General features: G+C 37.9%; 3 protein-coding genes across 7 annotated transcripts; all 3 read right to left on the bottom strand.

Annotated features, from left to right (window-relative positions):
- Positions 1–12,747: 12,747 nt before the first annotated feature.
- Positions 12,748–84,593, bottom strand: pdzd2 (PDZ domain containing 2). Of its 2 annotated transcripts, none has more exons than XM_042488919.2 (26): positions 84,186–84,593; positions 63,441–63,761; positions 59,615–60,096; positions 56,419–56,932; positions 49,206–49,351; positions 47,678–47,810; positions 47,025–47,177; positions 43,190–43,289; positions 41,983–42,131; positions 39,564–39,683; positions 36,686–36,800; positions 36,472–36,545; positions 34,853–35,075; positions 32,313–32,430; positions 31,495–31,627; positions 29,760–29,847; positions 29,482–29,585; positions 28,234–28,399; positions 26,681–27,594; positions 25,423–25,567; positions 18,625–21,163; positions 17,712–17,829; positions 17,466–17,567; positions 15,618–15,888; positions 14,204–14,338; positions 12,748–13,213 (listed from the first exon to the last, which is right to left on the bottom strand). In XM_042488919.2, exons 2-26 carry the CDS (start codon positions 63,558–63,560, stop codon positions 13,053–13,055), a joined length of 7,323 nt encoding a protein of 2,440 aa, XP_042344853.2. In that variant the 5' UTR covers positions 63,561–63,761; positions 84,186–84,593; the 3' UTR covers positions 12,748–13,052. The 2 variants fall into 2 exon arrangements, with proteins under 2 accessions (XP_042344853.2, XP_087933346.1); XM_088077220.1 differs by having other exon boundaries at positions 28,234–28,396.
- A 6,962-nt stretch (positions 84,594–91,555) lies between these two features.
- Positions 91,556–105,788, bottom strand: golph3a (golgi phosphoprotein 3a). The gene is made up of 4 exons (XM_042488731.2): positions 105,345–105,788; positions 101,631–101,762; positions 99,594–99,708; positions 91,556–96,162 (listed from the first exon to the last, which is right to left on the bottom strand). Exons 1-4 carry the CDS (start codon positions 105,552–105,554, stop codon positions 95,738–95,740), a joined length of 882 nt encoding a protein of 293 aa, XP_042344665.1. The 5' UTR covers positions 105,555–105,788; the 3' UTR covers positions 91,556–95,737.
- Positions 105,789–106,822: 1,034 nt separating this feature from the next.
- Positions 106,823–119,224, bottom strand: LOC121944507 (uncharacterized). 4 transcript variants are annotated; one of them, XM_088077216.1, is made up of 5 exons: positions 119,087–119,224; positions 116,060–117,052; positions 113,908–114,125; positions 112,656–112,736; positions 106,823–112,529 (listed from the first exon to the last, which is right to left on the bottom strand). In XM_088077216.1, the coding sequence occupies exons 1-4, from the start codon at positions 119,090–119,092 to the stop codon at positions 112,667–112,669; spliced, it is 1,287 nt and encodes a 428-aa protein (XP_087933342.1). In that variant the 5' UTR covers positions 119,093–119,224; the 3' UTR covers positions 106,823–112,529; positions 112,656–112,666. The 4 variants fall into 4 exon arrangements, with proteins under 4 accessions (XP_087933342.1, XP_087933343.1, XP_042344253.2 ...); XM_088077217.1 differs by having other exon boundaries at positions 106,823–111,498; XM_042488319.2 differs by having other exon boundaries at positions 106,823–112,736.
- Positions 119,225–125,647: the final 6,423 nt, after the last annotated feature.

The raw sequence follows: 125,647 nt of genomic DNA, 5'->3' as shown, positions 1-125,647 counted from the left end.
ATCGGACTACAGCCAGGGGGAAAAACTACTGCTAATGTAAAAAAAACAGCAAAAAAAAAAAAAAAAAGGGAAGCTGAATCATAATGTGGAATTAGCAAAATGACATTGATGGTAAAGGAAACTAAAGGAAAGTTTCTTGGAATCTTAATCAACAAGAAACTTACGTGGAAAGATCATATCAGTTTTCTTCAATCTTGAATTCAATTTTATTTATAAAGCAATTGCAGTTTGCCTCAAAGGGCTTAACAGCATACAACATTCTTCTGTCCTTAGACCCTCACAGCATATAAGGAAAAATGCCCTCAAAAAACACTTTAATGGAAAAATAATGGTAGGCACCTCAGGAAGAGCAACTGAGGAGGGATCCCTCTTCCAAGATGGACAGATGTGCAATAGATTTTGTGTTTACAGAACAAATCAAACAAATAAAATTACAGTAATCAATATGACAAAATGATACAGGGAGAGACAGAGAGATACATAACAACAACAATAGTAACAATGATGATATAACAATAGTATAAAAATATTAATAACATAATGTGTGTATAATTTGACAATTATAATAAGATAAGATGATACTTTATTGTCTGTTTCCATGGAAATTTGTCCCGCATCCCCAAGCTCTTAACAATCAAAAAATAGCATGAAGACGATAAAAAACATATAAAAACATATTCATATTGTAAACATCATATATTCAGAGAAACCCCTATCCAGTCACAGTATATGCGTGAAATATAATTCCAATCTGTGTTGAGTTGCTGATTGCATGTGTAATGTTATGAGCAAGCGAGTCACCAGCTGAGCAGTGCCTCCCTTCCCTACTTTTGGTCTTTGAATTTTATGTCACATGTTTATAACTGCAGTAGAAATATGGCTAATAATTATGGCAAAAGAATTATGGCAGATATGACAAAGCCTGGTTACTCAGAGATTTGGAAGTGAGGAGGAGGATTTTAAATTCAATTCTGGGTTTTACAGGGAGCCAGTGCAAAGAAGCGAAAACAGGAGAAATATCATCCCTTTTCTTGGTTTCCATTAGTACATGTGCCGCAGCATATTACTGGAGAGTCTTAAGAGATTTGTTGGAGCAACCCAATAATTAGGAAATACAATAATCCAGCCTAGATGTAACAAATGAGTGGACTAATTTTTCTGCATCTTTTTGAAACAGGATATGCTTAATTTTTGCAATATTACACAAGTGAATGAAAGCAGTCCTTGAAGTTTGTTTTAAATTAGAGGGAAAAGACAAATATTGATCAAACATCAGGTGGCGCTGGAGGCCAATGCAATGCCATCTAGAGAAATTACATCCTTAGAAAAAGAGTTTCTAAGGTGTCTGAGGCCAAGTACAATAACTTCAGTTTTGTCTTAATTTAACATCAAGAAAATTACACTTATCCAGGTTTTAATGTTTGAGGTTGTTTGAGATAACTGATAGGTTTCTTCTAGCTTCATCTCTAGGTACATTTGTGTATCATTTGCATAACAATGGCAATTTATGGAATGATTTCTAATAATTTTGCCAAGGGGAAGCACATAAAAAGTGAACAGGATTTGTCCAAGATCAGAACCCTGTGCGACTCTGTAGCAGACTATACTACATATGGAGGATTGATCATTAACATGAACAAACAAAGAATGATCTGATAAGTATGACTTAAACCAGCTTAATGCTGTTCCTTTCAGGCCAGTTAAGTATTCCTGTCTGCACACTAAGATTTGATGATCAATTGTGTCAAATGCAGCACTGAGATCGAATAAAATCAGTACAGAGACAAGACCTTTATCAGAGGCAATCAATAAGTCATTAGTAATCTTTACCAGAGCCATCTCTGTTTTATGATGCACTCTAAATCCTGACTGAAAATCCTCAATAAACTATTATCTTAGAGAAAGTCACACAGCTAATTAGCAGCTAGTTCTTTTTAAAGGATTTTAGAGAGAAGGAGAAATAAGAATTCTGTATATATTTGGCTGAAACCTCTGAAACCTAGGATTGTTTTTATTTTTGTCAATTAATGTGAATAAGAGCGTTCTATGGCATGGCAGAGGGCCTTCCTATACATTTTAAGACTGTCCTGCCAGACTAAATGGGACTCTTCCAGGTTGATTGAACGCTAGTTTCTTTTAAAATTTTTGCAATATTTGTTTTAATTTGAGGTAATTTTCTTTGTTTCATCATCTTTTTAAGAGGTGCAATGGAGTCAAGATAATCTATCAAGAAGATAATCAATTTGGGAGGGACTTACAGGAGCATGGAGCAAAACCGCAGCGGAGCCATACTGCAATGCACATGCAAGCAGTGGAAATCCTGGGTAAATGATAGCGGTTATATTAAGACATGATATTGGGTTTAACCCTCTGAAACCTGAGCTAACTGGCTTTTCTTTTAAGAACAGTAGTATGTGGTCCAAAAATATCGTAAAAATGTCATAATATAGTTTGTCTTCAAAAAATTGATGAAACTGTTATAGTAGCGAATGTCATCCAGAAATCGATAAAAATGTCATAGTATAGTATGTCGTCCAAAAATTGATAAAAACGTGATAGTATAGTATGTTGGCCAAAAATTGATAATACAACACACTATAGTATGTCGTCCAAAAAATCCTAAGAATGTCAATAATTAATGAAAATGTCATAGTAGACTATGTCATCCAAAAATCGACAAAAAAGCCATAGCACAGTTTGTCTTTCAAAAAATCATAAAACCATCACAGTACATTATGTCGTTCTAAAATTGATAACAATTTCATAGTTTAGTTTGTCATTCACAAAAATTCACAAAAACGTCATTGTGTCATATGGCGTTCAAAAATCGATAAAAATGTCATAGTATAGTATGTCGTCCAAAAATCTTTGAAAATGTCATAGTATAGTATGACATATTCATAAAAAGGTCAGAGTATTGCATATTGTTCAAAAATTGATCAAATCGTCATAGTATAGTATGTTGTTCAAAAATTTATAAAAACTTCATGATATAGTATGTCGTCCAAAAACTGCTAAAAACGTCATAGTATAGTATGTCGCCCAAAAGTGCATAAAAACATGATTTTATCGTATGCTGTCCACAAATTCATAAAACGTCATAGTATAGCATGTCATTCAAAATTTCAGAAACACATCATGGTAAAGTATGTCGTCTACAAATTCACAAAATCGTCATAGTATTTCGCAAAAAAAAAGATAAAAACGTCATAGTTTAGTATGTCGTCCAAAAACTGATGAAAATGTCATAGTATAATATGTTGTCCACAAATTCATAAAAACGTTATTGTATAGAATGTTGTTCAAAAATTGATGAAAACCTTGTAGTATAATATCTCGTTCAAAAACTGATAAAAACATCATAGTATAGTATGCTGTCTACAAATTCAGAAAATCGTCATATTATAGTATGCCATCAAAAAATTGATAAAAACGTATAGTATAGTATGTCGTTTAAAAATGTATATAAATGTAATAGTATGTCATCCAAAAATTGATAATAACTTCATAGTATAGTATGACATTTAAAAAAATCTATAAAACGTCATAGTATAATATGTTGTTCAAAAATTGATAAAAACCTCACAGTATAATATGTTGTCCAAAAATTGATAAAAACCTCATAGTATAATGTCATCCAAAAATTGACAAAAACATCATAGTATAGTATGTCGTCCACAAACTGAAAAAAACGCCAAAGTATAGTATGCCTTTCAAAAATGTATAAAAACATCATAGTATATGTCATTCAAAAAATGATAAAAACGTCATAATACAGTATGCCGTTCAAAAAGTGATAAAAATGTCACAGTATAGTATGACATCCAAAAATTGCTAAAAACCTGATAGTATAGTATATCATTCAAAAATCTATAAAACGTCATAGTATAGTATGTCATTCAAAAACTGATATAAACTTCATAGTATAATTTGTGTTTCAAAAATTGATAAAAATATTATAGTATAGTACATTCTCCAAAAACCTATTAAAATGTCATAGTACAGTATGTCATCTAAAAATCAATAAAAATGTCATAGTACAGTATGTTGCTAAAAAATCACAAAATAATATAATATAGTATGTACAATATAGTATGTTAGTATGTATAGTATGTCGATAAAAATGTCATAGTATAGTATGTCATCCAAAAATTGATAAAAACCTCATACTATAGTATGTCTTTCAAAAATTTATATAAATGTCATGATAATGTTAACATTCTAGGAACTAAAAGAAAACTTATCCCTGAATACATTACCAAACTATTACATTGTACCATCCTCATAAAGTTTTTAGAACCAAATGTTGTTTGCCGGGCTACGAAACGGTTGAGCAGGGCATTAAAAGGTTATACCATGCCATTTAAAGGTGCCATGGTGTTGGGGCCCTCCCTTATCATGGAAATCATCCAATATCGCTGGGTTGCTATAATGAAGGCAACGCATGTAGATGCATCAGCCAGTAGCTCCTCAAATTCTTTCTACTTTTTTGCTATATTTTTCTATAGATTTGACTCCATGGCCCCTTCCGCTGAAGCAAGACTTTTCTATGATAGAGAAGCACTGATCAACATTGAGAAAAGTTGCACAGGGTTTGGACTGGATGCAGCAGACCGCAAGACCACCAATGGCATAGACAGAGCGGCCAGTCAGACCTGGGAGGAGAAACGAATTGAAAGCACAGGGCGAAGAGAGGGAAGAGAGCCGGCATCAGGGCAAGGCTGACACAACTTGGACTGAGAAATGTTCCTCTTCCAAGCCTTCTTCTGGCTAATATCTGGTCGCAGGAAAATAAAGGGGATGAGATGTAATTGAGGCTCAGTCAGCAACATGAAATCAGAGACTGCTCAGGGCACATCTTCAAAGAGAGATGGTTAAACCCTTACATTCTGGATCAAGCTATTGCACTGGATGGGTGGAGCTTATTCAGAACCGACAGGGCACAAGACTCCGATGCAAATTCAAAAAAATGCACGGCAGGAATTCCATGATGCTATCAGCAGCAACATGCCCAGATGGTTGGTGATTTTAATCAACTCATCTTTCAACTCCAAAGGTGTAGCAGGATCAAGGACAAATTTTAATTTAATCTTTTTAAACTGTTTAAAAAATGACAATAAATCTTCCTTGTGCTGTCCACGTTGTTCCTTGTATTAAAATCAACAGACAGCTGTGCCAGTAGAACTGTGACTGTGACTTCTGGTATGTCAAGAATTTTTGCATACAGTAGCAAAAAGGGAGCATACAACATTATTAGTATTTTTCAGATTCCATTTTTAATGTTTGCACCTCGTTTGCACAAGACGAAGATGTTTTCCCAACACAGTGAGACTGGCAGTAGTCACATAAAACTCCTCTGTTTATTTTCTATGACACTTTTTTATATGGCTTGCATGAACTTCCTCCTCTTTGCAACAAGTTCACACATTTGAATAAACAGTTATAATGCATCATTATGAAAATACTTTGTATCATTGCATACGAGATGGTGCTGGTCATGTTGACATAGTTTATTGATAGAAGAGTAGAACAAATTAGAACAGAATAGAATACCTTTATTGTCACATTGTACAAGAAAATTTATTGTGCAGCTCTTGAAACCAGCGATTAAAATTCCACACATGCACGCACGCTTACACCCACACATCCACACACACACACACACACACACACACACACACACAAAGGCACATACTAGCACATGCCAGACTGATAAATAGTAACAATAGAAATGGCATATCAGAGGTTACTATATGTACATTGTGCCAAATGCTCTTGCACCATCATAAAGATATTATTGCACATTTAAAAGGATGAATCTGGTATATTCTATATTTTTCTTTTCTCCAAGTTGCAACAAATATTTTTTTTGTATCTACAGCCTGGTATATCTTCTTCCTCTGTGTCACAGAGCTCCATTGTTGTCCAAAAACTAGTAAAAACACATCAATGAGCCACACTGTTGCACTGGTTGACATGCTCCTCCATTACCATGAACACACACAATGTAGTTTATTTTGACTCAATTCCACACACACTGTCCTGTCGCCTGAAATACTTCCCAGAGCATAAAATGTGATTTAATGCGCCAATGAGAATAGTCCCCAACAAATGTATTCCTGTTGAGTATTTAAAAAATGACACTGACCAGCGGCTATAAGAAGTTACTGAGGCTTTTATGAATATTAGATTATATGGGTTTTTTTCAGATTTGTATTGGTCTTTTCATGTGCTTGCACCAACCTTGATGTTCAAGAACATGGTATGTCAATATAATATAAATGATATCTACTGAAAAGTAATCTAATCTGGTCAAAATGTTTGCTTCATGTTGTCTCTCTCTGATTTGCTACATTATATTCAGTTTTGTTTTCTTTTTTTAAAACATTTTAATCACAATACACCATTTTTGCATTCGGGACCTTGTGAATGAGGATGTAAGTGACAATCTCTGTGAGATTTCAACTTATTCAATCCATATGATATCACATACATCACTTGTTGCTGCACAAATGAGATAGCATGTAGTCACAACTGTCTTTTAGTGGTGGTGGAACTAAAAGCAGCAATATAACTATTAAAATACACCTTGATTGACCTTCTATAATTCATCATTTTATGTTTCTCTTTTCTCAGTATCCTGGTTTCCTGCAGACTGTACAATGACAATGGCTTTAAGCCTTACACGCAGGCATGTGGAAGGGCAGAGAGGGGTGCTCTCTGCCTTTGGCTGTTCACATAGACACATGGAAGGGTGATGAAATGTGCTCTTTCTGCCTTAGATTTTTTACATAGGCATGTGGCAGGGCAGAAAGGTGTGCTCTCTCCATTTTTGCAAGTTGTATTTGCACACAGATAATGAATGAGTGCTCAATGCATCCCCGAAAGCCTGGGAGCCCGGCCCTTTGGCGGCTTGTGTCAATGTAACCATAGCCCTTGAAGAAGCTGATCATTAAATCTTCCCTTCCATGTTCTACAAAGGGATGTTCCTGAAATGGCTGATGGTGGTGGAATTTTGCTCTTTGCAGATGAATACCCTGAATGTCTTTGCCCCTCCTTGTAGGGAAATTGCATTTGGTTCTAGCACTAAGGCTGATCTGGCCCTTTTTGATGACCTCTCTGATCTCATTCAATCTTGTGGGGTGGGTATTGAAGGGGGTACTTGGTGATGATAGGTGTAGTATATCTGTGTACCAGCCCTTGATGTACTGCTCTAGCTCTTCTTTGGAGATGACAAGCTTGCTGTTCCTCTTTTCATTCAGCAGTTGGTGGGCAAACTTGAATGGGCCCATGAAAAAGTTTTTCTTTTCCTTCTCCTTCCTTTCCCTTCGCTTCCTAATCCTATCTGCTCGGCAGAGCTTGGCAAGCCTTTGTTTGAGCTAATCCTACAGCACCTTTGGCCCTGCTTTTCTTCCGGGGCTGCTTTCCTCCACCTCTTGTGCAGCTGGTGTATGTTGTTAAAGAGCTCCATGATTTGCTTATTCCTTAATTCTTTCTTTCTCGGGGCAGCAAATCACTTGACTATGGATTTGCCAAATCTCTCTCTGCCCTCCTTATAGATGATGTTACTGAGCATGTTAGCTCACGCTAAACTTTCCCTTGCAAGGAGTGCTTTAGGATTCCACTCGGGTAATTGTCAAGCCTGCGCCGTTCCTCTTAGTCTTTTGCCTGTGGTTACTTTATCCTGCTGCGCCTCTCTAGCTGCTTGAGCTGGTTTGACAGTTTTGTGTCTGAAGATGGGCTATTGTGACTGTCGCTCTGGGGTGTTATCTCCATCTCTTGGCTTTCTTCCTCTGCTGGTAGCCTCTGAGCACTGTTAGGTCATGCTGCGTTGTAGTTTTCTATCTGGCTTTGGGTCCCATTTTTGCTCTTTGAAACACATCCTCCTTCCTTGATGGATGTGCAAGCCTCTGAGTGAAGCCACTTTTTGCCAACCACATGAACACTTCTGGAGGGATTTCTTGTTGTTGTTGTCCATTCGTTATTGCTATCGTTGACTATACTTTCCTTCGTAGTCAGTAATGGCGCTTCCACTTGGGAAGCTAGTGGCTAGGGTGACTACCTGCCCACTCCCAGTTAGGAGCCTGAAATAAGGTTTGAAGTTAACACAAGATGAAGAGACTTTCACATTTTCTTCTATGACACAAAATACATCAGTAAATACCCAACTTGTGAACTTTGAAGATTTTATGTGTCTTTAAAAGGCAGTTGCAAACAAGTGGCTAAATGAGACTACAAAAACGTCATCAAGCCAAGGTGCTCCAAACACAGCTTTACAACCTTGTTGTCATGCCAACATTAAATCATGTGACCTTAATGAAGTTCACTCATAGCCTAGCTTTAGCTTTTTACTTCTGGAGATTGCATTTAGGCTTTAAAAGTCCTAAAAGTGTTGTGGATTTTCTTTGAGATTATTTGTTCAGCAAGATTATCTTGCTGAACAAAAAGTCTTTTTTCTGCAATGAACCAAAATCCAGTAAAAATCCCATAGGCTTGTTGACAAGGGACAGAGTGCAAAGCTAACTTCTGGCCTACAGAAAAATGTCATCCCTGGAGCGATCTATACTCCTGTACTGAACTTCAGGAAGTGTAGTAATTTACATTCCACCACTAGTTGCTTTGTATGGGTTAGGGGTTGAAGGTTAGTTGTTGTCTTGTACCTATAGACCTTGGTCTAATTTTAAGAAGAACATGAAACACAGCAAAGCTTTATACAGCCCAGAGTTTCAGTCTAACACACTGACTGACTCCTGTACAGTGCTACAATAAAAAAAAAACCCCATAAACTTCAGCTCATGTCCTCTGCTCGAGCAGCAGCCGTGCACTTATCGTGGCTCATTAGCATGTGTCACTAATGACTCACCAACCAAGCCTCTCAGAAGACACATTTTGTTTGCTGGCAAGTGGAGTGGAATTTGCTGACGTCCATACCAATGTTTTCCACAGCTCTCATTACACTTAAAATCATTAAATCATTACATGAAAAGGTAAAGTATTATACCGAATGTGAAGCACAATTTTGTGCTATCTTTATCTGAAATGTCCAAATTGCACCAGTGAGCCCAACTTGGAGATATTCTGCAATTATGGTCATTAGGCTGAACTCAACACCTTGTCATGTAATGACATCTTTTAGCTGTGCATTTAGCTGAGTCTGTGGGAACTCAGTCTGATCACTGTGAGAGACTTTTCCAGGACATGAGATGACATTCTGTTGCACCATACCTGCAGGCTCTGCTCTGTTTGTGTGTTTTAGAATCCTCAGTGGGCAGAAAAACACGACAGTCTGCACAAATTTTGGTTTTTTTTTCTTTTCGGGCATAATGATGAAACAATTTTAATATTTAGAGCAATGAACATTTACACTACTTTATATGGCCAACGGTAAATTGCCAGCTCCATAAAGAATTGTTTTTCCCAGTTTGGGGGAACTTGACTGGCCTACATTGAGCCCTGGTCTCAACCATTCAACACCTTTGGGATAAACTGAAAGGCAGACTGTGAGCCAAATCTGATCACTCTTTAACATTGATGGATCTCACTGATGCTCTTATGTTAAGATGGGAACAAATTTTGGTGTAACCTGTGCGGACCAAGGCTGGAAAAAGAAGTCTGTTTTATTATGACCCTTGGTCTTGGAATGACCAGCAGGTTAGACCCCTTTTCAAACCAGTTTTGAACAAAGTTAGCAGAGGTCGTTATCACAAACTGTTCTTGCTACAATGCTTAACATTTTTGGCATGTCTTGATGCCTTGTATTGCACATTATCTGTGAACATTCAATTTTTTCTAAAGAATTGCTCAAAAATTCTTCTCTGTACCATTTATAACATAATGTTTGTATTTAATTGAATGTATGTATTGTGTGTTCTTACAATAATAAATGCTGTCTTGTTCTCCAGGTCACCATTGTAGGTCCATACACATTATTCTTCTTCCTCCAAATTAATCACTTTTTTAGAGGGCCTAAAGGGGCTCAAAAACTCATGAAACTTTGCACACATGTCAGATTTGGTGAAAAAATGGATTACGAGCACCCTTTATAAAATTTCTATGAAACAGCCCCCTCAGCCCAAATTTCCTACATGTACAAAAATTAGGCACATGTCACATCACAAGATGTACAAGAAGGTCTTTTGGAGCCATACCAATCTAACAGGAAGTCAGCCATTTTGAATTGAGTGAATCCGCGATCCTGGCTGACATTATGCTAGTCCCATGCAGTTCTTTTGCATGCAGTTTAAATGTAGTGTTTTGGCCTGTTTTTTTACTTGAGTATTTCCACATATTGGGGTCCCTAAACAGTCTTAAAATTGAAGTCGGCGGGCGACCACATCGCCAAAGACGGCAAAGATCACCACCGATCCATGGGTGAAACAAAATAGAAGACGTTAACAACAGTGTTACTAAATGGCTGGAAACTGCCTACAGACCAGTCAACATGGCAGAAGACTTGGGTCTAAATGATGTCCTCAGGTTGGCATGTTGTGACCAGTCATATCTCTTACAGTTGCAGGGAACAATAGTGTCCGGAGCTGTATGAATCAGAGAAAGCAACTAAAATTAAACTCTTGAAAACTGACAATGCTTTGCCTTTGATTCCCAGTCAAGCCAGTCTGGTAAGAATTGCTTTACCTTGTCAACATGGACTTTAAAATTGTTTTGAAATACAAAATTGCGGAACTGTAAACATGCGATAAAAAAATTAGATTAATCACGATTAACTATCAAAATTCAGTATTTTATTGTTTGTTTGTTTTTAAATAATCATTTTTAATGCCCTAATTAAACCTTTGAAACCTGAGCAAATTGGTTTGATTTCTTTCAAAACCATGGGGAGAAGGCAATGAGCAAGTTAATGAGACATGGCCCAAAAATTAGCATAGAAATTAGTTAAACGTAATTTAGTTACTTAATATTAACCATGTAGTAAAGTTGTGACCACGCTTTTCTTTGTATGCTTTAAAAATCTGAACCAATTATTGACAGTTTTGATAATCGACTATTATTATTTTTTGTCATTTATCAGCAATAATAGAAATACCCAACGTTTGCTTGTCACAGCCTGTTAAATGTGAGAACAGTGTCCAAGAGGAAAACATCTGACCATATAAACTTTCCACCTCCATTAGGAAAATAATTCTTCCCCAGTGTTGAGGAATGGAGAGTAAAGTGGAGGGAAAAGTGACTCCATCTTGAGATGAGCTGAGCAGGATGGTGAAACTTCACATTGTCCCCTTCTCCTCACCTGCCACAAGTCATCAAGGAATAACAATAACTGTGCAGTGTTATAGGTCCTAATTAGGAGTTAACGCACTTTCCTTATAGTTACTATTTCTTTCTAGATCTGTTCTGCTGCCCACGCACTATGTTTCAGCCTGTAGTCTCCTGTTTAATTCTGCCTTAACTCTTGTCTGGCCTTTGTTCGGCATTATTTACTTACTTAAATCGTTTTAGAAACTCTGGGATTTACTGCCTCGGCTTTGCTTTGCTTGTCAAAGCACTTTGTAAACTGTGTTTTTAAAGGTGCTATATAAATAAAGTTATTATTATTATTATTATTATTATTATTATTGTTGTTGTTGTTGTTGTTGTTATTATTATCATTAAAGCAGAATGTAACAAATGACAGTAATTTTATATAAAATTTAGTTTGGAACATAAATGTAAAGATTTTTACAATAGTATTTAACATGTATGTGCAAAATAAAGTGTAAGTATGAAGAGGTTTGGTGGTGGTTGACTCTGAGTGACAAAACTGTGTATGAATGTTGAAAGCTGAGGTCACTGAATGTGCCAAAGCAATGATAGATAATGTGCGGTTTAGTCTACACTGATTTCTGTTGTGCTGACTGAGTGAAGAGTTCAGAAAAAGTGATCCTATGATTGATATCATGCTGCATGTCACCAGTTTAAAAAACCCTAACATCCCACAATAGTGCAGCTCTAATACTAGAGCAGCGAGTAAATGCCGATATTCTGAGGTCAGAGTGGTTCTCCACTCGTTTGTGTGTTCTTACTGACATCCTGTGGTCATTTCCAAGGTGTGTGGTCTACTTTAATATGTCTGATATTATGTTCAACTGGGTTATAGTCGACATCAACTTTGACATAAACAAAGATGTAGAAAATTAATTTTTTGAAAATGCTCAAGAAAAATGCAGAGAACTGTATTTGTAACTATTATAATTATATATCCAAAATTATTTAAGACTAATTATAATTTTTAAGCATTTTTTTTTTTACTTTTCTTTTTTTGTATTTGTTTTTTTCTAATTTTCTTGTACAATTTTCCTAATTTCCATATCATTTGCAGTTGCTTCTACCAATGTTTTTGAGATAGATTAAGCTAATTTGCCCACTTTTCAAAAGGTTAACACTTGAGGACATTCGTGAATGCCATTTATTCTTAATTGTAAGAATTATAGAAAAAATACATCATTCTTAGAATTTTGATGCAAGAACCTTTACTCTGAGTATCTAAATAAATTCCAACTCTGGTCCAAAATGTGTTGGTCAGAGCTGATGGATAATCTGCTAAGATCTAAGCAGTTATTACACAAGACATCATACAGACTGGAGACCTGTAGCATCACAATAGGACCCTATCAGACCTGATTTGAACCCTGGGCCAGTTAGGAGCTGAGGTCTGAAATCAGCTACTGAAATGAGCTACCCCCATTTGTGGATATAACAATTGTTATCTCATAATTCAGCCTGAATGCTGTAACCACAAGCACACACATCTTTTCACAAACTGCCTTTATTTAAAAAATGTTTTTCTTTAGTGTTCCAAAGGAAATCTATTGTAAACAAACCGCACTTCCAATCTGAAATAAATCATGATTCAGTATTGTACACAATAGTTAGTGGTCCACCCAAACTGACCTATTTCTAAGTACAAACACACATAACAAGACAAAACACAAAATGTCAAACGGAGTCCATCAGAAAGTCTGTAAAAAGTGTGAAACTGCTCGTCCGTACCATGCCTCAGAGGGCTGTTTAACGTCAGCCCTCGTTAGGACCTTTCTGTCAGTGTGTTCGTATAGTCAGGACCTGGGCTTGCGGATGAGGAGCTGGTTGGGTCCTTCGTTAGTGGCTTTGATGATTTTCCAGGCATCGTGGTGCATGAGGCCCTCCAGAGAGCAACCGTTGATAGACAGAACTTCATCGCCGACTTCAATCAACCCTGACTGCTCTGCAGCGCCTCCTGTAGTACAAGCAGTTCATGATACACTGTTTTCTCCCCAAATGCCATTCAAGGCTACAGTTAGGACAGAACAGCCATTTTCATAAAAGTTACTATTTTCAGAAACTGTCACTGCATCCACTCAGTGTCACTAAGACTGATAATCTGTTAAAGAAATCATGTTCCTCCTCAGAGGCGTTTGTAGGATTTGAGTACATTGGGGGCTAGGCCTGGACCTCTGTAAGGGGTCTGGAGGGATCCTCCTTTTTGATGAACAAGCTCTATTTTGATGCTCTTAATGCACTATGGCACCCTATTTACCCTGAATAACTTAAGGGAGGGGATGGGGTGGTACAAAAGGTGGAGGCATGTCAAATAATTCTTAAAGCACTGGGGAGGGACTTATGTTTTTATTTTGGCTTATGGGAGGGGCATCCAACTATAAATAGCTGTATCTTGTATTTATTTTACCACCGATATTTTTAAGAAAACTATTTTGTTGATTATTTTTGTTAAAATTTTTGCTGATTTTTTAAAACCTTTTGGCATTTTTTTCTTCAAAACATTTTGGCATTCCAAAAAAGAAAATTTTTAGGGATTGATTTTTCTTTAAATATTTTTGGGTGATTTTTTTTCTCCTCATAATTACGAGATAAGATTTCATAATTATGAGATCCTGATCTTGAAATTATGAGAAAAATTCTGGAAAGGTATTGACAGGTTCGGGATCAATAATTTACGAATAAAATGTTGTCGAAACACAAACGATGCCTCGTTCTAATCGCAGTTAGACTGAAAATGAGCTGTCCTCCAAGCTGGACAATTACATTGGTCTGTATGCGCAGCGGGCTGTTAGGGGAGTGCTTAGGGACCATCTACAAAGTGCAACACAGTAGAGCAAAAATATTCAATAACTCAATTCTTATACAGTGTGTTAACACCAAATTTACCTCATACATAAATGGTCTACCGGTGATTATACTACAGCGCTTAGTATAGAAAAAAGGTTACCTTTAAAGATGCGTTTGACAATGAGAGGCCGGTCTCCATGACTTGAGGACTTTCCCCCTTCCAGACTGAATCCAAGGCCAGCAGAGGACTTGTGAAGCTCCACCGTTAAAGCTCCGTCTGGACCCACATCCACCACTGAGACACATTCAACACCGACAATCACAGAAATAAAATCTTAAACACTTTTAGTTTATGAGAAGTTTCTATTACTGTCTTTTGGATCCATGTTAACTTGTTGCCAGCTGAAGACCACTAACACAATGCAACATGAAAGGCCTGTTTATAGGGTTAATGCTTGTGTTTGAAACAGTGAGCTGGTCTACAGGAGCTGGAAACGCCGGCTGATTGGACAAGTACATCAGAGTGCTCTGTAATTAGTTTCAAAAGTGACAAGTATACAAATGCAAAATTATTTAACAGGTTAACCCTTTGAGAATTCAGCAAATTGGCCTAATTCCTTTGAAAAACGTGGAGAAGGCAATGAGCAACGGAAGACAGAAAGATAAAAAAAAGGGCATGAAATAAGTAAAAAAAAATACAAGAATATTACCTACAAAAAAGATGAAAAAATTTTGAAAAAAGACATGATCTGGAAAAAATGTGTAAAAAGGCAATGAGCAACGAAAGAGGAAAGACCCCAAAATTTTACTTAATAATTCAAGAAATTAGTAAAAAGTACAAGACAATTACCTACAAAAAAAAAACAAGATGACAAAGGAAGTTAAATAAAAACAGAAGAAAAGATCTGGTAGAAATACGTAAAAATAAGCAACCTATAATTTTAAATATGTAATTTTAATAATTGCATATATAGTTTTCCATAGCTCTTTTCTTTTTTTCCATGAACATCTTCCCTTAAAATAATTTTTTATATATACTAATGTCTTGTATTTCTTGGAACATTTCCTAGCAAGTTGCTCATTGCCTTTTTTCCTATGCCTTTGAAAGAAATTAGAATCAGTTAGAATCAGTTTGCTTTGGGGTCAGAGGTCAGGGGTTCAGGGGATTAAATACTTGTGAAAGGTAACTGAAAGCAGAAAAAGAAAAGTGAACTTGCTCCAGGTTTCAAAGGGTTGTTAATTATATAATAATAATAATAGATAGGACTTAGATAGGACTTATATTGCTCTTTTATAAGTACTCAAGAAATTTCAAGAAACATGAAATGCAAAAAGAAAATAAATGCAAATACAAAATAAACAATACAGAACACTGAAATAAGCTAACATGAAACAGAAGAAAAAATACAAAGAACAGATATTAATGTTAAGAAAGCATGGTGAAGGTTAGTAAAATTAAAACAAAACGTGGACAGAGTGGAGTAAGATCTGTTACTTTGGGTGATATCTGACTTTACTGTCATGAGGTCTGGCAGATTTGTCTGTATTGTCACAGATATAAGTCTGGGTCTTACCTGCTCCAGCTTCCAAAGACTTCTTCCTGTCAGGACATATCCTCTTTGACTGCCCAGCTGAGTCAGGCATGTCAGAGACACTCGGCTCACTGTCCTTGTCTCTCCAAATGACCACTAATGCTTGATTGGACAGTCTGGCTTGATGGAGGCAGGACACGGCCTCTCCGTGGGTTTTACCTCCCAGACTGGTGCCATTTATGGATAAAATGCTGTCCCCTCTCTGGATTGTACCTTCCAGGCTCGCTGTCCCTTTGGTGAAGACACGATGAACCTGGACACAAAGACACGTTTCATACCATCACACCTGCTGTTAGGAGAGATCAGCAAGAACGAATAAAATACGCCGAGCATTCTCTCACCTACACCCCACAAAAATTCTTCTTTGACCTCAACATTATACCATTTTTCTCTTACATTTTTAAATGCCATAATAATATCGAGCCCATTGCTGACAGTACCTCTTAATCTGATTGCAATTTAACACATTGGCCTCATGGCCGAAGAGGTACTCTGGTCAAGTTTTAGTAAAAGTTTAGATTCAAGTCAGACTTACAGAAGTATTTTACAGTGTTCGAGCGCTAAAATAAATAAATAAATAAAAAATTCTATCTATCATTGCAAACATGTTTACCAGCGAAAGTAAATGTAAAAGCTAACCCTACATTCACTCTCACCTTATTCCACAGTCTAATATATCAAATTATTTCATGTCTTCAATCTCAGTCATGCAGATTGTTGAATAAATCAATACCCAACAAAACTCTTTCTAGAATGTGAGTGAACAGAGTTGCAGCTTAACTCCCTGTCACTTAATATTTGTCTAACACAGCCAGAAACAACTAAAGGAAACATAAAACCTGTGTGTAAGTAATGAGTTACAGCTGCTACAGTTTCTGTAGGATTTGAAAGTGACAGACTTTGCTGCCCCCCAGTGGTACTTTCAAGAAAGATAGCTTGCAAAGTTCAACTCTTGATCCAAATCGCCACAAAAAATGCTGGCATCGTACTTTTCTGCAAACCACAGATACTTCGAATGTTAACAAATATAAACAACACTGTGGTTAACATGTGGTTAGGTTTAGGAATAAAAATCACTTGGTGGTGGTTAGGAAAAGATTATGCATTGGCTTTAAATAACCGGTTTTGGGGGCAAAACCCACAGAGAAAGCATGTCTCCATAATAAATAAATAAATAAATAAATAAAAACATAATAATTATAATCATAAAAAAACCCTCTTCTCATGCCACTACTGCGGCAAAAAATGTAGCAATGTCTTGGTTAAAAAAAAAAGGCTTACTGGGGCACTATACCTTCTGGAAAAAAAAGAGATGGGTCACTATAAATGCATGTTTTGATACTGAAAAGCCATTGAAAAAACAGTGATGACTCACGAAAAAACAACAACCCTTTTTGCTATTTGTTGTTCTCAAACAGTAGCCTGCAGCAGCACTGTGGTCTGCAGCAGCACTATGGTCTGCAGCAACACTGTGGTCTGCAGCATTACTGTGGTCTGCAGCAACACGGTGGTCTGCAGCAATACTGTGGTTGCAGCAATACTGTGGTCTGCAGCAGCACTATGGTCTGCAGCAATACTATGGTCTGCAGCAGCACTATGGTCTGCAGCAATACTATGGTCTGCAGCAACACTGTGGTCTGCAGCAGCACTGTGGTCTGCAGCAACACTGTGGTCTGCAGCTTGGCAGGTGTCTTGACTAGGTATCACGCCATCCACCCTCACTTAATGCAAATGTAACATATTCGTGGTTTGCAGGAGCAAAGCCAAAATGTTCATCTAGCAAACTGGACTGATGTCCAGAGCTGCATTTGAATAGTAGACTGTACTTACGATTATTGTCTTCTGCTCAAGGTCAACTCCACCTGCAATACTGAAACCAAGTCCTGAGCCTTCCTCTTTACTCAGGACAACCAGGTGAGTATTGTAGTTCACCTGCAGAGAGTTTAGGCACAGACTCAATGTGACAAACAGAAAGTCATACAAAAAGTAGACTTAAACAAAATAGTCTATGGATGTATTGCATATTAATCGGCATGTGGAATGGTTTTTGTAAATGTATCAGCAGAATGGAGTTACCTCTGAGAGGGTCCTGGCCTCCTGGAGCAGGGCCGACACGTATGACTTCACTGTCGGGGAGGACAGCAGGGTTTGCAGCTGACACTGACTCTCAGGAGAAGCAGCCAGCTCCTTCAGACTGTCAGGGAAATACACAGGAGTCAGTGTATTTCTGCACTGATTACCCTTTCAGAAAACAAAACTTCAACCTAGGCTTGATACTGTATTTTATGCTTGTTCACTTTGTCAAAAAAAGAAAGAAAAAGCCAAAGACAAAAAGTATATATACCAATGATGTGCCAATATTATCATGCATCCCTAAACCAAACTGTTTAAGGCCTCTTTTGGTTGTTGACCCCAGGCTAAAATAATAAAATATAAATAGATGATAAATAGATAATAGATAAATATAGATAGATAAATAGATATAAATAGCTGACCCTCTTTAAGTTAATTTGGCCGAGTGGATCATTTTAGTTCTGTTATCGATTAATTCAACTGATTTATGAGTAAATGCTAAGATTTTAGAATCTTTTTTTTGTTAAGATTCTAAAATGGACTGGAAGCCAGGATCTGTATGTACTTTGTGTGTTTATGGGGACGTGTGCGGGGGTCAGGGTGCTGCTGGGTGGCCGATTGGGGAGCTGGGCTCCCCTCAGTCTCTCCACCAGTGCTGCTCAGGGTTTCTTGACCACCAAGCACTACCCTTGTATTGATTTGTTTGTTGATTGGTGTCATATAACCCCATATGGGATGGGTCACAGTCATGGCATGACATGAAAAAAAAATCATTCATTCATTCATTCATATTGTAGGAGCTGAGCTGGAAATTCACAGATGAAAAAAATGTATGCCTCATGCATGAACACAAAATTAACGAAAAATTAAGAATGAAAAGTAAAATTCAGAAAATTGTTTTAACTGAATAGCCTACCTGATTGACCAGCCAGCCTGCTGTCCACGGCCCTCTGGGGCTCTTTGAGGAGTCTCCTCAGTGGATCCAAGATCCCCTCGGCTCACCCTGTTCACATCCACTTTAGTTGGGGTGGCAGTAGGTGGAGAGCTCTCAGTCACTGTGGTGTTCGTAGGTGTAGACTCAGTTGAATCCACAGCTCTGGTAAACTCCTCTGTGCATAGTTTCTCTAACTCCGGCATACTGAGAGCTCTTAGCTGCCGCAACCTGCTGCGGGGGAGTCTGTCGTGTTTCCTCCGCAGCACCTGAGGGGTCTGCAGTCTGGTCCCATCTGGGGCTTTCTGAACCACAGCCTCGGGACTGTCTTCGGTCGGGAGAGATGCATTACAGCTGGAAGCTGGAAGCTCGAGGTTTATCAGCGTAATGCTAGATGGAGATTTACCATGTAGAGGTGAGCAGGCTGTGGTTGGGATGAGATTCTCCACATAGGAACTAAAACTTCTTTGACGTGCCCGGCAGTCGATAGAGTTAACCAAGCCCATATAACCAGCAATCCTCTGGTTGAGCGAGGCTCGGTATGCCACGGCATAAGACTGAACGTCACTGCTTTTAGCCATCGGCTTGTCAAAGTTTGCCAGGTTTTCAAAGGATTTTATCTTGTGTCTGACCGAGAAGGGATTATAATCTGCAGACAAGGCGGTGTCTGTGAAGCTTCGCCTATCCATCGTCTTAATGTACAATCTGGACGTGCTGGACTTCAGAGCGTCACTTGTATCTACAATAGCTTTGGAGCCAGTATTCGTTTCTTTAGTAGAACACAGTGAATGAAAGACTGTGTTAGCAGGAGAAAGCAAGGGTGCAAATCTTGCATCGGTACCTCTTTGAATGGTTTTAGAGTCTTTTAAATTCACTGTTTCATTACGTGCCAAAACTGGTGATGATAAACCAGGTAAGGAAGACAGTCGGACTTCTATAAATGTTCTCTGAGTAGCAGGATGGTGTGATTGACTCTGTGATTTGGCTGGTGCTTTGGAGACTAAATAGATGTCACTCTCCTTGGCAGGTGGGACAGTCTGTAATGTGCCACCTGAAGTCCCAGGCTGAGTTGGAACTTGCCCTCTGTCACTTGTTTTGGACAAAACAAGGCAATTGTCCAAACCAGACTGGTCACTTGTCTTCAGAAGGCTGGAGGTGGTCGCTGTCTGTGGTAATTTTGTTGACTGGTTCAAGGAAGCACTGGTGTTTAAAGGAAGTGGACTTTCACTCAGTTTTTGGAGAGGCTCCTCCTGTGGTTTGTTCTTACTCTTAATACTAAGGCCCTTCAATTTGGGAGTGTTTGGTTTGGTCTGAGTTTCAACCTGGTGTTTAAGGTTACTACTCCACATGGGGCGGTCTGAATGATCAAGTTTTAGCCCTGAGGTCTTCTTGAGCACCCCAAGAAGGGGGGTTAAGTTAGTTCTACCTTCCAAGGCCTTCTCTTTGCTTATCATTGATGCTCTTGTATCTGATTTGATGATGCTTAAAACTAAGGTCTCTGATTCCTTCAAAGGTATAGGGGGTGTTTGCGAATTCAAATGCTTCAACAAATCTGAGGTCAGATTGGCATCTGCATGCAGATTTGCAGCAGTTTCCTGAGTAACACTGTGGGTATCTGGTGGGGAATGGCTGCTGGAAATACTTCCAGGCTTGGTTGCCACACATGCTTTAACGTTGTCACAGAGTTTAATGGCACTCTTATTGTGGCACTTCATAGAAGACACAGGCATTGTACTGTTGGCAGACTGTTGCTCTGGAGAGAGCTGACAGTATTGGGTTGTTGTAACAGAGGTATCTTTGTCTGTCAGTGAGACATCTGCAGAGACCCTCAACATGTCACCATTCTGATCCCGGTTTAAATTCTGATTGCTATCATGCTGAGACTTATTTGGTGACTGGTTTATCTGAGAGAGTCCCTCAGCAGCAGGTTGCTGAACATCACAGGAACAAAACTCCACTTCCTCCTCATCTGAGGAGGGCTCAAGAAGACTCCCACCACTACTGGCTGTTTTATTGACCATCACACTGCTGTCAGTGGCAGAGTCACTGCTTGAATCACTGTCATCTCCTACAGGGTACATACATGTAGGACCAGTGTCAGATCTGTCAGGATGTGATCGGTTGACAGCAGCAGAGGTGTTTTCATTGGCGCCTTTTTCATTTCCTGCATCCAAGATGGAACAGTCCAGGGAAGTGGACTGTACTGGAGCCTGAGTGTCAGCTTTCTCAGACAGGGTCACAGTATGTTGGATTAAACAGCAGGATGCAGACTCATCAGCTGCTTTGTTGGGGGATTTGGTTTGTGGGTCTGTATCACCATAGAGGCTCACTTCTGATAATATGTCATCTATATTGGTGATAGGTATTTGAAAGTCTTGGTCTGCTAGGGTTGTGTGGTTGGAATTCCCTGACTTTGCATTTATTGCTTCATCAGATGTCCCTTGAACAGACCTAGCTGGGTTCAGTCTGGTCGCTCCATCAGTGCTGCCTGACGACATTATCAAACTGGACAGTCGATCTACAGCTGGGATAAAAAAGTAAGCAGTTTAGTTTAGTCAGGGTTGAATGAGAGAGAAGTGTTTAGTGAATCATTTGACATAACATCTCAATGTTATTCCAAAATGGTAAACAGACTGTACTGTTAGAGTACTACTTTTCTACCTTAACAGACTATACAATTGTCCTCTTAATTATCCATTCACGAATATACTCTCACACACAACCGCCCCTAAAAACAATATAGAACAAAACAATCCAAAAAGAATGTCCAGGGTGATGGTTTTTCAGTAATGCTGTCTGATCTTCTTGAGAAAAACCTTGGAGACCATACTGTAGTTCTGAGCCAGTCTCCACTGAGCCATTCTTTCACATACAGTACAGCATGCAATACAGCATACAGTACTAAGAATCCCCAAATCTGGTTGTTCTATATACTAGTTACTGTAGTTGTGGTTCACCTTCAGGTCAGTCACAAAATTATATTAATTTTTATTTAAATTTCATTGAAACGTATCCGGTCACTAAAATCTATGAAGAGATCTTAAAGGTCTAGTATGTAGGATTTAGTGGCATCTAGTGCTAAAACTTATCCTGTGTTCCAAACCACCCCATTCTCTTTCTGAAGTCATCAAATACTGCTACTTTGTCAGTGGTTTTGGCCTGACCATATGATACACTGCTGGTTGATGGACGGCATCTGTCACAGCAGTATAATACGAGGACGGGCTGCATCAGTTGATAATGCGTCTATACCACAGACTGTATATTTAGATGGACGACATGACAGCTCCCCCAAAGTGAGGTTATTCAATCTCGATCGCCCCCTGGTGTCTGACTGCAGTACAGGTCCCTCGCACAGACTCGCCCCTCCATGTTAGTGAATGCTCATAGGCTGGACTAAAAACTCAATGTACACACCAAATAAATGTTTCCCAAAAATGTTTTTTGTCACTGAAGGTAGATTTCATCACCCTGATGGTTGTTCAAGTGTTTTTTTTTTCATGATCAGTTAAATTTTATTGAGTTACTGAATTATGAAAAAATGGTCTTTTCCGCCATGATTAAGAGCCGTGATAGCCAATCCACGCACTGGCATTCAATGCAGCTGCCTGTGATTGGTCGGACGGGTGTTTGGGAAGGAACTCCCTACCACAGAAATCGCTACTGCACATATACAGGGCTCCCAATGACTTCACCCTTGCAAAATGGCAACACCGGATATTTTAACCTCACTTCAGCATAGTGGGAGTAAGTGGAGGCGTGTTGTCCATCTTTATTTACAGTCTATGGTCCAGACATAAGCTACTGTGGCCATAAGATATGCCACAGACAGCATCAGGATAAAATGCTGCCATATGGACATGCTATAGGGTGCACAAGGGTCCCTATAGAGCAAGCGGGAAGGGTGGTGGATAGGTCCAACAAACCAAGGACTTTGACCCGGGAGCCCAGTGTTTGAAATTTGATAAAAAAGAAGAAAAAAAAGGCATGAATGATTAGGTTTAAGCAAAAAGGGCACATGATAAGGCGTAGACAAAAAACATCACATTCAGACAGGAAGCAAACACTGACCTCCTGGGTGAAAGTCCAGGGTTTGTCAGACCCATCCACTGCTCATCTTGCATGCCTTATAGGGACCTTTATCCTCCTAAATGACATTTTCACTGGCACTGTTGGAACCTGATGCCATCCAGCGGCATAACATGTGCACGCAAGAGGTTTTGTCCGGCCACCACAGTCTGCGTATCACGCTGCCGCAACAGGTGCCATCTGACCATCCAGCTTTATCACTATCAGTTCTATTCGACCCCATTCTCACCTGATGCCACCTGGCAGCGTATAATACAGCCACAAAAGGTGATTTTGACGTCTGGATCTTATGCCAAAATCACTGAAAAAGCAGACGTATTTGATGATTTCAGAATGAGAACAAGCTGAAGGTACAAAAGGTTTTCTTTCTGTAGCAATGTAACTTCAGTTCAGGTGATACCAAATATAACAAGCAAAAGATATTTAAAATTATAATGTTATTTAAATTGTTATAAACAATAAGTTAAAGGGCACTGAACCATCAGATAAGAAAATTTGGGGATTCATAAAATCAAAAAAACAGCAAAGACTTAAAGGTTTGTGTATGTCTACAGCTAGGTAGAAAGAAATGGATTAATTGATTAGTTCAGAAAACGGAGGTACTAAAGACATTGCTGTGGTTGTTCCAGAATGTTACCGGAGTTCTGTGGTTCTTCTTCTTCTGTATCATATAGAATAGCTTAATGTAAGGATCTCGTAAAAAAGAACATTAAAGAACTCCTCTGTTTGCCAAATTATTAATCAGAGATTGCAGTTGGCTTATAATAACGCCATGAGAATATTACTCCAGAGACCTAGGTGGTGTAGTGCCAGTGAAATGTGCAAGGCTGCAGGAGTCAATACCTCCAAGCTGTTTAAAGGAACCTCATGTATAAATGTATCTGCGGGTTTGGTCACTCTGAGAATGAAGTAATTGTAGCTCTATCTGACATTACGTATAGCACAACATGTCACCAGTCTCAGCTGTGGAGACACTGGAGTAGTTGTCTCTTTGTTGGCATTGATTGAACTATTTTTATGACGTGATTTTATTTTATTTATTGTATGTGATGTTTTGTCTTTTATTTTATTTTTATTTTATTCTATCTGTATAAATATATTTTTAAATCAAGTCTAACTCTTCGACAACAATCTAAAAATGTTGTTGAAAATGCTTATAAAAAGACTGCAATCTAATACAAAGCACCTCTGTTTGAAGATCTGTGGAATAACATTGAAATAAAACTCTGTTGGTGACTATGAAACAGTGATCCACAGCAATGTCTAAGCTACACTACACTAAGATTTATACTACTCTACTATAAGACTGTCAAACTGAGACGAAGAGTGACATACAGGGAGTTAAACTACGTGGTAATAAGGTACTGGTAACTAAAGGTAAAATATACTGTATGAGATAATCACCATGGATAGAAAGCCAGATGCTTGCAGGTTGCTTTGGGAAGGTAAATGAGGGAGGGTTGATCCTACATCTTAGGGCGGCAAAAAAGGGAAAGAAATGGTGCTCTATTTAAAGGCAGGCCGAGTAGCATTCTGACACTAATGGCTTGTAAAAACTAGTTTGAAGATGTGCAATACGCATATAATACATTTAAAAAATACACCAGCATCTCACATGTGGTTAGGTGCAAAGCTTTGGAAAACTGTATCAGTGAAAATAATAATATCAGCATACTTCATCAAACCACACATGTATTTAAACCCCAACTAAAATCACATTTAGCTTTTTCTTTTTGCAGTCAGCATGTTTGTTACTGTATTGCTAATAGTTAAATTGTTTAAAGGAAGAAAAAAAGTTCTTGGTGAAATATCAGAAATGCTTCATTTTCTATGAGCAGCTGGAAGGGCGTGGCAGTGTCTGTGGCAGACAGGTCATCACGCAGTATGTTTCCATGCACAGTTTAGTGGAGCTACAGTTACAGCTCGATTAGGCCATTTAACTGGACTACTGTCCTTGTCCCAGTGTACAAACACCGGGGGAGAATTCATTTATAGATGGAAGTATGTCCAACTCTGCTATGGCAGGTGGAGATATGCCTCCTTTCATTTACTGCAGTTTTGAACAGAGGAAGGTCTTCACACTTCAGCTTCCTTTATAGTTTGTTTTTTTTTTTAAATAATGAGTGACATTTCAAGCTACATGCTCCTCTTCAGACTTTTTGTGTTCTGATTCTGGTGCTCCGTCTTTATATATTGTTGTGGCATTTTCTCAACTTTCCCTTGAAATATGTCCTTGTGACTTTGGCCCTTCGGTTGTGTGCCAGTTTAAGGGCATTTGCAGGCGTTTACTTTATACTGTTTAGGGACAACTGGCAAACGCTCTCAGTTTACAAAGAGAATTGCATTCATCAATCAGAAAACACAGGTGTGAACAATTCTGCAGGTTAACAACACATTCATGCATCTGATGTAGAGTTTTCTTAAGAACTTACTTAAGAACAATTTAAGAAGGAATTAAAGAAAATACTTAGGATATTGTGATAATGTGCATTGTCTGATAACATCATACTGCTTTCAGAGTTAACTTTTTATTTTTATGGACTTCCCCGCATATCTTGTCATCCTCTGTGCATCAGGAACCCTGCTGCTTAAAAACGACACATGTGGAGTCCCATGGTAAATGAAAAACAGTAGCACACTGATGGTGAATGACCTACAACACCAGAATGAAGTGATTCTTAATGAAGGTCTTACCTGAAACTGGTCTCTTGATTTCCAAGGACAGTGTAACAGGAAGGTTGTGCATGAGCTCACAGATCTCCTGGTAAGTAGAGGAGCACACCAACATTTCTCCAATTTTTACGATCTCATCTCCAGGACACAGTTTGCCCATAGACTCCTGGATTCAACAAAAAAGATAAAAATTTTGCTTTTCACCAGACTCATCAGTGCTTAAGTCACAAACGTTAGTACATGTCAAATACATTTTTAATTCTCTATCCCTTTAAGAGGCTCAGTAAGATAAACTTCCAGAAAAAAAGTAAATATAATAAAATAAAATAATAATAATAAATAGATATTTTTTTGGTAAAACTGACTCCACATTTAGCAACTTTTTTAGTTTTTTTTAGATGCCCCATTCAGACACCAACTCAACCAACCAGCTGACTTGCCCATTTAGGATAACTCTAATATGATCAACACATATTAGGCATTTTTTTTCATTTGTGTAACCAGAGTTGCATTTAATTTAATTAGAGATATTTTTTCCATAGTGTAATGCCTTTTAAAAATTGCATTAGTTTATGCAATGTAATGGGAAACTAAAAATAAAAATAAATTAATAAAATAAATAAATACAAATATTAATAATAATAACAACAATAGTAATAGTAACAAAATCTGTGTAAAATGAGTGGTAAAAAATGAGTGGTCAGTGTCAACTTTAATGTGCTAAATAAAACCAATTCATCCCTTTATATAAAGATTAAATGTTACAATTTTTGCATATCATTTGATAAAACACTTGTAATTCTGTCCAAGGAAGTTGTTAATTAATGTTACATTATGATCTAATGCAGTGTTTATGGTGAGATAGCATCAGCTTCCATTTACTGTAATTGGGCAACTCAACTGAGCGGTCACAAAGAGCCAAAAATAGGTTTTTAGTACAGGAATTTGATCATAAAAAAGCATGCAGTTACAATGCCTGTTAAAGGGTTAAATGATTAAAACTGTGTAGAGGAACTTTTACTTTGTAAAACCTCAGGGAGATATCTTTTTACATTTATCTTTTATTTAAATTTTCACTTGACTTTATAAAACAAATTGCAGGGAACTTGCTGTATATTATGTTTTAGTTTTGATTTAACATTTGTTAAAGGCATTTAAACAAAGTTTTGTGCTGGAGTTTGGCAGATTCCAAATTTTCATTTTTATTTTAAATGCATATTCCAAATATGGGTTATTGGTCTCATTAACTACAAATAATCAATATCGGTATCAGCCGCACCCTTTCTGCTGCTCCTCCAGGCTTTAGCCCAGTGACGACGACTTTCAGAGGGGATGACATAATCTCCAGGTCGAGACCGAACGACTCGTCCTCACTTCTCCTCAGGGTCACGGTGTTGATGGTGCAAACACCTGCCAGCTCACTTGCTTCTCCCCTCTTACAGTGCTGATGGGGTACCAAGCCACCAGCTGTCTTGGGGTTTCGTCCACACTGTGCGGCGTGGGGAGGTGGTGGGGAGGGGCCCGAGCCTGGAGATGGCTCATCAGCTTTGGGCTTTTGCTGCTGCAGCAGGTTTGGTGCTTCAATGCTCATCATGTTTTTGACCCGTGTCACCGCTTTGTGCTCAAGCTTCGGGGAGCGCTTTGAATCTACCTGTCCATCATCTTGGGTTGTGTAGTTCTCACTGTTGATGGTCAAATTACTGGACACGGAGCCTGCACTACCGGCTGCCCCTGCTTTGGGGTCACAGGGGCAGCGGACAGGCAAGTGAGAACTAGTTGACTCAGAGTTTATACATTCCTCACCGTGTGAGAAACTTCCATAGAGAGGTGCTGTCACATCTCGGCTCCCACACGTCTGCAGATCTCCACCGTCCTCACTGTTTCCATTGATATCTAATGATGATTTAGCACTTAAAACCGCTGAATCCATTTTAGAGTTTTCAGATGTTTGTGCATCACTGAAGATCAAAGATTCAGATTTAGCCGGCCTGGAGAAGAGCCCCGCGTTTCCAGCGTTGTCTGAGTCCTCGTCATCACTGAGCTCATCTTCAAAGCACATCACCCGGCGCTGACGAAGGAGTGGGCTTCGCACTGAGGCGGGGCTGGACACAGCGATGGGCTGGCAAACTGCCTCTACGTGCTGATTCAGGGACTTGTCTTGTGATGCGTTGTAGACGCGGCCACTCTCCACTTCTGTCAGAGAAGAGGGGAATACTGGGACTTACATGAAGGTAACAATAATTAATGACTTGTCATGTTCATTGCCAAGTAAAAACAGACAGAGAATTCAAACTTGTTTACAAAATGATTTGAGGTTCATGAGGCTTCATTTGGTCATCTCCAATTACGAACACCTTCCCCAATGAACCCTTTCAACATCAGTGCTGCGCTCAGACACCTTTCAAATTTATGATTATATATATAAATTAGGCTAAAGAAAAAATAAAATATAAAAAATAAATAAATAAACACACATATATATGTATGTATGTATGTATGTATGTGTTTATATGTATATGTATGTATACACACACACACACATATATATATATATATATATATATATATATATATGTATGAATGCAGCAAAGGAAATGCTGATGTCAATCCAGGTTTCAAACGGTTAAAGCTATGTCCATGGAGGGTTTCTTTGCGGCCTGAGACTCAACTCTTCCTTCCGGATCTCATTTAAGTTTTTTCAATTGGGTAAAACCATATCTGACGATGTCGTGATCACTTAATCTGCTTTGAAGGTCACTTTACTGTTGAGCTAAATTAATCTCATTGCAGGGGAAGTCCTTTTAATGACATTTACAAAGGTGTAGTTTTTACCGTGAGGCTGTGCCGAGCTTTCGTCCATGGAGGTGCTGCAGCTCTGCTGGTGGAGCACCTCCTCACTGTTGGAGGCCAGAAGCATGGAATCAGACAGGAAGGAGTGGCTGGAAACATCCTGCGAGAAATACTGAGATAACTCTGCCTCTGAGCTCAGAGACCCCTGCTGAGGAAATGTGACAATGAAAGAACAAAAAAAAACAAATTCACTTTTTTTTTTTGTTTTCCACAATGAGCTTTGCAAAACTACATGTTCCTATTTGGACTAACAGATGAACAAGTGTCTGATGTCCCGTACTTTTAGACTGTTTCTCTCCAACAGTTGCTGGTGGTGACAGCAGGAAACAGCACTGTGCCATCAAAAGGCAGAGAAGAAGACTAATGGCTGATGAATTCAACATGTTTCATAAAAATAATTTGTTAGGTGTAAAGTGTTCGTGCCAGCTGTGTTTTGATGAGAAACATTTGCATTAATGTTTTTTAATACATTTCCCATATATTCCCTTTTTCATCAGTTGAATAAACTTATTGTTTTGGACCATATACATCTATATTTGGGATTTCATTGAATCTCAACTTTGTTAAATATAAATGCAGTTATGTGACATAAATTGTAGTTGTTTTTTTCTCTCATTTCAGAACAGAAGTTATGCACATGGGGAGGCCTCCATCATCCCAAGTCACAGGTAACTTTTTTGGTATAATGCATCTGAAATTAATACAAATGCATCAATTAAAACTGGGTAGGAAGTTTAACTTTGGTTTCATTGGGAAAAATCCCATAATAAACTTTGAGCATATAGTAATAAAGGCTAGACCCAAATATTTGGTTATTCAAGTGGTTATAAACTGACAGTTATTCAGTTTTCAATAAGCTGGCTCAGAGGTAGAGCGGGTCGTCTTCTAACCAGAAGGTCAATGGTTTGATCCCCAGTTTCTCCAGTCAACATGCCAAAGTACCCTTGGCATAGATACTGAACCCCAAATTGCTCCAGATGCCACGTCATCGGAGTGTGAGTGTGTGTGAATGATTAGTAGCAGGTGGGACCTTACTATAAAGACGCAATATAAGTACAGTCCATGTACCAAAACACAAGGTTACTGCATGAAGCGCAAGCAGACACAGAGATGCCTTTTTTACCTTTTCCAGATTTTTGCCTTCTCCAGCTTTAAGAGGAATCAAATTGAATCCAGCAATGTGGGTGTACAAAATAAGCAATAATACATGAATGCTGAATGGAAACTCACCCTGCTGGCAGGCTCCAGGAATCTCTTCATGGTCCAGCTGAGAGCAGGTGAACCTTCTCCCTGTCTGTCCTTTGTTGTTGGACTGGAACTCTTACAGGACACACCTACAGATGACAGATTAGATACCCAAAGCATCTGAGCCATGCTGCTATACTTTAACTCTTAGTAGAACTATGGTATTTATATTGTTACAAGGACAAACATGTTAAGTGATTGAAATGTAGGAGTAGATAAAAGAAAAGGAGAATCAGGTGTTACTGTAGGTAAAGAAATCAGACCTTGGGAGTGAGACGAGTGTCTGTTTTTGTTGGTTTTGTCCCTGTGTGTGGATCGAGCTATTATGTGATCCATCTCCTGCTCTGATACCTGAGAAAAGACAATTAGACGAACTAGTTTAATCACAACTGGAACAACTTTGAACAACACACTGCCGGCAATTAATGGAAATACCTTAAAACTTTCAGTATAAGCCTCTCCCATTAATCGCCTAGGCTCTTTTATAGCCCAGTGTGGCGACACATTTTGACAAATCAAGGCCTGTCTCTATTACAGGCACGGTGACCATGCAGTTCACTTTATAGAAGTTCTTTAGCTACATGCTGTTGCTAATTTTAGTTAGCTAATGTTTAAACTTCTTTCTCAAAATGGACATGCTACACACATTGATAGCTTAGAGGGAGAGAATCTTACGCCGGGGATAGATACATATAGATTCAGTCATTCAGGTCCTTTTACTGAAACCAGGAGCACCAAAGAAGAATTTGATTGTATTTTCATTTTTGCTTAGCTAATTTTGTGTAAAAGTAATTAAAAGCCTGTCCCATAATTAGGTCATCATATTAACCCATATCCATTAGCCCATTTAAACATGCAACTCAATTTTATATAGTAACTGTAATAAGGGGTCACTGTTTCGTCCTTCTTTCAGCTCAGGGCTCTGTAATAATATTACTACTACTACTAATAAAATTTAAAAAAAATATAACCTATGTTACAAAGTGATGTGCACTTAAAATCATTAACGACACACAGAGGAAAATTTTTAAAACACAACACAAAAGAAAAATATAACAGCAACACAGGAAACATTTTTTTAGAAAAGCAAAAAAATTCAGCACAGAAGAAAAATTTAAAATCAGTGGTTGAATTTAAAATCAAAACAGTGTAGTACAAGACTTAAGTTCAATGTATCTATTTTATTTATGTATTTATCTTTATTTAGACTGAAAAATCATTGAGAGTCCTCATTTACAATGATCGCAAGATAAAAATAATGAAATGCAACATTAAATGCAATATATAAATATATAAATAAATATATAAATATATAAATATGCAATATATACAGAAAATATTTAAAATAAATAAGAGAGAATGTGATCAATTGAAATAGGCATACAATCAATTGGTAATGTTAACTTCCAAATCAGTTAGAACAGGTGCAATCAGAGGTAAAAAGAGTTCATTAAAGATCTAAATGACCATAAGAAACCAGTTCATGGCTTTTTAAAGTGCTTTGTAGCAGGAGTATGGTGCCATTTATTTATAACATAATATAATCCTTTAAAAAGAAATTATGCCATTCAATAAAAATAAGTTTTTAACAATGATTTAAAAGAAGATAGGGATGTAGCATGCCGGAGTTCCACAAGCAGGTCATTCTACAGCCGACAGAAAGCACTCTGTCACCTTTAGTCTTTAATCGAGTGATGGGAACAGTCAGTAGCTTCCTGCCTGAGGATCTCAGGTTGCAAACTGGTTGGTATGAGGGCAGCAGTTCAGATATATTCTGGGGCCATGAAAGGCTTCAAAAGTAATAAGTAAAATCTTAAAATCAAACCTAAAAGAAATGGGCAGCCAGAGTTCATTCCTTAAAATTGGAGTAACGTGTTCCCTTTTATTGATTCTAGTTTAAAGTTTCGCTGCTGCATTTTGCACCATTTAGAGTCTATGATTTGACCTCTTGGCCTGAAAAATGTTGTAGACACCTGATCTATATGAACACCCTCTTACCTTGGGGTTGGGGTGCCTACTTATAATGAGACTGACTGGTCCGGGGCCACATTCACTAAGGATGGCGTAGGCCTCACTGAGAGCAGCATGACGGAGGCTGACTGAGTCCACCTCCAGTATCTGATCTCCACGGCTGCACAGAGGAGCACAGGCATCGACACAACATTGTCATATCATTGAAGTCCTCATTAAGAAAAAAAGCTATGAAAATATTTTATGTTCTTGTAGCTATAATAATAAAAAATAAAAATATATGTAATGCTTGTTGTGATGTAGTATACCAACACATTTTCATTTGTTACCATGGAATTAGTGGTATTATCTATACTAGTATTATTTCCACGCACATACTATAGATATTTAACATTACAGTACTTTAAAAAAATCTCAGAAATGGTGAAAAAAAACATAATGACATGATTTATTTCATATATATATATATGTGTGTGTGTGTGTGTCTGTATATATAAAAAAAAAACCCACAATAATATATAAGGTATTAACAACAGTGAATAATCATTCTTTTTCATTTCATAAAAAATGTGAATATATTATTTCAGCATCACTACCTTTACCATAAAGGGAAAATTCAACTGTTTGATCAAGCATGGCTTTAGATGGGAAAAACAAAAACTCACAATAAATATAATGGACAAAATAAATGTATCATTTAACAACAATAAATTAAAAAATATTTGATTTTATTTCTAAGAAAATATTCAACTTCGATTACATTAGCTGAGCATCAATACCTTTACCATAAAAAGCAAAAAAAAAAAAAAAGAAAGAAAATGATTTGATGACCCTAAAGTTCGTACCTGAGCCTGCCATCCATCTTGGCCACAGATCCCAGAGCCAGGCTGTGGATGTAGATACCAGGAGCAGAGTTCTCCAGAGTCAGACAGCAGACTCCAATCCCAAGACCCACACCAGGCTCTGAAACATCAACACTCACTGTCAGAAAAGAAGTATTCTCAAAAAATTGATTATCCATCGCTGCAAAAATCACACAAGACCTCTGTGTAAAGTATGACAGCCAGCCCAAATATGTATTCCATAAGGAGAAACCATAACAGCCAAAAGGCTTTTGTCAATATGGAATTGCTACTCAAAATGTAAGCTTGTTAAGATTCTCTACAATTCAATCATTTAGTTAATTTTACTGAAACTGTGAGCACCAGAGAGGACAGCATTATTGACATGGTAAAAAAGAGAGATGCAAAAAAAAGAGAGTTGTAGATGTACAGTATAAGACTATTTTAAACAAAGCTAGGGAAAATTTCCATTGAAATATATTCATAATGATATATTTATTTATAAATTTATTTATTTTACAGAATTATTTTAATTTAAATGCAAGCATTTTTTTTTCTTCTGTTCATTTCTTGCTTTGTATTTTTTGCTTTACTTATTTGTTTTTGATTCTGATTTAGTTTTGTTTTTTTTTTTTTTTTTTTTTTTTTTTAGCAATTTTTAGTACTTTTCACAGACTTCTTGCTAATCTCTGGTTAATTCCTTCTTTTGTTGCTCATTAGCTTCTTCTTGTGTTTTTGAGTAAAATTAAGCCATTTTTTTCAGCTGTCAAACACTTGCACATGCAAACAATTTGATTGTATTTCCGTCTTTGCTGAGCAACAGTTTTGTGTGAGAGGAAATAAAGGCCTGTCCCATATAGACGCCTGTCTCAAACATAAGCCTGCTGACTTAAGTGGTTTAAGAAAATGTTCCAGGCTATTAAGTGAAGTTTTACACTTGAGTATAGTATATGCCATCCCATTACTTTGGTATGTCTTTGGTCTGAGTCCATCTTTTCTGGTTTGAGCTTCTTGGTTTCAGTAAAGGGAAATCCTGAAGCTACAACTTACATTATTTGCTCTTCGAACTTTTTGGCAACAGCTTACGTTTGAACCTTTTATGTTTCAACATGACACAAAGCCGGCTCCTTAGAGAAATTATTTCCCATGTCAGTTCAATTAACACCTTTGGGATGAACTTGAACCCCAACTGGGAGGCAGAACTGATCACCCAGCATCAGTGCAATGCACCTTTTCTACAGCTCCACTAAAGGGCCGTCCGAATCAAGGTCTGTAACTATAACTATAAATATAAAAATAGTTTTAAAAATCATTCCACAGTCCACACTACAACTATAACAACAACGAAGGTGGTGAATGAAATGGTTTGGATCACTCCAAGAGAGACTTCATGACCAATAGAAATACTAACAACCAATCAGAATCCGTTTTATTTAGACATCACATCGAACACAGATCCTGACATCTAATATGGACCACAAAACGTCTGTTTTTATGTCAAAAAGCTGTATGAATCTGTGGACTGTTTTACTGTTTGGTTTTCTTTTTGTTTTTTCTTCCTGTAAATTTAGTCATCAGTAATTGATTCGTCTCCCTGACGACAGCAGATTGTGGCCAGTAGATGGTGCTGCTGACTGCTATCAAGAGAGGAAGATGAAAGACAAAAATCACTGGTGTTGATTCTAAAAAATAATGATTTATAGGCTACAAAATGAATTTTGAATTTAGATGAAAATCCTCTGAATTTACAGTATTCAGTCTGGGTGTCCACAGTACAGTTCAGTTTCATTTTTCTACAATATTAAGCTTCATGAGTGCTTACAATATCAGCTTCTTGACCCACTGAAAGCTGAGAAAATTGGCTTGAAATTTCATTCAAAAACATGGAAAGATGACAATGAACAACCTCACAAGAAACGTCCCAAAAAAAAGCAACGACATTACCTGAAATTGACAAAATTGGGAAAGAAAAGTAACAAAGCACAAACAGAACATGAACTGAAAAATTAAGATTTAATTCAAATATATAAAATATAGTTTTGTTGATTTTTCCCTAGTCATTTGGTAATTTTCTCTCTTTTTAGCTAAGTTTTACTTTTCTTGTCATGTTTGAATATTTTTTTATTCTTTTTGCAATTTGAGGGACATTTCAGGCCAAGCTGCTGATTTTCCCCATGTTTTTGAAAGGAATCAAAGGTTTAAAGGCACCTGAATGCTGTACAAGAAAAGTGATGCTGATCCAGGTTTTAAAAGGGTTAATTTCAGCTTATCTCTTGATTTAGGAACAACCTTTAACATGATACAATCACTCAGTCACAGCTAATAACAGCTATATTGGCTATTACTGGGATGCAGATGACACAAAAATGTAATTTTTTCCCTGAGACATGCAGCCAAACGCTCTCTAGCACTGATGGGCTCTCTAAAGTTGTTTTTGTATTTATTAATGTCCTCTTTTACCATGGATACAATGTCCACAAACTGATCCCCAAACAAGAGAGGAAATGAAAACTGAAGGCTTTAATCTGAAAGTGTCAGCCCACCTTTGTTAAGTGTGACCTCCATGATGATGCAGTCTTTAGGACCAGGACCGGGGCCCTTGTGGCCATCAGCCTCTTCAAACCCGGAGGGGACCGGTGTCCCCCCGCTAGCATTAGAGTTGGGTGAGCTGGAGCGGCTCAGGAGGGTGGGGGTGGGACAGGGTGTCAGGCTGGGACTGCGCAGACGGGTTCGAATCGTCAGGGTCACAACACCTTTCTTCAGTTGCTGTTGAAAGAACAAAATTGAGGTTCAATATGAAAGACGTAGAAATAAATATGGTTAAGTTTAAACCTTCTGATTGAGCTTCAGGTGAATGCGAAAAACATCATTTTTTTCCAGAAACAGCTTAAAAAAAGATTTAAAGCTACAGTTGGCAACTTTCATGAAAATAACTTCGTCATATTTGCTTAAACTGTAAATGTATAGAAACTACATCCAAACAATAGCACATGGGACACATAGTCTGTAAAACAACACAACAAACCAAAGAAAAATAGAAATATCACACTGTTGTATGCCTCCGTTCACCTTTCAATCATTCATGTTGCTCTTACAGTTTACATTTATGTCTGTGAAAACATGATGAATGCTTCACACTCATCCTCCCCCTGGCACAGAAGACCTATAAAATCAGCAAGGTTATTGATTTTTTTAGTTATGGCCAAAAATATGTTTTGTGTGGTAACAGTCACCTTGACCTTTGACTTTCAATCACCAAATTCTATTTAGTTCATTGATAAGTTTAAGTAAATATTAGTTTCAAATTCAAAAAAAGTCCTTCAAGGTGCTCTTGAGATATCACATTCACAAGAATGACACAGACAAGGCCACAGTGACCTTTGACCTTTGACCACCAAAATTGAATCAGTTCATCCTTGAGTCCAAGTGGACATTTGGGCCAAATTTGAGGAAACTCCCTCAATGTGTTCTTAAGACATAACATTCATGAGAAAGGGACGGACGGCTGAAGGAACAACCCAAAAACATAATGCGTCCAGTCTTTGCCATCAACCAACTGCAAAAACAATCAGATTCAAGGAGTCTTAAAGCTGCTGTCAGTCACTACATTGAAACTGGGCTCAAACTCAGGAGCACTTATGAAATATGAATCAAGATGCTTTTACTTCATTGCCTATTTTCCAGAAACATATTTTAGTTAACTGTTTAGCTGTAAAATGAGAAAATTGTGGCAGCTGGTGGGCAGTGCTTCACTATTTCCCATTTTTAAACAAAACAGTACACTAAAATATGTTTCTGAAAATATTTGAGGTGACAAACAGGAAATGGATGAACAGAATTTTGATAAATTTTTTATTTGCCTTGTTTGACAGTTTGGCTGCAGTTCACAAGCGGTGACTGACATGATTGCCTGCTGCGTTTGAGACTCCCTGGCTCTGATTGGCTGTTTTTGTTTATGCAGTAGATTCATGCAAATGCCTTTGCAGGCACTACAAGGATGCAGAGTAACATGACTTTTTTCACAGATTATCTGTCTCATGCACTACTGTAAGGATATAGTGAGTGCTTCAGCAAATATGAGAACAAGTTACTTTTATTAGTTACCAACTGTAGCTTTAACAGCAGTCAGACACACAGAACCTTTAGTAATCATGCAGTTCACCTTGAAGGTCTGGATGGCCTGCTGGTGTGTGAGTCCCTGCAGAGACTCTCCGTTCACCTCCAGAATCTCGTCTCCTGCACAAACAAACTATCAGACTGAGATGTGTGTTTGGCACAAGTGTAAATGTAGATCACTGTCTCTCTGATAAGATGCATTTGACTTTCCTACATACTCTCTTAATTTAATTCACTGACAGAATGAAAAGAATAGTTACCCTCTTTCAGTCTTCCATCAGCTGCTGCAGCTCCATGAGGAAAGATGGTTTTCACAAAAATCCCCATCTGACCACGTGCTGAGTCCTGCCCACCAACAATACTGAATCCCAGGCCCTGGAACAGGAAGATCTCAATTAATAATACAATCGTCAGCAGTTGCTATTTACCTAAAACCGATATTTAAATACAATGATGTTTAAGAGGTTGAACAGCAGAGAATATTGACGCCACAGTGAAGTTGACCGTTGAATGTTGACCACCAAATTCTCCCACTAGATGTTTGTGGCAAATTTGAAAAATTTAAAGGCATTCTTGAGATATTGCATTCAAAAGAATGAGATTGATGTAAGGGCATAGTGACCGTGACCTTTGACCGCCAAGTTCTAAACAGTTCATTGTTAAATCCAAGTGGACGTTTGTGCTAAATTTGAAGAAATTCCCTCAAGGCCTTTTTTCAGGTATTGCATTCAGAAGAATGTGACGGATTTAAGGTCACGGTGACCTTGACCTTTGTTCACCAAATTCTTAATCAGTTCATTGTTAAGACGTTTGAGTCAAGTCTGAAGAAACTCCTCAAGGTGTTCTTGAGACACTGCATTCAAAAGAATGAGACAGATTCAAGGGCACTGTGACCTTGACTTTTGACCACCAATTTCTAATCAGTTCATTTATGAGTCTAAGCAAGCGTTTGTGCCAAATTTGAAGAAATTCCCTCAAGATGTTCTTGAGATCCCATTCACTTTAATATTATATAGAAAAAAAGTAACATACTATTAAAACACAGCTGCAGATAAGTTTGACCCATTAGCAGTTCTACTTATAAAATCAGAAAGAGCTAAAAATAACGCTGTACACTGTGTTCATTGCTTTTTTCTTTTCTATGAATATTATATTTGGCATTTTGTTTTATGTTGGAGAAGACAAAAGGAGATTACAAAAAACAGCGATCCTGTCCTATAAACATGTCATGCTGCTTTTCAAATACCTCCATATCTAAAATCTTACAACACTGTGATATCACTACAGTGTGTTAATATGAACTCACAGTCCTGTTGCATGACTAAAGCTAAATGAAAAAAAAGAGTGATGAGGAGGCCGCTGAGATGTCATGAGGGAGTATGCTCAAACTCGCATGTAAGGATTTTCTGAGGACAACTGTCACAGAGTAAAATCTGTAAAATTACTGTCAAGAGATGAGTTATCATTATTTTTGATAAAATATTTGCATCATGCATACAATAATAAGACTGTGGCGCGTAGAAACAAACTTCACTGCTTTTATCTGTGATTTGATGACTTCGACTGTGATTTTGCATTTAGTTGTCCTAACAGAACAGATATGAACATCCCAAAATATTGCTATCAATTTTATGATGTAGACAATATCACCCTGCACTAACCAGGACCCTTCATCCAAAATGTCTTTATAGAGATTGCCATAGCATGTACATCTTTGATTATTACTGCATGGATGAAAAGAAATCAGATCAGAAAACAGACGAGTAGGTCGGACAGTCTCGGTGAACACTGAGGATGGCTGGTGTAGGAGTGTGAAGGAGGATTCCTGTGGCTGGCTCTGGAATGTGACATTTCTCTGCTGCTTTTTGCAGCTATTTGCTGAAGCTCAAGCTTTTAGCCTCAGTCACAGATGCTGATGCTATTTTAACTGCTTTATACCACACCTCCTCTGAATTCCACATTATTCATTTAATGATTTTCAAAGCCTCTGGATAAGATGAACAGAAGCCCTGTGCCTTTAATATTCTAATGATTCACTGACATTATGACATGACATGACATGATATTTTCTATGATTTGTTAATCTTGCTTTTCATTATTTTTATCTGCTTGACATCATTTTAAATGAGGGCTCGCCCTCAATGATTTTCAAGTCTAAATAAAGAAAAAAATAAATATGATATGATGATACAATACCGTACGATGCAATGCGATGCAAAACAATATAATATGATATAATATGATATAATATGATATAATATGATATAATATAATATAATATAATATAATATAATATAATATAATATAATATAATATAATAAAAGAACAGAAGAGAGACATATCATAAAGTTACTGATTAGCTAAAACATATATTGTCATAAAAATGACAAAAAATAAAATAAAATAAAAAATAAATTAATATACACACACACACACACACACACACACACACACACGTATATTAAGAGAGGGAGAGAGAGGGAGAGAAGGATTAGAAATCACATACCATAATCCAAGTATGGTAGATTACTGTAAAGTATTAAATATATCAAATATTTTTAAATTGTTAATGGGATATTGAAAATGCAAAAAAATTGGGGCTTTGGATTTTATTGTTTATGTTCCACTTCCTTTTATATCATTTTCCAACTAATTTTTCATTTAAGACATTATCTGTTGCCCTCATGAAAAATATTTGGCATAATCAATAATCAATCAGAGGTTACCATTCCACCACTGCACGCCAGGTCACCACTTTTGGTTTGATTGTATAAAGCACTTTGTGATTTCAGTCTTGCTTGCTATATAAATAAAGTCTGATTGATTGAGACAAGGTAAATCAGGTAGGAGACTGGTCAAAGATATGGAAGACGGTCATATTCCAGTCATATGAGACTAAAACTGAATTTTCTGGACACTCATCCATAAAGCCCAGTTCTGTGTGCAACTCAAAGTGGTCCCAGCAAAAACGTGACTTTAGTGAAAGTGAGTAAATCCTTCCAGTGTACATTAGAACCAGACTGTGGTTGAACCAGCACACACAGATGCTCCTATTACTGTGAGCTTACATATGCAGCACATATAAGAGCACATTCTCTGAGTCTGATTCATGCGCACATGTCAAAGGAGTGCACTCACCTTGCCCTGGCCTTTCATCAGCACGATACTGGAGATAATGGACGGCTGCGCTAGTCGCCATGGAGACTCCACTTGAATAGTGCTCAGGGAGCGAGCAGATTTCTTAATGATTTGATATTCCTAAAAAGGGAGATACATATAAAAAAGAAAAAATCAGTCAGGCAAATTCATCTCATAAAAACATATGCATTACTCCCTCATACTTTAGGACAATATCTGAGTTTCCCTCTTTTCTCTTGTAGTGCCGTCCCATTAAGGTCTGATGCTTCTGGTGGCAAATGTGACTTACTTTAGTGAAGCTGCAGGGTCTGCAGGGATATCACTAACACAATTCCTTCTAGATGCACCACAGGAGGTCATTCCTGCCTGTGCCCATCAAACTTTATAACTCCTCCCTGAGTCAGTAGACTGGCACTCAGACTTTGTACACTCACCTACAACTACATTCCACTGTTTATTTATTATAACATTAAATGTGCAATATGGTTTAGGGTGCAATAACTCTATCACTGTATCCACTGCAATATTTTGGGCAATATTTCTATTTCAACCACATCATTTCTCTAGGCAATCACTCAAATGTGGAATATGCTTTAACTCTTGAATGTAAGCCATATTCAACATGTTACACATTGTATATTTTGTATATATTGGTAATGCTATTCTTGATTATATAATTTTATAACACATATATATCTGAGGTTCTAAATGTCGCCCCCTTCTATTTTATTTTATTTTTACAATTAACCTCTCATTAAGACAGCAGTTAGTGCAGCTATTCCTTGTCATTGTTGTCATGACAATGACGGCAGAGTAAGTGAGCAGGCTTTAATCTGGCTCTGTGTCCATGTGTGTGAGTGGGGGGATAGTCACTGAAATACATGTGTGGTGTGCTATATCAAGCTAGCTACCACAATGCCATGTGCTTGCTTTTATATTTTTGATTAGCAAACCTATGTGCTTGTGATTCATATGTGTGACTGAATATTTCAAATCATGCAGTTGTTAGTTTGTTTCCTACACGGGGTGGTTAATTTATGACTTTATTCAAAAAGTTCCAGATCACATCTCTTTCACAAAGACAGTCAGTACAACACCAGGTCTGCACTGTGATGAACAGACCGTAGTTACATTGAATATTAAATAAAACATACTGAGATTAACCCTTACAGACTATTTGACACATTTCTTACACTTTTCATTCATTTTTTGATCATTTTGGCTGTGTTCATGCGTATGGCATACATTTGGGCAAGATTGTGAATTTTTTTAATCTTTGAATTTCCATCTCAGCTCCTACAATAAGTCTAAAATACACTGTAGAAACTAAATTGTTACATTCACACCGTTAAGTGAAAAAAATGCTCCACTAAAACCCATTAAGACTGACATTTTGATCCCACAGCCATCAAAGTATAAAAATATACATAGTATTATTTCTGGTTGTCATTCTGGGCTTTTGCCTTGGAATTTGTTATTTTGACTATTTTCCACTTGATGATATAATTTCTACCATATTTGGCATAAGTAGAAAATACACGCTATTTCCACCAGGTGCACTGTCACAATCAATGCTGCTGCTAATCAAATACATATCCCAGACTGTCAGCAGCAAACAAACAAACAAACAATCAAACAAACAAATATACCTTGCATGTAATATATTGAAAATAATTCATTATTTGTGTTTTTTTGTTAATTTATGATTAGGACTGATGTTAAGGGTTAAAACAGAATGCCTTCAACCATGGCAACTGCCAATGTGGAGCATAAAAATCTGAATCATAGGCCACTATGTTTAGCTATTTGAGCCCTATATAGTATTCTTCCCATTTCCATGCATCAGCTTGTAAGACAGAGGGTTCAGTTACTAATATCAGTATTATATTTTATGATATTATACATGTATTTCTTAAATATTCCGACTGATAATATTTTTATGTGTTTGTTTGTGACTTTAGCTTTTTAATCATAATACGCAGTGTAAGACTGTGGGTGGCCACAAAGAAAAGTTAATTAGTAAGAACATGTATTTGCTGATGATGGTTATTTTTTAAAACAAAATTGCAATCTTCAAACATTGAATGGGTCAACAATTTCAGACACTGGAGCTCTGTTTCCTTTTCCACCTCTTGTTTGCATTTGTTGATTATAGCAAAGTAAATCCACTGAATGACTCAGAGTCACAGTTTGTCTTATCTTCACTGCTCTTCAGATGTGATGGAAAACAAAGAGCTCAGAAGATGTTCCTGAGTTTAGATTTTGAAGCAGCTTCCTGGAATTTGTTGTCTGAAGGGGGCGTGAGGCAACACGTTTGAAGCCTGACTCATTTTTCTTCCACATTATATCATGATAAATTATACAATTCAGCTCACATCTCAACACCTCTACTTGTCTGCAGAGTGATGCATTCACTGACCTGTCTCACTCCAGCAGTGTCCAGCTGTTGAGGTAAGGAGTGTTTGCGTCGGCCAGGCGGGGGCTTCTCCACCATGTCACAGCTGCTCACGCCATTCTCCACAAACAGCTCGTCGTCCTCTCCCACTGACTGCAGCCGACTGCCCCCCCCTGAGTCGCCAAAAAAACAAACCCAGGTCATTTCCTCTGTGCGGAGGCAGTGATTTCAGATTCAGTGTCCATTTGTTTTAAAGAATAACTTTGAATAACATCCTGCATGCAGACACTTTTAAATCAAATGTTAAATATGCACTAGGAGCAAACTGGCAAAGTGAAAATCAGGGTCAGGAAATACCAAAGTCTGAGAGCAGTGGCTGGAGCGCCGCCATGGAAACAGAGCCCTCTATTTCTCTATTACTGATTCTATCTATCAACATGAAGAAATGTACCAATCTAATTAGTTCTTTAGTGTAATGATTATATCTATAAAAAAGCGGATGTGAGTGCCAGAAAAATGTGCATTGTTATATTTTAAGAGCCATAGAGTGATGAAGGTATGACATATTTTTGTAGGCCAACCCAGAAGTTAGCATGGCACTGGTTCCCTCGTCATAAACCTTTTTGAATGGGATTTTGGATTATCGCCAAAAATAAGCTCTGTGACGAACACAAGTTTATGAGACTTACACCTTTTGTTCAGCGTGATAATCTTGACAGATGAACACCACTTTTGTGTGTTTTGAAGCATAAATTAAATGACCAGAAGCAAAAAGCTATTGTTAGGCTACACACTAACTACATCGTGGTCGCACAACTTAAACGTCACCACTACAAACACTGTAAGAACACGTTAAAACACGATCGAAAATAAATAAATAATAATAAACAGATAAATCTACAAGTTCGAGTGCAACTGTGTAAAGCTGTAATGGCAGACAAGTGAGTTTAATGAATTTCTGTGTCTGGTGTGATGTCATCTGACGTCCCCGATAAACACTGTAGTCCCATTTAGCCACTTGTTAGAAACTGTCTTTTTTAAAGACAAGTAAAATCTTAAAAGTTCAAAAATTGTGTTTAAGAGGACATGTTTTATGTCTAAATATATTTAGCCTGTGTTAATCACAGACCTTTAAAGACATTTTACTGAAAACCCATTCAAAAAAAAAAGAAAGACGTTGAGACAAGGGAACCGGAGGTGCAAAAATCAGCTGTTTGTGTGAGGGACCTACCCTGCGATCGCCCGCACAGTTTCATGGGCGTGGGGCTGCAGCAGGATCCTTTGGGTGCCTCTCCCTGGCTCTGTCCCTCCAGTTTTGCCAAGTTAGTCAACTGTCAGGAAAAAAACACACAAAGTGTTTCAGTTCACCTTAAACAACTGTCTGATATCTGGTGCTTCCACAGAAAAAAAACCCTATTGGAACCTGAATCAACATCACTTTTCCTGTGCTGCTTTCAGACGCCTTTCACGACTTTTTCTGCCTTTGAACTCAAGGCAAAGTGCTGTGATTTCCTTCAAAAACATGGAAAATAAAGGCAATGAGCAACTTGAAATGTTCCAAAAACTGCAAGACATTAGATTTAGAGCAAAAATGTCAAGGGGAAGAAAGCTAGGGAAAAACTATGCATAATTATTGTACTTACAGATTCAAAATTGTGCTACAAAATTTTTATAACTTTTCCAGCACTGTTTCCAGGTGTTTTTTTTATCTTTCTGACAAATATAATAATAAAAATATTTCAGGTGATTTCCTTGTACTTTTTAATAATTTCTTGCAGATTCTGGGGTAATTTCTTCTTTCATTGCTCATTTCTCCTTTTTCTTTTTTCTTTTTGTCTTTCTTTCTTAAGATTTTTCAGGTGCTTTTCTTTTGCTTTTCAGTAATTTCTTGCTGATTTTTGGGTAAATTCTTCTTATAGCCCTCATTTTCCTTTTCTTTCTTTCATGTGTTTTTTTTTGATGAATTTTCAGCTAATTTTATTGTAATTCATTTCTTTGTGACTTTTGCTCATTGCATTTCTTTCTTGCCGTCTTTCTTTTGTTCTTTCTCTCTGATTCCTTTTTTCTTTTTTCCTTGGTTCTTCTTTCTTGTGTACGTTTTTTATGAATTTTCAGGTAGTTTTATTGTAATTAATTTCTTTCTGACTTTTGCTCATTGCCTTTCTTTCTTTCTGTCCTTCTTTCTTTCTCTTTTTTTTAATTTTCAGGTGATTTTCTTGTACTTTTTCATATTTTCTTGCTGACTTTGGGGTAATTTCTTCTTTCGTCGCTCATTGCCTTCTTCCCAAGTTTTTGAAAGAAATTCAGCTCATTTGCTCATGTTTCATGTCTCCCTAGCCAGGCCTGTCATGGATTCCAAATTCAAAGAATGGAAAAGTCTCAAAGGAAAATAAAGAATTTATTAGTGCGGGGACAGATTTCTTTACTTTCACTGCCAACACTGCAAAGCTAAAGAACCAAATAATAAGCAGCTTTGTTTTAAAACATATTAATGGATGCTCATTTATACCTTTAATAATATTGATATGCTAATTCATACTTTATAGGCTGTTACCTTCACAATGAGGCTCAAACATGATTTGTCACTCTAGAAAAAAATGGCTCTTTTGACGATAAAAGGTAGCAGTCCCCTGGTGTCAGTTGCCAGACGAACACCTTGTGTAACTGAAAGGAGTAAACGGAGGTGTGATCAGGATGCATCTTCCATCTGGAGGTAATCCGGATGTGTTCAAATAAAAGTAGAGCCTGGGGCAGAGGCAACACACACTGGAGGGATTATACATCCCATCTGGCCAGGGAACACCTCCTGGAGGAGCCGAAAACAGCAGCCGGAGGGGGAAGACGCCTGGCCTGCTGCCAACACAACCTCTGCCCAAATAACACACTGCCCTCCAGCTGGCCGCACATTCTGCTGTGTGAGGAGGATGCTGCTATCCAACAGACAGGAAGGGACTAACCTAACACACTGACATGATGCATTCCCAGCCCACAACTCTAACCTGTCCACATTATCTGTACATATTCTTAAGGGTACTTTTTTTAAATAAAGTTTGAAGATTTTATGCATGCCTTTTTTAGCCATTACTAATATCATAAATATGTTACTAAAAATGTATTTTATTTGTATCCTAACTCTCCATTTTTAAAAGTGTATTATCTCCCAAATGTTTCAATAAAGCATTTTTATTTGCACGTGAAAAAGCACATCTACATCCATATGAGGAGGAGCCTTTTTTCCTTAAATTGTCCTTAAAATGTCTTAAGAAATAGAAATTAGTAGAAATTATTGTACTTGTTCAGTATACTGATTTTTCATTTAAGATCTTATTTCTAATGAATTGAATTATACTGTCTATATTGATACAAATACATCAATAGATATTTTTACATTCTTAATATGTTTTCATTATACATTATTTTAAAGATTGTTTTATATTTGTTGTTTTTTCATTTTAGCACTTTATTGTTTTATACATTTTTGTTATTTTTGTGTGATTATGTTTGATTTGATTTATTTACGACATATTAAAAATGACAGTGCTATCCATTTCAAGAAAAGGAGACATGCAACAATTATATATATATATGCTATAATAAAAATAAAAAATATATAAAAAGAAGGGACAGGCAGGTAAGGACAAAACTAATTGTGTCAAGAAAAAGAAGAAATCATGAAAAAAAACACACATCATGTTGGACTGTTATAGTAAAATTCTTTTCACAGATTTTTTAAATGATAAAGGAGAAAGTTTAACCAGGTGAGGAGGAAGTGGATTCCATATCTGTTTGTGATAACAAATTGAGATAAAGTGGTTTGTGATTGGGGCGGTTGAAGCTGGAGTGCTTTTCGGGTGGAGTAATTATGCAACTGATTGTTAAAGAAAAAGATGAAAAAAGGGGGGGTGTTATATTTCAAGAACCATGTGCAAATTGAGCAATCTGTTATTTAATCTGATAAATATTGAGTAAGCCAAGTTTGTGAAACAGAGATAATGGATGACCTTTTTCGACCTGAGGAGGTAATGATTCTCACGGCTCGTTTTCTCAACCCGAGAATCGGTTAAGGTTTAGTTTGGTGAGTACTGGCCAAGGTGACGTTGCAATAACTAATAAAAGTATAAATCATAGAATAATAACGATTGAGGGAGATTTTTGTGATTAGAAGATAACGCATTCTTTCAATTACTCCAATGTTTTGTTTTGTGTTTTTGCAATTTTGGATGTAATGAGTGAAATGTGTAATAAGTGAAATGTGACGTCTCCCAGATAGGTTTTCATCTAGTAAACTAGTACACCAAGAATACAAGCTTTTTGTGTTAACTGTCGGGATATTACACAATTCCTTTGTTAAACAACAAGTTAAATATATGTGTCAATGCTTCAGTAATGAACTCAGAAACTATTTGGAGTAGCTCTGCATTTACATTGTCATAACCAGGAGCAGCACTCTTTCAGATCCTAATATTTGACATACTGGAGGTGACAGGGTTAAGATGAAATCCAACAGGAGGCGGTGATGAAACTGGAGGGGGCTTTCGTTAACAACAGGGCTTTTGGAAGCAAAAGCTGGTCCAATTTTCATTTTCATTTTGGCAATTATTTCTATTACAAATCCATTTAATAATATGTATACATATATAACAGCCTTCATAATTCAGTTTAAAGCACTTATTATGAGATCTGTCTCCACAAAACAACATGAATAGACAATTACATTCATCAGCAGATCTCATATTCATGGTCATGGGTTTCTTCTTCATTGGCTGGAGTACTCTCTTTATCAATAAAGCTCCCACCTGCTCAGTGGCCCAGTGCTCAGTGGATTTTTTCCAATACTCAGGGTCCATGTGAGCCAGTGCCCCTTGTAGCGCTCTTTTTAAGAGTACTGTGTTTTAACCCAAACCTAACCCTGACCCACCCACACACACACACACACACACACACACACACCACACACACACACACACACACACACACACCACACACACACACACACACACACACACACACACACACACACACACACACACACACACACACACACGGTACATATGATCTGTGTGTACCAGGTAGGGGTTGTCCAAACTGGTGCTGCTGTTGTTGGTCTGGTGGGAGTCAGAGGAAGCAGTCTGAGACAGGGAGGACAGGGAGTTGCAGGTGCTGACCAGGTCTGGCAGACTGGTGGAGGGGAAACGCTCGAAACCAACTTCTGACTCCTCCTGCAGAGAGAAGAGACAGTGATGTTTTGTTTTGGAAAAGCAGGAGTCTCTTTATGTTCGGTCTTTAGATCCAGCCAGTGTTAGACCTCTACCTGAAGTCTAACCAAAGTTGCCCTCACTATGTCTATATTATTCTATATTCTTTTCCTGGAGAGATGATGATGTGCAGTGCTTGTGTTTGTTGTCAGTGACTCCATTATGGTCTTGACTGCTGTCCATGGAGCTGATTCTTGAGCTTTCTTGAATGTTAACTGACATTTGCACAGAATAGAATTCTTGGAGTCTGGAATTGCACATGTAGCAGATTATCTTCACTTTAGGTGCAACTTTTATTTAAAAAAAAAAAAGCAGTTTGGCACTTGTGTTTGTCCACTTTTGCATTTTGCACTTTGGCACATATGTTGATGTTTAGTTAGAAAAAGCGGCATTTACTGTTTTGTGTGTGTGTGTGTGTGTGTGTGTGTGTGTGTGTGTGTGTGTACGCGTGCACATGCACTTACCCTGCTGGCCACTACCAGCTGGACCAGACCAGTAGTTGAGCGGAGGATAGAAACAGCCTCCTGATGAGTGAGACCCACGAGAGACTGACCATTAATCATCAGCAACTCATCACCAGCATGGAGACGACCATCCCTGAAACATACACATATACATTTAGATAAAAAGCACTTACACACACGCACGCACATGTACACGCGCACACACACACTCTTGCAAACTAAAGCTACTGGATCAGACCCAGAACATGCATTCAGAGAGGCTGCACCCCTTCGTTCCTTTATTATTCCCAAATAGAAAATGTCTTTCAAAATATCTAACTTGGCTCTAACTCTGGATCTGGATTAGCAGTAAAATCAACATAGTGAGACACATTTTCCAGAACTATGAGGGTTACTGTAGGAGCTTAAGGACCTTGAATATTGCAAAAACATCAAAAACGGATACAAAATGAAACAAAATGTCTAACATTGTTTGAGATATTTAGCTATCAAAAATAATAATTAAAAAAAAACAACAACAAAAAACCAAGAATTGAAAACACAGGGTAAGCTTCTGGGAAAGGGATAAAATAATCAGGACATCAAATTAATTAACAGGGAATGTGATAAAAAAAAAAGGCTTGAAAATATAAAAACTTTAACCTCATAAACAAATTGATAACATTTGATTCTACCAAGAACACAGATCGTGATTGTGCTGAAGGGGGTGCAACCATTGACAGTGTTCTACGATTCACTGGGGAGTTCAGATAAAGTTAACCTTTAGGGCGCTTTCATATTACAAATTCACTCACATCACTCTACGCACAAAATGTGCTTTTTTTTTTTTTTAATTTTAACCCTTTAAATGCCTGGTTTTTGTCATGATGACACTATGGTTTTAGATGAAAAAAATAACACAGAAAAGAGCAAAAAATGAATTATTTTCAATATACTACATGCTAAGTATGTTTTTTATGATCATGCCTGGGACATGTCATTGATTAGCAGCAACTTTGGTTGTGACAGTGCACCTTGTGTGTTTTCTCCACATGCCAAATATGGTTTTAAAAAAAACCCGACATCATCAGGTGTAAAAATTTAAAAATCTAAAAATGACAATTTCCAAGGCAAAAGCCCAGAATGACACCCAGAAATAGTACAATGCATGTTTTTATGTTTTGATGGTTGTGGGATCAAAAATGTCAGTTTGAATGGGTTTCAATTAAGCATTTTTTTGCACTTAACAGTCTGAATGTAACTATTTATTTTCCACAGCGTTTTTTCAACTTATTGTAGGAGCTGGAAATTCACTGATTAAACAAAATCTTGACAAAATGTATACCATATACATGAACACAGCCAAAATAATCAAAAATGAAGAATGAAAAGTGTGAAAAATGTATAATGGAAAAAAATAAAATAAAAATAATGACAAGCCCATAAAATGCACCAAAAAGTCCCTAAGGGGTAACAGAATATGAGCTGCACATACAAAAACATAGAACCTACACAAACACATTTCTCTTGACGTCAGGACTGACTGTACCTGTGAATGGCGCCCGCCTTCTCCACATGAGCTATAATGATGCCATGAGGGGAGCGCTTAGAGCCGCGCCCCCCTGTTATCTGGATGCCCAGGCCCTCCTCGCCCTTCACCATGTGCATCTTCCAGATGTGGCTGCCCTCTCTGGGCTATAAAGGAGAACAAACAAACATGCATTATAATATATCACATCAGAGTTGAGATATAAATAACATGAAACAAATCACCCATGTGACCATATTGGCTTTGTCAAAATGCAACATGAAAACCAACAACTTGTTAGCAAACTATAAACCCATAATCATGGAAAAATTTCACAGTTAAAAAGGCCGATCCTTGATGATGTTTTTGGCAGGTGCTAGTAGCAACCAAGTGTCAGTAGCCATCAATGCTATTCGCCCAAAACTTAAGTGATATTTTTTAAATGTTGATAAAGCACAATTGTGAGATGACTGTGTTTCCACTGATTGGTGATAGCCTTATTTGGTAAAATTTGGCATATTTGGCAAAATTGCAATGGAAACACTATTTTGGCTTTTTTTTTAGGTCACATGATGCTATGGCTATGTGCTTGTCAGTAGGAACTGGCTCACTCATGATGCAGCAGGAGCTACAAGAGGTGTTACTGCATCACATAAAGTTGAGAGGATCAGCCAGAAGTTTTGAATCCACAATTCCTCTGTGAAATAGTGGACTATTACCTCCCAAAATTCCCTCACATGTGGCCGCTCCCACTAATAAGGGGCTTGCCTTTCCATTATTGGGGCAGCTGTGGCTCAGAGGTAGAATGGGTCAGTGGTTCCATCCCCGGCTCCTCTAGTCAACATGTTGAAGTATCCTTGGGCAAGACACTGAACCCCAAATTGCATCGTCAGAGTGTGAGTGTGTATGAATTGTTATTGAGTAGCAGGTGGCATGTATGGCCTTGGCCACCAGTGTGTGAATGGGTGTGTTGATGGGTGAAAGTGATATGTAGTGTGAAAGCACTTTGAGTGGTCAAATGACTAGAGAAGCATTATACAAGTGCAGTCCATTTACTATTTATTTACCATTATGGCTCCATAACACGCCTACATGGCCTTGGATTGGATATAATGATGGCTAGTGTGGTGGCTGCAATAGAAATAAAGCTGCTAATGTTTTGAACATCCTTCCACATGCTTCCTTGGAATGTTATAGCAAGAGGAGGAGTCTCAGAACATCACTCAGAGGAAACAGTCATCACGCAATTGTGTTTTAATGACATTTTAAAAACATTGCTTGAGTTTTGCACAAATCTGTAATGGAAACCTGCCTATTGATGGAGGACTGGAGCTGCTCCTGCTGTTCTGGTGTTTTCACTGCGTAGCACCTGCAGACTTTGTGTAAGAGCAGGACTTTGTGATGAAGACTTGAAATGAATGCTTTTTTCACAAACAGGAAGAACTTTCAAAAGATATCTTTGGGCTCATTGTATGGCACCTGCTCCACTAAGACCCAGCACCCAAAACCTGGCCATGCTTTGCTGATCTTTCTGCTTGCGTGATTAAAATAGGGCCCCCATGTCTTGTTTAACCTCTTCACTGCCACTGCTTGTGGCTTTATCAGCCATTTTGATGACTTGTGCACCTAAAAGGATTTATGTAAGAGAGTTCATCTCCATGTAGGGCATGAACATGCTGGCTACAGACATTACACTTTATTTACAATCCCTGTGATGTGCTGGGATGATACGCCAGCTGTCTGTCCCAATCCTCTGACCCACATGTTAAACCACTATCCCATCACGCTCTGGTTTCCTCAGACCAGTTGTGCAGGCTGGTGATCCCGTTAATCCTCTCAGACATCTGCACTCAGATCTGTGGACCCCTCAACACCTGGCTGCTGCACCTGATCACGGAACCCAAGTTTGATACATTGACACAGTATGTGGCTGATGAAAGTACATTAACAGTCCATTTACATGCACATTTTAGTGGCACTATGGTTACAGCTCGATTAGGCCATTTGACTGGACTCCTGTCCTTGTCCCAGTGTACAAGCACTGGGGGAGAATTCATGTATTGACAGTAGCATGTCCACTAGTTCATGAGGTGGAGATCTGCCCTCTTTCAGCTAGTTGCTATAGAGCTATAATATTTATTCAGCAATGACTCACACAATTTCTATTTGCAATATTTAAATAATCAAGCGGGACTGAGCAAACTCTGCCTTCACTGATTAGTTTGAAGCCACCTTCAAACTAATCAATGGGGGGGGGGGGTTAAAGATGTTTTATAGATAAAAGTTTTTATTATTATTATTATTATTGCTGTTGTTCAAACAGCAGCCTTAGAACTCATCCACACTAATATGTTTACATTTCACAACAGTGTTTTAAACCAACAACAGTTACCACACCCATCACAGGACCACTCATGTACACTAGGCATGCGTGTAAACAGGAAGCAGACAGTCGACTCTGGTTGGTTGCTTATTGACAGAAAATACTACGGAGATGGTGAAAAGTAAGACAGAGATGACTTTGCAGCAGAACACCAACTGGGAGTCATGGCAAAGATAATAGACAGCATATCAGAGCAGTACTAGGACTTCAGTACTAGGACATCGCTTTGTCCAGCAATCGAGCATTATCCATCGCTGGGCGAAGTCAAGACCTCACCGTAATGTTTTGGCTTGACACGTTGTGACTGATAAGATCATTCAGCAAACATGTGTGATTGCATCATTGCCCATCAGACTAAAAAACAACTCCAGAGTTTTCAAACTAAAACAGGGTCAGCAACATTTTTAAAGATCTCTGTTTCTCTGTAAACACAGCAATAGTTACGCATTTCAAAACAAAAACAAAAAAAATGTTTTTGTATCAATATAGCCTGAGGAAAGCTGTGGTTGTCACTGCTGACAGATTCCAGTCTACAGCTCTGAACATTCAGTGAAAATCAACCACAAGCCAAGAGTCTAGTTTTACGCAATGGATGGATTAAATGAGCTGGAGACTGGAGAATGAGCTTTTCTACTAATTCACTAGTGGCCAAAAGTACTACTGAAATAAAGTAAAATAGAATAAAATAAATGTAAAGAAGTGTTAGGTCGGTTGGGCAGATAGCCGAGGGCAGTGCTCACATAACACACAATCAAAGCAGAAGAGACTGAACTGCCCTGCATGAGAAATTAGTAAAAAGGGACACAAGCAATGGTTGATGCTGCTTTTGGGTTTTTTATGCACTCCAACATTCACACTGACGTAAAATATTCATCTACTCTCATTTAATTATCTTTATTTTGTTCTGATTTGCAAATCGGTGCCAGGTGAATCATTTCTAATTGCATGTTGCAGGCTTCCTTTGCTCTAGTTGTGATATTATTAAGTGGTCTGTTCGGTTTACAAATAAATAAGACCACACCAAATACATGACATTTGAAATTAACCATTGACAAAAAAGACATTTTATCAAAAAGAATCCCATGGTCAGTGCTTATTTGGCTCATTCAGTGTGGTAAAGGGTGGATTTTACAGCTGATGACCAGTGTGAATCCCTGTCCGTCCCACTGCTAATATAGTCCTCTTAACCCCACCCCGCCTCCTACTGCACTCCATCAACAATGCGACCCACTACTCAGCACACAGCAGCTCTGTGCTCAAAAGAAAACAGAGAGCGACCGTCTTTTCTGATGCTAATCAATTCCAAGTGTTGGACGATGGCTGAGGAAGCTTTGATGCCTCGTGTCTTATTCTCTCTGGATCAGCTTCATTACTGATGTGCAGAGAAGGTAGTGTAGTTAGGTCTAACATCACAAGTGAAACGTGTGGAATGACTAAGAACTGTATTAAATTAGTTTGGTCACTGTGGGGCAGAAAAACATTTACACATCCTAACAAATACAAACCATGTATTTTAAGTAGAGGTAATATTTCCCAGATCCCTTTTATTTAGTGATGTCATCAGATGAGTTGAAACCACAGACTGTATAATTAGAATCTTTAAATTAAAAAATCTTTACATACAGTCGATGGTTGAAACCCATCTGTAAAACTTTTACTGTAAGTTTTTGTTTGGTTGGTCCTGAAATATGTGACACCTAATTAAGCATGGATGGTTTTAATCTTCTGTTTGGACGACTCTGCACTAAAAACCATCTTATCTGAATGTGAATCAAGTGGTTTAATCGCCATCAAATATAATGCTTACTAAATATACATGCTCACTATCCACCCTGACCCCCTCCCTACACCTTCTGTGCAGACGTCACACTTCCTGGATTAGTAAAAATGTTACAAAAGGCGAAAAAGCTCTGCATAGCTGTGAAATTACCAACCCAATCACTAGAGAAAACGTTGGCATGGTACGTTTCTTCACTGCAGTAAAGATCAGGACAGTACTCTGAGAACTTTTTTATCGCCACACTGATGTTTCAGGCCAGACACCCTTCTTCAGTGTATAGACCTGGCAATATTACACAGGACGGCCACAGCTGGGGTTAATAAAAGTCACCATATCAAAACAAAGACTGTGCATCTCAGCAGGGGGAACCTATATTTTTTCAAGGCACAGAATCAAAGTAATTTGTCATTTCTTATGTACTTCCATCATAAAGAAAAAATATGTATACTGGATGAATAATATAGGAAACAAGCAAATGGAATCTCCTTACTCAACCCATTAAGGTATGAGGGTGTCAAGGTGATGTAATCAGTATGTCTCTCTTTTGAGGAGGATTTCATCTCTGTTGCCTCCTCTCCGTGGCATCTTCGCTGTCTCTCTGACCACGTACTGCTGTACACTCAAAGTGCGTTTCACATTTCTGAACTGTCTAGCCACCGACGATTTCTAATTGTTTTTTATGTATGAATGTTCTATGTTCACAGATCCTTGTTTGTAACTCTCTTTTTGTTTTACCAACATACATGGACATTTTTAACAAATAAACATTATGTTATGTGTTATGTTTCTGCAAACCACAGCAATGTTACAATAGCACATCATTTTGTAGTGAATACAATGAGACTTTACATTTCAGTAACAACATAAACTTGTTGGGTTTAGGCACAAAAACCACTTAGTTATGGTTAGAAAAAGATCATGTTTTGACTTAAAATATTTATGTTTGGTGGCACAAAAGCCGCTAGAAAAGCAGGGACAGGTTAAGAGGCTAAAGCGCCAGTCAAACGCAGGAAAGGGTTGCTGGAGTTATTTGTTGGTCGTGAACAGTAGTTTGCAGCTTGCCTCAGTGACACAACATCCATCAGCTTCTGCAATTCTCAATGACAAAGTCAGCTTTATACTATGTCACTTTAGAAAGGTTGATACGATTCGTATGAAATGTACAAATGTAACATGTTTGTGGTTTGCAGAAATGTACAATGCCAACGTTTTCCTCTGGTGACCTGGCTGAGAATTAATGATAATGACGTGGTTCCTCTGTGGTGATTTGGGAATTATTTGGAGTGCTTGGGACTGTCTGGTGTGTTGGCTTGTGGTGGGTCTCCCTCTCTGTTGCTATGTTGCAGGGGCTGGGCGTGGCTCACTTCCTCACCTGCACCTCATCTGCATTCAGCCCCTCGGCATATATTCTCCAGCTTCGCTCATCTTTGGCGCCAGATTGTTCCACCTGACACGTGGTAGATTGGCCATCTCATTTTGAGATTTCTCTTGAGAACTTTGTTGGATTTTTTTGAACAAGAACTTTTGTGCTGTCTATTTGTGTTTGCTTTTTCCAGTGCCTACCTCCAGCAAGCTCCAGCGCCCTAATGCCCAGCCTCTCGCCCCTGTGTTCTGCCACTCGCTTCCTCCATCACTCCGAACTCCACCACCCCCCAACCTCACCAGCCTCACCCGCCTTCCCAACCTCTGCAATCTCCCTTCCCTGCATTCCCTTTTCCCCCACTTACGATCATTAAACCCATTATTTGTTCACTTCCAACTGTCTGTGTCTTTGCTCCTGGGTCCTCCCAGCTTTCATTTGAGCTGAAATAAAATGCATGTATTTTTTAATGAAAAAAGTTAAAAATACACATCCATAAAAATGGTGAAGAAGATGCCGGAGCCACATTCAAGTGCAAACACTTGACAGAGGAGGGTCTTCGCTCTTCAGCACCCTTTACGGCTATTTTCAAGCTACATGCTCTTCTTCAGCTGTGTAATGATTTTTTCATGTACCTTATATCTTTTATCTTGAAGCTTTATGTTGACTTGGTGCATCTCATTGTTTAAAGTTAAAAATATTAAATTCAACATTTTCATTTTCTTGGCTTGATGTAGAATAGCAACCTCAGAATAAAATTCTCTAAAAAAAGGTGTGACTGAAGCCTCTTTCCCACTGCACAAAAAACCTGCTAAAACCTGCTAACATCTGGCTTTGTAATGTAATGGGAAAGGTTGCAATCAGCATTCACATCCACATAAAATGACTGCATTTTTCACGGGAAGTTTCTCTCAAAAATACGCAAAAAACATAATGAGCAACTGAAAAAAAAATTGGCAAAAGATGACAAGAAAATGATCTAAAAGTTAGCTGGGAAAGCAGTTCTGGATATTTAAAAAAAAGAAGGCAAAAATGACCAAAAAATTACACTATTAATCCTCTTAATTATAGATTAAAATTATGTCACAGAAAAATAATATTTTTAGGACTTTCTTGGGATAATTTTCTTGTTTGTTTGGTTTTTTTTACTGTTTTTTGTGCTTATTTTCACCAAATCTTCTTCAAACTTTTTAGTACTTTCTTGCTATTTCTTTAAGCCATTTGTTGTTAAGTTCCTTGCCGTCCTCTTTCAAAATTCACAAAATTCAAGCCAATTTTCTCAGGTATCAAAGGGTTAACTGGCAAGATGCAATGACCCACCACCACAAAATACTGTCTGTTTCTGCCCAAGAAGCGCTCAAACATGAGATAAACAAGAATAACCACCATGAAGTTTTCACTTCCATGCTGCTTTCTGATTATGAACCTGCTCTCTGGCCTCTCTTTGACGTTGAATGTGACACACCAGTAAATCCACATGCACACAGAAAAGCATACTGACCTGTTGCAGAGCCGTGTACACAGCTCAGCTCTAATGGCTATGGGAAAGCAGTCTATAGCCTGTTTTTTTTTGCTGGTTTAGACATGTTTAAAAACATATGTACACGTACACCAGCGTACAGTTTTTTGGAAAGGGGTATGAGAGAGTGTGATGTCTCACTTGTCCCCTGTGATTGTGCATGAAGCCCTGTATATGAGCGGCATGTCTTACCTGACTTGAAGGTTCACTGCTGAAAGAATCCATTTTGCATTCTATCAGCTGACTGTGACACCTCGCAGGCAGCGTGGCAGTGCCTCCACTATGTAGGCGCTGAGGAACAGTCCTCCCCCGAGGAAAGGTGTCTGGGCTCTCCTCAGTGGGTTTCTGTGGGGAGAAGATGCAGCCTGAGTCGTCTCCTGGAGGACTGACTCCTGCATCAGTGGCAATAGCAGAGTTGTAGCCGTTGTTCCAGCTCTGGAGGTCATAGTCAGTACTGTCCCGATTGTCTCGGTTAAAGGACGATCGTGAAATGACACCAAATTTGCGCGTGCGTTTGCAGTTTGCAGAGCCGTCAGGGTGCTCGGAGGTAGTTGCGGCCTGCTGCTGCTCTTCCCAGCTGTCAATGCTGACAGAGGGGCTGATGCTGCCGTTGATGTTACAGGGAGGAAGAGGCGCCTTTCGCTTGACTCGCCGCAGCATGATCAGGTTGATACAGCCTCCATTCCAACACTGGTCAGCCAAATAACTGTAAAAAAACAAACAAAAAAAAACCAGAATGCTCTCACTACATCCAGGCTTAAATAACATAAGGCCTTATATGTCCTCACTAGGGCTGCAAAGGAACTACAAAAATTAATATAATTAATGACATGGTCTGTGAGTAATTCATTGAAATTAATCGCATACATCAAATTTTGCTGTGAAAGTATATAAAATTAAATTCACTTTTTTTTCTCCACTCATTTCTGAGGTCGTGCAGCTCCTGCAATGTCATCAACATGGCCCCTGCAAATTTTTCAAAATAAAATGCCTTGTGTCAACAACTGATGGGATTCTGTCCAAAGAAACATTGTCAAAGGGACTTTTATTTTGAAACGAAAGAAGGGAAGTTTGAGTAAAACAGACATCTTTGTATTTCCTGTGTCAAAAGTGTCAATATAATCACCAAAGCACCATGTTCACTGTCTGTTTCTGCTAACAGCCATGCACAGCATTTGGGAAAAAAATCAGCAATCAGATGTTTTTTGCTAATTTTGGGGTAATTTCTTTTACTAACTGTTGTGAAACTTTTGTTTTTGCAACAGTGCACATGTCAGACAGAGCTGGATGTCATGTTCAACCACCGTGAGTTCTAAAAGCTCTCTATCTTCACTCCCACACGCTGGAAACACCCCAGCCTGGAACCGGTCCACGAAACTGCAGCCCATACTGCATATTACAGAGGAGGAAAACAGACAGAAGGAAATGTATCTGTTTTGAAGTGGTACTTTTAAATGACATTCAAACAGGGCTTAAAATTCTCCATTATTAAAGCTGTGGACCTCTGTGACATCACCTCAGCTCCCTGCCTGCTCTGCTCTGAGGGGCTGTTGAATTTGTCATGGTGCTCTCAAAGCTAAATCTGTGTCTTGTAGCACAGTGACTGTGGTTAGCATTAAATGTCTTCACAGTGCTGTTACAAAACAGATCTGTGAGAAACCTACCAGACCCATAGACTGTATATAAAGATGGACAACACGGCCCCCACTTCCCCCCCGCTATGCTGAAGTGAGGTTCAAGATATGGGCATTGCAATCTTGTGACGGTGATGTAATTGAGAGCCAGAGTCTGCACCGTAGCGACATCCACGGTGGGGACTGCCACCAAAACTCCCGACTGAACAATCGCTAGCAGCTCCATTGAATGTGAGCACTCAGATTGGCTGTCACAGCTGTCAAAAAATCATTTTGTATAATTTAATAACTCACTAAAACTGAACTCATCATAAAAACAAACACTTGAACAAACATCAGGTTGATGGGAGCTACCTTCAGTGACAGACACCATCTTTGTGAAAAATTTGTTTTGCATGTACTTTGAGTTTTTAGTTTGGCCTATCACCATTCACTAACATGGAGGGGTGGGCTTTATGAGCTACACTGCAGTCAGACACCAGGGGGCGATCCAGATTGAAAAGTTTCTCTTTTGGGGAGCTGTCATGTTGTCCATCTTTATATACAGTCTATGATCATACCCAACACGGATAGATTCACGGATAGAGAGGTTATCAAACAGGACTCAACGATCATCAGACTCCTTTCAATGGACCTTTAACAACACCTGCTCCTGACAGGAGTATTGCGTTGTTATGACAACTTGCTGTCCTGTATTAAAAGCACAATCCAGGATCTCAACGTGGATGGAGTGTTCGCATCATTTGAACAATTAGCAATGAAATATAAATTTCCACATACCCACTTCTTTTTGCAACTGAGGGACTTGGTCAAGAAACAATATCACTCTTTTCCTGATATACCTTAAAGTAGACCCACTGACAGTCTGCTGTCTCTTGATGTAGATAAGAAAGGCTTAATCTCCTAGATTCATGGAGTCATCTCAGAGATAAACATTCATTTCCTAGATCCACTTAGAATACAATGAGAGCAGGATTAAGGCCTTCAGCTTTTGGATGAAACCTGGGACTTGATTCTCAAGCAAATAAATCTCTCCCTGTGGCAGATTCGGGCTCATGCAGTTTAAAATCGTACATTGAACTCAACCTTCCAAGGCAAAATGTATCCAAACTTAGATGCCACGTGACAGAAGGTAAATATGCGCCAGCCAGATCAATTCATATGTTTTGGTCGAGCTCAAGTCTATGTTCCTTTTGGGGTTCAATCTTTTAATTCTTGAGCAAAGCTTACAACATGGTAGTTGATCCAGATCCCCTGACTGACATTTTCAGTGTAAAACCACAGGCTGCTGCCTGATGGGAACTTCTTTTTTTTTAAAGATATTTTGGGGGGCTTTTATAGCCTTTATTTGACAGGACAGCTGGAGAGTTGACAGGAAATGGGGGTGAGAGAGAGTGGGGATGACATGCAGCAAAGGGCCACCAGTCAGACTCGAACCCACAGCCGCTGCGACGAGGACACACAGCCTCTGAACATGGGGGGCACGTTCTACCAACTGAGCTACCTGGCACCTGGGAACTTCTATAATGTGACTGCCTTTACCTATTTGCTAGCCCACAAACCCATTTTGCTTAATTGGAAAAATCCCAAACCCACACAGGGTGGCTAAGGGATGTCACGTTCCATCTAGGCGTGTAGGAGTATGGAGCAACAGGTATAATGTTTACTTTCAGGGTTCAAAGGTTAAAATGCTTCTGAAAGCAGCACAAGAAAGCGATGTAGCTCCAGGTTCTTAAATGGTTAAGCAGTCTTACCTGGCTCCACTGACATCCACTCCCACCATCAGCTGGCCGTTGAGTGACAGCAGCTCGTCTCTCAGTTTGATCCCCCCGCAGCGGGCTGCCGGGCTCCTCTTCCTCACCTCTGTCACCCAGATGCAGCCCACATCCATGATGGGCCCCTGGTCCCTCCTCCTCCTCGGACCTCCTCCCTTTTTTCTTCCGTCAGGGTCTCCAAAAATAGGGATGTTCCCAAAGCTGAGGCCAAACTCAGCGGTGTCGCTCTCGTCTTTGCTGAGGGAGACGGCGTGAACCTCGACGTCCAGCCCCTCCCTGCAGGAGGACGGGCTGGCTGACAGAGCCGCGTCGCTCTCCATGAAGTTGAATTTAATATACTCCACCAACTTCTGAATGGCAGCCAGACACAGGGACATGTCCTCCACAGAGACACTGTTAGCACTGCTGCTGCTGCACACACTGTCCCCCTCCCCATTCTGGTACAAGTCCTGATCCACATGCTGCAGGAGGAAGAAGAAGAGAAGCGCAATAAACAGGTGAAGGAAGCAGGATGATAACAGGATTTCCTACACATTCATTAAGGTCACGTTTAGATGAGAACAGCCCTACTAAAAATGGAAAAGTCCTTCCCTTGTGTTTAAAAAAAAAGAATTGCACAAACACAGAAATTACCTAAAAAGAAGTGTTGAGCAGCTTAAGGAGAAATGACCTAAAAATTAGCAAGAAATTAGTAAAGCTATCAAAAGATTACTTAAAAATAAAAAATAAAATGTACACATGTACAAAATCTAAATTTAATTTTACATTTTATATTTATAAGTTGATAAATCAGTGCCAGAGTTCTCTTTCTCACAACAACATCTGATAGAACATGTTTTCACCAACAAAACTTATGAGACACAGCCGAAACAGTGACAAAACAGGCTTTAACTTGAAGAACAAGGCTGGTGATCTGTATTTTTCTCAGTATCAACAAACCTGATGAAAATGACCAAAACCAGCAATGTGTTCTTCCCTGAATACTTCCTGATTTCCATACTCTGTCTGTCACCCTCAGCCCCTAGAAAATGGATTTTTGGCTGAGAATTACTTCAATCAAATCATTCTCCTAATTTCTATGTAGTCCGTGTACATGCAATATCAGCACACAGACGTGCTGACCAGAGGACAAATGTCCTTTTATGAAGTAAAGATGTTTGTTAATGAAGCTTTCTAAAGTGTCCTTCAGACAAACACATATATATATATATATATATATGTATATATACATATACACACACACACACACACACACAGGCTGAGACCTGCTTCAGACAGAATGTGACCACAGGTCATTTTCCATGAATAGATATCACAGACAATGACACTTCCTGTTTACACTTCAGAGTTATACATAGGGCCGGATTTTGGGATTTTGGGACCATAAGCACACTTAGGTATGGGGCCTTCATCGGGCCACATGTCACACTTTGTCTGTCTTGATGGTGACACTTAGCAGCGGTGCAAGAAGAACTTTCAGTTTAGAAAAACTACAAATACCTCACTATAAAAATACTATGTGAAAAATACTATGTGTACTTAAAGAGTGCTTAAATATTATCAGCAAAGTGCACATATGTTTACTTAAATGTATATGTTTCAAAAGTTTATCTCATTACAGGGTCCATGCATATTTTTACCAATCCATTTCCATGACTTTCTCATGACTTTGAGACAAATTTTAAAGACCAAACATTGCATGAAATGACCATCGATACCTTTCAAAAATGGTTAACTAAGATCAGGATTAGAAATGTATACTTTAATATAACTTAGGGTCTGTTATGTATGAGGGGGGAGGGGTTGGTGCAAAAAGGGGGAGGCATGTCAAATAATTTTTTTAAGGACTGGGGAGGGACTTATGTTTTGGGTTTTTTTTGGTTAGTAGAGAGGCATAGACCTTTAGACCAGTGGTCCTTGAACACATCCTGTGCAACAGAATTCCATGACTTTTCCAAAACTTTCACTGTATATTTAGTTTTTCAAAACTTTTCCAGGCCTGGAAAATCGCTATTGGCAAATTCCATGACTTTTCCAGGTTTTTCAGAACTGTACGGACACTGTACTGTACTTTTTATTAGCTGTTATGGGGCAGCATACTCATTCCTCCATGACTGAACAAAATATTTTGCTGTGTATCTCATCATGAGAAACCTTTTTTTGTTCTCACAAGACCTTTTCACATTATAACGAGACATTTTTCATGTAATGATATATTTTCTTAGATGCTAAACTGTTCACCTTTGATAAGACTTACAACACATCAGTTTATTTTGCTATATTCAAAACCCCATGGATTTCATTCCAACTAACTTTCCCATCATAAAATAAACTGTTGTAGTGAGAAAATTCCACATGGCGAGTAAATGGAGAGACTGCAGTCTACACCGGCTGGACAAAAACCACAGCGGCTGCTTTAAATATGGTTTGAGTTGTAAAGTTGATGCCTGAGAAGCAGCCAGTTAAAGTACCATCAGGGTCACAGCGGGGCTGGAGCCTGTCCGACAACGAAGGAGTGGGTACATCCTGGACCAGTGTAATCACAGGGTGGACATGGACAGACAGACACACTCAGATACACATCTACAGGCCACTTTTACTGGGGTTACTAGTTAACCCTTTGAAACCTGGAGCCACATCACTTTTCTTATGCTTTTCAGATACCTCTCACTAATGTTTAAACCTTTGAACACTGAGCAAACTTGTGCTATTTCTTTCAAAAACTTGGGAAAAAAGGCAATGAGGAACTAAGCAACAAATGTCACACAAATTGCAAGATTTAGTAGATTTAGCACATTTTTAAAAAAAAGTTAGAAAACGATGTTTATATTGATCTTAATTACACACTTGAAGGTATTTTACAGAATCATTGTAATTTTTATCACTTCTTTGTGTTTGTATGTGTTTTATTTATTTATTTATTTTCCTAATTTTCAAGTAATTTTTTTGTAGCTTTACTAATGTCTTGATAATTTTTGGGCCATTTCCTCTTAAGCTGCTTAATGCCTTCTTCCCGTGTTTTTTGAAGGTTTGCTCAGGTTTCAAAGGGTTAAAAATCCTGAAACACTGCATGGTTCCCTTTCGTGGTTTTATTCATCTCAAAAACTATTTACTGACTCAATAACTAACGAACCATTTATATTGATAGTTTTGCAGGGTGTCTTCTTTAGACAGATTTTAGCCCCATTTTTCAACGATCTGTCTGATATCAGTGTGACGGAACAGATGTTTTCATTTGGACCAATACAGCTGTCTACACTGAGAGTTAGTTAAGGTTAAAAATGTTCGACAAATTGCAAGAAATTAGTGGATCCACAATTTTTTTTTTTAAAGTTAGAGAAAACAAGGAAAAAGAAAAAAGTGAGGGAAAAAATAAACAATCAATTATCATAGTTACACATTTAAAATTCTGTACAAGATTATTCAAAAAATTTTAAGTGAGTATTTTAAAGTATTTTTTAAACTAATTTTCATGTAATTTTCTTGTTTTTGTTTTGTTTTTTTGTTTTTTTACAAATTTCTTACTGATTTTTGGGTCATTTTTTCTTTCATTGCTTATTGCTTTTTCCCATGTTTTGAGAGAAATCAAGACAAGTTTGTCACGTATTTGTTGAACAAGATTCATTGGTTTTGTAAAATAAAATATCTTATTACGTGAAAAGAACTAGTAAAAATGAGAATGGTTTCTTATGAGACACTGAGCAGGTTTATTGGTGGCATATGGTGGCAGCAATATGTCTCTGTATGTTGTGTTTTGAGAGTCCATATAAAAGCAAAAAGACAGGAGGATGAAGGGATGACGTACCTTGTAGGCAGAGTTGTCTTGATTCAGGTTGTGGTCCTGCTGTGACCGTGTGGTCTGAGCCCTGTGCCAGTTCTCCAGCAGTGGGAGGATGCTGAGGGCGTTGTCCTGAGTGATGGGCATCCTGGCATCCTGGGCCTGTTGGGGGTCCCTCACTAACAGACACTCTGATGCTTCCAAAAGTCAGTGCAGGACCAGGAACCAACGAGGGCTGACGGCCCCAAATCCATCTCTGAAAGAGGGGGGCTCAGATTTCCAGATGAGCCAGGGTGGAAAATATTGGATGACTGGCTGGATGTGTCTGCTGCAGCTTCAGGCCATTTCCTAAAGACAACACAAGAACATGCCACATTACAGCAGTACATAAATAACATATAACATGCAAAAGATTTAGCCACATTCATGCATTTTCTAGAGGATCTCACCATCAGCACAGTTTCAAGGTGGACATCTAAGATTAGAGTCACCAACCACATGGAAGGTTTTCTTGTTTTGTTTTTGTTTTTTAATGATGTCATAGTGAAGCTGACCTTTAACCTCTTAAATATAAAATGTCATCATTTCATCCTATCAGACACGCTGAAATTTTGTCATAATTCGCTTAGGAATTCCTGAATTATGGGCAAAAACATGTTTTATGAGGTCAAAGTGACCTTTGACCTCTGACCACCAGATTCCAATCAGTTGAATTTCTTTACGTTTTGAATGCAAAACGTAAAAAAAATTCTCTCATAGTGTTCTTGAGATATCACATTCACAAGACTGAAACAGACAAAGGTCACAGTAACGTTGACTTTTGACCTTCCACCACTGAAACCTAATCACGTCATCCTTGAGCAGAAGGGAATGTTTGTGCCAAATTTGAAAAAAATTCTCTCATGGCATTCTTGAGATATTGCATTCATAAAAATAAGACCAATAATGTCACAACAATCTTGACACTGAAGTCCCAAAATTAAATCAGTTCATCCTTGAGTCCGAGTGGACATTTGTGCCGAATGTGAAGTTTGCCAGCACTGCAGCCCATGATATAAAAGAAGAAAGAGAAAGAGAAAATGTGCGTATTACTCTCAACGAACACCAAGGACAGCAGTCTGCAATACATGCAAAGAAAGTGTCAGCATGGGAGGAACTTTTACTTTGTAAAACCTCAGGGAGATATTTTAATTTATTCATTTTCTATTTCACTGAACCAAATTAATTGGTGGGAACTTGCCATATATGATTTTGATTAAAAACTTGCTAAAGGCATTTATACAAAGTTTTGTGTAGGAGCTTGTCATATTCCAAATTCTAAATTTTGTCAGAAATATTTTCATTGTTATTGCAAAAGCATATAGGTTCCACACTTTGGTTATCGGTCTTATTAACTACTAATAATCGGTACTGGTATCGGCCCTGAGCCCTGAGAAACCAATATCAGTAGACCCCTAGTTCATGCACACCTGAGGGTAAGAAAAACTGAGTTGTAAACCGCATCCTGTTTAGGGCCCCCATAAATCTAGAGCCGTCCCTGTTGTTAACTTTCACTTTATCTGAGGTTGAGCCATGAAAACACTTTTTAAGTGTTTGTTATTGTGGAAACAGTTTATTTATGCCAACTCTATTTATTTATAGTGCATCCTGAAATACACCAAAACTAAAAAAAGTTGTTGGACCAAACCAACAACTGCCTGCATGATAAGAAAGAAATCTATAAAAGTATTCTTAACTTCTTTAAATTATTGTTATTCTTTGGTATTGGCTGACAGTAATGTTAAGCTTGTTATCAATGGTGTGAAACACACTAAACAAGCTCAGTCCTCCAGGGGCCCAATTCACAATGACAGGCTCCTAAGTGAGGAATCTGGGTTGACCCTTCATCCTCATGCTTAACTACAGACGGGGAGCTGAGCACAGCCACATCTGTGGCAGATATAGACAAAAACGCAGGCTACCATGAGACCACACTTTAATGACTATGCAGAGCTCGGGCTTCAAATAAACTGTTGGTCTTTGTGGTACCATCTGCCTCGACTATTCCTGTACACTGCAGCTGAAGGCAAACAGGGCCTGCCCTACTCTGGCCTAAGCTGAACCACCGACTAGAAGAACGGGGAATGCGAGTTTGCAAGGAATTAGTGGGAGTGAAGGTATGGCACAACTGCTGGGACATTTCAAAATGTGATATCAGGAGGTGAAGAAGGCAGTTACAGTCTTATAATAGATGACTAAAGGGAAGAAGTCCAAGAGATGAGAAGGGCTTTTCTGGGTTTAGCTAAATATGCACAGTTCTTAAAGGGTAGCTCCTCCCATTTGGGGGGAGATAAACCAAAAGCCACATGTTTTACACATTGGGCCTCATGCAGCAACGTTCTCTTAAATTTCTATGAATTTTTTGTTAAGAGAAAATATAAGAGAAGTCAACTCCAGATGCACAAAATGCTCTTAACCATCCAAATCTGCTCTGACCAGCTGTGCTCAGTGATGAATCCAACTGATCATAAGTTACCGATTTACATTGGTAACACCCATAGACAGTATATAAAGATGGATGACACAAACCCACTTCCCCCCACTATGCTGATGTGAGGTGAAAATATCGGAGATACGGGCATTGCTATTTTGCAAGGATGATGTCATTGAGAGCCAAAAGCTTGGACAGTAGTGATATCCATGGTGGGGGAATTCCCGCCAAAACACCCGTCTAACTAATTGCGAGTAGCTCCACTGAAAGGGAGCGCACAGATTGACTGTCACAGCTGTCAATCATGGTGGAAAATCCCATTTTCGTATAATTGAATAACTCATCAAAACAGAACTTATGAAAACAAACACTTGGGTATTAGGAACTACCTTCAGTGACAGAAACCATGTTTGAGGAAAATTTATTTTGCGTGTACTTAGAGTTTTTAGTTTGGCCTATGTCCCATTCACTAACATGGAGGGGCGGGCTTCATGACCTATACTGCAGTCAGACACCAGGGGGCGATACAGATTGAAAAGCTACACTTTGTCAGAGCTGTCATGGTGTCCATCTTTCTACACAGTCTAATGGCCACTTGAGGCTGGCTCCAAAAGCAAGTCAGTCTCCATAGATACACCTACATTGTGGCCTCTTCTGCTTTGACCATGAGGTATGTGTAGATACTGTATTGTTTGTATGATTTATTCAATAGACGTATTGTGAAGGTACATGTGAAAAACAACATTGCTTGGCAATGTTGTCTCACTTTCATTAGCACCCAGTCATTGAGTGGCCTGAGCTGCAGTGATCTGCTGGACAGTGTGTGTCAAGTTATGTGGAAGCCAATAAGACCATTATGACGCCCAAATGCACTTATTGTTACTGTAATAATAGTGTTAGTAACACACTATTGCAGCTCCGTTTCAGTTCCAGTGTAACATATGCTCTCTGCTGTGGCAGTTGTGTAGTCTCGCAATGCAATACAAACTACACTGAGTTTCACTGAGTTTCACTGAGTAAATAACACTGTTTGAACCTTGTACCAAATTTACACTGAACAAAATTTAAAACTTTGGTTTTTGCTTCCTTATTTTCCTATAAGGAGCACATTAATGGGTTCCAGTAACACATTTAGGTAGCCTACACATGTAGTTACTCAAACTTCAGAAAGAAGTCCCTACAGAGCACTTATCTGACATAACTAATAGTCTTGGTAATATACAGTTGATGTGCTTGCAGATTTGCAGAAAAGACTGGACTATTGGCCTTGACAGAGGTCTGCGCTCTGCAAGTTGCCTTCTAGGCTGTCTGTAAATTTAAAATGTTTTTTAACATCCTCTGCCAGGGGGTTTTAAGCTCACAAACAGTCAAGCTTGCTCAGCATCACATGAGAATAGCCAAATACATACACTGAAATAGAGAGCCCCAGGGATGACAGTTTTCTGTAGGCTGACACAGAAGTTAGCTTCGGCCTGGTTCCTTCATTAAAAAGCCTATGGGATTTTTCCATTGGATTTTGGATTATTTCAGAAAATAAGCTCTGTGGCAGACAAACATGTATGGTACTTATACATTTTGATCAGCAAGATGATTTTCACAAATAAACACCACTGTCAGGACTTTTGAGGTCTAAATGCATTCTGCCATAAGTAAAAAGCTGATGTTAGGCTAAGAACAAAGTACACCGTGGTTGCATAACTTAACATCGCCAACGCAACAAGCCTGTAAAGCCGCATTTGGCTGTTGAACCTCTGTAACCTCATTAAGCCACTAGCTAGTAACTGTACCGGTAACCGGTATTAACTGAAGTATTATATGTCAAAGGGCAAAATATTAAATTGTCTTTCAAGCTTGTCTTAACCACAGACATTATTTTAGTCTTCTAACCAAAAAAACAATTAAAAAAGCCCATTGACTTTGACATGAGGGAACCGGAGGTGAAACTCAAAAAGTCAAAAATCTGGGTTTTAGGACTCATGACTGAGGTACTGTATACAAACATCAAATCCACAGAGGGTGCTAATGTGAAGAACCCAGGATCATGTGCACTCATAATCACTCTACCTGCACACGTAACTGGTTCCATTTCAATAATCAATTAGACTTTATTTGTATAAACCAAGGGAGGAAACGTGAAGTGAGGAAACAAGAGAATCAGGATAAAACTAACATATAAATAAATAAATAAATAAAATGATAATCATAGTAATAAAAAATAAATAAGTATAATACTCAAACTGTAAATAAGAGGTAAATGAAAGGATAAAAGCATAAAGTAAAATAGTAAATAAGTATGTTAAAAAAATAACGCAGTAAAGCTATGAAAGAGACTAAAATTTATAATAAATAGTCAATAGATAAATAAAGTTCAGGTGAAAGCCGAACTAAAAAGGTAGGTCTTGAGTTTGCATTTCATGGATGGATGAGGGAGCAGCGTCAGTCATCTATACTGCATATATACTGGATACTTGTTAGCTAGCTTGTAGAAGTGTTTTGTTGTTGAGTTGCTGTTTTTTCCCCCGTTATAGAATTTTTTTTTGGGGGGTCTGAGTCAATGTGAGGGTCTAACGACAGAGGGATGCTGTATGCTGTAAAGCACTCTGAGGCAAATTGTGATTTGTGATAATGGGATTTATGAATAAAACGGACTTGACTGTGTATAGTTTTTTATTCTTTGACTGCTGAGTAACTGACGGACAGACCATCTGTTTTAAATTTAATGTTCCAAATAACTTGTGGTTTGATTTTAATTGTCTGTTTCCACAAGCAAAATAAAAAAGTGAAAAAAAAATGCTTTAAGTTAAGTGGATCCTGTTTTGGTTTTTTTTGTTTTTGTTGTTTTTATTTTTTTTTACAAAGTCCAGGAAAACCAAGACATCTAGCCAATAGAAACATATATTTGTGGAAGTGTCTTAAGTCGTATGAATTTGTCACGATATGACACACTTGAAACCACTGTGAGTGTGTGAATAGGCCTCTTTATATAGACTTATGATTGAAATCTTGGGACAGACAGGCAGAGGCAAAAGCGGAATCAGTTCATCAACTGCTGACACACATCAGTTAAATAACAACAGTATTAACATGACATTTCCAGTAACGACCTAAATCCCTCTAAATGGAGCCCTTCCCCCTCTGCACATAATCTCCAGCTCACTGCTCAACACTTGTTACGGTGAAAGACCCACAATCTATTGATACAGATTCACAGCGGGACTTGTCCACTGTCTCTTCTCATGCCAGAAGGTGTTAACCATTTCAGATTGGGATCAATGACAAAACACTTTGTTTGCAACTGCATAAACCCTGAAGGAATGGAATAATTAAAGCAAAGAAGTTTAAATTCTAAGGTTCAACATCTGTAAACAAGTTTGTTCTTATTAACGACATGTACACATTTTGATTGGCATGTCCTCATTCTGTTGGCCCCACCCCTGATGTTGACACCACACATCATATAATCCAATTAACTACATAAACACTCTCGGTTATGTTTGTGTAGACAAAAGCACCCTAAATGGTGTCCCTGTATAAAAAAAAAAAAAAGGTTAGAGGATACAGTATATGGGCTATACATCCATTCAGGAGTTGCAATTGCTCTCCAACACATAACCCTTTATAATCTTAGCAAATTGGTTTGATTTCTTTCAAAAACATGAAAAAAGACAATGAGCAACTTAAGTTATTTATTCAAAAAAGGACAGTGCACATTAATCCACATCTAAACAAATGTAAATGCACCTGAATTAGAACAAAAACAGAGTATGACCTGGAAAAAATGCTAAAATAAAGTTCTTTGATTATTTTTCTAACAATTGCCCACCTCTTTTTGTTAGCTAAGGTTTTAGCTAAGGTCACTGTCTATCACTTTAACAAATTTGTTGCAATTTTTCATTTTCATGTCGAGTTGCCTTTTTTCCCATGTTTTTGAATAAAGTCAAACCAAGCTTTTCACGTTTCAAAGGTTTAATTGTGAAATGTGTTTAAACATAGTACAGGAAAACTGATGTTGATCCAGGTTTCAAAGGGTTAAGCAGATGGTGTGGACAAATCTACAGCAAATACACATACTCACTGAAGGTTGAGCTAGCACACGTTTGCAGAGCCCTGAGAAAGGTGCGTGCAATTGGGTTTTCTGTACAACCTAAAACTAATTTGTAATGTAACAACATATAATCAGTAATTTTCCTATCATAAACATAAACAATAGAGGCACTGAAAATGTACACAAATTTTAGTTCACATTAGAGAGGTTTTACAGCACATTGCCTAAATAATCAAACATACAGCCTGCGTATGATGATATTTGTGCCTATTAATAGAATACTCAAACAGAACCAGAACAAAGGGCCGTTACCGATACCGAAATATTAGTACTGAATGAGACTCAGAAGCGGTATTTCAAAACTATATGCCTTTACAATAATAATAAAACTATTTCTGTCAAAATTTAGAATTTAGAATATAACAAACTCTGACACAAAACTTTGTTTAAATGCATTTAGCAAATGTTTAATCAAAACTGTAATGTTTAACAACATATACAGCAGGTTTCCTGCAACCTTTTCCATAAAGTTCAGTAAAAATAAATTTAAAAAAAGAATGAATAAAAATAGCCCTCTGAGATTTTACATAAAATCTACAATCCCTTGTATTGCAGCCTGCCTTCCCTGGTGTTGGTTGAGTGTAATATGCACACCTTTTCATAAACCAAATTCATAGGCGATTATCAAAATAAAACGCAGAAACAGATAATCCGTAAAATGCTGAATATCGGCCCCAATAATTAAACAGGCCAATAATCTGTCGACCCCTAACACGTATGCTAGAAAAGTAAGTCTCATCTTTCCGTTCCAACTCTAACATCATCTTTCAAACTTTAGGAATCCCTTTCAAGAGTCACTATGACAACCATCCATGGATTTAAAAGTCTCGCTGCGCGTCTCAAGGTGTGCACGCGTTGCTTCACGGTAGTGAACAAATTTCACTACAGTGTGACAACAAGGATTAGTCGCCTACTTATTGTTTCATGTTTCAGGCTGACCTACATGTCTCATCCGACCCCTCCCCCTCTCCCCTGCTCTTCTCCGAGGTGCCATATGGCCAAGGATTACAAAAAGCCCCATTTCAGTACATCCGAAATGTCACATTGTTACAGAATAAAGGAGCAAACACCATTAATGTGGTCCGCTGCAGTCTAGACACCTCACTCGGCTAGTGACAGAGGCTTTCAAAACATGTTTTGAACCAGTGGGATAGCCTACTTACAAAAAAATACCTAACAAAAATTATTTTCCTGTAACAATTACTAAAAATGGCTGACTTTGCTGCCATTTTTTCAGAGCTGGTTTGTCTTTTTTTCCAATAAACTGACTTAATTTTAGTGAGAAACAAGTTCTTATTAAGCAACATTATGGAAGAATGGATATTTTTGCGATTTGGCAACTCTACAGTCAGTTTCAGCGTGCATCCCTGCCAGTGTAGTATGAAATGATTGCAACGTAGGCTGTAACCTTCTCTGTCTCTCGGCGTCTCACTGAAAGCCATACATGTGCATGTGATGACAAGCTGAAGGATTTGGAGCTGACAAAAATGACATGAGAAGCAAACATGTTGACCGACAGACTAGAACTATATTACAGAATTTACACAAATGCAACTTTGCATAGTTTCATTTATCAAAACACTGGAGATGAACAATAATGTAACAAAAACAAGAGAGTAGATTACCGCTAAAATCAACATGGGATGGTGAGAGTGGCGTCCATTTTTATGTATACCATTACTTGCTAACTTCTGTATAAACAAACAAATGAGTGGAAAGTAACAAATTCACTGCAGTGAAGTTTTGCAGTTACGACCAAACAAGCAGAGTAGTAAGAGGCATACATATCTCCTCGCTGCTGGAGGGGAATTAAGGATTGCTGGATTTCTATAGTAGCATTGCCTAAGTAACTCCACAGTGTGACTAACTCGCACATCAACAGGCAGGATTCCATTAACCATTAAAACAGGGAAAATGAAATTGTGAATATAAAATATGTAATGGCAACATGTCAATTTGGGGGAAAAAAAACTCCCATTTATCGCAAAAAAAGTTTTTTATGCTTACATGAGGTGGTATTTCAGGTGATTTAAAAAAGCCACATTTTGCAAACCTGTAATGGAACTGGCTCCTTTGGGCATGATGCAGCAGGCGCTAGAAGAGGTGTTATTGCATCACATAACTCTTCAACAGTTAGGCGGATCATCTTAAGTTTTTAATCCACAATTCTTCTGTGAAATTGTGAATCACCTCACAGAAATCCCTCATACATGGCCGCTCCCACATATAAGGTGCTCGCCTACATCTCTTTGGATTGAAAATAATGGCGGCTAGTGTGGTGGCTATAATAGAAATAAAGCTACTAATGTTTTCAACATCCATCACCATCCTGCTTGGAATGTTAATACCAGAGCCTGTAAGTCGCCAAACATCACTAAGTGGAAACGCAGTCATCTTTCAATTGTGTTTTATCGACACTTCAAAAATATCCATTAAGTTTTGCATAAATCTGGAAACCTGCCTAATTCACTAGTTGTTCTAAACTTAGAATATGCTGCTGATGGCGTATCCCTAAAAGTTTCCAGGAGAAAGTCTTGCTTATGGTTCCGCTTTATGTGCATCAATCTAAATACAACCCCTGCTGTCCAGCTGTGGCACCATGACAGCATCTGACCCACGCGGCCTACTTCAACGAAAGGGAGGAGGGGTTTCTACTGCACCCGCTAACATCTGCAAACATCTGGCTTTTAATGCAAGGGGAAAAGTAACCATTGGCATTCAAACCATGTCAAATAACTCACGATAATAAACACAAGATTTTATCGCCTCTAGCTCTGTTTAGCATTGGAAACATTAACACCTGGCAAATATGTTAATTTTATCCCCTTAAAAAATCAATGCAATGATGCACTACACCTAAATACCATCCATCAAACAGCACTCAAGCATGGATTTAAATTATTCTGCACCGAATTTGAAAGAGAAACTGAGTAAGTAAAATATATATAAAAAGAAGTAAGCACCGTAAAGTTTTCTCAAACCTCTGTACGTGCTGCTTTCCACTGTTTAATACTAACACACACACACACTCACATACAGAGAGGCATATTTGTCTGCTGCAGAGCCATGCACACAGCTCTGCCCTACTGCCAATGGGAAAGAAGTCTATTGCCTATTTTAAATACATTTTCATGTTTTAAAAAAAGCCTGTACGCATGCACTAATATTGGTGGAAAAGGAGTAGTTGTTGGAGTCTGATTCAGATTCTGATGAGGAGGAGGCATAGGGAAGACTGTGTTTGTTTGGTAAATTGTTCACGTTCTGAGTTTGATAAAGTTTGACGTTGCAGGTTTTGATGTAAAACAGACCCACTGTGCACAGCTGCTTGGGTGCCTGCATTTTATGTTTGTGCATTTTAACAGTGTGTTTGCACGTATATAGAGAATTACAAATGGATAACCAGAAGTGAATATATATTCATCTTTTTATGGAAAAGATGTGTCTCTTTTTTTCTATCAAGGCAAAACAAATCTAGGTGCCTGTCAGGGGACGATGGACACGGCCTGCAGGTTTGTGAACAGCGTTGTCTAAATATATGGGCATCCATCTGTTAAAGCACTTTGTAAACATCTATTTTTAAAGGTCCTATGTAAACAAAATTATTATTATTATTATTTATTGTTTAAGTAGCAGTTCAACTCAGCTCTTACACAGGTTTCCTTTTTGTCTCTTTCATAGACTCTGTTAACATGAATAGACTTTAGACAGCTTCTTCCCCAAACTGTGAGCCTGCTTCATATAAACTGCGTCACACACAAAGACTCATAATTGCTACTGGACTTTTTGCACCTTATGTCTGTTACTTACAGACTGCTGCAATAGCTTTTTATCTCTATCAGGAGTAAACCTGGAGAGATTCATCAGTTTGGTGTGCATGTATTTGTATGTCCACAAGTAATCTTAAACTTCTAGACCAATCAGCCTAATATTTTGTGCTCACATTTCTGACTATATGCTCAAGGACCTCTTGTGGTTGCAGTGATTCATAATTGTCTAAAAACCTCATTGACTGCTGACTCCTCATTAACCTGACCAGCTAGTAGGGGGCATAACTTTTCAGTTTTCATCACAAATCACAATTTGCCTAAAAGGGCTTCACAACATGCACCATTGCTCTGTCCTTGGGCCCTCAAAGCATCTTAAATCTGGGTTTGTATGCCTTATACATAGTTTTAAAGTGGTAACATCAGTACAAATTTATTACAGGAGTCGCATTTAGCTCCTGGGTGCACTTTCGGTTGGCCATCTGTTTCCAATTGGAGACCCTTTTGATGTGAAAAAGTAGTGACTGTGCTAGAGTCGATCCTTCACTTAATATAATGTAAAAGCGAACAATCGGCATTCACATAAGGATCAAATGACTCTGCAGTGAGCACAGGTATTTATCGTCTTCGGCTCCGATTGGCATTGATGGAAACACAACATCCAGGTGAATGCGTTAATTGTTGCCCCTAAACCGAATGAGATGCAATGACGCGCCAACGAAAAACACTGTCGTCTCAGCCCAAGCAGCACTCAAACATTGATCCAAATTAGTCTGCACCGAGTTTCAGTGGTGTAAAGTAATGAAGTAATCATACTTTGTTGCAGTATATTTTTGGCAGTCTCTGCACTTTACTTGAGGTTTTATATTTCTGTCAACTTTTACTCCACTTCATTTCCTAAAAGAAAAGAAATTACACTTTTACTCCACTTCATTTCCTAAAAGAAAAGAAATTACACTTTTACTCCACTACATTTCTATGCAGTGGAGAAAGTAATTTACTGTTAGAAGCAGGGTGAAGGTTTCTGGTGCAACTTCACCTTTTACCAAGTGAATTTATCAAGAGGCCGAAGCCCCATCAGCAGTTGCAAGACCAACATATTTCAGCTTGTGGCTTTTAGATTGCCCCTTATTAAATAAAAGGGGTTGACCAAAATTGTTTTTTCAGGGCCAGTACCAACACTGATTATTAGTAGTTAATGAGACCTATAACTGATACTTGGAACTGATATGCACTTACAAAAAAAATGGAAATCATTTTGTCAATATTTAGTATTTGGAATTTAACAAACTCCAACACAGAACTTTGTCTTTAGCAAATGTATAATTAAGCAAGCTCCAAGCAACTTTATAAAAAAGTCAAGTGAAAATTTAAATTAAATTAAATACATAAAAAGAGCTCTCTGATATTTTTCAAAGCAATAGTTCCTTGCATGCTGACATTTTTCTTTGCATTTTTTCATTAATCAATGTTATCTGTGATTTTTTAAAACAAAACTCAGAAACAGATACTGCAAAAATACCAAATATCGGCCCCAATAATATTCTAGGCTGATAGTCTGTCGACCCCTGATTTAAATCACTGGGTCTGTTTGTTCTAGAAAGAAGGAGACCTCTGTGGATAATTCTGCTTCTGGTGAAAACCTCCTGAACATCTGCAACTTAAGTTATCAGAGAAAAAACATGAGCACACATTAGCATGTGTTGAGCAAGCGGCCTGCAAACAGCGTCAAAAATACACGATTAATGATGTAAAACTGCTTTATTCTATTTTTTTTCCGGTTTATATTGCCAGATCTGTTTGTTTTGGAAAGGAAAAGACCTTTTGGATAAGTGAACTAAGACTTACAATAAAAGGGGTGAGCATACAAAAGCACGAGCTGGGTGAGCCACCCATCTAACGACCTGCCAATCAGCATTGGAGACACATTGATTTGCAACATGAAACTGCTTTATTCAGTGTTACCGTTTAAATCACCTCTTTCATTTGTTTTGGAGAGACAGAGACCTCTGTGGGTTATTCGGCCCCCGATAAAAACTTCCTGAACAATAAACACAAAAGGAATTCTAACCAGGAGTTTGAGCTGGCTGTAATCAGAAATTCACCACTAGACACCACTAAATCTCCCTAAATCGTACACACTTCACCTTTAACCCTTTGAAACCTGGATCAACATCACTGTTCTTCTGCTGCTCCCATATGCTTTTCACAAGTATTTCAACCTTTGGACCCTTAGCAAACAGGTGCCATTTCTTTCAGAAAATTCACAAAAGCATAAACATCCAGATGACAAAAAGGCTAGGTGCTGGACAAAAAGATCATTCAAGAGAAGATAAAACAAAGTCCACACACCAAATTATCCTCCCATGAATATTTAATATAATTACCACCCAGGTGACGTTTTGAGCTACATGCTCTCCATCATCATCTTTCTACAGAAAACAAAGAAATGTTCCTATTGAAAAAGAAAAAAAGCAGGGAGAAAACGATGTGTATAATTACATTTTGTCAAGCTATTTTTAAACACTTTTTTCAGGTCATTACTTTGTTTTTTGCTTTTTTCTTAAATCATTTTCAAGTAATTTCCTTGTACCTTACAATGTTTTTTGTTGTATTTTGGGTCATTATTCCAATTGTTGCAATTTCAGTTTCAAAGGTTTACTCTTACATATTGGCTTAACTTTTCAGATCCAGAATCTACTGGTGGTTTTCTGCTACATTGTTCCGGCGCAACTCTACTCTACTCGCCTTTTTTTGGTTTTACATTAGGAAAAAGTACCTTGTACCTGGTATCACCGTTGTTAGTACCTGCTCTCCTGGGGTTCCAAAAACAGCCGACCAGGTACTAAGAGGTACTAAAAGGTGATGTGGACACACTGCAGACCAGTGATTGGTCAGAGATAAAGGTCACTGCGTTGCCCGCAGTTTTGTATCTTTTTTTTTCTTTCCCACAATGGCAACTAGAAAGATCACGACGTAGTTGCTCTCGGAGGTGCAAACGTTCCTCACCTTGCTAGCCAATGAGCGTATCCAGTGAGTGTGAGTCTGTGTGTATGCATGGTTCAAATTATGGGGGAGCTAAGGGGAGCTCGGATCCCCTGAAAGACTCCCTTGAGACGTTCAGGGGAAGCGCTAAAGAATTGTTCACTTTTGTGTTACAGATTATATATTTTCTGCACATTAAAGTACCTGAAATAATAAAAAATTGAGGTAATATATCAATGTGTGTTTATCCGCTTATTACATTACATTTCTGAACATGTCTCCACTATTTAACTTCTGTGTGGATCCCTGCTGTGGCCATCTGTGCGTGAAGCAGTGCTGCACTCAAATTCCTACATTTACGTAGTCACCTGAACTCCTCATCATCCAACAGAAGGGACAGAGAGAGAGAGAGAGAGAGAGAGAGGAAATGTTACTGGCGGGTATATGTAGAATCTTTTTCGCAGTAACCCTGTTATTGACCGCTCGCTGCCGCACATTTTATGCCGGTGACATGTTTAGTGGTGCACACTGGAAAATGCGGCTCCCCCAAAAGCCACTGTGTAATTTGAACCCTGTGTGTATGTGTGTGTCGCATTGAAACTGACGTCACAGCAGTGTCCCATGGCGCCACTATGATGACCAGCTACACCGAGGCGGTACTATCTTCTAATGGAAAACGACACCCAGAAAAGTAGCTCATACCAAAGGCGAGTAGAGTAGAGCAGAGCCGGTACCATGTAGTGGAAATGCACCATAAGTCCATTATTTTATAAAGTCTATGGGCTCCACCAATTAACCAGCAGGAGAGCAAGAGCAGCAGCAAGAGTACCTGTGATTTGTCCTGCCCTTCAGTTGCACTCTTCGTCTGCCTCAAAAAAACACACTTTTCTCTTCCTGCCTCGAAATATAGACCACCATTACTGTTGTCAGTATAAATTTAAGTTTTTAAATGTAACATTAACCTTCAGGGGAACAGCTACATGCTATTATGTCATCTCAAAAACTCACCACACAAGCAAAGAAAAGCAATCAGCTCTGCAGGAGCAACAGGCTGAACTAAGTCTGACTCATGTTTTTCCCAGGAGAGTCTGCTTCAAGATGAGGTGAGCTGAAAGGTATTAAATCAGCATTTTATTTTCATCACTTTAACAAGTTGTTCACTTTGATACAAAGCGTGTACAATAGGAGATGGTTTGTTGGGGGGATGAAACAAATTCGGGGCTCTGCGGCTGGACAGGGGAGCTGGAACATGCCAGGGATTAGAGATATTTATTGTTTCAGGCTGTGGTGAGCTGCTGTCAGCAGTTTATGTGAACGGCGTGCAGGGAGAGCCAGGCAGGCCGATTCACTGCTGAACCGGAGTCAATCATTTTCACCTCAGTGTCATCGTGTTATTGTGACCGCATCAGTTTATCTGCAGTGTGCATCTTTTCACACACTAATTGCGTGTGTGTGTGTGTGTGTGTGTGTGTGCGCACGTGTGTGTGTGTGTCAGCCAGACAGCATCATTTTGAATCTAGCATCCAGGTGTTACCCTTGTTTTTCCTCCAGGCGCTTGCTTTCTGTTTTGCTCCTGATCTGTTCATCGGGTGTCGTACAGCTCGGCAGATGAAACAAGTTAAATCAAGTTTAAACTGAAAAGATTTCTCCTTCAGTCACCTTATCTTCACCACAATTTGTGACACCTGGGGCCGAATCTGTGTTGACATTCAGGAGGGCTACAGCATCTCTGGTGACCAGCATGTCTAAACATGGGGTGGTGGGAGTGTAATGATTACAAAATTGTAAGTCGTAGTTGTAGCTGTAATTTCAGCAGGTCTGTTTCCCTTGTCTCAAAGTCAATGGGTTTTTTCAAAGCCTGAAATAAGGTCTGTCAACACAAGCTGAAGAGAAATTTTTATATATATAGAAGTTAGTCTCGCCCTGGTATCCTCATCAAAAAGCCCAACGGATGTTTCCATTGGATTAGTATAGACAATAAGCTCTGGCACAAACATAACATGACATAAACAAATGTTTATGATACTTACACCAGTGTTTCCCATTAATAACAAATACTATGGCGTTATTATAATAATAATGTTCCACTGCAATTTTTTTCTGACATGGTTATAGTAGTGTGAAAGACATCATTCAACCCACATTCATGGACCCGCAAAAACATCTGAATTTAGAAATATATATATATATATATATATATATATATATATATATATATATATACACATCTATATACTGTATATATATATATATGGAACACTGCTGACACTATCATTGGAACGCCAATGCTGACCATTGCAGTTGAGCTTCTTATTATGACGCAAAAAAGTGCATGGCCACACTATTGGACAATGGTCCATTCTGGGTTACTATAGAAACATGGCAGTGCATCATAGTTACCTCCGTGAACAAGGATCTGCTCCTTATGTAGATACAACCTGCTTATTGCAAGGAAAACCCAGCAACTCTTATTTTTAGGTTATTATACATGAAAGAAAACAGACTTATTATCTTATATTCAATTTCTGCTAATATATGCCCCTAAATCCCACACACTGGAGCTTGCAATATCTGTTTACAAGAGGAGTGATCATGGACTTGTATTTATATAAAACAGATTATCTGCTCAGACATGACTACTCTTAAAGCACCGTGCACTTGTAAGAACTTGCACTCTGGCAGTAAGCGACTGGTGTCCCTCCCTCTGAGCCCCTGCCTCAGAGACTGCTGCACACGCACACAGATTTACAGGAGAGGTTTGTGTTTTCTCAAGCTTGTCTTAAAACAGTAATCACATGCCCATGCGTACACTGAAACAGGTTGCTGTAATCATTCCTCCTGTTCATACAGGTTGCTAATCCAAGTGTAACTATACCGCTGAAAGATTGATTTGTCTCAACTCAGACAGCTGGAGCCTCATTTTATCTTCAGTTGAACTTTAGGATGCATTTTTGCATAAAAGCAGGACAGTGGGCAGCCTGCCGTCTGCTACTGGAAGGACACTAGGAATACCAGTGTATAACGACCAACAGGATAGCAAGCAAAACCAGTTTCAATGTTTATATGGACACATGACATGTTGTTTTTAGAAAACATGAAAAACATGAAAAATAACCCAATCCTTTAAGCCCACACTTATCCCAGCCTGAGACATTCCCATCCAGCCTGGGCCTGACAGAGAAAACTTTTCAGCAGCTGCTAGACAATGTTCTAATATCACAACTCTCCTCCCTCACTTTCCATTTCTTTCTGTCTGTCTCTCCTTTTCTCTATTGCTCTCTCTCTCTCTCACTCAATCACACACACACACACACACACACACACACACACACAGAGAAACTCTTAGGGTAGGCCAACCACAGCCTGAAAACACATTCAGCAACTGTAGAACTCTGATGCAAAAACTCAGAAAGAAACGATAAACTAATTTCCCAGTGTTATGAATGTGTGTTTTTTAAGGTAGTTCGGAAGCATTCTCAGACCAAAATATCTTTATATTTATATAGAATGAAAAGTGCATGACTGAAAGGGATCTCTACACAATGCAGGTTTCCATTACAGATTTGTGCAAAACTTAAGCCATATTTTGAAATGTTGATGTCAAACGTTGATAACGAAGTGACTGCGATTTTTATTGAGTGATGTTACGCGACTTTTCTTGCAATGTTATAACACTTCTCCTCTCGTGATAACATTCCACGATGGATGTTCAAAACATTAGCAGCTTTATTTCTATTGCAGCCACTGCGCTAGCCGTCATTATTACCAATCCAAGGCCATGTATGCATGCTCTGGAGTCATAATGGAAATGCGAGTCCCCTTATACGTGGAAGCAGCCACGCATGAGGGATTTCTTGGAGGTGATTTCTCAGAAGAATTGTCTTCTGTGAATTCAGAACTTCTGGATGATCCGCTCAACTTTAATTATGTGTTGTTATGTGATGCAGTAACACCTCTTGTAGCTCCTGCTGCATCATGAGGGAGCCAGTTCCTACTGACAAGCACATAGACACAGCATCATGTGACTTATAAAAGACAAAAAAAGTTTCCATTGTAGTTTTGCAAAATATGGCTTTTTCAAATCACCTGAAATACCACCTCATGTGGGCATCAAAACATTTTTTTTTCGAAATTGACGTGCTTCCATAAGGTGTAGTTCATATTACCAATTTCAATTTGTGCAATTTGAGGATTAATGGAAACCTGCCGAGAGAGAAGCTCACAGAGAATTAAAAACATCCACTGATCACTACCTGTCCAGCTGCAAACAGCACATTGTTAGAGACTTTCTAGTGAGGACGAGACCAAGCAGTGACCTCTGAGGCAGTAAAATAAAGCCAATGCACATGTGCCAAAAACTGGAGTTCCTCTGATGGCCACTAGAGGCAGGCCCCAAAACAGAATCAGTCCCCACAGAGCACCCAAGTTATGTGTCCTAAAACCTGTAAATATACATATATACATACATAAAATACGTTAGTAAATACCCAAATGTGAACTTTGAAGCTTTTTTGTGTTGTAAAAAAGGCAGTTGCTAACAAGTGGGACTATAAAACGTCATCATGCCGAGCCACTCCGAACTCTTTTTTACAGCCTTGTTTTGGTTATATTATAATCAATTCAATTGAATCAATTAACAAATGTGTTGGCAACGTATTAAATTATCGATTTGTTTTCTTGCGCGATTATTACGTCACTCGCTGCCTCGCGGGACTGTTTATGTCACATGCAAATGGGAGAAGCCGGTGTTTTTAAGAGGCATGGCGGAGGCAGGGGGACGTTTCGTACGAAAGGTTCAAAGGTTTGGGAGCACCTCATCTTATGCAAAACAAGGAAGTGTGTTAGCAGAAAATATGCAAAAGTGACACGGCATGGCATGGGAGCACGACGGTTATGATGCAGCATCTAAAATGAAAGCAAAAGTCTTGTCAAAAAACATTGTATGTTCAGTTTTAGAGTAAGGAAACATAAAGGTATGTTGTAAAAGCTGTCAACATTTAGTATTTGAATTGTTTCATATTGTAGTTTGTATTGTAGTTATTTATTTATAATTGAATATTATTTTGACAGCTAAGGGATTTGTACTGTTGTCTATGATAATCTGTTTTTGAACAAAGTGATGGGAGGAAAAAATGCTTATTTTACGATTATTTCTATTTTTATTTTTTTAAATCCCTAAGCAGTTCATCAGAAAAATAATCAACCGATTACTCATTTATCAATATAATCGTTAGTTGCAGCCCTAGATGTGACATAATAATATAACAACCGCTGCCTCCACATTCCGTGTCAAATGAGTATGCAAAATGTGTTATTATTATTTCCTATTAGAGCCCATGATTTACCCCAAATGGTGACATCAAAGACATGCCTGAACCATACGTTTATGAATGTGCACTCCAAGTTTAGCATATTCATAAACACCATGTTGAGCGCCAGTGTCCAGAGCGTCTGTTAATATCACTTGTGTGTGGTTCCTGAAGGTGGCAGGCTGGGAATGATCAGAGCGCCTGGATGGTAGCCTCTACATGTAAAAGCTATCACATTATTTCATAGTGAAGTCATTTTGAAGCCGTGGCCAAAAGAGCTGGAGAAAAACACTGAATGGAGTTAGAGAGAGCAGAGATTTCCCCAGCAGGAATGCAGAAGGTATACCAATCTGAGAGCACTCAGCCTGCATAATGAAAAACATGACGGAGACGCAGGGAGAGATAAACAGCTGAAGTGGGCTCAAATAGGCACTAAAGACCAGAACAATGAATTTTTTTTACATTTAAATGTCTGTCAAATTGCTGCCGAATTATTTAATTTCATGGACATATGCAGCACTACACAATAGAGGTAGGGGGAAAAAACGAATAAAGCATAGTATGGCAATATTTTGCATGACAATATAGTATCAATACATGAATGCCAAGTATATATTTTTTTAAAATTATATAAATTATTAATGTTGCAAATAAAAAAATCAATTCATGTAGCCTACTAGAATGATAAAATCAAATGCTTTTAAGTCCACTAGATACATTTTGCTGCAATAATTATTAAAGAGAGATGAACAGACTGAAAACTTTATCTCATTGGATAAAACAGTTTTCCTTTGGGGGCATATGATAATTTGCAGTTGAAAAATCGATCACAATGTATCATTATATATGTTATGGCAATACTCAGCTTATCAATACTAAAAATGTTGTGTGGTGGTGGGAAAACATTGATAAAGCAAAGCATTGCGATATTTTTGTGTGGTAATATCGTATCATTTCACAGATGCAATGTATCATTTTTTTATGATATACATTGTTAATAATACAAATGCAAATTAAACTTCTGGTAGAAGTCTAGAATAATGAAAGGATTGCTTTTTCAGTCAACTAGATACATTTTGCTGCAATAAAAATTGATTATAGTGAGATGAACAGACTGAAAACTCAACTAAAGCGGATGTTGATTAAGTTTTCCTTGGGGACATATGATGTGAAATCACCATTTGAAAAAAGTAAATAAATAATAATATATATATCGTCATATATGTTTTCGCAATTCTCAGCATATCACAAAACTCTTAAATAATGTATTGTGTCCTAAGAATCGTGACAATATGATATAGTGGGGCCTCTGGTGATTCAAGAATTTACACAACTTAGTTTACACCGTGGTTGTAAAGTGAAAAACCCCATTTTACCTTCTGATATTTGCCTTTATGTAGCTCAGAGAGACTTAACTTTGGCTTTGCTTGGGGCCACTTAATAACAAAATAACAGGAGGCCAGGGGCCAGTCGCAGCAGGATTTTGCAACGTTTTGGGGACTTTAGGACATTAGGGGCTTAGCTCGGACCTCTGTCGGGGGGGTGTGGAGGATCTTCCACTGGTACTTTTTGTGATAAAAAAGCTCCATTGTGATGCTGTTGCATACACTGGGGCCCCTTCTGTATACTAAAAGTACAAAAAACAATTTCAATTGTGAATCACTTTATCTTTATTGTGAATTACAACATTTTTAAGGGAGCCAACCGGCACCCTATGGGGGGCCAAGTTCAGCCTGCAGGCTGTATAATTGAGTATCGCTGATGTAGCTACATTAGTTTACATAATTTAGTAATATTTAAAATGATTTAGCCTCTTAATATAGAGCAGCTTCTCTTGAATATTTGACCCAAGAAATTTAACTTTTTATCCACATTTAAGGTTTAAATCTAAATCCAGCAGTAGAGCTGAATGGAACCAGACTCTGGTGTTAGTGGTTGATCTTTTGCACTGTGACAAACAGTTAAAATGTAGCCTGTCCCAACTTTATCCATCCATCCACACTCTGAACACAGGAATATAGGAATATAGTAATTTAAGCTACACTCGCTTCCCTGTTAGTCTGTATTCCAGAAGCTTATGACTGCATCATAAAGTCTGTTAGTAGCCTGCACTGAAAAATAAAGCAGAGTCCACCGTACCTTTGGGCTACATGGCCATTCACTTCGAAGGCTCCTAATTCCACATCCAAACATCAAAAGATTCCATGTTTTCAGTGGATATCGAGGTCTGGTCCTGCTAAAACTAACATTCACTGTTTGGAAAGCGTCTTAACGGTTAAATCCGTGCAGGAATAAAGTAGCGTCGCTCAGCTTGGGGAAAAAAGTGGCTCCACAAACCGAAACTCCGTTGAACAGATATCCGCTGCGGGGAAACTGCTTCAAAAGGCGACTAAAACTGTGTAACTACAGTCTGCGGAGTGTCGCGTTTCTCTTTCTCCGCAGGTATGGATGATCTGCTTTGGTAAATTGATGAGCTTTCCTCCGGGCGCCCAGTCTGCTGCAAGCGGAGGGCGGAGCCTCAGTGCCCACAATTTGTTGAGACGGCTGTTTTGCCCTGAACTTCGTCTCCCAGGCTCCGCTTCCTCCCACACTGTTGCTGCTGTGAAACCAGGCTCCAGCTCCAGCCCAGCTCCAGCCGGGGGCCCCGGGGACCGAGATGTGGCTGACTGGAGCAAATAAAAGGGAATCCCGACTTTGGTCCTTTATACAGGTCACATCACATGATCACAGAGGCTCCATCATAAGTAAAATCATCAGAACTGATAGATACACTACCGGAATAAATATTGAGTTCCTTCAGGTTACTCAAATAAAAGTAGTAGGCCTACCACAAAGTGAAAATACTCTGTTGCAAGTAAAAGCCCTGCAGTGGATATTTTACTGCAGTAAAAAAATAAGTATAATCATAAAAAAAGTACTTCTGGTATTAAAAATCATATATATATATATATATATATATATATACACACACACACACACATATATATATATATATATATATGTGTGTGTGTGTGTATATGTATATATATTTATATATATATATATATATATATATATATAATACATATTTATGTATATATGTATATATATATTATATATATATATATATATATATATATATATATATATATATATATATATATAATGTATTGAAAAATGCCTATTTTTTAATCAAAATAGTTAATAGGTAACAATTTCCTCTCAATTGGCTTATAGATGAATAAATAAATAATTTCAATTACAAAGATGTACTTGTATAAACTGTTTGGTAATTTAATTAATAGCAAAACATCATATTTCATATACTCTTCTTGTTTTTTTTGGGGTTTTTTTTTTATCTTAATTTGTAAAGGAACTGAAGCTTTAGTAGTGGAACAAATGTATAAAGTAAATAAGTATTTAAAGTAAGTAACAAAACACGCAGTAGCTCGAAACTATTTTTAAATAAATACAATTTTTACCAAAATAGTTGACAGTACATTTCCTGACAACTGGCTAACTGATTAAAAACTAATCATTTAAGATGTACTTGTATAAATCATTTTGTAATTGAATTGTTAGCAAAAAATCATATGTTAATAACCCTTCTTATGTTTTATATGCAAAAATCTGAAACTGTAAAATAACTAAAGTTGTCAGATAAATAAAGTGCAGTAAAAATTACAATATGTCATATGAAATGAAGTGGAGTAAAGGTATAAAGTGGCATGAAAAATAAATAGTCACGTAAAGTACCTCAAATCTGTAAGTAAGTACAATACTTGAGTAAATGTACTTAGCTACATTCAACCTGTTAGAAGACACTCAGAACTGTACTAACATTTAATAATTCTTGAAGCAAAACAGTTATGCGCATTTGCAATGAGCCCAAAATAATAATAATACTCACAATAATGAAGTTCATTAGTATTTTTTATATCAAAACCATAAAGTGCTTCACACATAAAATTACAACAATACAGAACAGACAGAGGAATAGTCTTGCAAGAACAAGGTGAATATGCCAAAATATATATTGTAATACGTACATAAAAGTATAAAAACAAGAAATAAGAGATATGTAAGAAATGGTAGGAGCAACAACAACAGGCTGCATGTGAGGTCGCCACATGTGGCTTCGGTGGGCACGATGCCAGATGTGGTACCAACTCGATCACCTGGCTACCAGCAGGAGGCCCCACAGCTCAGCTGAAGATGGGTGGCAGGGGGGCGTCAAGCCTCACAGGGTCTGATGCTCTCTGTCCCCCCTCCCCACTTCAATAATTGGATAATGGTGGTGATCCCAGCTTAAGCTGTCCCAAAACCCTCACCCACTGCTGCTGAGGACCACACCCAGCGGGGAGAGTGTTTACTTCAAGATAGCGTGTCCATTTTGTGTTGGATTTTGTTAGTGTTTTATAAAATTGTGTTAAGCCAGCTCTCTACACACACTGCTGGTTCCAGGTCAGGACCAGTGGAGACCTGCTATGACGACAGCAGCGCATGTAGATGCAGCAGCCTATAGCTCCAGCAGCCTGTAGCTCCTAAAATCCTTGCTTCTCTTTAGCTATATTCTTTATTTTTTCGACACCATGGCCCCTTTTGCTGAAGCTCGACTTTTCTATGATACAGAAGCACTTATCAACATTGGGAAAAGTTGCGTGAGGTTTTAACTTAATGCAGCAGATCAAGAGAGGGTCCCCACCAGTGGCATACACAGAGTGGCCAGTCAGACCAGAAGGGAGAAACCAAACCAAAAGTGAGGGGTGAAGAGAGGGAGGACAGCCGGCATCACGGCAAGACTAACCCAACTTTGACCAAGAACTGCTTCCTAGCCTTCTTTTGGCTAATGCCTGGTCGCAAGAGAATAAAGTGGATGAGATGCGATTGGGGCTCCGTCAGTGGTGGGGGGATCAGTGACTGCTCCGTGCACATCTTCACAGAGACATGGTTAACCCCTAACAATCCAGATAAAGCTGTTGCACTGGATGGGCAGACCTTGCTGGAAGCCATAAGGAAACAAGACCCTGTTGCAAATTCAAAAATTGCACTGCAGGAATTGAATGATGGCACTAGCAGCAACATGCCCAAGCAACTGGATGGAATCTTAATAGTAGCTGCTGATTTTAATCAGCTCTTCTTTCAACTCAACAAGATGTAGCAGGATTAAGGACAAATTAGTTTAGTTTTTCAAATTTTGTTTAAAAAATTACGAATAAATCTACCTTCGACCTTCGGGTGCAAAACGAGGGAGGCACTTCAGAAAGTTATTCAAAGCAGTGGGGAGGGAGTTATGAAGTTTTGTTTTTTTTTAATTTGGATTTGGGGAAGGGTTTTTAAAAACTCCTGTGCAAATTATTAATTTATTTGTTTATTAGCAATTTATTTGTATTTTTGTGTTGCATTGGTCCTTTAAAGTGTTTAAACATGTAAAAAGGGACTGTGTGGACTATAATCTATAAAGTATAATCATTATGATTGAAATCAAGTCATTCTGAGGCAGACAGCCTTTTAGTGATACATACAACAATACAACAAATCTTACTACTTCTTACTGAAACATACATGCGTGTGTTAGAAAACCCCAAAACAACCAAAACAATCCATATCACCTCATGGACTCCATATATTCAGCCTTAGATGATTGTATTTTGTATTGAATTAAACAGCATTGCGGGGCCTTGGAAGACAAAGATAAAAATAGGAATGAATTAAAATAAAATGAAATAAAATAACAAAAAAAGAGTAACATGAGGTAAATAGAACAATAAAATGATAACACACAAGTAAAAACAACAAAATAAAATAAAACAGTACATAATCCAATAAACCAGTTAAAGTAAAGGCACACCTGAGTGAAAACCAATAAAAGAAATAAATGAAAATAATTGTAAAATAGTTGAACCAGACTACTAGAATGTGAGGCCAAAAAAAGAATGTCTTCAATTTAACTGTAGATCTAAAGATGTATCCATTAGACGTCATAAACACTACTCATATCCGTATGTAAAATGGTATGACGCTGAAAAAAAAAATCTTATTTAAAAATACGATTTTCAATTCTCAGAACTACCTACTACTAGTAAATTCTTGATGAAATGAATGATACAAGAGCGCCAATCACTGGTCTTTTTAGAGTACTGCCTTACAACGCAGCTGATGAAACATTAATGTTGACTTTCTATTAATGCAGTTTTCAAATCCTGTGAGTACCACCAAAGAAATTCCAGGGCTGGGTGGTGATTGCAAAAAATCTCATACACAATTAGATTCTTAATTTGGGTGACATGAGGGCATAACAGAAATACATGGTTAGCTGATAGTTAAGGTCTGGATACTAAGGGACTGTTTATTATTTATGAGAGAGGAGGGGGAGGTGTAAAAAAAGGGGAGGCAATTCAAATCATTTTTAAGCACTGGGGAGGGGAACTGACTTATTTATTTATTTATTTATTTATTTTTTACTTAGGGGAGGACCATACAAATGTAGCTGTTTGTATTTTGTATTTATTTGACCCCCAGTTATTGAAGAAAACATGCTTTCCAAAATTCCTTTGGGTTTAGAAGGAAGTTAAGAAGTTATTGGGTTTTCCAAACTTAGACACATCATGTGCAAGGAACATTTCGGACTGACAAAATAAACTGTTTGCACCAACAAACTAATGTGCACAACAAGAGAGAAAAACCAAGGCATTTTTTTTAACTCAAGGATTTCATCTTCATCTTTTCACTTTCAAATATCAAAGGGTAAATCTAACAACTAATCTAGGGTAGAGGGGTGCTCATGGATTTCCCACGTTACTCAAGGAGGCTCAAGCAAAAGTATTTCCAGACAACAAAGAAATTAAACAAACTAAGTCACATCTTACCTGCCCCCTTCGTCTGATAAATAAAGAGCAGTTCCTACATTCTTAGGCGGGACTGTATAATTTTACGATGATGTTTCTTGACAAGAAGTATTAGAGAAACGCAATAGGTTGTAAAAAATATGTCACTGTACTGACGAGTAGCCTAACATGATGCAGAATAAAAAATAACTGTAATTATTTTTTTATGAAACAGGCTGACTTGGCAAAACTTATGAAAATACTTCAGGTGCACTTAATAACTCACCTGGTGGAACTGGTGTCCCATGGCTATGTCCCCACTGCAGCGGCCGCGGGTTTGATTCCAATCTGCTGCCCTTTGCTGTCATCATGTCATCCCCCTTTAATGTTGAAACCGTCCTGTCTAATAAAAACAACAATAACAACAACAACAACAAAACAACTTCAGCCACACACAACTGCATTGTATTCTGTAGCCCAAGCACTTCAAATAAGGCATCACGAAAAACATGGCTGCACAGGCACCGAAATAAAACACAAATGTATATTCTTCACTAATTAGAATTTGAAAATTAAGATAACCATTGTATCAACTCACATTGTTATTGCTGATTTGTGCATGTCAATCCCATATTTAGACACGCTGTAAAATCTAGGAAACCAGCTGCCATGAAACATGTAACTACATATAATTTTAGTCTTAATTTATGTTTACTTAATATCCAATTGTACATATCCATATGTTTAAAGTTAAGCTATGATTACTTAATTTTGTGAAGTTGCTGCAACTTAAGAATGACAAGTTTAATTTAATCAATCTTTCTAAGCTTTTAGCAACTTCAGTAAACAAAGTTTACTGAGCTACATATCTGCATTCTGCTGGTTGCAAACTAGTCATATAAAAAAATATTATTTTGTATATCACTAGAATATTTGTATATTCTATAAGTACTGTTTTTAACATATAACTGAGTAGCTAGTTATTTGTTAGCAACAGAACTCATACAGTATCTGCTGACTTCATCATCGGCAAAATCCTCTTTATCATGATCAAGTGAAGTTGGACTAACTTGGTTTAGTGAAGCTGCAAACACTCAGAACAAGTTAATTACACTTCTCATTTTATGTTGCAACAACTTCAGAAAATTAGGTAAATACAGCTACATTTTTAGTAAGCTTAATTAGATATAAAGTAAACATAAACTACGGTTATATACAATTATACAATTTTATTTTTACTTTTCTTTTTTAAGGCAATTGCTTTCCCAGATTCTTTTAAGAAAGATTTTACAGTGCACATTTACATGTGGCACCCCTGCCTGAAATATTTATGGCATTTGACCAGTGTTGAGGAGTTATTACACTTAATGAGTTACATGTAATTGCATTACAAAATAAATGTAATTGCAATCAGTTACTGAGAATAAATATATAATTAAACTACAGTAACTAATCAAATCAAAATTAAATGAAATGTTGGTTATTACAGAGAGGTTGGATCTGAAAGTATTCTTTACAGTATAAAGTATATATGTAAAATAAAACTTTCATTCTGTCGCTTTGCATCTTTTCTGTGCAGGAATGCCTGCTTTTGGCAGAGCCTATGCTGTACATTTTTTTGCCTACTTGAAAACATGTTTAAAAAGTAATCAAAAAGTAATGTAAATAATCACAGAACTCTCATTAAGTAATTAACATAGTTACATAGCTTAGTGAATGGGCAGCAGAATTACCTGTTTGTCAAGTTTTACTTTTATGTAGTGTTTGTGATGTGAAAGGTGCTATAATGACTTTGTAGTGGCATTTCCATTCAGTTGCTCTGTGTTTGATAGAAGTCTTTGTAGCATGTAGCAGCCTATTAGCCTACTCCTCTCACCTCTAAGTGGGTTTCCATTACATATTTGCACAAAATTTTAAGCCATATTTTCAAAATTTCCATAAAAGACAATTGCGAGGTGACTGCGTTTTCACTGAGTGATATTATGCGACTACTCTTGCGATGTTACCTGGTTTTCCTCTCGTGATAGCATTCTGTGAAGCAAGGTGATGGATGTTCAAAAAAATTAGCAGGTTAATGTCTATTGCAGCCACTCGATAAAGCTAATCTAATATTGCCGTAATTTCGTTGTCTCGTATAAGTGTTAAGAAGATCTTGGTCTCTTTCTCCATGTTTTCTAGAATGTTATGTTACTGCGCCTTTTTATTATTATATGGGATTAATGGTGGTTGGCATCCATAAAGTCGCATTACCACCACCCAGTGTTGCACATCATATGAGCTACAAAAGGAAAAAAAAGTTTCCATTGCAGTTTTGCGAAATATGCCTTTTTTTAAAAATCGAAATACCACCTCATGTAAGTGTAAACACTTCTTTGTGATAAACAGGATTTTTTTCCAAAATTGACACGTTTCCATTTGACATGTATTTGCAATTTCAATTTGTGCAGTTTGAGGGTTAATGGAAACCTGCCTTCTGTTATCCACCTACATCAATGAATCTGCATGTTGCCAAATTGGAATCAGAAGTCGGAAAAAACAACATGGCATTTTCACCTTCCAACCTGCAATGCAACGCAGCATAAAAATAAGAAATGGGATTGGTCCAATGATCTCATAAAAACATCAACATGGCAGGAGCAAAACCTGAGTCCTCAGATGGGACAAAGACGTGTTCACAAGCTTCAAATAAAACTTAAAAATCAGTTGTATGATTAGGCACTTCCAAGCTCTTGGTTTATTTTCTAGGGTCAAAGAAAGTACACAGACTAGAGGTCCCTTTATTTAGATAACATATATAATCTCATATTCATTCCGCAAAGTTGAGGTGACTTTCTGATGCATAAACCTCTTGGTCACCTCTTCTCTTGTCCCACGATCACTTGCTGATCAGTCCCAGCCCTTTGCTACATACAATATCAGAGGGAGGCCATCTGTAATAAAGCAACGTCTTTCACAAGCTCCATGAGGTCGAGTAGCAAAAGTTGTGTTAAAACAGAGAACAGTTAAACAAATGCCAAAATAAAAAGTCATAAAAAATTGAGGCAGTATGAAATTAAGAGCAAGGTATGGTTTGTGGTGAAAAGGCTTTGACAAATGTTTTCAAGCACAATGTCCAACAGTTTGAACGACAGTGCAGCTGAACCATGATAGATTTTGGAAAGCTAAGTGCAAATGTGATGAGAATGTCCTTTGAATTTGTGGCTGTCAAAATACACAAGTATATACATCAACATCTGGAATGTGAGCTGATCCTTTGATTCTTCCGATTAGACTTTGGTGAGCGGGTCGGATCATCCATCAGATTTTCTCAGGGTTAAGTAAACACAGTGGATTTATTTGGAGAGCATTTGCAAGTTAACTGCAGAGTAAGACTCTGAACATTTGAGAACTGCTGACAGTTTAGGATATGCACTTGCTTTCCGCTAAGCCCACGCTTACATGAGAAGATCAATATCTATTTCAGCTCTGCATTCAGACAACGACAGGTCTGGAATATGTTTTGCCAAGTTTAACAAAGACTGGAGACATAAAAAACTGCTAATGTAGCTCCATAAGGCATGGAAAAATACAACTTTCAACAACTCTGAAGCTGTCTGATTTACAAATATACTATGTGCTAGCTGGTCAACCCTTTGACTCAAGCACTGGATACGTGGACAGTAATTAAAACAGGGCTCGAACCACCTAAAACAGGACTTTGGGATGCTGTGTCACTGCACACAGAAGGTGTTGGTCAAAAATCACTCCAAAGCTCCCAATAACATGTATTGTTTTGCATTTCCATGTGTTTGAATACAGACAAGACACACCAAATCATGTAAATCAGACAGTTTTGGAAAGTGCACGACTTAAATAAAACAAATTATTTTTTCAACCCAGAACTAATCTTTCCATGTTTTTGTGTCCACATGGCTACTGGTATTGAAAGAACGCTGGAATATAATCCATGCGGGCAATTCAGCACAGTCAACATACGTCCGCTAAAAGAGCTTGTTTTTGCCACTGACAGGCTAATTATCACTATGAGTGTCTGAAAACATTAGAGAATGGACCCTACAGAGAAATGAAACATTTCTTTATTCCCCTTTAACACCAAAATTAGGGTTTTTCCAACACGAGAGAACACCCTTAATATAGGCAATGGACTGCATTCCCACTGCCAGTGAACACACCGTGGCAGCACACGAGCTTGCCTTTCTGTCAGCTGCAGTGTGTGTGTGTATTGTTTTGTTGGTGTGTCCATGCAAAGACGGGTGTGAATGCCGATCGCATGCATTCTCACTGCATTAAAAAGCCAGATATTAATGGGTGTTAGCAGGTTTTTTGTGCAGTGGGAATGAGGCTTAAGAGAGCCTGTTTTTGTTTATTTTGAGTGTCTGAAAACAGAGAATGGACCCTACAGAGAAACACGTTTTCTTAACCAAGTCTAGCTAAAGGAGAAGTCTCGTTCTGAAATTTATGTTTTCTGCATTGTCGAAATCAGCTAAATCTTTACCCATGACATCAAAAATCTTTTTCTCAACAAACTCTTCCCACCACCATGGTATCTAAATCTGGCGAATGTTGCCACTGTTGTTTTTTTCCCACAACAGGTGACCCCACATGAGATTTTGAGTCTTCCCCATGAGCAAGACTTGGTCCCTTTCCCGTAATGTTATCAGACACTAACAATCTGAGCCTGTCAACAGCAACACAGGCACTTTAGTGAGCATAATAAGTGCACTATGACACTGCAGCCTGTTTGGTGGCTGCAGCACTCTCTCTCCGTACTGGACTTACTTTAAAAAATTGTCTCCTTTTGTCACTTATGACACAAAAACATGGAAAAATAGGGTCCAGTTTGAAAATGACTTAAGTTTCCCTTTAATTTAATTTTTGAGGGAGCTGTTGAAGCAGCTTATGTGTGCTCCAGTTTGTTTTAAATTCACCAAACACATCCTGGACCTCTCCCTGTACTGTAGAAAAGCTGAAATTCACATTCATCTTCACATTTTTCACAAAATGGGTAAATGACTTGTTTGGTGTTTTGCTTCTAAAATCGGGTGCAGGTAGCATAGCAGAAACCCAAAAGCTGAGGAAAAGATCACCATAAATTAATTTTCTTCCGCATTAAAACCGATCGATAACTTCATTTTTAATTAAATGTACTAATAGGTAAACACTATGTGTGTATTTGAATTCTGCTAACAAACGTAGCTGGCAATTATTGGGTCTGCTTTCCTGAGTTTGTTTCCACCACTAAAATACTAATTTGATCTTCAACATCCACTGGTCTTTTTTCCATATGGGTCATAATCAGCTAACACAGTTAAAAGCTGTGATAGCTGATGTGACCAAATCCCATACATTACACATTTTTAGGGCCATTTGTTTTACCATGGAGATGACTGTGAACCCAGACTAAAACTGTACCCATTCAGAAAACACATACTGAGTTGCTGAATGTAACCTGGTTTCTATCAGACATGCTCACATTTTGAAAGTGCATCTACTGAGATACAATCTGAGTTCTGCACCAAATTCAGGTTTCAATGTAAATAAAAAAAACTGTCCAGAAGACATTAAAACAGTGTGAGCTATTTTCACTTATTTATGACAGAAAGGTTCATTAATATTTAGTATTTTTATTTTTCCTTCCATTATCATGTTTGCAGAGCTCTGGAATTTGTATTATTCCAGCACTGTTTTACGGAATGCCCTTCACAAGTCTGTCTAATGATGATCTCCAGATTTTGGCTTTTCATTTTTAAAAGTTTTTCCCAAAATATTCAATGGGGCTGAGGTCTAATTAACTGATAAGTCACAGAGGTCAGCGCTCCATCTGCCCGGGACTGTCTGTGTCCATGCATGTGCAGGCTTATTGTCCTTGCTGTCGAATGAATGATCTTTCACGCAACGTTTGACCAAAAGGGATGGAATGTAGGGCGGCATGGTGGCTCAGTGGTTAGCGCTGTCGCCTCACACTGAGAAAATCCTCAGTTCCGATCCAGCAGGCAGTTGTGTGGATTTGGGATTTTTTCCAAGTGCCTGCATGGGTCTCTCCTTTAACAGTCCAAAGACATGCAGGTCAGGTGGGCTGTATGTATGCATCAGCCCTGTACTGGCAACATGTCCAGGGTGTAGCCTTACCCTCAGCCAGTCTGAGCTGTAGCAGTCTCCAGCCCCAAGCATCCCTGCACAGGATCAGCAGGTGTATGCATTGGATGGATTAAGAGGTATCAACTGAGGATACTCTACTAGGTAGTGGACTCAGACTTTCAGTCTGACCACATTAGTTTTCTCCCAGAACTTGATTTGAAAGTCAAAGAATGCTGCGACACCAAATACATCATATCCATAAACTTCAATCACATTTGGAAGAAGATATCCATTTAAAGACTTGACAGGAGTATCAGCTAATCTTTCTTTCCTATACAGCATCACTGCCCTGTACATGGATTGGTACATGTACATCCTGGTGGGTTATTTCAGTCGTAGGTGAGTCCGGATGCTACCTTGAGGAACCTGTGCCATACCTACCATACCTCCGAGAGTTCCAAAGATATAGAAAATAAAGAGGATATGAATCGACATCTTGATTTCAGCCTTACCCATATCATCACCAGCCACCTTAATCAGAGCTCCAGGAGAGTTAATTTCTTTTTTTAGCAAAAGTGAACACAAACGACACATGGGGGTGGGGGTGGGGGGGACATGAAGGATTAACATGGACAGTTATCTGCAAGGAAAAGAAAATGATGGAAGGAGAGGGATGAGAAAAGAGGGCAGCCCATTCTAAAAGTCCAGGCATGGGTCATCTGTCACCATGTCAGGGTCTGATTTCTACCCCAAGAGTACAATGCCACTTGAATGCCACAACTGCTTGCTGTCCTCTTTGTGGTACCCTCATTTGGTGAAGGCGGCCACCACAGCCCATAGCAGCTCGTTGGCGTTGGCCTTCATGCTCTCCCCCTCGGGCTCCAGTTCCAGCAGCTGCCGCACTCTCTTCATGGCAAGGTCGTATTGGTCGTCTAGCAGCGGGGCGAAGGCATTTTCCAGGACGTCGGAGGAATGGGCTAAGAAGATGAGCGCGAGCAGCCGCTTGTCCATTCGATGTGGGTCGTTCACCCACTTGTCCAGTACGGCCTCCTGGACCTTCTTGATGAGCCGCTGCTTGATGTTGTTGTTGGTCAGAGGATGTGTGGTCATGTCAAAAAGCAGGAAGTTCTGCTTCTCGGTGGTGAGGACGCCTTTTTCCACCAGGTTTTTGGCCAGCCGTTCACGGACATTGCGCAGTTGATAATGGAGCTTTAGTGGGTTCCACGTCTCTCCTAAAAACGAGCCAATACAGCAAAAGACAGTTAAAGCTGTCACTAAAACGTGATAATCTCATCAATAAAATGGTGCTGTGACAAAGACAAAACAGTCAGTACTAGAGTCTGAGACATAGGGCTGGGCAATACAGTTTAAACTATATATATATATATATATATATATATATATATATATATATATATATAGGGATGTACAATAAATATCTTGATATTTTCAAATATCTAAACTAATGTAGACTACTAAAGCACTATTTTAATTAGTTACAAAAAAGTTAAATAAAGTAGCAACTGTTGAATAATTAGGTTAAATAAAGAAAAAAAACTGTTATAATAAAGTTAAAGAAAGTATTCTTATAATTAAATAAACACATTTCTACAATCTTCTACAATCTACTCCTCATCCGTGCCCATGATTTACACCTGAGTCATGTTTTTATCAGCAATAAATGACACCACATTATTTCACCACTTTATCCAAATCAATCTTTTGTTATTCTTTTGATTTAGAAACAGCAGAAATTACACACTGGCCACAGTTAGAGATTTTGGTTTTGTCCATTAATTCCTTCCATATTGTCAGATAAAACACAAAAAGCTTAGAACCATCTGTACAAAGAGTTTGACAGGCTCCTGACAAGAACTAAGACTGCTTTGTTCTATTTATTGACATTTTAATCAGAATTGTTTTATATCTACCTCAGATTTGTGAAATATTCTGCTATTTGGAAATGCTTATCATGCTCTGACAATAAATAGTTGAAACCACAAGCTTTCTTCAACTTTCACTCAGGAGGAAAAATTTTGCCTTTAACCCTTTGAAACCAGAGCTAATTGGCTTAAATGTCTTTCAAAACATGGGAAGAAGGCAATGACCAATGAAAGAAGAAATGATCCAAAATTCTGCAAGAAATAGTACAAGAAAATTACCTGAAAATAAGTTAAAAACTTTTATTAAAAAAAACAACAAAAAAGGAAATTACCTTGAAAGGCCACTAAAAATTATGATAATGCTGTTACATAATTTCAAATATATAATTGTGATCATTTTAAACATAGTTTCCATAGGGTTTTTTTATACAGTTCTCTATACAGTTTCTCTTTGCTTTTTAAAACAATTTTCTAAATATACTAATTTATTGCAATTTGTGGAACATCGTTTACCAAGTTGCCCATTGCCTTTTCCACCATGCATTTTGAAAGAAATCACCACAATTTGCTCAAGGTTCAAAGGTTAAAATACCAATGAAAGGTGTCTGAAAGCAGCGTAAGAAAAGTGTTGTCACTCCAGGTTTGAAAAGGTTAAACCTGAATAAAATCATTTAACTTTTGTAGTACTAAAATTGTCTATATTAACCAATATAAAATATTTTATTGTGATAACATTTTTTGGCATATCGCACAGCCCTATGCTAACACTGTTAGCTCAGTTAGAAACTTCTTCCAAAATCCACTAAATGTGGATTAACAACAAGATCTTTTAACAAAGTCTAAACTAAACTAAACTAAAAGATCATAGACTAAACAGCTGTCTGTTTGGAAGTCATGTTTCTCCAACATATACTCAAAGCTAACATTATCAGCATAAGCCTATAGCATTTTACATTGCAAAAATTAGCTTAGAGGATGGCTGACTTTTCCTATACTCGTAACTTAACCAGTTTACGTGTATTCTTTATGCTTTCTCTTACTCACTGCTGGTTTAAGTCACTGCATCTCCTGACAGAATAGCATGGATGGATTTCAAGCAGCTAATGTTGCAGTTACAAAAAGTTGTTTACATATGACATGTGCTCTGTTGACTCTTAGTTTCTCCAAAAACATTTCCACGTTGATGATTTATTCCTGGAATAGATGAAATTATCCTCATCGTCTTGCTCTTGTCTGCCTGCCATCATCTTCCTGACACTGTGTGACGGTGACACAGAATTTGAAAATAAGGGTCCATCCAAAAGAGGATGATATGGATACATGTTTTCACTTAACATTGATGATACGTGATCGCTGCTTATTTGATATTTCGATGCGGATTGATACATCCAAGTAAAACCCAATAATAGAACAGCTAAAACAGTCTGATGAGTTCAGAAAATTTACTTTGCTGTAGCATAGCCTTTGAAACAAAGCAGAGACAACACTTAGGTTGTTACAATTTTCAAAATCTGAGACGTCATCTCCTCTCACGAAACAGTGTTCGTGCACATCATCCATGTTTGCATCCCAATCAGGTTACTTTAAGCTCACAGAGACTTTCCAAGGGAGAGAAAAGAACTAAAGTGCATGGATCCATTTACAGCTTTAGTTTCAACACCACTGTGTCTTTATTAGATTTCAAGAAGGATATCGAGTCTCATATGACGATATGGCTATTATAATATAATATCTATATATTGCCCAGCCCATTAAGTTAAGAATCCCCACGTGGTCTGATGGCATTGTTTGTATCTCTCCGTTAGGGGTGTAACGGTACAAAAAAATCACAGTTTGGTACCTCAATTTTGAAGTCATGATACAGTTTGGTTCTCAGTTAAGGAGGAAAGTGCAAAAAACTGGTCGTCGTTAAGTAAGAACATTAGTTTATTTAGTTGAAAAATAACAGTTAAACAGTTGTCAGCTGTTAGTGACTCAGCAAGTGTTTCAAATGAAATTAAACATACAAAATAAAATGTCTAAAAATACAGCAGAATACTGCTACAAACTCCTAAGCTCTCCAATAACTAAAAAACTTATCAAGAGCAGCGTTTGCACAACTCTTATTTTCCTTGCAGAGGTGTTACTCAAACTCAAATGGTGCCGTTTCAAATGCATGTGCCAGATGCATAGCTAATTGCCACTGAACAATGTTGGCCCACTGGTTTTGTCATGTCTTTCTCCCTTTTTGTATTTCATGGGAAATCAAAGAGATCCCACACAGGTGATATGAATGACCCCGGAGTGTCCTCAACTTTTGGCTTCTTGCTCCTGTTAGCATTAGCCATCCCATTCACTTGCCATCCAGGCTGGGCTATGCTAACTTTAGCATGCTGTTACTCGCTTTTACTGCACAAGCGTGAGCCGGAGACTAAACGGTCCGCCACATTCTGTGCGAACTCTAACATTAAGTTTTAAGTTCCATAATCAAACAATTCTGTATATTCTAATGTTATTGAGAAGGTAAATTCATTAGAGACTTTTTAAACAAAGTTTAAAAAGTGAAATGACATTTGTCCTTAATCCTGCTACATCTTTGAGGTTGAAGGATGGGTAAAAGGGTATAAGGATGAGATAAATTAATTATTATTAATATTTATAGATTGCGGTCCAACTCCGGACTGAACTGGAAGTGCCTGTACCGTGATGGTTTGTTACAAATATGTGTATTGTTACTTTCCTAGTCTCCATACATACAGAAACAGTGTGGGGCTGAGGGGCGATGAAGCAGCTGAACTCACCACTGAGCAGTTCGATCCAGCTCTGCACCGTCTCCGGAGGCTGGGTGTCTTTGATGTGTTTAAGTGCTTCATCCAGGAGCACGTCACCTGTTGGAGCATCTGACTTACAAATCACCTGCGAATTATAGAATGAACGCAGCCATAGTTATCAGGACAGTCACTGAAATACATACAAAATGTCTTTTTTCTTTGAACTCAATACTCTGCTCACATGGCCAAGTGACATTCACTGGCACATAAGACACTGAAACTGCTTACAGCTAATATGTATATAGCTTGTTTTGCAGTTCACTCACTCAACTAGAACTCTAACTAAACTTGACTTTCATTATTAATTCATTTGTCACAGTCTCCTTAAAGCCCAAGCTGAATTCTTTGTTTCGTCCAAGCAACAGCCCAAAACCCAAACATATTCACTTCACTATGACATCAAACAGAGAAAAGCAGAAAATGCTCACATTGCAGAATCTATGAGTAATGATAATCGAACATTTCTGCTTGATTAAAAAAAATGTTTTCAATAATTTCATTGATTAGTTGACCTGTGAAGGTTATGAAAATAAATGGCAAACTCCTTTTCCCTCACTCACTTTCACTCTGCACTTTACTTTAACGTAGTCTATAAAGTAGCCTGGGAAACAGATGATCTAGCTCATGTTTTATTTGCTTTGACAGATGCATCGGGCTCCTCTCCTGATGAGACAGATTTTCCTCACAGACCTGGCCTGCTCTGAGCCAATCACAACTATTTATCTGATATGGGGCGTGTTGCTGACGATGACTGACAACCTGCAGAATGAGTGAATTAATCTTTATTTCAAACATGAAAAAAAAAAAAAAAATAGCCTTCTGATGTGATGTTGTCATTTTTTGGCTAGTGTCATTGACGCACACACAAATAGTTATAAGCCTTAAGACTCTTGTACACCTTGATGGCTCGCCGTGTCATAGGAGGTCTACAGGACTAAGTCATTTGTGATACCGATCGCCTTCATGCCAGGTAAATTGGTCGACCCATGGAAAAATCACCTTGCCGGAAAGTGTAGGGATCGTACCCAATGTTTTTAGAAATTTTCGGATGATAGCTGCAGCATGCAGGTCCATATAAAGCTTGAGAGTTTTCACTTTCCTCCATTTCCAACCGGTGTTTTTCACATCCTGCCCATCATCTGACCTTTGCGTATCATTAGGATCACATGACTAAAAACAAATTACTAAATAACAAAACAGTTTTGGACTTTTATTGTGAAGAATTTTTAAGACATGAAACATCAGCGGCTTTACTTACAACAAGCGCATCATGCACTTGCACTATTTATTAAACCTTTATGGTCAGTGCATGTGTTATTTATTATAAAGCTGTTTATATTTGATTTATTCATTCAGCAGCATTTAAATTCATCATTCTGATGTTCAAAACTAGGAGAGGATAAGAGACATGAGTTTGCTTTTTTTTGTTACAAGAGACTTTTAAGTTTAAGTCCAGCACTTTGATATATGTTATGTAAGTCAAGCACTTTGATATGTCTTATAGAATGTGGTCTTTTTAAAGCCCTGTCTGCACAGTAAACATCTCAGACTATGGGTGCAAAACATTTTTTTTGTTGACACCCCCACCCCCACACTATTGTGTGACAGAATCTTAATTCACATTTTAGTAAGAATCGTGCAGTCCAAGTTTACATTCGCCTGTTCTTCAGCGCTACCTTACATGTTTTTTGCTCTGATTGGTTGTAGGTCTACCTAATTGCATCCAGAGGCATTTACAGCCATTGATAATGCCTGCTGGAGATAAAATTAACTGAGAGGTCCCAGACTGACTTGCATTTGTGATTTTGTCTGCTGATGTCAGGCCACCAGTAAAGATGAAGGAATATGGAACAGTTGAGAGTTTAGGTGTTGTTATGAGATTTCTGGAGTTGGTCATGCTTCTTTGCAAATATGCACATGCCTCACCCAACATGCGTTAAGGTGAGGCGGAAAACAAAGAGCACCAGACGGAACTATTTATATAGTAAAAAGAAATATGTGTCCTACCTTCCTGGCCAGCAGACCTTTCCTCCTCATGCCACAAGCTTCCAGCTGAAGACGTCCTCGCAGGGCCAGTTCAATCAGCATGCACCCTCGCAGCCCTGATGAAATGCAGTCATTCCAGAACGAGGTGTAGCCCTACATCATGGAAACACATTATTTGCAAGCTGGTTTGTCAGAAAATTATCATGCATTTACAAAAGTTCAGTTTATACTAACAAAAGAGTTCACTTGACCCAGGAAGGCTAACTGATAAATCACAGTGTCTACACATATCAGACACCTACATTTAATGCTTTTTATGACGTTTGCAAGATGATTTTTAAACAAATTTAAGACCAATCGTATTTTTTTATTCAAGCATTGCAGGCTGGTATAAAGATAAGAACTATGCATGTAGTCCCATGCAGAGGTACATTTTTTGCAGGAATATGGTTTAGAGCTTTAATTCTCTGCCCAACTTGATGGCCCACTCTCTACTGCCTCAGGCTTGAATCAGGTCGGGTTCTTGCCAAATTAACATTTATTTATTTATTTATATGAAACTTGTGAACTGTTTAATGCTTAAATGACACTTTGGCAGGATTTTTAATGGACTGAATCAAGAAGCAAAGAGAGAGAAAGAAAGAGAGAGAGAGAGAGAGAGAGAGAATGACATGTAGAGAACCGTGGAAGAGACAGAGCGCAGACGAGAGAGGGACAGAAAACAAGAGAAAGAGAAAGAATGGCTGCAAGGCAAATTGGTTGGCAGTTTCTGCTTCTCCCTCCCCTGCAGTGGAAGAGATGTGCATAACTTGCAGTGGAGAGAGGTGATCAACATGTACGCAGTACATCTCTAACTGTGCATCTGTTAAATATAAAGTATAATATACTATAGGCCTATTTTGACAGTAAAAATTCAGATTTTTATCGGGCTTCGGGCCCAAAACTGCTCCTGTGGGTCAGGCTCGGGTTGGGCTTGAACAGAAACTTTGCGGGTTTATGTAGGGTCAGGCCGGACATTTTGGGCTACGATCAAAGCTCTAATATGGTTATTGGAGTGACTTAGGTTAGTCTGCATTTTGCCAACAGGTTGGTGGAAATATAAAGTAAAGGACAGTATAAGGTTCAGTGGTAGATTGAAAGATTTTTAAGATCAGAAATTTGGAATTTCATGCAGAGGAGCTTGACTCACTTTAAAAAATTAAAAATAATACATGGAATTAAGTCGAATGTCTGTGGCAAGTTAAGACCTCACAAATTCAAATTCAAGACTATTTAACGACTTTGAAGGCCTGACATTTTAAAAGTTGAATTTAAGACGCTATAACATTTTAAGCACATACAGATGGAATGGTTGTAACACTTTTTGGCATCCATAGTATGGCACTGAATCTGTACTCGCTGGCCCAAACATTACAGCTGCTGAGCTGGCATTACATTTTGACAACACCACCTTTGTATGTGCGTGTTCTCCTTCAGGCATCTGACTAGAGACTGAATATAAAATGGAGACAGACGACTGCAAGCTAGAAGGAAAATCATGGCCATTTGTGAATGGCTTAAAAAGCCAAATCTTTGACAATTGACAATCTAGTAATCGGTGATAGAGACAATAGTAAGTACATCATTGTTAACAGGCATTTGTACCAACATGCCTCAGTACCCATGAGGCCATGTCTGGCTTCAGTTAAAGAAAAAAGTCAGCAAGGCTGTGATTGAGACTTGTGGTCCAAGCAGTAAATGAACCTATAAATGCAAGGCAATCCAATGTCACCAAAGTATTTCTGGACATAAAGACAGTCCTCACATAACACTAAGGTGTCTCTGCAGTAGAAAGACACAAATACTTCTGAAGTTGGTGCTATATGACTTGAGAAAACAGATGCTCAACAGGTAGAAAACCTACAACTACCAGAATGCAGTGTGTTACAGAAGAACAATAAACGCGCCCGTTGGTGGGTGACATTTAAACAATGGTGTCTGGCAATCATGTATTCCAGATGAATGGTAAGCTAAAACATGTTACTGAAAACATTTGAGGTGAGAAATATGCAACGCAGTCACAGAATATTGGTTTACGTTTTACATCAGCGCTGCTTAGTTTTACTGTCTGATCTCAGTTTATGATTTCACTTTGCAGGAAGCAGCGTGGCACCCGCTTCCTGTTCACAAACTCTTGCTATTACAGCTATACAGGGTGTTAAATTATGTTTCTGAAATCATTTTAGGGAAAAATGGGCAATGCAATAACATTATCTTGCTCTATTTGATCACCTCTTCCAAGTTTAACATATGATAGGATTTTGGCCCAAGTTTGACAGATAGAGAGAAGTATGTAAGTCTCTTGATCCTACAGGCAATACGAAATTGTGGAAGTACAGCCTGCAGTTCCAACAGCAACAAAAGCCAGCAATACTTTGCCAAATAGCATAAATTATGTAATTTTGGGTTGTTTTGCCAGAGTTAGGGGGTTATTTAGACAATGGTAAGGTATAGAGAAGTTTGCCACTGTTCATCTACACATACTACCCTTATTGTTTGGTTACAAAGCTGGTTGAAAATCTACAAAATATCCCTATCAGATTTCTATAGATTAAACAGTGTCTCATCTCTTTATGAGTAAATCTGCAGATAAAGGGGTGGAGACTATGCAGTATAAAATGAAAAAATGCTGGTTAGGTATACATAGTTATATACATCACTAGGATGGGAAATGTCACATTTTCTTTCTAGAGTACTTTGACAGTGTTAACTGTAAGACTGAAATGTGTCAAAATGTAATATAGATGGACAAAGCACAATTATTTGACACTGACAAAAAAAGACTAGCAATTTGTTGTAAAATTGTAAAGTATATGTTTTGAATGTTGATCTTTCTTCATGATGTCAGCTTACTGTTTTAAAGTTTTGGAAAGGAAATGGACACCTGTTGAAAGCTCCTCAGGCATTTAAAAATTACCTGTCTCACCTTGGTTTGACACAGATGGTCTCCATTCAAACTACCATTAAAACTCAATACTCAACTGTGTACACTTATGATGATTACAATGCATTTTAGAGTCATTTGTAAATGTTGGCTTTCACTTGAGCTTTACATATTTTTTTAACAGTGTCAACAAATCCTAATTAACTCCAGTGGCAAGAGATGAGGACAAAAATAAACAAAACAGGAAAAAATGGGTATTGGTACTAACGTTACTGTCTCCCTCTCCCTCTGTGTGTACTCGTCTGTTTAATTAGTGATAAGGTCACATTACAAAATGACTCTAAAGCAGCAGCAGATAAAATGGCTCACCGTGCGACATACAGAATGCTTGGAAACGTGCATTTATCCTAACAGATTATTAACCAATCTCACGGTATTAGAATTTCACCGGTCACTGTTAGCAGTCGTTTTCCGTACTTCCAGTTAAGCTAACTCACTAACGTTAGCCGACAGGCAAACCATAACAACAAAGACTATTTGTCACAGAACAATATTCACTTCACCGACTACCACTGTTCAATAAATGTAAAAGAAAACCTCCTGACGTTTCGCCAAGAGACATTACACAGCTCCGTGTTCACCTCTGTGGCCTATTATTGTTGTTAGCTACAGCTAGCAAACAAGGATGCTAACGTTAACTAAAGCTACGTCGGATAGGCAAATATAGCTAACGTTAGCATGGTAAACGTCCCATCGTCTTTAGATTTACCTTCATTTTACAGCGTTAGAGGCCACAGTGTATTTGCCATTACCTCTCGGTCCTTCAGTCCTAACAACAGCACTTCTTCCATCAAGGTGAGACGTGTTTCTTTGGAGTCTCCGGTATCATCGTCGTCCTGGTCGTCCCCCCGTCGGGGCTCGTGGTCCTCCTCGCCGGACGGACGGTCTTTGTCAGCGGCGTTGCGCGAGGCTTCAGTCCGCCTCTGCACGAGGCCCGAATTCCGCTGAACCAGGGTAGTCATGTCTGCCGGCAACTTAGCTAAACAACGACGAAAACAAAACGCGTCGGACTACGCTGCCCGAGATGTTTGACACTACTACTTGTTGTGAACCATGTAGCAGTTGGTTCGAGTGTGTGGAGGACTGCCTACAGCGGCCCGAGCACCCTTGTCATCTGGAGAATTGCTCCCCTTCCTTCACTTCGTCCGCAGCAATATAATGTCTATCTAATATGGCGCCGTGTGGTGAATGTGGTACCGAACTTATCCAGCAGGTAGAGGCCGAGATAACCTCAAAACAGGATTCAACTAACTTCAAGTTTAGTTTAAAGCCGTATCAGCCAATTTGATAAACAGATGAATACAGACATCTTTTATTCTGCATCATGTTAGAAGAAAAGAAACAAAAAACGCCACCTGATAAGTATACAGTACAGCCAAAGAATTTAGGGACTGTTCTTTATTTATAAGAAGAGTGGGGTGGCTGGGATGTGAGTTTTTTTTTTTTTTATGACAAATATTTTTTTTCCCTGAGTGACCTGGGTTGAAATGCATGACCACCTTCAGCTAAAAACAAACAAGAAATGTACCCTTTTATGTTTGGAGGTGAAAAATTGAAGACGAAGTCCTGGACTAAAACAATTAATTAATTAATTAAATGATTAAGTTTTTCACTCTTTTCGCACATGCTGGTTAGTTCGTCCAAACTTTATTTTGGGCCAAATTTTAAATGAGACATGTCAAATTAAGGGATTTTGATGAAATACTCCTATGCTGTTTTAAATGATGGAGGATAGGGACCGTGTTAAAGAAAAAAAAAACATTACATTTTGAGAATAGTCATAATATTACAGAAAAAAAAGTTGTAATATTGAGAAAAAAAAAGTTCTATTACTATGAGGGAAAAAAACACATGTACATTTACCATAATGAAGTCGTAATATTATGAGGTTAAACTGGTAATATAGTCATAGATTAACACCAGAGAGCTGGGTAATATGGTAAGATCCTGTGTCCATTTTCAACCTTCAAATCTCCTAATTTTGACCATTGATCTATAACTATTACCTGACTCTCCCAACTTAATCTGTGACTTCATTCCTCAAAAAAGTTTTTTAAAAAAAAGTTTAATCTCATAATATTATGATTGGGGCTGGCAAGGGTGTGACTTTTTTCTTCTACTTTTCCAAGCCATGGGTGACTTGGGGGAAATGCACAACCCTTCCTCCACCTTCAATTAGTTCTTCGTTTCTCTTTGATGTTTGAAAGTGAAAAATTGTCATGCATGCTGGTAAGTTTGTGCAAACAATTTATTTTTGGCCAAATTTTATATAACCTTTATTTAACCAGATAAAAACCCATTGAGATCAGGATCTCTTTCACAAGGGTGACCTGGCTAAGAGGTCGGCAGCACATGTCATAAACAGTAACATACATGTGACAGTACAGATTAATATTTACAGTTTTGGTTGTAGATGCAATACTGTTTTCAGTAAGAAGTGTGGGAGCTAAAACACAACAGTAAATAAAAAAATTAAGATTTAAAACACAGGAACTGTTCAATGGTCTCACGCCGTCTGCCCCTCAGGATAGAATGGAAAGTAAAGGTGGAATAAATTCAGAGAGTTTCAGTTTAATCTGTAGAGTGTTCCACGCAGAGGGGGCAGCAAAGCTGAAAGCTCTTTTACCAAATTCTGTCCTTGCCCGAGGAACAGATAAAAGAAGAGTAGCACAAGAACACAAGGCATAGCAACTGCTTGTTTTCTGCAATAAAGCACACTAATAAGGGGGAAACAAGCCTAAAACAGCCTTATAAATTAGGGTGAGCCAATGTGTGTATCTGCGAACACTCAGAGAGGGCAAGTTTGATTTTAACTGAGACATGTAGAATAACTGGTTCTAATGAGATTTCACAAGGTTATTTTCAGATCAGATTTGGTTATGTTTTTGTCTGATGCACATGAGGTGTCCAAGGACCAAATCCTACTATGATTTCTTTCTTTCTTGCAATGATAAATGGTATAATTGTAGCGATTTTGAAGAAAAAATGCCTTCCAAACCAGGCTTTTTTTCTTTAAAACCTGGCCGTGAGATAAATACATAATACAACCATTAAAATGTGCATATGTTATTGCATATTTTAATGCATTACTGTAATGTACTCAGTTCAACGAAGTTCATGTTATTAAGGTGCACTAAGTAACTCTAACTTGTGTATAGGAGGTGTAACAGCTGGTCTGTAATGTTTCAAACAACTCTGACATATATTCAATAAAAATGGTCATCAAGGAAAACACTAATCTGAGCACAGTAAGGTCATTTATTTTCAAAAAACTGCAGCAGCACACCTGGATCAAAGTGATTCATAGAAAAAAACTTAATAGGAGGTAAGTTTAATTGTCTGATATGCATTCAGTTCAGCTTTATTGGAAAAAAGACAAAAAAGAAAAGATAAGAAAAACCAAGACATTACCTGAAAAAAGTGCTCAAAGATAATAATAATTCTGTAAAATAATTTCAATATATAAGTATGATAATTAGAAATACAGTTTGAACACGTTTTACTATTATGTTTTTTTTTTCAAATCTAATTTGTTGCAATTTGCAGAAAATGTCCCATGCTTAAAAAAAAAGCAAACCAATGTGCGCAGGGTTCAAAGGTTTTAAACACTTGTGAAGGCATCTGAACAGAACACAAGAAAACTGATATTGATCCAGGTTTGAAAGGGTTAATTGGTCGAGCGACATAAACAATAGGTTTTACAAAGTAAAAAAAGTTCTTGCTAAAAATATCAGCCAAGACTTCACAACTCGTGAACTTAGAGTGCTCAGAAAATTTCCACTTATGACGGAGTGACTACCACACAGAGCAAGGCGTTCATACTGATGCACCCCATAAACACGACTCCATTTAAAGGCAGCAAGACTGCAAACACATCATGAAGCTTAAAGAACCATCAAAAGACCAAAAAACAAGTGACTTTCATATTTCAAATGTCATTTTCCATATTTAGTGACTTCAATCATTTCACAGATAAAAAACTAAATGAGTCAACAAACAATAATCCAAGAATGCCCATGAGCAATAAATATTGTGAAAAAAAAAAGAAAAAATGCAGATACATTTATACAAATACAAACTGACAGACAGTTGAAGCTGATAGGGGTGACATTTTTCTGTAGGCTGATGTGAAAGTTAGCATCGCCCTGGTTTCCTCGCCAGAAAGCCTATGGGATTTGTCCAATGGATTTAGGATCATTGAGAAAAATAAGCTCTGTAGCAAATGAACGTTTATGATACTTGCATGTTTTGTTCAGCAATATAATCCTCACAAATGAACACCACTTTCAGGATTTTTGAAGCCTAAATGCAATCATCAGAGGTAAAAAGGTAATGGCTATAAATAAAATATACAACGGTCGCTTGATTTAACGTCGCCACCACAGTGAGACTGTAAAGTCGTGCTCAGTGGGGTCTGACATGATGATGTTATGTAGTTTCATTTACCACTTATTAGCAATCGCCTTTTTGAAGACACACAAAAGCTTCAAATCTCACAGTGGGGAATTTACTGACTTGTTTTATGTCATAGAACAAAATGTGAAAGTCTTCTCAGCTTGTGGTAACCGCAGGCCTTATTTCAAGCTTTTCACCAGAAACCCATTTAAAAAAAACCACTGACTTTGACAAGGGAACCAGAGGTGCTGAAATGCTAAATCATTTCCGGGTTTAAGGATTCATTCCAGAGGTTCTCTGCATGAGTTGTTATTATTAATTATTGGGGAACATTGCTAACTCTCATTCCTGACTCGCTTCCATGAACACTGTGATGATCTGCAGCTGGTTTATTGAGGGGTTCCCAAAAACAGCCTAAAGAAAACTGGAGATGCAGCGTTTGTCAGTTACGCTCCAAAGCTCTGAAACACACTGCCTATAGACCATAGGCCACCTCGATAAATATTTTAAAACGAGAACTAAAAATGTATCTGTCTTAACTGCTTAGTTTCACCCTTTAGCACAGTTGCACCTCTTTAGAATGTTAAATGTGTTTTTTCCTTCATTTTATACACTCTATTTTGAGCTTTATTTTTATAAATATTATCTAAATGAGCATTCTAGTTTTATCCCTATTTGTATCTTATTTTTACTACTATTATCAAGTGGGTTTTATCAGTGTGAAAATGAATTGTGTATATTCTTTTCTGATCTTCTCTTATTTTTAAATGCAGGTTTTATTATGTCTTTATGTCTTTTCATGTGAAGACCTTGGTGCATGTTATTTCTTTGTTGTGATGCACATTGAGCTGGATTTCCTGTATAAAAGGTGCTATACAAATAAAGTTTATAATAATAATAACAATAATAATAAGGTGTTGGTGTTTTTTTTAAAAAATAAGATATAAAAAATGTATGCAACATTTCTATGTATAAACAATATACATTTTATTATCATTATTATTATTATTATTATTATAGGTGTATTGAAAATTTTGATATATTAATGTTCTCGTGCATCGGTGGGAGGAAATGTATCAGTAGCACCCCCTATTGATTTTCAATGAATGGGCCCCTGCAGCACCTTTTACCGAGAGCTGTGAAACTTTGGAGACCTGTGTAACACCCCAAGTCCTACAAAAAAGTCTCTTGGGGTCATACCGTAAAAGCAACAGGAAGTCAGCCATTTTGATTTTAAGTTTTAATTTTGGTGTATTTTTGGCCATTTTCCGAGGTTGTAATTCTTCAAATTTCTCTTAGAGCTTTCATCAAATTGACTTCAAATTTTATGGCTACCCTCACAAGACATTTGACATCAAAAGTTATTCAAGTCATGAGTTTTCATCACACTGTGTGACCCTTATGAGGCATCTAATTTGCATGTTCTGCTATGAACCAAGAAGTAAACAGAGTGGTATGTAACTCTGCTGTAAATCGTCCAATATGACCCAAATTTCACATGTTTGATAGGAGTCCTGCCCTGAACACATCTATATGACAATTTTAAGCGATATTGAGAGCACCACCTATTGGCACAGAAAGGGCAAAGTTTTACACGAAGATGTCCAGCTCCTAGCAGGTTGACTCAGTTGATCTCAAAATGGTTTCAAAAAATCCTTAAGATGCTTAAAAATTAATATTTAGAGTTTTCGTTGAAAGGCGTTACCGTGGTGGGGTGGACAATTTTGTTTGTTTTGTTGTTTCAACAGGACATTATTCAACTTCACCCCAGTTGGTCAGATCTTTACAAAATTTCACTGACTTAATAAGTGTTCAGGACTGAAGAGATTTGTAGTGCAATTTTGAATCTTAGTCATAGCACCACCTATTGGTAGCAGGAAGTTACTTGTTTTACTCTTTGATTTTTCCCCTGTAGCAGGTTAACTGGATTGACCTCATATTCAAGTAGAATACTGTAAAGACCTTCATGATGCACAGAAGTAAAGCTTTTGAATTTTCATCAAATGCTGTTGCCAAAGTTACACATTATTCCCCATAAAACTGTAAGCACTTGTTGACAGGTAAGGCATGCACCAAAACTCACCAAACGTGACACACACATCAGAAATCCTAAAATGTGATATCTGATATGATTTGTTTTGCACTGATGTGCCAAAATGGCTCTGTAGCGCCCCCTGCAAAATTTCAACGAAGAAGCCCCTGCGGTACATTTCATCTAGAGCTCCGAGTAGGGACATGGTCCAATCTGCACCAAACTTCACATGTTTGATGACAGTCTTGCCCCGAACACATCTACATGACAACCATTACCATTACTTATAGCGCTTTCTACCGGCAATATGAAATGTCATGGAAATTACATGCTTTCTTCATTGATGGAATGCTCCTACAGATTTTATCTGATTGACTTCAAATCTGGTGACAAAAGCTTTAAGACTTTAAGAAGAATGATGCCTCCCTCTGAAGTATAGGTTTTCCATGAACGCTGTTGCCAGGGATACCAAGTAGTCCCTGCCAAACAGGAAGTTATTTTAATTTCACTTTGCATCGACTGATTGGACCCTAATTTCACTGTTGTGATCAGGCTGCAGCCCTGAACACATCAACATGTCATTTAACTATGATACTCACTGAGCCACCTACTGGCGACAGGAAGTAAGCCTTGTAACACAACTATCCTTTGATTTACATGAAATTGACATGGTTTGGTCTACAAATGATGTAGACCAAGGTAACGGAGATTTTGTGTGTGGCCTCCAGCGCCACATAGTGGCCGCAGGAAGTACTACACCATGTGAAATATCTCACTCAAGGGTTTAAACTCTTTGTGTACTTTTTCCGACTTTCACTGAAATGGACGATTGCGTCACTCTGAGTCCTGCCAGTAGCCCCAACTTGCATAGGGGTGCGAGGGCCTGTTCATCGCTGCTTGCAGCTTTAATTATTATTATTATCATAACATCAACGTATATTAAAGTCAGGATTCCTACATATTTTCATGGGAAAAAATTCAAAACTTTTCCATGACTTTTCAAGGAGCAATTATAATATTTCCATAATCATTAACAATATATATAACTAAAATAGCTCTATCCAAGAAATATAGTGTAACTTAAATTAGTAGTGGTGCATAGTATAGGAATGATAACTCTGAGATTCATGACCCCACATGTTAAATCACAGTTGGTTTTCTCTCAGTCAAACAGGCCAGATTCAACTATTCTATTCTTCTAACATAGTTGTAGCTGGTGTAGAGCTGGAGAGAGGCAGAATGTGGAGAGAGATGGTAAACCAAACATCACAATAAGCGCATATTAGAGCTTCTTTACACCAACAGCTACAGAAAATACATTTGCTGTTATATAACATTATATTGAAGGTTACCATTGCAGGATTACTAAACCAATTTCTTCAACACAACAGCATTCCATGATTTTACCAAAACTTTATAGGATCTTACTGATTCCATGACTTTCCCAGACATGGAAAACAAGATTGTTGAATTCCATGATTTTTCCATGTTTTCCATGACTGTGCAAGCCCTGTAGAATGACATTATTTATTTCTCCTGGTTCATAGTTTTCTGTGCCATATTCCCCTCTCCCCATAATTTTTTCGTAAAATAATTCAGTATGTCCTTACAATTCTATATTCATGTGTTGACAAACCTTAAAGTGACTCATTCGATCCCCTTGGCTTTCAGTTCATCTTGAACTCGGCTGAGATAATAAGGATCTGGATATGCATAGCTGCAAACACAATAACAGAAATTCACTGATTTCATATGGACAGTGTCTGAACATGCAGTGAGTTATAGTGATGTGCATTAACCCTATATTGTTCTCCCTGTGAAATCATATCAGATTTCTGCACTGATAATTACATTTAGGTCACATTAAGCATTCTTGCCATAAATACAAAGATACAGTGGTGTAATGTAAGTACATTTCCTCAAATAATGTACTTAAGTATGAATTTAAAGGTATTTGTACTTTACTTGAGTATTTTATTCCACTCCATATTGTACTTTTTACTTCACTAAACTGATCTGACAGCTTTAGTTATTTTACAAATTAAGATTTTTTTTCTTGAAAAATATAAGAAGGATTTATAAAATACAATGTATAATAATATGATGTTATTATAAATAAAACTACCAAACAGTTTATACAAGTACTGCTCCTATAATTAGTTGATAAGCCAATCAGTCAGTTCCTGGAAAATGAATTGCCAACTGTTTTGATAAACATTTGAGTCATTTTCTAATTTTTTGTAATAATTTTGAGTTTTGGGGTTTGTTTTTTCTTTTTTTTATATTAAATAGTACTGAGGTTTTTGGATGTTATAATATTGCATTTTTTATGGCATGTTTTTTTCTCCTCATACTTTTTTAGGGTTAAGGGTGGTTTTTAAAAAAATATTTTGTTAGTTTTTTTGTATGGGTTTTCTTTTTTATATATATAATTCAATTTTTATGGTGTTAAAAATGACCCTAAAATCTAAATAATTTTGAGTTTTTTTGTGTGTTTTTTTTAGTTATGTGTTGTTTTCTTCTGTTTTCTTTCTGTACTGTGTACTTTTACTTTTAGTACTTTAGTACATTTTCCTGATTATATTTTCTTATTTTAAAGTGCAATTTCCAATGCAGGACTTTAAGTGTATTTTCACAGGGTGGTATTAGTACTTTTAATTAAGTAAAGGATGTAAAGGATCGGAATACCACTGGATACACACACACACACACACACACACACACACACACATATATATAAATATATATATATAAATGAATGAATGCCAAGTTATTATACTGTGCACAATACATTGTTTGTGTGATTACATCAGAGGCCCACTCTGTATATTTAGCAGTACATAAATACACATCACTTCAATGTAATGTAGCTAAATAAAAGTGCTTACTGAGTAGGTCCTCCATGTGTGGCAGTTTTGTGGTGAATATCGTTCCATGTGACCACGTTGTTTCTGCCGCTGGTGGTTGAGCGACCGACAGTGAAGATGACTCTCTGATTGAAGGCTCTCCTCAGCAGTTTCAGGGTCCGTCTGCCTTCAGGGGAGTCTGGCAGGTAGGCTGTGCGGGACACGCCTTCATACGGCTGCCCGGGGTTAGGATGCTCCCGCTGCAGACACACAGGAGGCAGCTTTAAGTAGTAAGGTAGACTGACTACCTCTCACTGGCTGAATTTCTTAAAACATCTCAGACTGTTCATCATTTGGAGGTGATGTTATTTAGAGGTTATGATGCAGTGGTAGAGATGCACAACAATATCGGCGCACCATCGCTAACAGCAGATAATGGCTTTAAAATGAATTATTGGCCCGAAATGAGCATTTCTACCAATATGACGGGTTGAAATGATGGTGCTAGCATTATGGGACTTTAATGAGTATAGCATAATATGTTAATTCCACTACCGGAGAGACTTGATGTTCTCTGCAGTTAGGGGGAACAACATGAGTGCATATATTCACATGGGAAATCTACCAAAAATATGGACAGATCAGATACTGGCAAAAAAGCCAACAATGTGCATCTCATTGCAATGATTTAATTGGTCTGGCCCACTTGAGATCATATTGGGCTGTATGTGGCCCAGGAACTAAAGTGAGTCTGACACCCCTGGACTGGATCCTCTGACTGTCCAGTCATGTAAGAGTCTCACTGGGATGCTTCTGGTGGTTCCAGTTGATCCCTCCTGATACTCCCCTGTTATCATGTGAAATAAGTTCCATTCATCAGTGATGAGGCAGCTCCACTCTCTGATGTCCTCTGTCAGCTGCAGCTGGGAGCTCCTGGAAGAGCTAGCAAGTGTCCCAAGTAGGGTTGCAACAGTATAAAGTTTTCATTGTACCATAACTGTCTCAGAAAATATTGGTATCTTGGTATCGTGGTATTAGAAAATATTTTAATAATAATTATTATTATTATACAGTAAAAAGAAGCTAATTGTTTTAACTTTAAAAAGCTAGTGTCTGGGCTGCCTTAAAATTTTGAATTGAATGAATTTGAGAAAATGAGTTGAGGTAATTTTCCAATGATTCTACTTCAGTCAGCTTAAAAACTTAAGGTAGCCCTGACACTGACTTTTTAAAAATTAAAACAAGTAGTTTCTTTTTGCTGTGCATTAGTTACAATGTAATTATTACTGCAATTGCAACATGAAACAACTGTTTTAACCCTTTGGTTAAAAATAAACAACCACTGGTTTTCTTGCACTGCATTCAGACTCCGTTCATGTGCATTTAAACCTTTGAAACTTGAGACAATAGGTTTGATTTCTTTTGAAAACATGGCTAAAAAAGGCAACAAGCAACTTAGCAAGAGATATTCCGTAAACTGCAATACATTAGGAAAAAATGACCTGAAAATTAGCTTTAAGAGAGAGAAATAGAGAAAAATCATTAGAAGATAATAATAAAAATAAATTGTGGAAAAATGCCCATTATTATTACCACAGTAATATACTATTGTATCTATATATTTAATATTTGGGTTTTTTTATAATTTGTTTTTTTAGTTATCAATAGTTTTTGTTGCAACTCTTAGCTTTTAACCTCTTCCCATGTTTTTAAAGAAATCAAGACAACTTGCTCAGTTTTAAGAGTTAATAAGAGAAAAAAAAGAAAAGAAAAAGAAAAGTGTCCCATTTCAAAATGACTTTAAAAGAAGCAATTCTATACCCCAACAACTATTTGTATTGTTTCTTTTCTTTATAAATTTCAGATAACTGTCTTGTAACTCGTAGCTTGTAACGTCTTCCTGTGTTTTTGAAAGAAAACAAGCCAACTTGCTCAGGTTTCAAAGGGTTAACGGCACCATGTGTAAAAAAATGTTCCCTTTCAAAATAACTTAAAAAAAGGCGCAATTCTCGATCCAGATACACTTTTGTCATTACCTTAAATAAGCAAACATATATTATATAATAACTGTCAACTTTCATACCGCAGTGAGAAAAGGGTTAAAAGCAGTATACCGCTGCAACCCTAACTTTGAGTTCATTTACTGTTTCAAAGGTAGAAATTAAATAGCTCAGTGTTGTATCTGTAGTCTTACCTTTTGGATGCCACTTGGAATATAATAATGGATGATTATTGTTCCGTATTTCTCATATCCTGGTAAAGACGCAGAGCCTCTGCTGACGTCCATTTTGCCTCCCTCAGGCTGCGTCCCCTTCAGAGTGCCGTATAACTCTCCACACGTCGGGCACGCAGGCTTGTAGTCAAAAGCAGTTTTCAGACAGCTTCTGCAGAACGAGTGCTTGCACCGCAGAGTCTGTTTCTCTGCGCTGACCATCACTTCCATACAGATGACACATGTTTCTTCCTCAGGGTGTGTGCTGGGGGTGGATGGAGGACGTGGGGTCCTGCTGCTTGGAGCGCGTGCTGGACCTTTTTTCGCTGGACTCTTGCTTGAGCTCTGCATATTTTGTGACAGGAACTCTTTCAGTTTAGCGATGTGCACAAAAGGCCCGGTCACTGTGACCTCCGATCTGTTGTGGCTGGGGTTAAAGAGGAGGCACGGAAATGTCCTCTGCAGGTCTCTGTGCGCTGTGGAGGGGACCGATGTGACCTGCAGGTCAGACGCAGTCCTCTGGTAGAATGTGACGAATCGCTGTCTGACGAATTCGCCACGAACAGGGCTGACAGACACATGTTTAGGTCTGAAAGTCACCCACACTGTGGTGCTAGGTTTACTGTGCGCTGTTCTGAGGTCAGGCTGTGTTTCAATGACAAAACTGGTCCCTTGAATTTTCTTAAGTTCCTTCGAACATTTTTGATCAATGTAAGCCATAATAAGCCCAGATACCTCCACAGGTTTGATACTGGGTGAAGTGTCTCGCTGACTGGTTCGTCTCCGGCTGAGCGGACTGGAATGACGCCTCTCGGCTACTAATTTGGCCCGAAGGTTGTCCAGCTCCTCCATTGTTCCTCTCACGACATAGCAGGAAGCTTTTTTCTCAGGGCGGTAAGGCTGAAGAATCTTTATTAATCTTCGCTGGTCTTTGTAAAGTGCTTCATCAATGATGACAGAGACATCTGTGATGAACTGCAACAAAACATGGCAGCTGAAGTTAGCTATTGGCCACATACTATACCTCCATCTAAATGCAGCATGCCACATACTCTAAAACTTCAAATAAAAGTCTGGTCCCAATTAAAACGACACATTTTGACAAATAAAAGCCTGTCTCAATTAGAGGCTCGATCTGGTTACCATGCAGTTCATTTTTATACAAGTTCTTTGGATGTATAAAACTGGGTTAATGGCTACCTGCTGAAGATCACCCATACAATATGTACATATGTTTAAAATGTTATCAATATGGACATGCTACAGACTTTGTTAGCTTGATAAGATTCTCAACAATCCAATCATTTAGTTCAATTTACTCCGTAAGCACCAAAGAGGACGGTATTATTGGCACAGTAAACAAGTAAAGTTTACTTGTTTACTGTGCCAATGTAGGATGTAGGAGACTATTTTTTAAAAAGCTACGGAAAATTGTCCCATGAACAATATTGACATTTATATATTTCATAATTTTCCAGAATCAATATATTGTTTAAGCATTTTTTCCAGGTCATATCTTGCTTTGTATTTTTTTTTTTGTGTGTGTGTGTGTGTGTGTGTGTGTGTGTTTTGTTCTATTGTGTTTTTTTTTCTTCACAGATTTCTTGTGAACATCTGGGTCATTTCTTTTTTGTTGCTTATGACCTTTTTCACATAAAAAAAATAAAATAAATAAACAGTAAAGCCAGTTTGTTTAGCAGGGTATCTTAAAACTGTCGGCCCACTTCAGTCTGAATACAGAGTTCACTAGTTTTATTTTCAGTCTATTATTTACACTAACAGTACATTTCAGAAGCCTTTCACAAGCATTTAAACGTTTAAAGTCAGCAAATTGGTTTGGTTTATTTTAAAAAAAACATTATATAAAAAAAACAATGACAAACTCAACAAGAAATGTCCCCCAAATTACAATATAGATATACACTTTATTTAATCAGAGAGTCATACTGAGATCAAGATCTTATCTACAAGTGAAATCTGCTATAAATTATTAAATAGTAAAATGACCTAGAAATTAGTGATGAGGGGAAAGCGGTAGAGTTAAAGAGCTATCTAAATACTTGGGGCAAATGTCCACTCTATATATAAACTATATTATTATATAATATATAACTATATTTTATTTATAACTATATATTTTTGCACTTTTTTCAGGTCGTTTGCTTGTTTTAATGTTTTTGCTCTTTTTTTCTGCTTATTTTCCGGATATTTTCTTGTACCTTTTACTTATTTCTTCAAATATTCAGGCCAAACGTTAAACGGCCAATTAACTTCTTCCCATGTATTGCTTCTCTTCTCTTATCCTTTCCCTTTCCCCTTCTCCTTGTATATATATATATATATATATATATAAAATCATCTGACTTTCTTACATTTGAATTTCTTGTTTTTTATTTATTTATTTTTTCAATAAAAGAAGTTAATCTATGAAAAATATGTTTTGTAAACTTGTTTGCTGAACATGTATGACAACCTACCCTTTGGAGTATTTTTTATTTTGTCAAGCAATGTTTTCTATATATTGGTAACAGAAATTCTATTTTCACCCCTATACATTTTTCAGTTGTACGCTAACTTTGAAAAATGACACGTGTATATTATGGGATGTGTTTGATGAGCAACAGAAAAATGTATGAGGCTCATGGTTTTCATTTGGATTGACGAGCTTTTATTTTAAAGGTCAAACGCCAAAACCGGAAATCTTACTTTTCAGATTTCCTGCAAACTGTAGCACTTTTCACCTTAAAGTCTAATCTTCTCCCTGAAGAAAATAGAACATATCATAGTAATTTGCTTCTGTGACTGAATCAATTAAAAAGAGATCAATTCACAGAAACTTTTTTATGTATTTTCCAGAGAAACAACGACAGCAGCAGTGAGCTCACTAACCGACTCGTAAAACCAAACTTGACCGACCATAATACATACTCTGCTGCTCCTGCCGCATCTCACCTTCCTTCAGCCTGGTTAAGTCTGTTTCTAAATGTGGGCTAAATATGTGAAACTTACCTCCATTCTGCAGAGCTCCTGTGAAGCTGCAGCAGCACCGCGTTAAGTCTGTGAACACCGAGAGGAGCTGCGATTAACTTTCACTTTCAGGTTCATGTTGTCCCCAGAGCTCATCGCCTGTCTGTTAGCGCCTCCATCGGTGATCAGGGAATAACAGACACCAGGAAAACCAATACAGAAGATTATTATTATTTTAAATTAATAATAATAATAATCATTCGATAGAAACTAGACAAAAGATTTACCCCCCAAAAAAAGAAAAGAAAAGAAAACGTATGTCAGTGTAGGTTTTGAGAAGTGATTGACCCTTTGAAAACTGAGCAAACTGGTTTGATTTATTTGAAACGTGGGGAATGCAATGAGCAACTTGCGAGACGTGTCCTCCTCAGGATAATTGCCTGAAAATACACCCCCCCCACCCCCCAAAAAAATCAAAAATAAATGATAAGTATATGTGTGTGTGTGTGTGTGTGTGTGTGTGTGTGTGTGTGTGTGTGTGTGTGTGTGTTTGTAAACATAAATTTAAATATCTATATTATTTTTATCTGCATGTTATATGTTATTGTTATCTATAGAATTATTATATATCTATATTATATAAGTAATTTTCTCATCACTTAAAAAAAAAGAAGGTAAACCAATTTGGTCAGGTTTTAAGGATTAAATACAAGATACTAAATCTGCTAATCTAAATTCCTAAATTCAGATATTGAGATGAAAACGACTTCTGAGAGGTGAGGCTGAAGTTTCCGAGCAGCACGTGAAGGCAGCACCCTGTTCGTGTTGCAGTACCACTGTTTGTCTAGCAGGTGTCAGTGCAGCTCCACACACCGATGCTCCTGACTTTCAGTGTGCTCGTGCATCCTCAGCAGTCTCGCTGCCGGCCACCATGTGACCGTCCCGGCACACCAACAGCTGGCTCATCAGTCAGGGTCATTGTGTTACTGCACACTGTGTCTGCTCGGTATTGTCACACTGCAGACTCATTAATGTGACTCTCAGCAGGCAGAGGACAGGCTGCGGGGAGCTGCCGGCTCCTGGACGGAGGCTGTCTTGCTGCTGTCTCTCCGCCACCGGCAGCTTTTCATCAGTCCAGCCGAGAGAGACTCCCGGACATCCCAGCACAGTATGTACGGACAGAGGACAGCAGCCGCATACAACAGATGGTTGGACCAGATATTGAAGTTTTAGAATTGTTGTCATTTGCTTCTGATGCTGTTTATAGGCCTAACAGTGAAGTATAACCTGTAATATGTGCAGTATAGATTTTTGAACATTATTGGCAAAATTGTTCTTGTCTTTAAGCAGCATCTGTTCTGCTTTGACTGATTTAAGGCTAAGCTAAAATGTATCTATTTTTAGGCATAAATATGTTAAATAAATGTAAATAAATTATGTTTTTTCTGCTTTTTTAAAAATGTATTTTTATGGGAAATTATTATTGGTAGGCAAATGAAATTTATTTGTGCAAAAACTGAACGTGATAGGCTATTATTGTAGCACTTCAGCAATTTGTCTTTAAAGACTAAAAGGCTAAAATAAATACATTTAAAAAACAATCAAACATTACAATTTGTTTTTAAAGAAGTAATTTAAATAAATGGATCTTGTACAATTTTAATTAAAAATGTCCTTTGCTCCTTATTTATCAAAATTTTCCACTTTTCGCATTTTTAAAAAATTTTTTTAACACGTTCTAACAACTGGCGGAGGACAAAAAAAAAAAAAGGAGGCTATGACCTGAATTTGTTGCCCTCGTGTCTCCACCTGTTTCCCCCCTCAGTCTCGCGCTAAAGCTTTACCAGTAGTGAAAGTATCACGCGGGTCGGATGGCCGAGCTTCAGACATCTGTCAGATTCAGCCAATAGATCCTACATTAGTCATAATGAAAAGGGCGCAGTGTAGCACGGATTAAATCCAGTTCCTAATCTGATCACAGGACTCAGGTGGAAGCAAAACAACGCCTCCAAAGCGTCATGGATAGCAGGCAAAAAGATCCTCGTGACACCTTTAAACAGGCACGATCACCAGGAGAAAACAACTGATTTCATTAGATTTCAGCTGTTTTTAATTAAAATGTGCTGAATTACAGTACAGTTACCAGCCTTTGTTTGAGCTGTGCGGCCGGTGGCTGACACCGTGTCAGAGCTGTCTGTCAGACATCATTATCATCATCATCATCATCGTCATCATTATCCTCTCAGCTGAAGGTCAAGCTCCGTGTCTGTGCTCTGCTGTCCCATGAAAACCGTGTATGTCCAGCTTTGGTAATTTTTTATTTGAATATTACGGCCGTGTGTGGAGAATAATTCCTGACATTTACAACCCAGGGTTTTTTGAGAACAAAAAAGAATAACAATAAAATAAAACTTAAAAAAAAATCACAATCCTCCAGTTCAAAACGAAATTGTTATGCTGGGAAAAAAAACAACTAATTTCATTGTGGATTTGTCTCGTTCATTTCTCCATGCAGATGTATGGAGTGCTTCACACGTGATGCTACTTTGAGCTGCAGATGAGGGCGCAATCAAGTGTTATTATTTAACATATCACATTCATATAGTCCTACAGTTGTATAAGTTATTATGTTTCATGGTATACATATGTATTTTACATTCAGCTAGATTTACCAGTGTTAGATGTAGGCTTCTGAAGAGTTTATTTAATTATTATTATTATTATTATTATTATTATTATGTATAAAACAAATATCATGTCACTATCTAAACCAAACAGAAGTTTAATTTTTACCAGTTGATTTGTAGTATTTTTTTTAAATGTCAGTAATTATAGATAGCACATCCATACTTATTGTGGTATTCATTTGACATTTATCTTTGAATAAAGCATAAAGCAGTGTTTTTTGGCCTTTGGTCTCTCTCTCAGATGATCGCTGCTTAGCAGTTTTAAATGATGTAAGTCCAAGTTTTATACAAAATTGATTTATTACGTATTATTTACATCGCCTTATCATATCTGTTGTAGAGCCTTCAGGCTGCGTAGAATTTGATTCAAAGCTATTTAACTCATCATTATTTCATTTCTAAAATTCAGCAATATATCTGTGCAGAGCCTTGTTTATTTTGTCTTGTCATGTGACCTGGTTGTTGTAGTACCGTGTTATTATTATTGATCAGGGCTCAGCGGTGTGTGTGCACACTTTTTGACTGGGGCTAAGTGGGGCACTGACTTATTCAGGAGGGGCATTAAGTATGTGCGCACACACACACACGCGCGCGCACACACACACACACACACACACACACACACGCACACACACACACACACACACACACATGCAGTATTAAATTTACCATTTCTGTCTCCACTACTCATATCTGCTTTAAGTTAACATTAAAGTATCTGTATTTCATTCCTGTTTGAACCTTTAAACAGATTTAACAATCACAACACAACAGAGTGGCACCATCCACACACACATATATATATATATGTGTATATATATATATATATATATATATATATATATATATATTACAAAAGCTTCCATTTGTGAAGTCCTAAGAATGATTATTTTTTTCAATACACAGATAACTAAACTGGTTGAACTAGTTTTTTTTTTATCACATTAGGAAAATGAATGATTCCTTTGTTCCTTTCGTAAGCGGCTGCAGCATAAAAGAAGCGTAACACATGAAGGAAAGAACACAATACAAATCACTGTCTGCTGTTAGCTCACTGGTCCCCACTGAATAAAAATCAGAGCGCAAAATTACATGGCATATAATCCAGTTATTCTCAAAAGCAATTATTGGCCTGTTATGGATGAGATGTTTCACCATTGTTTAATAAAGAAAACCTGCTTTATATCTATCTATCTATCTATCTACATAAAATAACCACTGTCATTACTTTTAATAAAACACACCATCCAAATGCATGGGTTTCTTTAAAAAAAGAGAACATTTTTAGGGAAAAATTATATTAAATTAAAAAAAAGCCAATTATTGTTTTATTTTTTCTATTTAAAAAAACTGGCTAAAATTTAAACAAAAAGCAAAACAAAGAAAAAAGCAAAACAAACAAACAAACAAAAAAAGCCAAACATTAAAAAGAAAAAAAAGGAAATGAAAAAAATCACACGTTTGAAGGAAAACATACAAGAGTTGCAATGATGTAATGGTTTCAAGGTATACTGTGGTATAAACATTAACGGTACATTTGCTTATGTAACGTACTAAAAAAGATACACAACCTGACCCATCTCCTTTCCTCCCCAACTGCCTGTCAGACTTTTTTTTATACCTACTTCCATTTAAAAAAAGGTTTTAAGTTTCAGTTAATATTTGATGGACCAAAACAAACTTCAGTTTTAATTCCATTAAGAATAATTGTATCTAGTAATGATAACAGTAATTGTGAAATGATGTGGAACCGTGATATTTTGCGGAGACGATTATAATATAGATATATGATGTTCACTGGCAAGAAATCGAGAAAAGAGAGAGATTTCTAAGATTAATTAATTGATATTATTAAATTATAGTTTCAAAGGGACAAAGAAAAATAAAACAAAAAAATATGAATCAGTCACACACATTTCAAACAAGGACCAATTACTGTTTTTCTTTATTATTATTATTATTATTATTATTTTACGTGTTCTACATTATTAGGTTTGTAGGTTATATATGTCTCAACTGATATGTGTTGGCATGTTTAACTCTTTACATTATTGATTTAAACACAACTCCAGCATCAGTTGTTTTCATGTTTTGAAATAATAAAAGAAGACTTTTTTTTTTTTTTTTTTACATTTCCTCCCTGTATGTTGGGCTCAGGTCCAACTCAAACATGTTGCTGTATGATTAAAACAGGATACTGTATCAAACAATATTCTCTGTTGCTCATGCCTCTGTCAGTCTAGTTGTTTTGTTTTTTTGGTGAGCTGCAGCAGAGACAGGCGGACTAACAGGCGTCAGCCATTATTCTGAAGTGTGGCTGTGCTCTTTCACTCGGAGCTGCTCATTAACTCATATTCATAGAGCGCTAATTGATGTTGTATGGGTGTTTGTTTGCAGTGTGGGCTGCGTGAGTGCTTGTGCATGCTTTTCAAACTTGGTGCCCTCCCACCAAACCACATGGCAGAGCTGCACTCACAAATCAGGAGGTGATATGTTTATGGCAGAGGATGATCCAGATATGATGCGTGAGGTGACGCTCAGCGCCTCCTGGACCCCAACGCTGGACAGCCTGGATGTGCTGAGCATCTGTCCTCTGAGAGACATAAACTCCTGTCACTTGTTTGACATTCTCTGTGATAAACTGATGCAGGTGGTACAATGGTTTAGGACATTACTGGATTGAACTGGGATCACATTTAGTCATCCACTATTTGCTGTCAAACATAATGTCAGTCTTATTTTAAATTTAATCTTAATAGTTATTTTTAAAGGTATTGGGGATGTTGTGTGTGTGATACACTTTTTTGTCAGCTTTCATCGGGTTATCTAGTGTGTAGGATTTAGGGGGATATATTGGCAGATATACAATATAATATTCATAACTATATTTTCAGTAGTTTGTAATTACCTGAAAATACCATAAAACCTGAAATAAAGCCTAGTCCCAATTAGATGCCCAGTCGCTTTTACTGTGTGGCTACACATTTTGAAAAATAAAGGCCTGTATCAATTAGAGGCTCGGTTATCATGCAGTTAATTTTTATACTTTCGATGTATAAAACCATGTTGCTGGCTCCCTGCCGGAGATAATGTTAGTTAGCTTCTTAGATCACGTATACAAATAGAAATGTTTAAAGTTTTGTCAATATGGACATGCAACTCGCATGGTTAGCTCTGTAACATTCTCCACAATTCACTCATTCAGTTATTTTAACTGAAACCATGAGCACCTAACACCTGAAACACACTGCCTGTGTGCCTGAGTGTTGCAGAACCTGTTTCTCAAAAAAAAATAAAATAAATAAAAATCATGCCTGTGTAAACAGTTTAGAACAGCCACACTGCCTGCATGAGCAGCGCTGGTCAGACATCTAAACGGTGGCTCCCATTTTTTCCGCCTGCTGTACGCAGTTGTCAGCAGAAACGGACGGTGAAGATGGCCTTTTGATAATTGTACTGACTCACCTTTTATTACAGTTTCAATGTCTTTATCTGCCACAGAGAGGAAATACAACCTTATCTGTTTTACTCAACGTTCCTGCTTTCGTTTCAAAATAAAAGTTCTCTAACAAGGTCTCTGTGGACAGAATCCCATCAGTTGTTGACACAAGGCATTTTATTGTGAAAATTTGCAGGACCGTGTTGCTTACAATGCAGGAGTTGCATGACTTCATAAATGAGATCAATCAAATTTTCAGAAAATTTTCTAACCCCTTTTTCTGTTTTTCTTAAGGCCCTTTGATGAAGTCTGTTTGCATTGATACGCCCTCATATTTTGAACATTCTGCACTCCTTAATGCCATTCAATTCAACTTTATCTCGGACTAAAGAGAGTCTAGGTAGGTGAGTTATGTATACAATGTCGATTGGTTTTGGGAAATTAAGGGACCTAATTAGTGCACAAAAACATTAGGGA

The sequence above is a fragment of the Plectropomus leopardus genome, chromosome 4 (assembly GCF_026936395.1).
Source record: "Plectropomus leopardus strain MGB_pleo_1.0 chromosome 4, ASM2693639v1, whole genome shotgun sequence".
Taxonomy (NCBI): Eukaryota; Metazoa; Chordata; class Actinopteri; order Perciformes; family Serranidae; genus Plectropomus; species Plectropomus leopardus.
This window is presented reverse-complemented; position numbering and strand designations above follow the sequence as displayed.

What these genes read in the sequence shown, in the direction of transcription:
- pdzd2 (XM_042488919.2), bottom strand. Translation starts at nt 63,560, where the DNA reads ATGCCCATCACTCAGGACAACGCCCTCAGCATCCTCCCACTGCTGGAG. An exon ending in GTTTGGACAACCCCTACCTG is followed by an intron (nt 43,290 to 47,024) that starts GTACACACAGAT and finishes TTTTCCTGACAG; the next exon opens with TTGACTAACTTGGCAAAACT. An exon ending in TCCTGGAGCCTGCCAGCAGG is followed by an intron (nt 28,400 to 29,481) that starts GTGAGTTTCCAT and finishes ACATTTCCTCAG; the next exon opens with CAGGGGTCTCTGAGCTCAGA.
- golph3a (XM_042488731.2), bottom strand. Translation starts at nt 105,554, where the DNA reads ATGACTACCCTGGTTCAGCGGAATTCGGGCCTCGTGCAGAGGCGGACT. An exon ending in AAGGTCTGCTGGCCAGGAAG is followed by an intron (nt 99,709 to 101,630) that starts GTAGGACACATA and finishes TATAATTCGCAG; the next exon opens with GTGATTTGTAAGTCAGATGC. An exon ending in CTGGATCGAACTGCTCAGTG is followed by an intron (nt 96,163 to 99,593) that starts GTGAGTTCAGCT and finishes GCTCGTTTTTAG; the next exon opens with GAGAGACGTGGAACCCACTA.
- LOC121944507 (XM_042488319.2), bottom strand. An exon ending in TTCCAAGTGGCATCCAAAAG is followed by an intron (nt 114,126 to 116,059) that starts GTAAGACTACAG and finishes GTGTGTCTGCAG; the next exon opens with CGGGAGCATCCTAACCCCGG. An exon ending in ACACATGGAGGACCTACTCA is followed by an intron (nt 112,737 to 113,907) that starts GTAAGCACTTTT and finishes TTGTGTTTGCAG; the next exon opens with CTATGCATATCCAGATCCTT.